Source organism: Lithobates pipiens, unplaced genomic scaffold (assembly GCF_037356315.1).
Source record: "Lithobates pipiens isolate NorthernLeopardFrog02 unplaced genomic scaffold, aLitPip1_a1.2 Scaffold_37, whole genome shotgun sequence".
Classification (NCBI taxonomy): domain Eukaryota; kingdom Metazoa; phylum Chordata; class Amphibia; order Anura; family Ranidae; genus Lithobates; species Lithobates pipiens.
In genome coordinates, this window is record NW_027507825.1 from 17,569,650 (window position 1) to 17,713,828 (window position 144,179).

At 45.1% G+C, this 144,179-nt stretch overlaps 1 pseudogene across 1 annotated transcript; it reads right to left on the reverse strand.

The window, feature by feature from the left end:
* Positions 1-382: 382 nt before the first annotated feature.
* LOC143956571 (B2 bradykinin receptor pseudogene) lies at positions 383-113,432 on the reverse strand (annotated as a pseudogene). Its single transcript, XR_013269955.1, has 2 exons — positions 113,268-113,432; positions 383-1,787 (listed from the first exon to the last, which is right to left on the reverse strand). The product of XR_013269955.1 is annotated as a B2 bradykinin receptor pseudogene (transcript).
* Between the last annotated feature and the right edge of the window lie 30,747 nt (positions 113,433-144,179).

Here is a 144,179-nt window from a genome sequence, read left to right on the forward strand (position 1 = left end):
GTCATGACCCTTTCGACAGGGCCCTCGGCAGCTTCTGTCAGGCTGGCTGCTCTACAATTCAATTGAACCAAACCGATAAAAACCCAACATTTAGCCCTTGTGTACTACGCTAAAAAGCTTTTGGCAGACATATACTCTAAATCAGGGGTCTCAAACATGGCGGCCCTCCAGCTGTTGCTAAACTACAAGTCCCATGATGCATTGCAAGGCTGACAGTTACAAGCATGGCTCCCCCAGCCAGAGGCATGATGGGACTTGTAGTTTTGCAACAGCTGGAGGGCCGCCAGTTTGAGACCTCTGCTCTAAATCGTCTCCAAAAATCTGAGCATTTAGACAAGAGCATGGTTACAACATCAGATGTGAGAAATCACAGAAGCTAGAATTACTCCTCAAAATGTGTTTATACCACGGTCCCACTCCTGCTAATCTTCAAACTGCATTTTTCCACCAGTGAAGAGTTTCCTTTACCCTTCCAAATATGGCAATTTTCAACAAAACATCTGTTGGAAGTAGACAGTGTAAAGAACATCAGAAATACATCTATATACAAAAGATAAAGATAACGGCATGCAAAAACAAGAAGATGACTCAAAATAAATAATGAAAGCTTATTCTCGAACACCTCCCGTATTTTCCACAGCAGAATCTAAAGTCAACTTGTTTTATAATTTTACTGCTTTAAAATTAGATTCTGAATCCCCATGGAGATCGAGGTCCGTACGGTCATCACAGAGTAGCCAATCGGCAAGGACCCTTTTCTCGGCGGTCTGAATTTAGCTCGAAACTGCCTGAAGACTTCTTTGACTTTCTTTCGGAAATGATTGCCAACAATGACGTATAGGAATGGGTTGATACAGCTGTTGCTGAAGCCAATGTAGGTTGATATTTGGTTTCCAATCTCAAGAGCATGGGCCCAGCTACAGGACTCTAAATCTCCGGCCAGTTCTAATGTATCGAAGAAGGTAACGACATGGAACGGAAGCCAGCATAGCACAAAGGCTAAAAGCACAGAGAAGACCAACCACGTGGCTTTCTTCTCATTGTTGATCTCTTTAAATTGCTGCATGGTGTTGTTCCTCAGGACTTTTATAATTTGGAAGGTGCAGAACCCAATGACGACTGCCGGAATGAAGCCACCAAAAAGGTTCATGAGAATATTTGAGGCGATGTTCCAGTTCTCGTGCGGGGGTAATATGACGCAAGAGGTGGTGTTTAACTCGGGGAGGAATTTTACCTTCCGGAATATGACTTTGGGCAAACTGGCTAGCACTGCAAAAATCCAGATGATGGCGCAGATAATCTTAGCGCAACCAGCTCTTCTCATCCTACCAAAGGACATGGTCTTCACCAGGGCCAGATAGCGATCAATGCTGACCATCATCAGAAAGTAAATGCTGCCATAGAGATTCAGTTGGATCAAGGAATTTACAGCGATGCAGAGGAAGCTACCAAATGGCCAGCTGAACTTGTTAGAAATGTAAATGGCCCAGAACGGTAGGCCGCTGACAAAGATGAGATCCGCGACGGCCATATTACCCAGGTAGATCTCCGCCACGGTGCAGCGGCTTTTATGAAGCAGGAAGATTGAAATGACAAATGCGTTTTCCACGAAGCCCAAGGCAAAGATGAACCACATGTACACTGGCTGGTAGGCATAGAGCCATTCAAGTCCCTCTGGCGCTAAGCAGTTCCTTACATCTGACAGGGTGTTATTATTCTGGCTTATATTGGAGAAAGGAACTGCTGCCATCATCATTAGATTGTTGGTGTTGAGTCCCATTTTTTTCCTGGGGAAATAAATGAAAAATGTATCAATTAAACTACATTTTTGCATCCATTTTGTCTCTGCGGGTCTACGTATTGATCATATATTTTTATGAGAGTAACAAAAAGTGGACACACACAATACAGCTCATTTGAACAATATCTCTGTACAACCTGCCTTAGATTTATCCAGGGCCGCCTTTAATATTGATTGGACCCTGGGCAAAACTTTTCTTGGGGCCCCCCATGCAGTTTCGCTCTCTGCCTGCTCTGAGACATACAATAAATAGCAGCTAGACTCAAAATCAGTTTACTGAATCATATCAGGCAGCTGTTGTGATTGGTTGCCAGAGGTTACAGTGTATCATTACCGCTCACTGACTGGTTGCCAGAGGTTACAGTGTATCATTACCGCTCACTGACTGGTTGCCAGAGGTTACAGTGTATCATTACCGCTCAGTGGCTGGTTGCCAGAGGCTACAGTGTATCATTACCGCTCAGTGGCTGGTTGCCAGAGGTTACAGTGTATCATTACCGCTCAGTGGCTGGTTGCCAGAGGTTACAGTGTATCATTACCGCTCAGTGGCTGGTTGCCAGAGGCTACAGTGTATCATTACCGCTCAGTGGCTGGTTGCCAGAGGTTACAGTGTATCATTACCGCTCAGTGGCTGGTTGCCAGAGGTTACAGTGTATCATTACCGCTCAGTGGCTGGTTGCCAGAGGTTACAGTGTATCATTACCGCTCACTGACTGGTTGCTAGAGGGTACAGCACACATTACGGCTCACTGATTAGTTACTAAAGCTTACAGCACATGATTTCTGCTTGTTGATTGGTCACTAGAGATTACTGTGGATATGACCTCAGGGGGGCAAGATATACATATGAATGCCGCCGCTATTTACATATGAATGCCGCTATTTTACATGTAAACACAGAGTCTGCAGGAGAGTCATCTGTACACAACAAAAGGGTAGAGCTGGGCAGCATTAGTAGCAGCACTTCACACTGAGATATTGGGACACAGCACGGGACTAAAACCTCAAGGGACGATGGAATTTAAACCAAGATAGTTAGCAAGTATGAGGCAGTTGCTTTGGGCCCCACAACAATGACAGGGCCCAGGGCAGCTGCCCCTTTTGCCCTGCCTTAAAAACGGCCCTGGATTTATCAATAGTTATGTAACAAAGACCTACCTAAAAAGCCATTTCATTTAGATTCAGTCAGATCGTCTCACACACTGCTCACGCTATATTGTCAAAAGAACACCTTTGGAATGAATTAGAGTGGAGACTGCGAGCCAGGCCTTCCCATCCACATCAGTACCTGACCTCACAAATGCGCTTCTGGAAGAATGGTCACACATTCCCATAGACATCCTCCTAAACCTTGTGGACGGCCTTCCCAGAAGAGTTGAAGCTGTTATAGCTGCAAAGGGCGGAGCCAACTCAATATTGAACCCTATGGGATGCCATTAAAGTTACAACAGATTTTACAACCAGTGATTTGTAGAAGAACCTTTGCTCCCAGCTTCCACGCTTCCTGCGCTCCATGGAGATGCAATGCCGATGAATAAAGTTTGCACACCGATGATGTCACTCAGCTCAGCAAATGTTATTCAACCATACAAAAAAAATACAAGTGGTCCCCTCCTGAAGACCGTCCCTTTCTTCCATGTTTCACCTTTACAGCCTTAATCATAGAGAGTCGGGGGGGGGGGGGGGGGGGGGTCATAGTAACATGGAGAGCATCTCCAGGTGGGGACAAGTTGTTTTGCTTGTATGGCTGAATAAAACTTTCTGAGTGTGCAGAACTCCATGGGCTTTAACGCCTACTTTTCCTGCCTCTGCATACATGTGTTATGTGGCAGAAAGAGGTTTTTATTACAATACTCCCTGCAGGGGCGGACTGACCATTCGGCCGCTCGGGCACTGCCCAAGGGCCCCGGGCCACTAGGGGGCCCCATCAGGGTTGCCAGCCTCAGTAAAACCAGGGACAGTATGTAAAAATCTGTGTTTTTTTTTTTTTTTACATCTGTCTCTGAAATGTCCCTTACCGACATCCTTTTGGTTTAAAAATCCCGAGATTATAGCTGCCCCACCTCTCCAGTACCTTCTCAGCCAATAGAAACATGTCTGTGTATACTGTGTGTATATGTATACTATGTGATTGTGTATGTGTGTGTGTGTGTGTGTGTGTGTGTGTATATACTGTGTGGCCCCATAATCCTTTGATGAATTATCAGGGGTCTAAACATCTTAAAGGGTCTAAACACCTCTGATGTTTCACCTTTGAGACAGAGAAAGGAGATTGAGGACACAGCCCTCAATCTCCATCTCTGCAGCCTCAGCAGTACAGAATGAATGGACAGGAATAGCTCTGTACAGTGCTCAAACTGAAGCATAGTAAACCAGTTATGAATGACCAGTCAGTGATTGGTTCTGATCACTAACTCTGTACATTCAGAAAAAAGAGGGGGCCGCTAAATATGTCTTCCACACTCTCCATTACGATACATCCCGGAGGGACAAATAAGAAGAAGCTGGATAAGAGGGGCAGCATATAGCGGATCCGATCTTCTCCATTTTCCTCTTGCAGCCGCTGAATGCCTGTGGGAGAGGAGGAGGAGCAGGCTTTCAGCAGCTGCAGAAGGAAAATAGAGGGGATCGGTTCCTGTGTTTGCTGTCTCCACCACCCTTCCTGTCCATGTGTACAGGGGAGCCGCACAGGCTCTCTGGAGTATGGGGCTGGGTTGCAACCCCCTTGTAGATACGCCATTGCTTCTGATGGAAACTACAAGTGTTCATCTCAACACACATTATCCAGTTATGGTCCATTGTTGTCACCATCAGGAAACCTGCCCTGACAAAGGCCATGCGGCCATTGCTAGACTGCATTTGGACACAGAGTGTGGCTGCAAAGAGATCAGCAGTAGTGATGGACGAACGTTTCGCCCGGCGGTCGTTTCGCGGCGAATTTCCGACATTCGCGGTCCGCACGTTCGAACGCCTTTTTCCGTCGTTCGCCGCGGCGGACTTACGTGTTTAATGTATACAAGAACTTTAACCTTTGGTGACACGTTTATCATGTGATACAGGACAGCCAATTGAGACATGACAGCACATGGACACTTGTACATTCCCCCTAACCTATAAATACACCCGATCCGGTGGCCATTTTACATTCTTTCTTCTGTTACGATAGGGACAGGTTCCTGTGTGGAGTAGGGAGAGATAAACCACTAGCTATTTGGTACACAAAAGTTCTTTTCAGGACTGGTATAGGTGTTAGGTGTTGATAGGTTTGCTGTGCTGCTGATTCTTGCAGCAGCCTGAGTGTCTTTTGTTAGTTTAGAGAAAGGGAAAGGACGGTGTATGCTACAGGGACAGCCAGATTAGTCTTTCATCATCATCATCATCATCATCATCATTAGCTGTTACTATCAAGGTCCACAAAAGAGCTGTTCCAGTAACCACTAATCGTTCTCTTTTTTTGCCAATTTGTATAGGGACAGGAAGGAAGCAGTGTTGTCAGGCAGTGAGGGTAATTTTAAAGACTTGCTGTTATTATTAGTTCCACAAAGGTTCTTTTCAGGACTGGTATCAGTGGTACAGTAATAGGCTTGTACATGTATAATATTCTTTCTTCCAAATATAGAAAGGATATTATACTTGACTGCTGCCCTTCTGCTGCAGTCTGCTAAACATTCACAACTCACTTGTTCCACAAAAGTTCTTATAAGGACTGGTAACTTGGTATAGGGTGCTACGGTACATAGGCTTGAGTGCGGTACAGTCTGCTGTTCTGTAAGGACCGCTATCGGTCCACAATAGATAGGGTTGACGTGCACCACTGCTGACCGCTCACCTATACTGCAGCAGTCCTTCAGCGGTATAGGGACTGACGTACAGTCTGCTAATCACTAACACACAACCTGCTTGTTCCACAAAAGTTCTTATAAGGACTGGTAACTTGGTATAGGGTGCTACGGTACATAGGCTTGAGTGCGGTACAGTCTGCTGTTCTGTAAGGACCGCTATCGGTCCACAATAGATAGGGTTGACGTGCACCACTGCTGACCGCTGCCCTATACTGCAGCAGTCCTTCAGCGGTATAGGGACTGACGTACAGTCTGCTAAACACTAATACACAACCTGCTTGGTCCACAAAAGTTCTTATAAGGACTGGTAACTTGGTATAGGGTGCTACGGTACATAGGCTTGAGTGCGGTACAGTCTGCTGTTCTGTAAGGACCGCTATCGGTCCACAATAGATAGGGTTGACGTGCACCACTGCTGACCGCTCACCTATACTGCAGCAGTCCTTCAGCGGTATAGGGACTGACGTACAGTCTGCTAATCACTAACACACAACCTGCTTGTTCCACAAAAGTTCTTATAAGGACTGGTAACTTGGTATAGGGTGCTACGGTACATAGGCTTGAGTGCGGTACAGTCTGCTGTTCTGTAAGGACCGCTATCGGTCCACAATAGATAGGGTTGACGTGCACCACTGCTGACCGCTGCCCTATACTGCAGCAGTCCTTCAGCGGTATAGGGACTGACGTACAGTCTGCTAAACACTAATACACAACCTGCTTGGTCCACAAAAGTTCTTATAAGGACTGGTAACTTGGTATAGGGTGCTACGGTACATAGGCTTGAGTGCGGTACAGTCTGCTGTTCTGTAAGGACCGCTATCGGTCCACAATAGATAGGGTTGACGTGCACCACTGCTGACCGCTGCCCTATACTGCAGCAGTCCTTCAGCGGTATAGGGACTGACGTACAGTCTGCTAAACACTAATACACAACCTGCTTGGTCCACAAAAGTTCTTATAAGGACTGGTAACTTGGTATAGGGTGCTACGGTACATAGGCTTGAGTGCGGTACAGTCTGCTGTTCTGTAAGGACCGCTATCGGTCCACAATAGATAGGGTTGACGTGCACCACTGCTGACCGCTGCCCTATACTGCAGCAGTCCTTCAGCGGTATAGGGACTGACGTACAGTCTGCTAATCACTAACACACAACCTGCTTGTTCCACAAAAGTTCTTATAAGGACTGGTAACTTGGTATAGGGTGCTACGGTACATAGGCTTGAGTGCGGTACAGTCTGCTGTTCTGTAAGGACCGCTATCGGTCCACAATAGATAGGGTTGACGTGCACCACTGCTGACCGCTGCCCTATACTGCAGCAGTCCTTCAGCGGTATAGGGACTGACGTACAGTCTGCTAATCACTAACACACAACCTGCTTGTTCCACAAAAGTTCTTATAAGGACTGGTAACTTGGTATAGGGTGCTACGGTACATAGGCTTGAGTGCGGTACAGTCTGCTGTTCTGTAAGGACCGCTATCGGTCCACAATAGATAGGGTTGACGTGCACCACTGCTGACCGCTGCCCTATACTGCAGCAGTCCTTCAGCGGTATAGGGACTGACGTACAGTCTGCTAAACACTAATACACAACCTGCTTGGTCCACAAAAGTTCTTATAAGGACTGGTAACTTGGTATAGGGTGCTACGGTACATAGGCTTGAGTGCGGTACAGTCTGCTGTTCTGTAAGGACCGCTATCGGTCCACAATAGATAGGGTTGACGTGCACCACTGCTGACCGCTGCCCTATACTGCAGCAGTCCTTCATCGGTATAGGGACTAAGAGTTTTGTCACAGGGTCATTTAAAAAATGACAGGCAGAGGAAGAGGCAGGCCCTTCCGCAGGGGTGGTAGGGGTAGGGCAGGAGCAACAGGCTTGAGCCAAAGTGGGAAGTTGCAGAAGGTGCGTTCAATTACTTTAAAGGATGCACCAGACTTGGTTGAGTGGCTCGCTCAGCCTTACTCTTCTGCACCCTCCTCATCCTCTCGATCTGCACCCTCTTCTTCACTCTCTGCTATGTGCACCCCCAAAGACACTACCACCAACAACACGACCACCACCACCACCACCACATACCTTCCGCTTGAGTCACTGGAATTATTTTCCGATCCATATCAAGAGGACATTTCTGATGCGCAGCCACTCTTGGTATTGGATCAGGAAGAGGAGGTAGCAACAAGCGCTACTCAGCAGTCTGACGCCAGTACCCAGATCAGCCCAAGGAGGAGGTTGGTCCCCGGTGTTGCTGCCTACTCCGAGATCTCTACTTATAGCGGTGGGGAAGGTGACGTTGATGATGACGTGTCTAGTGATGTCACGTGGGTGCCCACAAGAGAGGAAGAGGAGGGGAGTTCAGAGGGAGATATGGACCAGCAGATAGGGAGGAGAAGCAGCAATGACTTACATTGCACAGCAGGGACAAAGCAGACTGCAAATGTATCAGGAGCGAGTCATCGACCATGTACGGTCACATCTGGCGCTCCCAGGACACCGGCACATGGCTCCGCAGTGTGGGCTTTTTTTAACGTGTCCGCTGCTGACAATAGCGTTGCCATCTGCAATCTTTGCAGTCAACGCGTTAGTCGCGGTAAGCCCAATACTCACCTAGGGACGACCGCCTTAAGAAGGCACATGAGCAGCCATCACCGAGCCCAGTGGGAGCAACGGAACACACAAAGCCACACTGCAGGCTCTCACCGTCCAGCCTCGTCTTCTACTTCTCCTTCTCCTCTCTCCTCACAATTGTCCTCCACTCCACCTTCCATCACGCCAAGCTCACATTTTTCTGCAAAAAGGCAGGCTTCCGTGGGCCTAATGTTTGAGCGTAAAAAAATGATGACGCCGGATAACCCTCTTGCCCAACGGTTGGCGGCTGGCTTGTCAGAACTCATAGCCCGCCAACTACTGCCATATAAACTGGTGGACTCGGAGGCCTTTCGCAAATTTGTGGCCATTGGAACACCACAATGGAAGGTCCCAGGAAGGAAGTATTTCTCAGAGAAGGGCATCCCAGAGCTATATGGCCATGTTCAGCGGCAAGTGAATGTATCTCTGGCACACAGTGTCGGTGCCAAGATACATCTGACCACAGACACGTGGTCTAGCAAACACGGGCAGGGAAGGTATATCAGTTTTACTGCCCACTGGGTGAACCTTCTGACGGCCGTCAAGCATGTAACCCGTGGCACCCGTGTAGATTTGGTTTTACCGCCACGGATTGCATGCAGGCCTGACTCTTCTTCTCCTCCTCCTACTCCATCCTCCTCCCTCTCCTCCTCAGCTGCCTCCTCCTTTTCCGCTGCTAGCGTCTCTTCCACTGCACCGCCCAAGCTCCCCAGAACCTATTCCACATGCCAGGTGAGACGTTGCCATGCCGTGCTGCGTCTGTTGTGCCTGGAAGCAAAGAGCCACACTGGCCCGGCACTCCTTTCAGCTTTGCGTTCACAGGCAGATGAGTGGCTAACACCGCTCAATTTGACAGTTGGTAAAGTGGTGTGTGACAACGGTGCCAATCTGCTTAGCGCATTGAAACAGGGCAAAATCACGCACGTGCCGTGCATGGCACACGTCTTAAACTTGGTCGTGCAGCGATTCCTTGTCAAATACCCTGGGGTCCAGGACATCTTGCGGCAGGCAAGGAAAATCTCGGCCCATTTCAGAAGATCTTACACGGCCATGGCTCGCCTTGCTGACATTCAGCGGCGACACCATCTGCCGGTCAGACGTCTTATTTGCGATTGCCCGACGCGATGGAACTCAACCTTCTATATGCTTGATAGGCTGCTCCAGCAGAAACGTGCAGTTAACGTCTACCTGTATGAACTCTGCGAAAGAAACGGTTCTGGGGAGCTGGGTTTTTTTTCACCGCGCCAGTGGCTGCTCATGCGCGACACATGCAGACTTCTGCGGCCATTTGAGGAGATCACCAAACTGGTCAGTCGCAGCCATGGCGCCATCAGTGACATGGTACCTTATGCCTTCTTTCTGGAGCGTGCATTGCGTCGTGTCATTGATCAGGCTGTGGAGGAGCAGGAGCGGGAAGATGAGGAAGTCGCAATGCTGGATGAATTCCCAGGGGGGGCTACTCTATCTGAGACAAGTCAACAACAGGAGTCTGATGAGGAGTCAGAGGAGGATGGTGCCGGGGCGGATGAGCAGGAGCAAGAAGAGCATGCTTTAAACCTTTCTGGGATCCCTGTTGTGCGAGGATGGGGAGAGGAGAATGAAGAGGACGACATTATCCTGGATGATGAGCAGGAGCCAGGCCACCACACCGCTTCCACTTTAGTGCAAATGGGGGCCTTCATGCTCCAGTGTTTTAATAGGGACCCCCGTATAAAAAGCATGAGGGTCAAGGACCAGTACTGGGTGGCAACGTACTTAGACCCCCGGTACAAACACAAAATGGCGGAAATGTTACCGCCGTCGCAGAGGGCTGTCAGAATGCAGCACTTCCAGGCCTTGCTTCGAGAAATGCTGCATTCTGCTTTTGCGTGCGCTGGCAGAGGAGCAATTCCCACTCCCAGAGAAGGATTTGCGGGTACCAATCCAACAGCGCCTGCAAGAAGAGGCCGGTTTGAAGATGTGTTGGTGACTTCGGATATGAGGTCATTCTTTCAGCCGACCCATCGACAGGTGTCATCCGGATCCAGCATCAGGGAACGCCTAGACCGTCAGGTGTCCGACTACATTGGGTTAACGGCCGATGTGGACGCTCTGAGGAGTGATGAACCCCTAGACTACTGGGTGGGCAGGCTTGACCTCTGGCCAGAGCTTGCCCAATTTGCAATCGAACTGTTGGCTTGCCCCTCATCCAGTGTCCTGTCCGAAAGGACGTTCAGCGCAGCAGGGGGGATTGTGACCGATAAGCGTACTCGCCTAGCTCACCACAGTGTTAACTACCTCACATTTCTAAAAATGAATGAGGCATGGATCTCGGAGGAATTCAACACATGTGACCAGTAGACCATGTATATGTCTATAAACTATTTTTTTAATCAAGCACACAGACCTTCTTAATTCATTTGGCTCACTTCCTTGACCCAAAAAAGCACACCGTACTATATGCCCCTACCCTCCTCTTTGAAGAGGTTGAGCGGTGTCATATTTCTACTGGGGCTGCTTATGATATCCCTGTGCTGTGCTGACTTCCTCCTGGGGGTTCTTATTATGAAGGGATCACACTATCCCTGTGCTGTGCTGACTTCCTCCTGGGGGTTCTTATTATGAGGGGATCACACCATCCCTGTGCTGTGCTGACTTCCTCCTGGGGCTGCTTACGGTGCTGCTGTCAGTGCTGTATGTCACGGTGCTGCTGTCAGCGCTGTATGTCACGGTGCTGCTGTCAGCGCTGTATGTCACGGTGCTGCTGTCAGCGCTGTATGTCACGGTGCTGCTGTCAGCGCTGTATGTCACGGTGCTGCTGTCAGCGCTGTATGTCACGGTGCTGCTGTCAGCGCTGTATGTCACGGTGCTGCTGTCAGCGCTGTATGTCACGGTGCTGCTGTCAGCGCTGTATGTCACGGTGCTGCTGTCAGTGCTCTGTATTACGGTGCTGCTGTCAGATGCCGCTATCACGGTGCATGTGTCATTCCGGTATGTCACGCTGCTGGTGATCATCTCCTGCACCCTCTTCTTTGCCTACCCTGGTCCCTGACCTTCCCTCTCCTCCATTGCCTTCATTAGCTCCATAGTCCTGAATTGTTAGAACAATTTCCCAAATAAAATAAAAATGCTTGTAGTTATCGATCCCAAATTCACCTCATACATGTATTATGTCATTGTCCAGATGGTGGGACTACGTTTTACCCCCTAATAATTACCACGTGGCCGCAAATTCGACATGAAGGTTTGCAAAGTTCGCCTCCCATTGAAGTCAATGGGGCCCGCGGCGAACGTTCGGTTTCGCGAACGTTTGGGTCCGTTCGCATTTCGCGTTCGCGAAACGTCCCGTCGGAAGTTCGTCCATCACTAATCAGCAGCACTGAGATGCAACAAAGGATTATAAAAAGTGAAAACATACGAATATATATACACACACATACACACACATACACACACATACACACACATACACTATAGAATAAAAAAAAAAAACTAAATGAATAATAATTACCTTTTGATGCAATAATATAAATTCCCTTTCTGACATGGAGAAAAAAGAAAAAAAACACTTTTTATGAGGTTTGGTCAAAGCTGACATTGCTCAGAAGATAAGTATGCAATGACAAAAAATGCTGTTTTCAAACTCAGGATGTAACAATGACACTGAATTATTTATGCAATACTAAAATTCCAATAAAAAAAAAAAACAGAAAAAAGCCACTAAAATAACCACATTTCCACATATTGCAGCTCACAGGGATGACGTTTTTATAAACATCACATAAATCTGTGTCCTTTACAAAAAATAAACTTGACATTTAGGCAAGAAAACTGTTTTTTTTTTTTTCCTCTCTCATGTTTTAGCTCTCTGGGAACACGTTATGTTCTTTTACAAATGTCACAAGTAGAAAGGCGGCCCTGCATCTTGCGGTAACAAATCATGCACGCATGGCGCATTGAATGGCACCCCAATGCACATGGTAACGCGCTACCTTGCATCGCGGTGCAGTGCATTGGTAAAAGTGCGCCAGGTCCGGTTTTATTACAGTTGTGGTGTGTGGGATGCCAGTTCAACTGAATGGGCTGCCTTAAGGCTACTTTGCGTTGCGGGCGCTGGCGGTAAATCTGTGCTATATTTAGCAGCGCTTTCCTGTCGTTTTAGCGGAGCTATTGGGCCGCTAGCGGGGCAGTTTTAACCCCCCGCTATTGGCCAAAAAAGGGTTAAAACAGCGCCCTCCCATTGTTTTGATGGGAAGGGGCGCTTTAGGATACACCGCTCCTACAGCGCTCCAAAGATACGGCTTGCAAGACTTTTTTGACCGCCCTGCAAGCGCACCGCTCCAGTGTGAGAGCCCTCGGCTTTCAGGTCCCGGCGCCGCCATTCGTACTGAGGGAAACAGGCAGTGGAGCCTTGCGGCTTCACTGCCCGTTTCCTACTGCGCATGCGCGAGTTGTGCGGCACTTTGTGAATGGGGCGCACTGTGTTAGGGAACACACAGTTCCCAGAACACAGCGCGCCCCATTACCCAGAAGACCGAAGATCACCGAGGAGCAGGAAGAAGGCAGATTAGGAAGACTGCCTAGCAACAGCGATTTGTGACCAGGTAAAAAAATTTTTAAAAAATTTTTTTTTTTTTTAGAATATTAATGCTCTTCTTTTTTTTTCAGGATGGCCCTCCACTTTAAAGTGAAGTTCCTTCCAACTATGCAACTAGGTCTTAAACTAAAGACCACCCCACCCCCCCCTCGTTATTTGAGATATATATATATATATATATATATATTTTTATATACATAATTTCCTCTTCTGCCTCGGGCCCTCTGCTTCCCCCCCCCCACCTTCTGAGATCTGTGCGTGTCCCAGAAGACAACAGGGCCATTCAGAAAGCGCGGTTGTGTTTCCCCTAAAATAAGACCTAGCGCGATTGTCGGTGATGGCTGCAATATAAGCCCTACCCCCAAACATAAGCCCTAGTTAAACCTTGTAGGTCTTATTTTCAGGGTAGGGCTTATTTTCGGGGAAACAGGTTAAGGCTTATGGGGGGGTAGGGCTTATATTGCAGCCATCACCGACAATCCCACTAGGTCTTTTTTTCGGGGAAACAGGGTAGCAGAACGGCGATTTGCCTTGTTTACGTGACTCGCGCATGCGCAGTAGAGACCCGGCTGTGAAACACGAAGGCTCCACTGCTGGTTTCCCTTATGCCACGTACACACGATTAGACTATCCGACGGACTTTCCGCATGAGCGGACCTGCCCACACACGACCGGACTATGGCGGGAGTCCGTCGTACTTTTGAAATGAACAGACTTGCCCACACACGGAGACAAGTCCGTTCATTTTGAACGTGTCTCCAGGTAGCCGGGACTAGCGAAGGAAGTCAATGTCGCTGCCTTTCGGCGGCGAGATTGACACGTCGCTGGTCCCGTCACCTGGTATGGACTTGAAGGGGAAGCCCTACGCCGAAAAAGGGTTAAAACAGCGCTAGAATAGCGCGGTCGTGCGACGTTTCTCCCAAACAAAATTGACGTCCTTTTTTTCCCCACAAATAGAGCTTTCTTTTGGTAGTATTTGATCACCTCTGCGGTTAAACAAAACAACAGCGACAATTTTGAAAAAAAAACACTTTTTTTATTTTTTACTTTTTGCTATAATAAATATCCAATATATTGATTGGTTTGCGCAAAAGTTATAGCATCTACAAAATAGGGGATAGATTTATGGCATTTTTATGAATAATTTTTTTTTTTTTACTAGTAATGGCGGCGACCTCGACATTATGGCGGACACGTCAGACAATTTTGACACATTTTTGGGACCATTGGCATTAATACAGCGATCAGTGCGATTAAAATTGAATTGATTACTGTAAAAATGTCACTGGCAGTGAAGGGGGTTAACACTAGGGGGCAGGAGAGGGGGTAATATGTGTCCTAGGGAGTGTTCTAACTGAAGGGGGGAGGGGACTGTGCAGGGAAACTAACAGATCGCTGTCCATGCTCTGTATGAACAGAAGATCTGTCAGTTCTCTGCTTAGAGAACCGGAAACTTTGTATTTACAAACACACAGCTGGCGGTTCTCCTAGGGTGACCAGGCGTCCCGATTTGCCCAGGACAGTCCCGCATTTTGCAGGTCTGTCCCGGGCACCTTCATTCCAGGACAATACAGTGTCCCGGAATGAAACTGACACTGCAACCCACCCCCCGGGGCTGATCTGATGCCCCCAAAAAAGGCCACCACATTGCCGCTTTACTCACTGACAGTACTTGTCCTGGCCGGGGAATGTCTAGAGAGGCACAATCCCCACCCCCTGCTTGTGATTGGAGAAATCATAAATCCCGCCTCTTGCGTGTAATCACCGTAGAGGCAGCGTTGGAACAAGGTATAACGGGCCTGAGGCGGCCAGGACAAGTACTGCCAGTGAATAAAGTGGCAATGCGGTGGCCTTTTTTGAGGGGCGTGATCTGTGCTTCTGGGTAAAGCACGCACCCGCCGCCCCAGCTGTGCCGTGATTCGTTACAGCACAAGCAAATTTTTAGGAAGGGGGGGGGTGTGTCCCTAAATGGCAGTTTGGAAATGGCGTCACCCTAGGTTCTCCGTGTGCCCCGAGTGATCGCGGGAGCACGGTGGCGATCGAGACCGCCCTCGCAACGGCTCAGGGAGCGAGCGGGGGCGCGCGCGCGCCCGCGTGCCTCCGGCGGCATGCAAGCACCCCCTAGTGGCCGTTTTATGCTGCCGACATAGCATAACGGCGATTCGCGCAGCTGAGCCATGCTGCCACAGTACAACTGCGGCGGCTGGTCGGCTAGCAGTTAAGGTCACCATACGCTTTACAATTTGACAATACAATCTGCTGGTTATGCAATAAAATGAAGCACTGAGGTCTTGTAGAGGATTGTAGAATTCAGACAGCGGACAAATCTGACACAAAGTGACACTTTTCGGGGACCAGACACCAATACAGTGATCAGTGCTTAAAAGAAATCCATGATCACTGTATAAATGAGACTGGCAAGTAAGAGGTTAACATCAGGGTTGATCAAAGGGTTATCTGTGTTCCCTATGAGTGTATATTTAACTGTGGGGGGTATATGCTTAACTGAAGAAAGACAGATCCGTGTTCCTGCTTAGCAGAAACACAAGATCTCTGTTTTTCTTACTACCCCGTTTCCCCCTAAAATAAGACCTAGCGCGATTGTCTGTTATGGCTGCAATATAAGCCCTACCCCCAAAATAAGCCCTAGTTAAACCTTGTAGGTCTTATTTTCAGGGTAGGGCTTATTTTCGGGGAAACAGGTTAAGGCTTATGGGGGGGGGGGGTAGGGCTTATATTGCAGCCATCACCGACAATCCCACTAGGTCTTATTTTCGGGGAAACAGGGTAGCAGAACGGCGATTTGCCTTGTTTACTCATGCAGACTGGTGACCTGCCTCTCTACGAACGATCAGCGGGATCCCAGGGTCAATCGCGTCCAATCACAGCAGGAGCTGGTCCCCGGCAGTACGCGTACACGTCCCAGACCCCGGAGAAGGAATCACGCACAGGTACTCGATTTTGTGCTAAAGGGCCACCCTGCCACAGTATACAGTATGTACGTGGGGGGGCGGTCCTTAAGCGGTTAAAGATGAAATCCAAGAATTCAGCCCCTTTGTAAAAAGTGAAGGCACACTATGAGTTAGGTCCAAGGAGGGGCATGACCTCTTCCTCTTCCGGTTTTCTCTCTATTATTTACATCTGACAGTTTTATTGCATTCCCGTTAGACGGCCATCACAGGCTTTTCACGAGGCCGGCTCTTGATGCTTTAGGCTTTGGAGTCGGCACAGCTGCTATGCCCACCCCTCCCCTCCTCCCCTAAGAAATGGCAAGAGTTTTTTTTTTTAACGCTTTTTTGTGAAACCCCCCCCCCCCCCAGCATTTCTAGCTGTTGCCACGTTGAGTAAAGGCAGATAATTCATGCAGCATTTACTTCCTGGAATCCATCTGCCCTTACCCCAGGCATAAAGGTGTGCTTAGCCGATAAAGCCCTCCTCCAGATGAAAGAAAAAAAAATGCCCATGAAGACTCCTGACATCATCTTGGCATATGCCAGAAACCAATTAGTAAATGAAGAAATGTAAAAAAAAAAAAAAAAAAGGGGGAAACAATAGACCTTCCTACCGTGTTTCCCTTGAAAATAAGCCCAGGTCTTATATTCATCTTGGCAACAAAAGACCCAGTAGGGCTTATTATGTGCTGTCTTCTCTCCCCATCTCCCTCCCTGCCTGTCAGGAATCCCCAGTGGGCGGTGGAACTGAGTATAAGCGCTTAAAAATCCTAAAATGCATTGTATTACAGTATTATATAATGTAAACTGTGCATGTTTCAGAAATCTATTTGTGATAAATACATTCTTCTAGCGCCGATCGGAGCTCCTGTGACCCGCCTGATTGGTCTTCCCCACTCCGAGCACTGCAGGGGGGTCCGAAATACCCCGCTGACAGCTGGCGGAAGAGGAGAACAATGGGGGGGGGGGTTGGTGGTCTGAGATACCCCGCTGACAGCTGGCAGAAGAGGAGAACAACGGGGCGGGGGGGGGGGGTTGGGGGTCCGAGATACCCCGCTGACAGCTGGCAGAAGAGGAGAGCAACGGGGCGGGGGGTGGGGGTCTGAGATACCCCGCTGACAGCTGGCAGAAGATGAGAGCAACGGGGGGCAGGGGGGTTAGCTGAGTGGCGCTCTGCACTTCCATGGCCTGCCTGATCTGTCTTCCTGGCTCCAAGTACGGCGGGGGAAGGGGGGGTGGGGTCCAAGATACCCCGCTGACAGCTGGCGGAAGAGGGGAGCAGCGGGAGGTCGACTGAGCGCAGAGCGGCACTGTAACAAAAGGTATTTATCACAAATATATTACAGAAACATACACAGTTTACATTATATAATACTGTAATACAGTGCATGTTAGGATTTTACAACCGCTTTAAACTAGGGCTTATTTTCAGTGTAGGGCTTATACCGACAATCACAGTAGGGCTTATTTTCGGGGAAACACTGTGTATATTTACTAAAGCTTATAGCATAAGGATTGTTGTGCGAGAGGGTTTAGTTTTTGCTCTGCTTTAAGCTTTTTCCATCTGTTTGTAGGTCAGTGTTACCGGGTTTTAAGCACTTGTGGTTCTGACACGCTAGGGGACGTCAACCCAAATTTCTTGGTGTCACACAGAGGAAATGGAAATGGAAATTCAGCTATTTTTTGGACTGAACATAAGCCAATGTTCTTGGAAAAAAATGGACATCTACAACAAACAATGATCACACTTTGAAATCATATCATTAGTGAGGGGGGGTTCAATTAAATAGTTTCCGTATTTAAATGACAGCAGCAGTTTATGTGAAAGGACTTTTAATAACAATGAAGGAAAAAATGTAAGTGTTTAAGGAAGAACTTCATTTAGAATGAATGATATTTATAGTGAAGGTAACATAGTGGGGGAAATATGTTCCAAAACAAAACTGACTTCCCGTCCCATCATCCCCGTCAGCAGGGGACTGTAAGCTCTGTGTGTGCGTATGTATGTGTATATATATATATATATATATATATATATATATATATATATATATATATATATATATATATATATATATATATATATATATATATATCCTGTTTCCCCTAAAATAAGACCTAGCGTGATTGTCGACAATGGCTGCAATATAAGCCCTACCCCCCAAATAAGCCCTAGTTAAAGTCCTTCTATGTCTTATTCTCAGGGTAGGGCTTATTTTTGGCGAAAGGGGATGGGGTTTATTTGGGGGGTAGGGCTTATATTGCAGCCATCACCGACACTCATGCTAGGTCTTATTTTAGGGGAAACAGGGTGTGTGTGTATATATATATATATATATATATATATATATATATATATATATATAGTATCTCACGAAAGTGAGTACACCCCTCACATTCTTGTAAATATTTTCTTCTATATTTTCATGTGACAACACTGAAGAAATGACACTTGTCTACAATGTAAAGTAGTGAGTGTACAGCTTGTATAACAGTGTAAATTTCCTGTCCCCCTTAAAATAACTCAACACACTATTAAAGCGGAGTTCCACCCAAAAATGGAACTTCCGCTTTAAATTCTGGTGACCCCCCTGAAATGACACAATTGCCATGTAATTTTTTGGGGGGGAGGGGGGCGGTACCCTGTTTTGACATGGCACCCAGCTCCCACTTCCTACCCTGGCGCAGCAGCGCCGGAAGGAAGACAACCTCTCTCCCCCCCTCCTCCCTCCCTGAAATCTTCTGGGACACGTCACAGGTCCCAGAAGACTGCGCAGATGTTCACAGCGCGCCGGAAGGAAAATCACCTCTCCCCCCCTCCTCCCTCCCTGAAATCTTCTGGGACACGTCACAGGTCCCAGAAGACTGCACAGCTGTTCACAGCGGCGCCGGAAGGAAAATCACCTCTCTCCCCCCATTCCCTCCCTGAAATCTTCTGGAACACGTCACAGGTCCCAGAAGACTGCACAGCTGTTCACAGCGGCGCCGGAAGGAAAATCACCTCTCTCCCCCCATTCCCTCCCTGAAATCTTCTGGAACACGTCACAGGTCCCAGAAGACTGCACAGCTGTTCACAGCGGCGCCGGAAGGAAGATCACCTGTCCTCCCCCCTCCCTCCCTGAAATCTTCTGGGACACGTCACAGGTCCCAGAAGACTGCACAGCTGTTCACAGCGGCGCCGGAAGGAAAAATCACCTCTCCCCCCCCCCATTCCCTCCCTGAAATCTTCTGGGACACGTCACAGGTCCCAGAAGATTGCGGCACTGTTCACAGCGAGGCTCGCTCATTCATTGTGCGTGCCCAACTGTGAAGCCACAGCCGGGCGCCCACAGTTAGAATGCCCGCAACGGGGAGAGGAAGGGGGCTTCACACGCCCGCATTGCTGGACCGTGGGACAGGTGAGTGTGTGAAAGTGAACTACACTTTTTGTAGCTGCTGACTTTTAAATGGGTGGAACTCCACTTTAGGCCTCTTTCACACGGACGATCCGTTCAGGTCCGCCTGTCAGTTTTTTAGGCGGACCTGAACGGACGCTCCATAGAGCTCTATGGAGCATCGGATGTTAGCGATAACACGTCCGCTGACATCCGACCCGCTCCGATCCGAAAAAGTGTGATGGAGGAAAAACGTACTTTTCCATCCGCCTGCGGATCGGATCGGGTGACGATGGACTCTGCGGTACGTCATCATATGATCTCTCATAGGGGAGAGCGGCGCTCTGACAGGTCCGTCCCTGCGCAATGTCACAACAAATTCAGCTTGTTAAATGGACCTCTGAGATAGGATAAGATCAACCATATTGGATGCCCATTGTCTTCAAAGTGTCAACTTCTCTTTAAGGTTGCTACACACAGCTTGATTTTCTCAATGTCACTTCATGCTTAACTTTCCACCCAGCTCAGTCAATTTTTAAAACAACGTTACTTTTTAGCTGGGTGGTGCTTGCAAGCCGACCCATGGCTTGAATTTCAAGCGATACAGCAGAAATCAGATGAAATTTAAGTTGTCAATGGCCAACTATCAGGGCTTTTTTTCCCCAGAGAATGGGTGAAGGAACTCCCCCTTTCAGAGTCACCCCTTTTCTCTGCCCCCTACCCACCTCTGAGCTTCGTTCCTTGGTTCCACACCCTACCCACCTCCCAGTAACGCCCTGTTTAGAGAATACAGAACCAAGTAAGGATGAGCCGAACACCCCCCAGTTCGGTTCGCACCAGAACCTGCAAACAGACCTAAACTTTGTGTGAACTTTGGAACCCTTTTAAAGTCTATGGGACTCGAACGTTCAAAATCTAAAGTGCTAATTTTAAAGGCTAATATGCAAGTTACTGTCCTAAAAAGTGTTTGGGGACCCGGGTCCTGCCCCAGGGGACATGTATCAATGCAAAAAAAAAGTTTTAAAAACTGGCGTTTTTTCGGGAGCAGTGATTTTAATAAAGTGAAACAATAAAAGTGTAATATTCCTTTAAATTTCGTACCTGGGGGGTGTCTATAGTGTGCCTGTAAAGGGGCGCATGTTTCCCATGCTTAGAACTGTCCCTGCACAAAGTGTCATTTCTGCAGGAAAAAAAGTAATTTAAAATCACTCGCAGCTATAATGAATTGTCGGCTCCCCGTAATACAGAGAACAGTCATTGAAAGTCATTGATAAAAAAAAAGCGTGAGGTTCCCCCAAATTCAATTACCAGGCCCTTCAGGTCTGGTATGGATATTAAGGGGAACCCCCGCATCAAATTTAAAAAAAAATGACGTGGGGTTCCCCACAAATATCCAAACCAGACCCTTCAGATCTGGTATGGATTTTAAGGGGAACTCCACGCCAAATAAAAAAAAAATGGTGTGGAGTTCCCCCCAAAAATCCATACCAGACACTTTATCCGAGCACGCAACCTGGCAGGCTGCAGAAAAATAGGGGGGGACAAGAGAACGCCCCCCCCCTCCTGAACAGTACCAGGCCACATGCCCTCAACATTGGGAGGATGCTTTGGGGATCTGTGACCCCTCAAAGCACCATGTCTCCATGTTGATGGGGACAAGGGCCTCATCCCCACAACCATGGCCGGTTGTTGTGGGGGTCTGCGGGCGGGGGGGATTATCAGAATCTGGAAGCCCCCTTTAACAAGGGGATCCCCAGATCCCACCCCCCCTGTTTGAAATGGTAAGGGGGTACAAAAGTACCCCTACCATTTCACAAAGAAAGTGTAAAAAAATGTTAAAAAACACACACCGTTGGGAAAAGTCCTTTATTAAAAAAAAAAAAAATAATAAAGATTCCAGGAGGTGGTAATCCACTCTTGCCATCCAGCGATGGGTGATCTCTCCCAATGGTCCAGCGCAGCGCATCCATCCTGTCTCCACCGGAGATACTGCGGGAATCCCGTCAGCCTGACATGTCTTAGCTGAAGACTGGCCGGGGTTGTGGGGATGAGGCCCTTGTCCCCATCAACATAGGGACATGGTGCTTTGAGGGGTCACAGACCCCCAAAGCATCCTCCCAATGTTGATGGCATGTAGCCTGATACGGTTCAGGGGGAGGGGGGGCGCTCTCTTGTCCCCCCTCTTTTCCTGCGGCCTGCCAGGTTGCGTGCTCGGATAAAGGGTGTGGTAAGGATTTTTGGGGGGGAACTCCACGCCATTTTTTTCTTCAAATTTGGCATGGAGTTCCCCTTAAAATCCATACCAGACCTGAAGGGTCTGGTATGGATATTTGTGGGGAACCCCATGTCATTTTTTTTTTTACATTTGACGCGGGGTTTTTATTTTTTTTTTTTTTTTTTTTTATCAATGACTGTTCTCTGTATTACGGGAGCCGACAATTCATGATAGCCGCGAGTGATTTTAAATGACTTTTTTTCCTGCAGAAATGACACTTTGTGCAGGGACAATTCTAAGCACGGGAAACATGCGCCCCTTTACAGGCATACTATAGACACCCCCCAGGTACAAAATTTAAAGGAATATTACAATTATTTTATTGTTTCACTTTAAGCATTATTAAAATCACTGCTCCCGAAAAAATTGCAGTTTTTAAACGTTTTTTGTGCATTGATACATGGATGTTCCGCGGATTTTCGAATTTGCCGCGCACACCCCAAATTGTTCGCTATTCAGCGAACAGGCAATGTTCGAGTCGAACATGAGTTTCAACTCGAACTCAAAGCTCATCCCTAGAACCAAGTATCATTTTGTGGTGCTAAATAATTTGCATGGAAATTGTTAATAACAAAAAAAGCAGTAAACTAGATCTCCTGCAGCCAGCCACAACAGACCCCGCCCCCCCCCCCCCTCAGCAACAATAGATCCCCCACACAACAATAGACTCCTCCAGCAACAATAGACCCCACTCAACAATAGACTCCACCCCAGCAACAAGAGGATTCCCCCACACAACAATAAACCTCACACACAGCAACAATGGACCACCCACAACAAAATACTACACCCACCACCAAAAGATCCACTCCAGCAACACTAGACCCCCGAGAAGTATTGGGACGCCTGCCTTTACATGCACATGAATTTTAGTGGCATCCCAGTCTTAGTCTGTAGGGTTCAATATTGAGTTGGCCCGCCCTCTGCAGCTATAACAGCTTCACCTCTTCTGGGAAGGCTGTCCACAAGGTTTAGGAGGGTGTCTATGGGAATGTTTGACCATTCTTCCAGAAGCGCATTTGTGAGGTCAGGCACTGATGTTGGACGAGAAGACCTGGCTCACATTCTCCACTCTAATTCATCCCAAAGGTTTTCTATTGGGTTGAGGACAGGACTCTGTACATGCCAGTCAAGTTCCTCCACCCCAAACTTGCTCATCCATGTCTTTATGGACCTTGCTTTGTGCACTGTTGCACAGTCATGTTGGAACAGAAAGGGGCCGTCCCCAAACTGTTCCCACAAAGTTGGGAGCATGAAATTGTCCAAACTGTCTTGGTATGCTGACGCCTTAAGAGGTCCCTTAAGTGGAACTAAGAGGAAGGCGAAAAAATCCAAGCAAAGCATGGTCTAATTTGCTACAGCAGGGGAAAAAAAAAATTCCTTCCCGATTCCCTGGGAGGCAATTCGGATTTTCTCTGGACCAACTTTGCCTATAAATGCCAGTACCCAATTATATTGTGTACATTTAGAAAAGAATTCAGGCCTTTCTAAAAGCAATCTGGCCAGAACCACCTCTGCAGGGAGTCTATTCCATGCCAGTCAAGTTCCTCCACCCCAAACTTGCTCATCCATGTCTTTATGGACTTTGCTTTGTACACAGTCATGCTGGAACAGGAAGGGGCCATTTCCATACTATTTCCCACAAACTTGGGATCATGAAATTGTCCAAAATGTCTTGGTATGCTGACGTTTTAAAGAGGAAGTAAACCCAGATGAGTTTACTTCCTCTTTGATTCCCTGCAAAGGTAAAGCATAATGGACTACTATGCATCGCGTCGCATTGCATCGCATAGTAGTCCATTATGTGTCACTTACCTGACACAGGAGCCAGCGAAGTCAACGCTGTCCCCTGTAGTCCGGCGCATCCATCTTCTCGGTGGGTCTCGCTGCTCCGCCGCTGTCATTCGGCGAAGCCGCAATGACGTCACTCCCGCGTATGCACACGGGAGCCGTCACTCACGGCATATCGCTGTTGACAGTGGCGCGCTCAGTGCGCCTGCACGCCGCTGTCTGAGTGACGGCTCCCGTGTGCATACGCGGGAGTGACGTCATCGCGGCTTGTGACGTCTTCGCGGTGCCTGTCTTTCGGCAAGTATCTCCTAAACCGTATAGGTTTAGGAGATATTTCTTGGACCTACAGGTAAGCCTTAATCTAGGCTTACCTGTAGGTCAAAGTTGGTTGTAAAGGGTTTACAACCACTTTAAGAGTTCCCTTCACTGGAAATAAGGGGCCAAGCCCAACCCCTGAGGAACAACCCCCCACCATAATCCCCCCCTCCACCAAATGATTTGGACAAGTGCACAAAGCAAGGTCCATAAAGACCCTGGATGAGCGAGTTTGGGGTGGAGGAACTTGACAGTCCTGACCTCAACTACATAGAACACCTTTTTTGATGAATTAGAGTGAAGACTGTGAGCCAGGCCTTCTCGTCCCACATCAGTGCCTGTCCTCACAAATGCGCTTCCGGAAGAAACTTGAAATAACTGAAATAATAATAATATCTAGGGATGAGCTTCGTGTTCGAGCCGAACGTACGTTCGACTCGAACATTGGTCGTTCGGGCGTTCGCCGAATTCCGAACGTTTGGGCCGTTCGCGGCAAAATTCGTGTGGCCCACGTGTGGCCCACAATGTGGCCCACAATGCACTGCGATGGTGCAGTGCATTGCTGGCTCATGATTGGCCAAGCATGCACTGTGACCCCGCATGCTTGGCCAATCGCAGCGCCAGCAGCGAGGAGAGCCATGATTGGCCACGGGCGTCCTGCCTGTGGCCAATCATAGCTCAGGCTGTGTAGTGCACGCCCCACACTATATAAGGCCGCCTTTGAGGCGGCCTCGTGTAGTGTGTTGGCATCTGAAGCAGTGGGTGTTCTGTGTACCTTCAACACAGTTACACACCAATCGTTTTTGGCTTATTTCCTATCTTGCTCTTGTGTAGTGGTTACTGTCTGTGCCCTGACTGCAGTATACACCACTATATTCACCTCACCTATATAGCTAGTGATCTAGCTTTAATAATAGAGCTTGCAGTCAGTGTTAGGAGATAGTGCGTGCTGTCTGCGTGTTCTGTACCCAGTACATACCGCTATATCCACCTACATAGCTGTTCTCTATTTGGGCCCAATTGTCATCTGCAGGAGTTATTGGAAGTTGTGTGTGCTTCCAGCACAGCACAGTATACATCTGTATATACCCCTTTATCTCTGCTGTTTTCTGGTTATTGTCTGCGTGCCCTGAACGCAGTATACACCGTGATATTCACCTCACCTATATAGCTAGTGGTCCATCTTTAATAATAGAGCTTGCAGTCAGTAGTGTTAGGAGATAGTGCTTCCAGCACAGCACAGTATACATCGGTATATACCCCTTTATCTCTGCTGTTCTATAAAAAAGGCATCTGCAGGAGTTAGTGGGTGTTGTGTGCCTCCAGCACAATATAAACTACCCAACTACTGTTTTACCCAACTCCCTTCAGGCCATTACCATGTCTGGAAGGCCAGCAAGGAGAGGCAGACAGGCGCGAGCCGATAAAAGAGGGCAAGCAGGCTCTGTGTCTAGAGACAACAGTGCTGGTCGTGGACGCGGTGCATTGTCAGCACGTGGCCATGGGACATGCTTGTCCTTCTTTTCTGCAGCTGGACATGTTGAACCGCAACATGCCAACGACTTGGTAGAGTGGATGACCAAGCCCTCTTCATCCTCCTCATCCTCTCTCACCCAGTCTCAGGGTAGTAGCAAAGCAGCTGCCAACACATCGTCTTCCCTCGTCTCAATGTCATCATCAGTGACTCCTTCCCTAGACCCACCACGTCCTCCTGAGGAGTCTCCTGAACTCTTTGAGCACAGTGTTGGGTACATGCTCCAGGAGGATGCCCAGTGTTTGGTGGGATCTGATGATGACACTCAGCTAGAGGAAGGCAGTAGCGTGAGCGCAGAGAGAGGGGATGCTCAAGAAGGACAGCAATCTGGCAGTCATGTTCCACAAGCTGCAGCATACTGCCAGGTTTGCTACAGAGATGAAGAGGGAGGGGATGATGAGGACACTGACTCCACGTGGGTGCCTGGAAGGAGGGAGGAGGAGGAGGAGGAGGAGGCACATGTCCAACGAGGCAGGATGCCCTCCGGGGGTCAGCTTAGGGGCAGCACACCAACTGAATCACACCGCAGAGCTCCGCCTGCGCAGAGCGCTTCCTCTGCATGTTATTCTAAAAGTTCTTTGGTGTGGGCCTTTTTTGAGACGAGTGCATCAGATCGCACCGCTGCTATTTGCAACATATGTCTCAAGCGTATCTCACGTGGCCAAAACATCAGCCGCTTGGGCACCACATGCTTGACCAGACATATGTTGACCTGCCATGCAGCTCGTTGGCAAGCGTACCTCAAAGACCCACACCAAAGAACAAAGCGGACCTCTCCTTGCTCCTCATCAGCTGGCATCTCCGGTTCCAGCACCCATCGCCAGCGTCTAATTTACATGGTGCAGGAATACCTAGGGGCAAGGTCAGACTTGGACACCTTTCCCACTGAAAATCCTCTGGCTTACTGGGTCTTGAGGATGGATCACTGGCCAGAGCTTGCACAGTATGCAATTGAGCTACTGGCCTGTCCTGCATCCAGCGTTCTTTCGGAACGCACCTTCAGTGCTGCTGGTGGCTTTGTTACCGATCACAGGGTGCGCCTGTCCACCGAATCAGTTGATCGACTGACCTTCATCAAGATGAATCAGTCTTGGATCACCCACAGCTACCAAGCACCTGAAGCTGATGTAACCGAATAATTTTTTTTGAAATACCACATCCCTTCAAGACTGCCTATGCTGAGTGACTGTCCTGTTATGTTGATTGTCTATCCTCTTCCTCCTCCGTTGATATGTTGGAAGAACATTTTTGGTTCTGGGTGATGCCAGCAGCCCAATTTTTCAGCCCCTGTTTAACAGGGGCGTTTAATTACAATTTTTGATGCAATGCTTTGCAGCAGGGCTAATTCCTGCAATAAAACTAGAGTATATGGCAGAGGTTGGAGTGTGGTGGCACCAGCACCAGTGCCTAAGGCCCAATTTTTCTGCCCCTGTTTAACAGGGACATGTAATTACAATTCTTGATATAATATTTCACAGGAGGGCCCCTTCCTGTGCCCACCGAGAGTAACGGTGAGGACTTATAGTGTTGTGGCACCAGCAGCACAACCACCAAAGGTCAATTTTTCTACCACTGTTCAACAATGGCATGTAATTACAATTCTTGATATAATCGTTCACAGCAGGGCGCTCCAGCGCCCACCAAGAGTCACTTTCAGGGCTTACAATGTTGTGGCAAAACCAACACCTTGTTCCGCCATTTCTGCAGAGCATATAGGGCAGGCCCCTACTTACTAACATCCAACTTACAAACATCAGACAGCAGCAAGTGAGATGAAAAAAGATGGACGACAAAACAAATTATACAGGGGTGCTAACCCTTCCCTATGTTTTCCAAAAAGCTTAAAAATAGTATTTTTTGACTGGAGCTACACTTAAAAAATGTACCAGTTGAAAATTACAAACAGATTCAACTTAACACAACAAACCTACACAGTCCCTGTCTTGTTTGCACCGCCTGTATACTGCTGTTCTGAGTATATAGGGCCTGGGGGCCACACGCATTTCCTTTTTTTAATATGGGTACGGGGTTCCCCTTAATATGCGTACAAGACCCAAATAGGCTGGTAATGGGCAGGGAGGGCTACCCATGCCATTTTTCTGAATGATTTTCAACCATATTGCAGGAACCAGATATAACATTAAAACCGCAAGCAGTTTTAAATGGTGTTATTTCCGCTTAATGTCATTTTGTGCAGGGACTGTTCTAAACACGGGAAACACGTGGCACTTCACAGGCATACTACAGACACCCCCCAGGCACCATATTTAAAGGAATATTTCACTTTTTTTTTTCACTTTAATCGTCATTAAAATCAGTGCTCCCGCCAAAACGGTAGTTTTTAAAACCTTTTTTTGCATTGACCCATGTCCCCTGAGGCAGGAGTCAGGTCCCCAAACCCTTTTTAGGATAGTATCTTGCATATTAGCCGTTAAAATTAGCACTTTCCATTTCGAACGTTCGAGTCCCATAGACTTCAATGGGGTTCTAACGTTAGTTTCGAACGCGGGGTCCGTTCGAAAGTTCTGGTGCGAACCGAACCGGGGGGTGTTCGGCTCATCCCTAATAATATCTAATAATAAACTCAACTATTACTATTAAATTATAGGTATTGGATTTTCCTTTCAAATTTGGCTGTTAGTGAACATAACAGATATTAGAATTTTTCTAATTTCTGGATTTTCGGATTTCAGCCTAATAATACATTTATTCACCAAGATATAGAAGCATATTAAACATAAAGATATGAACACAGTATTCCTTACTTGCTGTATTCAGATTGGGTCACAGGGCGATGAGAGGTTGTGGCGAAGGTCCCACAGAACGTGTCATTGTTCTGTTTAAGTGTTATACTTGACCTCTGAGCCACCTTCTTCCTTACAGCTGACAACAGTGCCACATATAACAATGGAGCATGTCAGCTCTCTCTAAATGGAACATATAATGTTTTTTTTAATGTATATTGGTTTCTTTTATTCATTTATTTATTTTTTTGCACATAACTATTTGCATATAAACATATCGTATTTATGGTTTCCAGTCAGCAGATGGAGCTCTACACTCCTTTTCACAAGTTTTCCACACTAGCCTTATTTGCTAAAAAAAACAAAAAACAAAAAAAAACACATCTGTTGCTTACAGATCTGATTAATGAAGCTAAAGCCTTGTGTACACGATCGGATTTTCCGCCGACAAAACCGCGGGACTTTTGAAGGACGTTGGCCCAAACTTGTCTTGCATACACACGGCAAGGAATAGTTGGGCCAACAAACACGAACGTAGTGGCATACTACGTGGTTTTTAAGCTCTTTAGCACGACCGTTTGGGCCCCTTCTGCTAATTTTGTGTGAGTAGAAGTCTGGTGAGTGTTGATTTGCGTTTTTCGTTTCGCGTTTTTTTAATTTCGTGCTTTTCAGTTCGTTTCTGAACGGCCGTTCGTCAAAAAGACACGTTGGCGGAATCGGAGGAGATGACGTGTTATTTGTTATTGGCCTTGGAGTTATTGCTTTGATCCAACTCCAGTCCAGGAACAGGAGGAGGAGGGGGAGTTCTTGGACCAAAAATTGGTTGCTTTATTAATTGTGACCAATTATGTCATATGCCTTTGCTGCGGGAGCTCCAGGAGAATAATCTGGATGTTTTTCGGAATTACCTCCGGATGACGGAACCCTGCTTTCACCAACTCTTGGCATTGTTGACCCCCTATGTTAAGAAGCAGGACACATGCATGAGGCTTTTATTTTATTTTATTTTTTTAATAGAATAATAATGATTTGATTTGGTATATTTTTGGATGCATAGAATGCACTTTTTGGTTAAGTTCTATTGGCAGATAGCATGTCACAATTTATTTATTGTGCATTAAAAAAAGAAAACAAATAAAATTAGACATGCTATCTGCCAATAGAACTTAACCAAAAAGTGCATTCTATGCATCCAAAAATATAGCAAATGAAATCATTATTATTCAATCAAAAAAATAAATTAAAATAAACGCCTCATGCAGGGTTCCGTCATCCGGAGATAATTCCGAAAAACATCCGGATTATTCTCTTGGAGCTCCCGCAGCAAAGGCGTATGACATAATTGGTCACGATTAATAAAACATAATTTATTTATTGTGCATTAAAAAAAGAAAACAAATAAAATTAGTTTTATTAATCGTGACCAATTATGTCATACGCCTTTGCTGCGGGAGCTCCAAGAGAATAATCCGGATGTTTTTCGGAATTATCTCCGGATGATGGAACCCTGCATGAGGCTTTTATTTTATTTTATTTTTTTGGTTGAATAATAATGATTTGATTTGCTATATTTTCTATATTTTTGGATGCATAGAATGCACTTTTTGGTTAAGTTCTATTGGCAGATAGCATGTCTAATTTTTTTTTTTTTTTTTTAATGCACAATAAAAAAATTGTGCTTTATTAATCGTGACCAATTTTGTCACATGCCTTTGCTGCGGGAGCTCCAGGAGAATAATCCGGATATTTTTTGGAATTACCTCCGGAGGACGGACCCCTTCTTTCACCAACTCTTGGCATTGTTGACCCCCTATGTTAAGAAGCAGGACACATGCATGAGGCGTTTATTTTAATTTTATTGTTTTGGTTGAATTATAATGATTTGATTTGCTATATTTTTGGATGCATAGAATGCACTTTTTGGTTAAGTTCTATTGGCAGATAGCATGTCTAATTTTATTTGTTTTCTTTTTTTAATGCACAATTTAAAAAAATTGGGGAGAATAATACTTGGCTGTGTGTTTTACTTCAAATAACAGTTCGGGAGTAGAAAAAATACAATGTAAAATTGACAAAAGGACACCGACATAGTTGTATCTTTGATCTTAAAAATTACGGGATAATGGTGTTGTGGTAACTTGCCCAAAAAAAAAAAAACATAATAATATTATTCTTGATATCACCAGAAAAAAAAAAGCTTTGAAAATTTGTTTGCAATAACTCCTTCAGTATCCCCAGCAAAGCAGCTTCATTATTATCCCATTAACCGCTTGACGACCACCTCACGCCGATATACATCGGCAGAAGGGCTCGTACAGGCAGAATCACGTACCTGTACATTGCCCTTTAAGAGGCGGCTAGCCGGCGGACGTGCGCCAGTGGCAAGCTCTGCGAGTCGGGTCGTGTGGACTCGATCGCCGTGGGGATACCCGCGATCTCCTCACGGGGAGTAAGAACGGGAAAATGCTAATGTAAACAAGCATCTCCCCGTTCTGCTTAGTGACAGTGTCACTGATCTCTGCTCCCTGTGATTGGAGGAGAGATCAGTGAAATGTCACACATAGCCACGTCCCCCCCCCCCACAGTTAGAAACACTCCCCAGGACACACTTAACCCCTACACTGCCAGTGTCATTTACACAGGAATCACTGCATTTGTATAGCACTAATTGCTGTATAAATGACAATGGTCCCAAAGATGTGTCAAAAATGTCGCAGTCACGATAAAAACCGCTGATCGCTGCCATTGAAAAAAAAAAAAAAGATTAATAAAAATGCCATAAAACGATGCCCTATTTTGTAAACGCTATAACTTTTGCGCAAACCAATCAATAATCACTTATTGCGATTTTTTTTTTGTACCAAAAATATGTAGAAGAATACGTATCGGCCTAAACTGAGGAAAAAAGTGTTTTTTTATGTATTTTTGGGGGATATTTATTATAGCAAAAAGTAAAAAATAATGCTTTTTTTCAAAATTGACGCTTTTGTTTTGTTTATAGCGAAAAAAAAAAAAAAAAAACAGCAGAGGTGATCAAATACCACCAAAAGAACGCTCTGTTTGTGGGAAAAAAAGGACGTCAATTTTGTTTGGGAGCCACGTCGCACGACCGCGCAATTGTCAGTTAAAGCGACGCAGTGCCGAATCGCAAAAAAGTGCCTGGTCCTTTGGCTGCAAATTTGGTCCGAGGATTAAGTGGTTTAAAAAAAAAAAAAAAAAAGAAGAAGAGAAGTGCTCCTTTCTGCTGACAGTTCAATATAGAGTTTCACTTTGAGAGAGACAATCTTAAGCCTAGCACAAAACGATCAATAAATTGGATGAGAAATACCGCTTTTGGAGTGATCCTGCGATAATCTGATAGTTAGTACACCGTTTTTTACAGTAATTCTGGACAGGTCATATGAAATTTACAGGCAAGAAAATTTTTCTTGTACGATACCAGATCATAAAATTTTAATTTAATCAGTACAATATTAGTCCCCAAAAAAAAAAAAAATCACAAGAGCAAGACCATGCATGTTTGAAAATGAAAGAATACATTACAATTATTTATATTATTTAATTTTATTATTTCATTGTTATTTGCATTTTTTTATTTCTTTTTTATTTTTTCAAATTTCAAAAACAAATAAAAAATTAGATTAACCCCAAACATAGTTTTAAGGGTCATACAGGCGATGAGAATATTGGACGAATAATTATCTTTTTTTTTTTTGCATGCTAGTCTCATATTGAAAATGAAGAGGTTACATAAAGCGGAGTTCCACTCGTTTGTAAGTTTATTAAAGCGGGAGTCCGCCGGGACTCCGCGTTTTTTTTTTTTTTTTAAAAGCCAGCAGCTACAAATACTGCAGCTGCTGACTTTTAAAATAGTGACACTTACCCGCCCAGCGCGCCCGCGATGTCGGCACCCGAAGCCGATCTCTAGATCGTATGTCGGGTGCTGCCGCCGCCATCTTGGGTATGGGAATCAGGAAATGGAGCCTTTCGGCTTCATTTCCCAGGTCCCTACTGCGCATGCGCGAATCGCGCTGCGCAATAAGGACGGTCCCCGCTGCCTCTGGGATCTGTGTGTTTCCCAGCAGGCGGCGGGGCACTTGCGGAAAGGGGCGGGCACTTGCAGAAAGGGGCGTAATATACGCCCCTTTCCGCAGAGAGCTATCCCGGAAGTGGGTGCAAAATACCTGTACTGTACAGGTATCTGCACCCCCCTCCCCCCTGAAAGGTGCCAATTGTGGCGCCGGAGGGGGGGAGGGTTCCGATGAGCGGAGGTCCACTTTAGGGTGGACCTCCGCTTTAAAGAGGCATTCCACCTACAAAAAAATAATATTAAAAGCCAGCAGCTATAAATACTACAGCTGCTGACTTTTAATAAATGGATCGCTCGGGTCTCGGCTGCTGCCGCCGCCATTCTGGGTGAGGGAATCAGCAAGTGAATTGTTGCGGCTTCACTTCCCGATTCCCTACTGCGCACGCGCGAGTCGCGCAGCGCACTAGGAATGGTCCGCGCTGTCTCTGGGACCCGTGTGTGTCCCAGCAGACAGCGCGGCGGGACAGGAAACGGCATGGACTCCCGTGGGAGTCTATGCCTGGAAGTGGGTGCAAATACTTGTCTTAGACAGGTATCTGTACCCCCCTTTCCCCTGAAAGGTGCCAACTGTGACACCGGAGGGGGGGGGGGAGGGTTGCGATGAGCGGAAGTTCCACTTTAGGGTGGAACCCCGCTTTAAAAGTCAGCAGCTACAAAAAGTGTTGTTGCTGACTTTTAATAAACAGACACTTACCTGTCCCACGGTGCAGCGATGCGGGCGCCCGAAAGCCTCGCTCCTCTATCGCAAGTGTGGGCACCCGGGTATGACAACTTGTGGCTTCACAGCCGGGTGCGCACTGAGCATGCACGAGGCACGCTGCGCTCTCTCTTGGTGGCCGGGCAATCTTCTGGGGCCTGCGACAGGTCCCAGAAGATTGCAGAGAGAGAAGGAGGGAGAGAGGAGGAGGTGCCTAGGCGGCGAGGCAACCAGAGTAGCAAGTGGGAGCTGGGTACCTGGCAAAATTAGGTAGCCCCCCCCCCCCAAAAAAAATGACATGCTAAATGTGGCATTTCATGGGGTGAAGAGCAGTGTTAATTTTGGCAGCAAATTTCAATTTAGTTTTAGTCCCATTTTAGTCTTCTGCCATTGTTTTAGTTTTAGTTGTATTTAGACGACTAAATCTCCAGGACATTTTAGTCGACTAAAATGCCCTACATTTTAGTGTACTAAAATTTTCAGTACATTTTAGTCGACTAAAATCATTTTAGTGGACTAAAACTCATTTTGGTCATCTAAAATCAAATAGGTGTAATTCGATTGTAATGCATTAGTTAACAATTCTCAACAATTATCATTATATACTGCTGGAGTGAAAAATCTGATATGTTATTTATTATTACATTGAGGTATGAACATGCACTACAGACCAGTGTTAATTTTTAAGTCAACTTTCAATTTAGTTTTAGTCTTGACTAAAATGGCATTTTAGTTTTAGCCCCATTTTAGTCCTTTGACTAAAATGCCATTTTAGTTTTAGTCGTATTTTAGTCATTTCAGTTGTTTTAGTTTTAGTTGACTAAAATAATTATTCATTTAGTCAACTAAAATGTTTTAGTCGTTTTAGTCGACGAAATTAACACTGGTGAGGAGTGCTTAAAAGGTTTGTTAACTTATAATATGTCTGCTTATAATATGTCCCTCTGTGTGTGTATAAAAAAAAACAAAAAAAACGTAAACCTGTATATACCTTACCTGTGGTGAGTGCTGATCAGTGGTCACGTGACAAGCCTCATCTCTCCTCTCCCCGTCTCACAAATGCAGCGGGAGGGGCCGAGATTCCTCTGCTGACGTTAGTCTGGAGGGGAGGAGGAGAGGAGGCGAGAGAAGGAGAGATGTGGTGCGTAACGTGACCACAGATAACGTATATACACTGCTTTTTTTTTTTTATACAGCACACACGGGGGGGGGCATATCATTATTAGACAGAGTAGATTATACACGTTAAATCAGGGATCCTCAAACTACGACCCTCCAGCTGTTGCGAAACTACACATCCCATGAGGCATTGTAAAACTCTGACATTCACAGACATGACTGGGCATGATGGGAATTGTTGTTCCTGAACAACTAGAGGGCCGTTGTTTGAAGACCCATGCGTTAAATCATGTTATTATAGCAGCGGGGGGGGAGGCATGGGCAGACCCTGAAAAGGGAGCCAAGAGGCAGGGAGGGGAGGGGGGAGGAGGATGCAGGAGAGACAACAGGGCTGCAGCTGAGGGAGGCACAAAAACTGACCACAGTGTCAGGGCTCAGCAGCCATGATTACCGTGGTCAGTTTACGGAGGGGAGGGGAGAAACTGGCAGGATTGGCCAGTTTTATTTTTTTTTATGTGTTACAGAGGTCCAAATGACACAGGACAAGCACTGTGTCATAACATGCTTTAAAGGAGCAGGTTCCATTTTTTTTGGGGGGGGGGGGTTAACATACGCTTTAAAACAAACTTTTGGGTGGAACTCCGCCCTAATTTACGAAAACTTTCGCACGAGAGAATACAACATCAGAAGTGATGTAATGTGTTGTATTTTATTTGTATTGTGTTTTTAGACGAATATTGCACTCATTAAATGAAAATCGTATGATCCGTGTATCGTACGAGAAAACATTTCTTGTCCCTTCAGATCATTTCAGATGAACTGTCGTGATCGGCTCTCTAAAGCTGTGCACTAACCATCAGATTATTGTACGATCGCTTTGAAAGCGATGTTTTTCATACAATTTTCTGATCGGGTAAAGGGATGAGCTCGTTGTTCGATTTGAACACATGTTCAGCCGTTCGTCTTTTAGTCGAATTCAGAACTTTGTGGACCGTTCGCACCAAAATTCGTGTGACATGAACAGCCCACAATGCACTACGCCATCGCAGTGCATTGCTGGCTCATGATTGGCCAAGCATGCACTGTGACCCCACACGCTTGGCCAATCACAGCGCCGGCAGCGAGGAGAGCCATAATTGGCCACAGGCAGGATGCCTGTGTTAATTATAGCTCAGGGGGTTTAGTGCACGCCCCACACTATATAAGGCCACCAGCGCGGCAGCCTTGTGTAGTGTGTTCCGGCGTGCAGGGAAAGAGCTAGATAGGCAGGGACAGTGTGTTCTTTTCTCAGGCATCTGCAGGAGTTAGTGGGTGTTGTGTGCCTCCAGCACAGTATACACCTGTATCTACCCTTTATTGCTGGTGTTCTCTAATACAGGCATCTGCAGGAGTTAGTGGGTGTTGTGTGCCTCCAGCACAGTGTACACCTGTATCCAGGGGTCAAGTCCTGGGGAAAAAAGTGTGGGAACTCCCACCCAAGATCCACTCGCCCACCAAAAAAAATAAAAATATGATACGCTCATATGCACGAACGCTTCAAAAGTGGTATTTTTCATCCAATTTTCGTATTGTGTGTATTAGAGCTGCAACTAACGATTAGTTTGTCTGTCGACTAATCTATCGATTATTTTTTCGATTCGTCGTCGACTATACGATTTTTTTTTATTAATCTAGTGGGTTTTTTTTTTTGTTTTTTTTTTTGATTAGCTAATTAATCCTTTGGATAACCTTACAAAAAAGTACATAAAAAAAAAAAAAAAAAAAAAAGGTAACATAAAAGAATATAACTAGTACATACATATATATATATATATATTATATATAAGTATGTATTTATATTCTTTTATCTTACCTTTTTTTTATGTACTTATTTTTTGTAAAGTTAAGATAAAAGAATATAAATATATTCTTTTATCTTAGCTTTTTATTTTCTGTTCAGAAGTTCATGAATGTTTATAATTTTATTTTTTACAATGCTTTCTTTTTTTAAGGGGGAGGGTGTGTGGGGACAGTGTCGGTGTGTTTTTTGTTTCTTTTTTTTATTATTTAAACATTTTTTATTATTTATTGCAATTTTTTTTATCAGCCCTGTTGGGGGGGACTATGGTGAGATATCAGGGGTCTTAACAGACCTCTGACCTCTCCCATTTAAAACAGGGAAAGGGACTGAGGACACAGATTTCCCAGTCCCTTTCTTTGCAACCTCTGCTGCACTGATAATGAATGGAGAGGAGACAGCGGCTTCTCTCCTTTCATTAACTGAGACATCGTAATCACAGGAGGTTACAATGTTTCAGTTATGTGAATGGACAGAGTCAGTGGTTACAGACTCTGTCCATTCTGAAAATGAAGTAGCCGGGTTTACCGGCTTCTACCTCCACTCTCCATCCCGAGATACCGGGGGGGGCAGCAGCACGGAGGGGGAGAAGAGAGGGTGACAGATGTACGGAGGGGGACACAGAGAAGAGAGAGGGGGACAGATGCACAGAGGGGGAGAAGAGAGAGGGCGGCAGCACGGAGGGGGAGAAGAGAGGGGGCGTCAGCACGGAGGGGGAGAAGAGAGGGGGCGGCAGCATGGAGGGGGAGAAGAGAGGGGGGCGGCAGCACGGAGGGGGAGAAGAGAGGGGCGGTAGCACCGAGGAGAGCGGGAGACACAGAGCAGTGTGACGCATCGATGCCCTGCACGCACGTCAACGTATTTTTGTAGTCTACGTAATCAATTACGTCGACTCATCATGGCAGCTCTAGTGTGTATGAAGCTGAACTGTTAGTACATATAAAAAAAAAAAAACAATCCTCAATAAACATAAATACGGTAATTCTCTGAATAATCAGCATTCATTCAATTGTGCTTCCATGCAAATGTGAGCATCATGTTCTGATCTTTATTGGGGAATGTTATTTTGTATATAGACTGTTTATGTGGTGAGTTTACACTTTTCATTGAACAGAGTTTGGGTAACACAGGGTTAAACGGAAAGGTCACAAATGAAGTGCACATTATCTGGACAGAATGCTTGGGGAGATAGTGATGTGTTCCTGCTTGGGGGGGGGGGGGCTGCAAACTCTGCAGGGGCTCCAACACCCACTCACTGCTATTCCAACCCTTCACATATTTCCACATAAACTTCCCTCCTGGCATTAAACTTTGCCAGGTATTGTGCTCAGCTTACCACCCCAAACTGATGTTCCTCCCTCAGCTCACCTCTCTCCCTGCATGTCCTGTGAGCAGAAAAGCTGTGCTCCTCCTCTGTGTTCTCTCATCATATGGCACTGAAGATAGAGGAGGGGGGAATTCAGTGGGACACACAGAGCAAGTATGCGGGGGGAGGGGGGGGGGGGGTGAGGAGACAGAAAATCAGGAGGGGTCGGCGGGGAGGAGCGCATCACGAGAGGTTTGACTAAATACAATCTCTTAGCAGCAGGGACCTGATCTACCCATCAGCTAGCTGTGATTGACAGGTAGATCAAAGCAGAAGCTTTCATGGGGCCCCCTACTGGCCAGGTGTGCGGCACTTACTATTGCAAACTGTCGGCAGATGCTGGTGTAGCACCTCCCACACAGCTCACATACTTCAAAGTCTTGCAGGATGCGGCTGCTAATGGGAACTGAGTTCCTGTTGTGGATAAAGTACAGGAACTCTGTTCCCATGCGTTCCCGCAGGACTTGAGCCCTGTATCGATCTACCCTTTATTGCTGATGTTCTCTCATACAGGCATCTGCAGGAGTTAGTGGGTGTTGTGTGTCTCCAGCACAGTATACACCTGTATCTACCCTTTATTGCTGGTGTTCTCTAATACAGGCATCTGCAGGAGTTAAAGTGGGTGTTGTGTGCCTCCAGTGCAGTATACACCTGAAGATACCCCTTATTGCTGGTGTTCTCTAATACAGGCATCTGCAGGAGTTAGTGGGTGTTGTTTGCCTCCAGCACAGTATACACCTGAAGATAGCCCTTATTGCTGGTGTTGTCTGTTGCATAACTTGCATATTAGCCTTTAAAATTAGCACTTTTGATTTTGAATGTTCGAGTCCCATAGACTTTAATAGGCTTCTAAAGTTGGTACGAATTTTCTGTCCGTTCGAATGTATTGGTGCGAACCGACCCTGGGAGGGGGGGGGGGGGGGGGGGTCGTGTTCAGCTCATCCCTAATCGTGTAATAGGCTTTACTTTAACTCCCCAAAAATAGTTTTCTACTGTTGATATCATTGTCCAGATGTCCACATTGGTAAATAAGCAAATCAAATAGCAGAGGGGGGGCCTTGGGGCAGCCAGGGGTTAAGCACCTCTTCTCCTGTCAGTATTTGGTAGTGCTAACACGTGCCCTGTTCATTCATATGAGGCTGGTATTCCGGTGACAGGTCCACTTTAATATAAAAAAAAAAAAAAAAATCCCCTTCTGTATTGCTCATACCACTTGTGTTAAATTAAGGATTTTTATGGAAAACAGGAAAGGCAATGAAAACACAGATTTATTGGAAGAGCCGGCCGCAATCAGATGTGTGCGTGAGCTGTACTGGAACTCAGAAGGGTTCGTCTGTTTTCCTGATGATGTTTCAGTGCTTGTAAATACGGGGAATTCTGTAATGAAGGGATTTCATGGACAAAGAAGAAATTCACTTGCTGAATAAAAGAGGAAACATTAGTGGGGATTATATCTGGAGATGTTTTCTTTCCTAAATTAGAAAGGAAGCCATGTAAACTATGGAATGTCCTCACATATACTGATTGCTGCAGAAGCCCTTGTACACACGGTTGGAGATTCCAACGGAATGTGTCCAATCGGACCGTTTTGTCGGATAATCCGACTGTGTGTGGTCTCTATCGGACTGTTTCCGTCGGAGTATCCGACGGACCAACTTTTCCAACTTGTCCGTAAAAATTTTCCGACAAAATGCTCCGATCGGACATACTCCGATCATGTGTAGCCTACTCCGACGGACAAAGTGCCACGCATGCTCAGATCAAATTCCTAGACCAAAGCTATTGGCTACTAGCCTGAATGTAGTCCCATCCTAACGAAATAACATCATCACTTTATGTACAATCGGATTTTCCGCCAACTTTGTCCGACCGTGTGTATGCAACAGTTCCGGACAAAATCAGTCGGACAAAATCCAACGGATTTGGTTGTCAGAATGTCAGACCGTGTGTACAAGGGCGAACAGTTCTGCACTGGGTAAGGGTAGATTCACAGCAAAAAAAAAGTCCTGCGTCCACTCCTCTTTTTTCAGCGCAGCCCAGTCCGATGCAATCCACCCAGGGCCATCTTTAATACTGATTGGACCATGGGCAAAAATTTTCTTGGGCGCCCCACCCCCCTCCCCCCCCATTCAGTTTCACTTTCCACCTGCTCTGAGACATACAATAAATAGCAGTTAGACCTGAAATCTGTTTACTATATCAGATCAGGCAACAATTGCGATTGGTTGCCAGCGGTTACAGCATATCATTACTGCTTACTGACTGGTTGCTAGAGGTTACAGCATACATTACTGCTCACTGATTAGTTGCTAGAGGTTACAGCAAATTATTTCTGCTTGTTAATTGGTTGCTAGAGATGACTGTAGAGTAACACTACTCACTGATTGGCTGCTAGAGGTTACAGCACATCATCTCACTGCAGGGGAGCATGATATACATATGAATGCCGCCTTTATTTACATATCAGTGCCGCCGGGCACAGCTATTTACTTATGAATGCTGGTTATCTACATGTAAAACACATGATCTGCAGACGAGCATTACCAGCACTTCACACTAAGATATTGGGACACAGCACGGGACTAAAACTTCAACGGACAAGGCAATTTAAATGGGATAGTTAGTTGGCAAGTATGAGGCAGCTGCTTTGGGCCCCAGAACAATGATAGGGCCCAGGGCAGCTGCCCCTTTTGCCCTGCCTTAAAGACGGCCCTGAAGCCACTACCCCCACACCACTCTGCAGCCAGAATTTAAAGCGGTAGTAAACCCCGCTTGGAAATTTTTACCTACAGGTAGGACTATAATAAGGCTTACCTGTAGGTAAAATGAATATTTCCTAAACATGGAGATATTCACCCTACATACCTTACCGGAACTTCAGAGCTTCATGCCGGAAATTCGAGGGCTCCCACGCGCATTAGTGATGTCATCGCAGTTCTGGCCAATCACATAGCCAGAGCTCACGAACCCGGACAAAAGAACACGTCAGCCCTCTCAGCGGTGACTTTACAGCGCTGGAGGGCTTCGTTCCTAAGTGAGTATTTCATAATGTGCTAGAATGCGATGCATACTAGCACATTATGCCAAAGCCTTACGTTTTTTTTTTTTTTTTTTTTTAAACATCCACGGTTTACAATTGCTTTAATGAAATGTTACTGTGACATTTCAATAAAGTTACATTTAAAAAAAAAAGTAGGGATTAGTACATCACTACTGCCGCCATCCTACTGCACACCAGCCCCTGTGTTCTAATGCAGTCACTGGTATGAATGTACCCTGAGTGAGTGTCTGTGCCGTCCTACCTATGATGTGTTGAATGTTCACCTATAGCAAGATTTCCCCCAAATTACCCTATGCAATTCCATATCCTCTAAACAGGGCATACCAGCGATCCTCCTACTTTAAAATAAAAGTTTTTTTTTTTTTTTTTTTTTTTTAAATCATACTTACCTAGGTGGATGCAGCATTGGTCCAATGCTGCGTCTGTCTCCTGCCAGCTCCAAGCCCCCGTACACACGGTCAGACATTCCGACAACAAAATCCGTCTGATTTTTTCCAACGGATTTTGACCAAAACTGGTGTTTCATACACACGGTTAGACAAAGTTGTCGGAAAATCCGACCGTTCAGAAAGTGATGACGTTCATTCGTTATGACGGGGCTACGTTGCAGCTAGTAGGCAATAGCTTTGGTCTGGCAATTTGATCTGAGCATGCGTGGCACTTTGTCCGATCGGGAATTCTCTACAAACAGAAAATTTGAGGTCCTGCTCTCAAATTTTTTTCCATCGGAAATTCCAGCGGAAAAAGTCTGATAGAGCCCACACACAATCGGATTTTCCGACAATATAATCCGATCGGACCTTTTCCGTCTGAATTTCCGACCGCGTGTACGAGGGCTTACACTGAGAACTGAGCGATCAAACACTACTGATTGCTCTGTTCTCAGAGCTCCGTGAGCAGAGAGCCGATTGCCACTGTCTGCTCTGCCCCACCCCCTCCCCCGGCTCAAGCTCCCTGCAAGTCGCCAAAAGGCTGAGCAGGGTACCGGTCAAGGTCCCTGGGTGGATGCCAAACATAAGGTCGCAATCTTTCCCAAGTCTGGATCGGCTCTGTGACATCAGCCGACAGCGGACTTCAGCCCGTTTTCAGCTGAAAACAGATCACAACAGTACAGAACAAACTTTGACCGTACTTCTATTTTAAATGGTGCACATTCTCCCATTATAGATACAGGTGTTGGGGGCGGGGGGCTCTCCACAAAAAACACAGACCCCTTGATTTCCCCATCTGCAGGATGGGCTGGATGTTTGAATTGTGTGCCCCCTAGTGGCCGCTCTGGGCCATTCAAACTGCATGCATGCTTAGTGTGCTTTCCCCTGCTCCAGCTGAGCTCAGTAGCAACCACTCCTTCTCTAGGTGCGCATGCCTACATTTTGAGCTTATGTGCAGTATGAATGGCCCCGAGTGGCCACTAGGGGGCACACAATTTAAACGTCCAGTCCATTCTGCAGATGGCAGAGGGGGGATCAAGAAACCAGTATTTATTTTTATTTTTTTATGGAAAGGCCCCACGTCATCTGCACGAGTAATGGGAGGATGTGCACTATTTGAAATACCATTTGCATAGGGCAGGGATATGCAATTAGCGGACCTCCAGCTATTGCAAAACTACAAGTCCCATCATGCCTCTGCCTCTGGGTGTCATGCTTGTGGCTGTCAGAGTCTTGCTATGCCTCATGGGACTTGTAGTTCTGCAACAGCTGGAGGTCCGTTAATTGCATATCCCTGGTGAGGAAAATCTTACTGAAGGTGAACGTACAGTCTAATGCCCCCTTACACACTGTCGGACATTTCAACCACGAAATCTGTCGTTTTTTTTCGCATAAAGGTGTCGGAAAATCCGATAGTTCAGAACAAGGTGACGTAGTAAAAAAAAATGTACGACGGGATTACGTAGAGGCCAGTAGCCAATAGCTTTCATCTCCAATTTTTTTCTGAGCATGCGTGGTGCTTTGTGCGTCGGAATTCTCTACACATGATATCGGAAAAAGTCCAATCGGATTTTGTTGTCAGAAAATGTTAGATCCATCTCTCAAAATCCAGCTCTCCGATGGAGCCCACACACGATCGGATTTTCCGACAACATAATCCGATCGGACTTTTTCCCGTCGAAATTTCCGACCGTGTGTACGGGGCATAAGGATCCTTTTTTGGGCAGATCTGATTGGAAGTTTATGGTTAGTCTAAGGGCAGATCAACCTTGTGTCCATATAGGTCTGAAAACATAAAAAATTGAAAAAGTTTGCATCGTTTTCATTTTTTTTTTTTTTTGGACCTAAACATGATGGATCGAAGGTAACGGACTGTAGATGAATACATGTTTATTTACACACGCCTGCTCATAGACCTGATATGGGTCTGTTACAAGATGCAAGATAAAAGTGAAGGGACAAGGATGTTACAAATGTGACAACCATTCTCTTCTCCAATTCATCAGGGGATCAGTTCACACATTCCCTGTTGATCAGACCAGACGCAGCCCAAGTGAAAGGGCCCTCACTGTTCTTGCCATTGTATTGCACTGTATTGTTAATACTGTGGTGTTTCCTGACATTTAGTGGCAGTGTGGTGTCACAGAAACCTGTTTATTGCTATCTTTGGCATATTTCCTTCGTTTCCCCCGTACTGTTTAGTGCTAGTTATAACAGTCCTAGCTAGGCCTTCCCTGCTTTGCTCATGCATCCTTGCTTAAAAGAGTCATTGTCTTTTGCATTTTTCCAGGTTCCCCTTTCTTCATGCCCGGGCCCCCTTGTTCGCTCCCCTGGTCATCCCCCCACATCTTCCCTGCGCCGCTGGAGGTCAGCAAGGAAGGGACATAATCAACCTATCACCTGCCTGCAATCGACGAGTTGCTGACCCGCGCTGCTCTGTGGATCGCTCTTCAGGGGGCTAGGATCAGTGTAAACAAACCCTAAAGGAGATGGCCCATAGATAGTACAGTCAGATTGTAACATGTATGGAAAGCTTTAGTCTTATCCAGCCATTTTCAGATGTCGGCTCATGTCTACTGGAATGCATAGTGCAGGTTCGGTGGCTGGTCATATAGCACAGATTTCTACGATTGGGATTTAGGAGCATACCTCCCAACTGTCCCTGATTTGGAGGGACTGTCCCTGATTTGGAACAATGTCCCTCTGTCCCTCCTCATTTCTATATAGATGTATATAAAATGCACTTTTTATCTATCAAAAAGTGTTTCCCAGTTTCATCTGACTTCTAAATTGCTGCATTTGTAAAATGTAGGAGCACTATTAAGAAAGTTAATTCATAGTAAACACTTTGATGCCCTGCAATAAGATGATTTAAAAGGGAAAAGGGGTTTTAAGCGATGATGACAGAGAAAATTGAGTATATCCATGATACTTTTTTTCTTTGCACCAACGTACAATTTTTCAGGACAAGCTTTCGTGGTATGTCCCCTTCTTCAATGTCCAAGCAGTACTGATTCACAAATTTTTAAGCAGAATGTTAAAAAAACAAAAAAACAAAAAAACAAATCTCTGAGGGAAAGGAGAGAGGAAAAAAAAAAAGAGAGAAAAACAAACACATACAAATCAATGGTAATAAAGATAGCAGCAGAGTTAGTGAGATAAGACAGAGGGAGAGCCGTAGAATGGAGAGGGGGATGCTAGTCACAGAACTTTAGCATAATGGATAAGGAAACCTATATCTAAATTCAGGCCATTATTTTTTGTGTCAAAAAGAATTATCATTCTTAGTTCAAAGGATTTCCTTTCCTAAAGTTTATACTAAAGTTTTATGACCCCCTCTGTGACTAGCATCCCCGCTCCATTCTATAGCTCTCCCTCTGTCTTATCTCACCAACTCTGCTGCTATCTTTATTACCATTGATTTGTATCTGTTTGTTTTTCTCTCTTTTTTTCCTCTCTCCTTTCCCTAAGAGATGTGTTTGTAAAGAAGAAAAAAAACAAACGCATCTCAGAGGGAAAGAAGAGAGGAAAAAAAAGAGAGAAAAACAAACACATACAAATCAATGGTAATAAAGATAGCAGCAGAGTTAGTGAGATAAGACAGAGGGAGATCCGTAGAATGGAGGGGAGGGGGGATGCTAGTCACAGAACTTTAGCATAATGGATAAGGAAACCTATATCTAAATTCAGGCCATTATTTTTTTGTGTCAAAACTAATTCTTATTAGTTTAAAGGATTTCCTTTCCTAAAGTTTATACTAAAGTTTTATGACCCCCTCTGTGACTAGCATCCCCCTCCATTCTATAGCTCTCCCCCTGTTTTATCTCACTAACTCTGCTGCTATCTTTATTACCATTGATTTGTATGTGTTTGTTTTTCTCTTTTTTTTTTTCTCTCGCCTTTCCCTCAGAGATGTGTTTTTTTTTTCTTTTTTACATTCTGCTTAAAAATTAGTAAATCAGTACTGCTTGGACCTTGAAGAAGGTGACATACCCCGAAAGCTTGTCCTGAAAAATTGCATGATAGTGCAAATAAAAAAAAAGTATCACGGACAGTACTCAATTTTTCTCTGTCGCGATTGCACTAATACGGCTACAATCACATCAAGCGACGATGACAAAGTATGGCGAGGAGGAAATCTCACTATACGGTAAAGGAAGTACTGGGAAAGTAGTCATTCATCACATTCCTGCGTACCATTAGATGTAATCCTACATGTACGATATATATTTGGCACAGATTCAATGGAAAGACCATAATGGAGATTGAGAGTTCAAGGACGTTCTGCTAGATGAATCAAAGGAAAAGCCTGATGTTTTCATTAGATAAAGGCAAAAAAATGGAGATCAATTATGTCATTGAATTCCCCCTAGTTCAGTAAGCCTCTGAAAATTGGGCAACCTAACCAACACATGTACACATCTCAGATTCTGCTGTTTCCTAATATCAAACCAGGATTTTTTTTTTTTTCTAAAGTTCTCCAATAAGGTACAGTACTGATCACAATGTACGGGGGAGTGTTAAAGCCTATGTGTGGCTTTTCCCATTTACTTGTAAAAGTATGCAAGCACAGACACCATAAAAATATTAGAAGTACATTTTAATGAGGGACATTTTGCTGGCTAGAAGAATTACTGAAGGAATGTGAATTTGGCACATAATTAAAACAGATCAAAACCCAATGACTAAAATCTAAAAAAAAAAAAAAAGTTAAAATCAGACTTGATGATGCACCCCCAAGAGGCAGGTCCATGACAGCCTGGGCTCACATTCAGTGAATTAAATGATTCTGTCCATCATTAAACCTTAAAAAAAAAAAAAAAGAGTGGAGGAGGGTACCTTCTGCGGGAAATAGCCCCGGGTTAAAAGGTGACTATTGCAATGGAAGCTGGGCTTCTTATTTTTTTAACTTTTTTTTAAAAGCTGGCGTTCTTCTTTAACTTATTACAGTAACTCCAAGATTTTAATCTGCAGTTTTCATGAAAACAATATCTCGTGGTTCTTGTGCATATACTTCTTGTTAAGAGATTGTCATGGTTTTGCAATAGTTTGCTTACCTGTTTCCATGTGTTCATCTCTAGAGACCAGCCGACCCTCACCTGACTGCTTTTGTAATCCATCCTTTGGCATGACTCCACCCTAGCTCCCATCAGAGAACTCTATATTAACCTGTGCACTGCAGGCCAACCCTGCTGATCAACCTTTGTGTGTTTGGCTTCCTGTTACCTGCCGTGTGCTCTTCTGTTGTTCCGTTACCGACTTTGGCGTGTCCTTGACTATCCCTGTTTGCCTGTGATCCTGACCTATTGGCGTGTCCCTGACTATTCCTGTCTGCTTGTGGCCCCCGACCTTGGCTTTATTCCTCACTATCCCTATCCTCCTGTTGCCTACTGTGGGTGTGAGCTGGGGGACCCTGAGGGTCGCGACCTGGAGCCAGTTGCAGCCAAGTCCATCCTCACCTCTAGAGGCTCTGGTGAACACCTGCTGAGTCCGCGCCCCAGGGAATCTTACGCTCTAACCCCAGTGGGATCCCCCTGTCCGCAGCAGTCAGCCGTAGGGTCCACAACCTTGCGGTGCACTCCTGATCCCTACGGTGTGCATCTGTCACCTCGCCTCGAGGTGACCTGACAGAGATGACAAGTGTTTCTCACTTAACACGCTATCACAAACAGTGCCTTGAAAAAGTATTCATATCCCTTGAAATTTTCCATATTTTGTCACGTTGCAACCAAAAGCATTAATGTATTTTATTGGGATTTTACGTGATAAACCAACACAAAGTGGCACATAATAGTGAAGTGGAAGGGAAATTATAAATGTTTTTCGAAATTTTTTACAAATAAATAGGTGAAAAGTGTTGTGTGCATTTGTACTCAGAATTCACCTAATTAGTAGACAGAGTCCACCTGTGTGTAATTTAATCTCAGTATAAATACAGCTGTTCTGTGAAGCCCTCAGGGGTTTGTTAGAGAACCTTAGTGCACAAACAGCATCACAAAGGCCAAGGAACACCCCAGACAGGTCAGGGATAAAATTGTGGAGAGGTTTAAAGCAGGGTCAGGTTATAAAAAATATCCCAAGCTTTGAACATCTCAAGGAACACTGTTCAATCCATCATCTGAAAATGTAAAGGAAGTATGTCACAACTGCAAACCTACCAAGACATGGCCATCTACCTAAACTGACAGGCAGGGCAAGGAGAACATTCATCAGAGAAGAGCCAAGAGGCCCATGGTAACTCTGGAGGAGCTGCAGAGATCCACAGCTCAGGGGGAAGAATCTGTCCACAGGACAACTATTAGTCGTCTCTCCACAAATCTGCCCTTTATGGAAGAGTGACAAGAAGAAAGACATTGGTGAAAGAAAGTCATAAGAAGTCACCATTTGCAGTTTGTGAGAAGCCATGTGGAGGACACAGCAAACGTGGAAGAAAGTGATCTGGTCAGATGAGACCAAAATTGAACTTCTTGTCCTGAAAGGAAAATGCTATGGGGGTTATTTACGAAAGGCAAATCCACTTTGCAGTGAAAGTGCACTTGGAAGTGCAGTCGCTCTCAATCTAAGGGGTAGATCTGAAATGAGGGGAAGCTCTGCTGATTTTATCATCCAATCATGTGCAAGCTAAAATGCTGTTTTTTTATTTTCCTTGCATGTCCCCCTCGGACCTTCAGCGACTTTACTTCCAAGTGCACTTGCAGTGCAAAGTGGATTTTACTTTAGTAAATAACCCCCTATGTGTGGCAGAAAAGTAACACTGCACATCATGCTGAACACACCATCCCCACCGTGAAACATGGTGGTGGCAGCATCATGTGGTGGGGAAGCTTTTCTTCAGCAGGGACAGGGAAGTTGGTCAGAGTTGATAGGAAGATGGATGTAGCCAAATACAAGGCAATCTTAGAAGAAAACCTGTTATGTCTGCAAACAACTTGAGACTGGGGCGGAGGTTCACCTTACAGAAGGCCAACGACCCTAAATATACAGCCAGAGCTTCAATGAAATGCTTTAGATCAGCCTTATTTAAAGCAGAGGTTCACACAAAAATTGAACCTCTGCTTTTCGGAACCCTCCCCCCCTCCAGTGTTACATTTGGCACCTTTCAGGAGGGAGGGGGGTGCAGATACCTGTCTTAGACTTGCAGGCATAGACTCCCACGGGAGTCTACGCCTCTTCCCGTCCCCCCGTGCTGTCTGCTGGGACACACACGGGTCCCAGGAGACAGTGGGGACCAGTTGGGACACGTCAGCATGACTCACGCATGCGCAGTAGGGAACCGAGAAGTGAAGCCGCAACGCTTTAATTCCTGATTCCCTCACCAAGGATGGCGGCGGCAGCAGCCGAGAGCCGAGCGATCGATCGGCTTCGGCTGCCGACATCGCGGGCACCCTGGACAGGTAAGTGTCCATTTATTAAAAGTCAGCAGCTGCCGTATTTGTAGCTGATGGCTTTTAATATATATATTTTTTTTGTGAACTCCTGCTTTAACCAGGGTGCCCAGGCAGGGTCACATTAGCCGATTGGGAGAATAGAAACATTGGAATGCTAGTCAGTACCACTTTGCAAAAGTGTATTTGCTTTGGAAGAAATCACCTCTAACGTCGGGTGTCCTAAATGTGTGGATGTTGCTGCATTATGTAAAACTACTACAAAAGTTTTACATTTTTGAATGGGGTGCCTCAAGACTGTCCATAATTTTAAAGGGTGCCTTGACTATAAAAAGGTTGAGAAACACTGGTTTAGATCAAAGCATATTCATGTGTTAGAATGGCCCAGTCAAAGTCCAGACCTAAATCCAATTAAAAATCTGTGGCCAGACTTGAAAAAAAATTGCTGTTTACAGACGCTCTCCATCCAGTCTGACAGTGTTGGAGCTATTCTGCAAAGAAGAATGGGCAAAAATTTCTAGATGTGCAAAGCTGGTAGAGACATATCCAAAAACACTTGCAGCTGTAATTGCAGGAAAGGAGGTTCTACAAAGTATTGACTCAGGGGGGCGCCATACAAATGCACACCAAACTTTTCACATATTTTTTAAATTAAAATCATTTTCCTTCCACTTCACAATTATGTGACACTTTGTGTTGGTCTATCACATAAAACCCCAATAAAAAACATTTACGTTTTTGGTAGTAACGTGACAAAATGTGAAACATTTCAAGGGGTATGAATACTTTTTCAAGGCACTGTACACCCCTGATAGACATGTTACCACGCATTGCCCAAACATTCTCCACCACTCTCACTACTACGAAGCTGGTCCAGAGAATTAATGCTGGAGGAAAATGCACATAGACAGGAAGTGGCTTATAGCAGAGCTTCACCTTAAAAAAAGGAACGTTCTGTTCATCCACAGCGCCTAGAGGCGATTCAGTTCGCATTGTGCGCTATACAAGTATTTCATTCATTCATTCATCCTCCTCCTTCCCCACTTCTCCTTCCCCACTCCTCATTGAGAATTTTTTTTTTTTCAGGGAGCGGGTACCTATTTCTGTCAGGTACCCGCTCCCAGTTTGGCCCTCACCTCCTGGGACATGTGATATGTGTGGGACCATTGAGAGAGCACAACTTCTTTTCCGGGAAGTCACAGCAAGATGGCGGTACCAGCGACCTGTAGGTCTGGTAAAGAACTGGCCCAGGTGATGGCAACGCTGAATCCCTCGCCTGGTAAGGGTCTGTACAATAAAAATCAGCAGCTACAGTATTTGTAGCTGCTGACTTTGAACTTTTCTATAACTGACCGGAGAAGCTGCAGGAGATTAGCAATAGTAACATACCAGAAAGGTTGAAAATTGTAAAAACAGCATTTTTTATAAAATGGCAATAAATTATGATAGACGGTGCTTTAGCAATCTAAAATTTCATCCAGCTAGGGTTTAGGTCTGCTTAACCACTTCCTGACCAGCGCACGCTGATGTACGTTGGCAGAATGGCACGGGCAGGCATATTGGCGTACAGGTACGTCCATTACTATATGCCGCCCTGCCATCACGTGGGTGCCACCGCCGGTGGGCTCGCATGCCGGTCGGGACCCCCGCGAGTCCGGTCGCGGGTCCCGCGGACTCGATCGCCGTGGGGATACCCGCGATCGTCTCACAGGGAGGCTGAACGAGGAGATGCCGTTGTAAACAGCATCTCCCCATTCTGCCTAGCAACAAGTGACACTGATCTCTGCTTTCTGTGATTGGAGCAGAGATCAGTGTTCACTAACACAAAGCCCAGCCCCCCACAGTTAGTAACACACCCCTAGGACACACTTAATCCCTACACTGCCCCCCCCCCTGGTTAACCCCTTCACTGCCAGTGTAATTTACACAGGAATCACTGCATTTGTATAGCACTGATTACTGTATAAATGACAATGGTCCAAAAATGTGTCAAAAATGTCCGATGTGTCCTCCATAATGTCGCAGTCACAATAAAAAAAATCGCTGATCGCCGCCATTACTAGTAAAAAAAATTAAAAATATTAATAAAAATGCCATAAAACTATCCCCTATTTTGTAAACGCTATAACTTTGGCGCAAACCAATCAATAATCGCTTATTGCGATTTTTTTTTTACCATAAATATGTAGAAGAATACGTATCGGCCTAAACTGAGGGAAAAAAAACTTTTTTATATATATTTTTGGGGGATATTTATTATAACAAAAAGTAAAAAAATCATGCGTTTTTTTTTTTTCAAAATCGTCGCTCTATTTTTGTTTATAGCGCAAAAAATAAAAACCGCAGGGGTGATCAAATACCCCCAAAAGAAAGCTCTATTTGTGGGGAAAAAAGGACATCAATTTTGTTTGGGAGCCACGTCGCAAGACCGCGCAATTGTCAGTTAAAGCGACGTAGTGCCGAATCGCAAAAAGTGGTCTGGTCTTTGACCAGCAAAATTGTCCGGGGCTGAAAGTGGTTAATGGGTTTGTCCAATTGTGCGCCTTCCCAGTAGATTATTAATTACACATTTTCCATTTTGTGTTCCTGTTTTTGAGTACATAACCAGATTTAACCAACCTTTGTGTTTAGTAACCGTTGCTGATTACGTCTTGAAATATTCACACATCCGTCTTCTCCCACCACAAGTAAGCAGACTAGTGTGTGACCTATGAATGGTTTTATGAATGATATCGGTAATGAGTTTACAGCATTTAGATCTGATTGTTTTCAGTCTGTGGAAGCCTATTACACAATGTACATCTGGAAATCCCAGTGAAAGTTTAATAGTTGATTCAATGCTGGGTCATCGGCCTGAATACATTTAGGGCTCTGACATGACTTCAACTTGATTGATGAAATTGCACTTTACAGTCAGTTTTATAGAAGCTACCGCCGGGATAAATACTGATAACAGTATGACAGATCCATATAAGGAATTCTGTTTCATGTATGTATATACCGTATTTATCGGCGTATAACACACACCTTTTTCCCCCTTACAATCAGGGCAAAATCTCGGGTGCGTGTTATACGCCGATCCTCCACGATTTTGGAGCCTCTGGGCAGCTTTCAGCCGCCTATGGCCCTTCTCTGTGCTTTCGGCCCTGCTCGGCGTCCAAAAACCGCCGAGAGCGGTCGAAAGCCGACAAGAAGGGCCGAAGGCGGGCGAAAGCTGCCGAGAAGGGCCGAAAGCCGCCGAGAAGGGCCGAAAGCCTCCGAGAAGGGCCGAAGGTGGCCGAGAACTACCGAGCGCCGCCGAGATACACAGGACATCTCGGCGGCGCCATTTTTAAAAATAAAAGCTGAATATAAAACTGACAAGGCTGAAAATGACACTGACAAGGGGAAAACGATGGACAAGGCTGCAATGATAGACAGGCTGCATATGACACTGACAAGGCTTCAGATGGACACTGATAATGTTGCATTGATGGGCATTTAAATGTAAGTTTTTTTCCTTAAAATTCCCACCTAAACTTGGGGTGCGTGTTACACCCCGGTGCGTGTTATACGCCAATAAATACGGTAAATATTACAGAAAGAGCAGAGCTTCTTGAGATATAAACACTCCAATTATAGGGAAATTGTTCTGAGGCAGTCCTATTTTATTTTAAAGATTATACGCTCTTAAAAGTGTGTTTTATATATTTTTGCATTTATATGATGGCTTTATTTTACAACAAAACATATAAATATAGGATGCACCCATATCAAAGGTTTTGCAAAGCAATCTGGATTTTACAAAATGGGAACAGGACCAGAATCTGAACCCACAACCTCTGCTGCATCTGGCAGTAGCTCTTATAACTTAGCCACCTTAGATGCTGGTCAGCTTACCTGTTTGATCTCTTTGGAACAATCTTAACCACTACAACACAGGGCACTTTCACCCAGGGCCGTTTTTAAGGCAGGGCAAAAGGGGCAGCTGCCTTGGGCCCTGTCATTGTTGTGGGGCCCAAAGCAGCTTCCTCATACTTGCCAACTATCCTGGTGTAAATTCCCTCATCCTTTGAGGTTTTAGTCCTGTGCTGTGTCCCAATATCTCAGTGTGAAGTGCTGCTACTAATGCTTCCCAGCTCTGCCCTATTGTTGTATAAAGATGATTCACCTGCAGACCCTGTGTTTACATGTAAATTACCTGCATTCATATGTAAATAGGGGCAGCTGACGGCATTGATATATATATCATGCCCCCCCCCCCCCCCCCCGAGGTCATATCCACAGTAATCTCTAGCTACCAATAAACAAGCAGAAATCATGTGTTGTAACCTCTAGCAACCAGTCAGTGAGCGGTAATGATACACTGTAACCTCTGGCAACCAATTGTAATTGCTGCCTGATCTCATTCAGTAAACTGATTTTGAGTCTAACTGCTATTTATTGTATGTCTCAGAGCAGGTGGAGAGCAAAACTGCATGGGGGGGGTGGGGCAAGAAAAGTTTTGCCCGGGGTCCAAGCACTATTAAAGACGGCCCTGCTTTCGCCCCCTTCCTTCCCAGCCCAATTTTCAGCTTTCAGCACTCTCGCAATTTCAGTGACAATTGCGCGGTCGTGCTACGCTGTACCCAAATGAAATTGTTATCATTTTGTTTGTACAAATAGAGCTTTATTTTGGCGGTATTTATTCACAACTATTTTTTTGCAATATCAGCGAAAAAAATAGCGTAAATTTGGGGGAAAAAAAAATATATATTTTCTTCTTTCTATTTTAAAAGAAATCCAATAAAATCGAATTCTGTCATAAATTTAAGCCAAAATGTATTCGGCTACATGTCTTTGGTAAAAAAGATTCAGTTAAGTGTATAATAATTGGTTTGTGTGATCACAGACATATGTACGCAAATGATCACAGACATATGTGTGCAGATAATCATTGGGACATGTGATTTTAGTGGGACATATGTGGGGGACATGTGTGGGGACATTGTGTTTACACTGTGTTTTAGACTAGGTTGGTGATCAGTGAGTAAAAAGCCGTAATAAATAGCTCATACTCACTGATCACCAGCCGGCTGCAGCGATCTGCTCTCCTCTCCTCAGCGATGACTTCTGTGTGAAGAGAGGAGAGCCGATTGCCTAGCAACCGGCTGTTTTGTTTACATCGCATGACGGCTATAATTGGACACGGCTGTCATGTGATCAGGATGGCCAATCACAGAGCCCTCCTGCCGACCCAAGATGCGCCGCGTCCGGGTGACACGAGCGCATCGGGATCGCGCCGCTGCGCGAGCACGATCCCCCTACTTCTGAAGGACGTTCGGGAACATCCAGTCAGAAGTAGAAGGCCATGCCTTTGCACTTCCTGTTTGCCAGGTTATTGTGCTCTCTCTAGCCAATATCTTGCTCTTTTGTGTACCTGCAGCAGTCCTAATCTCCAGTACCACACGTTACCGATCTCTGGCTTGTTCCTCAACTACGATTCTGCTTGATTTCTGTGACGGGATATCTCCGTCAAGAAGCTGCTTCCCAAGCTCTGGAACACGAGACCAATGAATCTAGCTATTACTACCCCAAGAACTAGGCAATACTAGTTTTGGAGAAAAGCGGAATAAGGCAAACCCCCCCAGATCATATTACCCTAACACACTGTACACAGGAATATAATTAAGGAACAGCCAACAGACTATAAACATTAAGTTAATTAAACAATTAGCCACCTGGGTGACTCAGAGGTCTCATTCCAGGTCAGACTTGCCAGCATCGAGCAATACACATTACTACAAATATAAACACATCCCCACAACACTTTGCTAGCAGACAATAGGTGTGTTAATTAGCACAATTAACAATGGATGAAAGACCCTTATGAGGCACACCAGACCTACTTACAATAAACAAATTATAGCAGGAGACCCCAGTAGCAGACTGTCCAGCTACTACATTGAAGAACATGGAACAGAGGCTAATGTGACCAGCTCTTTCAGTGAACATGTATAGTTCAAACAAAGCAGGAATAGTCTTCATATATTTCTTGAGGGATATTGTTGATAAATATTATTGTCCCATTTGAAGAAATCCAAACCACCTTCTTAGCGTATATTAAGACACAGGGTAACTTACACATAAGAGGCACATGGGGAGCTGAAATAAAGGTTTTCCTTAAAAACCAGGACTCATAGTCAGCATGTGGTCCCCTTCAAAAGCCTCTGTCCTAGGTGAGTCTATCACAATCTCAACCTGCAACCAATCATTATTGATCTTTGGCTTGTTCCTCGACTATGCTTATGCTTGAACCCCCCCCCCCCCCCCCCGCAACAACTTGTTTACTGACTGTCCTTCTGCTTGATCCCTACCTGCTATATCTGCTATTGGACCCTGAATTGCTCACCTCCTGGTGGGGTGATCCTGAGGGCCATGACATGGTACCAACACACAGCAAAACCCATACTCAACATTAGGAGCTCTGGTGAATACTGGTTAGTATTTAGACACCACACATCGGATGAGCCTGTGCCATCCACCAGGTTGACCTGCTTCCCGACGATGCTGACAAGCAAAATACATTGAGGCTGCGCATCCGCCATATGTGACGTAATCTCTGTTTTTTGATCTGGTTTAAACATTAAGCTCTTTGGAACGCACACCAGCTAGGTGCAGCTTTAAATGCGAGTGGCTAATTTATTTTTAACTTTTAATAAAACAGTATCACACTATCCTGGATTATTATCTCTCTCTGGGTTTTGGTTATTGATGTTTGAGGGGATCAGCTGGTGGTAGTTTACCATATACCATTCTTAAGGTGGAACATTTAAAAAAAACAATGCGCAAGAAGGCCGGTACCCTATGAGAGCAAAGGCGCATATCATAGATGCTGTTGGTAAGCTTGCATTTTGTACAATTTGTGATGGAGTACTTATATGAGGAGTATCTGAGGCACCTTTATGACCAGGATTACAGTGATTGGAGCTTTCTTTAGCTGGATTTAGGAAAAAAATTTGGACTGTGCAATATTAATATTTATAAATAATTCACTTTTTTTCACCTTTTGATTCTCAAGTATATTTGGATTTTTTTTTTTTTATCCTTTGCTCACATGCATGGTTTATTCACTTAAAGGTGCAGCTTCACATTTTTTAGCATATTGTAATTTTTGATTGGCACCAGGGCTTACTAATATCTCTCACACTGTTTGAATGGCACCATTAACCATTTGGTAATGGCTGCCGACCATCACTTATACACCGTATTTTCCGGTGTATAAGACAACCTATTACACCCAGCCCCTCGGATGTCTGCTGGGTGTTCAGTAATACTGTATGTAACTTTGGCTACATACAGCATATACCGCTGAGCAATGTATTCAAATGAATACAGAGCCTGCTCGGCTTGGAGTAACAACCTCTGCCAATCCGAGCAGGCTACATAGAGTAGCCTATTCGGATTGGCTTTGAGAGTCAGAGAGGCACGGGCCTCTGCCAATCAAAGCTGGCTTTGTATTCATTAATAGAATACATCGCTCGCCGTGATTGGCTCCAGCAAGCAGGAAGAAGGATGCGGTGCAAGCTCCAGCAAAAAGGAAGAAATATGAAGCGTCAGAAGTCTCGGAAGGGGAGTCGTCTTATACGGTAAATACAGGCAAAAATTAGGGGGTCGTCTAATAGGCCCGGTCACCTTATACACCTGGAAATACGGTATCTGAGGCACCTTTAAGACCAGGAGCACGGTGATTGGAGATTTCTTTATTACATTTTTTTTTGGGACTGTGCAATATTTATTTATTAATTCTTATCAATAAAATTTTCAATTTTGGACTCTCAAGTATATTTGGATTGTTTTTTTATCCTCTGTTCACATGCAATCATAACATATGTGTTAGCACCTTGCTTTTCACTGGTTTGCTTTTCAGGTGGCATATTCACTTAAAAGGGATAGCTTCACATTTTTTAGCATATTGTCATTTTTGGTTGGTGCCAGGGCTTACTAATATTTCTCACACTGACCTGCTTGTTTAATTATCCAGTTGGTCAGTGGAAGCTTCTCTACTGCTATTGATAGCGGTCTCCGAGCCTGACCCCTGACCATGACAGAGCACAGCAATACCTGTTTCTTTTCAGACTGTCTGTCTCTAATTGAGTTAGTGTTCATCACATATCCAAAAACATAAGGGACATATGCCTCATTTTAGAATGCAGATCATTCCTTTATGCCTCTGGACAAACTATACATCTAGAACCAGTGGCGGCTAGTGCTCAAAATTTTTTGAAAATGCAGATTTTTTTTTTTTAAATACTGAAAAAAAAAACATCAAGTGCAGCCACTGTGCCCATCAAGTGCAGCCACTGCGCCATCAATTGCCATCACTGTGCGCATCAATTGCCACCACTGAGCCCATCAAATGCCGCCACTGTGCCCATCAAACGCCGCCATTGTGCCCCATCAAATGTAGCCACTGTGACGCCCGCCCGCCCGTTGTCTGACCGGCACTTACTCCATCTTGGTGGCAGGTCAGGCAGCGGCGAGCTGTGTCATCCGTGTGTCTCTTCTTGCTTCCTGTTAGGCGTCTAATAGCAGCGCCTATCCTTTCAGCCAGCCAATCGGGTGATACGTATCAGACCCGCGCTACCTGATTGGCAGGGAGGTGGTTCAGTGTTGATGAATATTAATTTGCTTTTCTAACTCATCTGGGTGGACTTTGAGCGCAGTGCTCTGCGTCCCGAATCAACCTTTTTGAAGCCTATTAAAGCCTATGGCTCTAATCAGGTGCTTCAAAAGAATACCACCTCAATAGGGGGGTGGCGGCGGAGGCCATGGATAGATTCATGCAATGTAGGAATCTATCCATTCTACATAGAGAGGGTGGCTGGAGAGAGGGGGCGCCGCCCGTGCGCCCTCAATGGACAGGCCGCCCCTGTCCAGAACTGTTGCTTTATAACACACATATGAGCATGTCCAAATAGAGACAGGGAAGAGGGTGCTTGCTAGTTCCTCCAGAGGCAGACTGGACCCATTATACTTCTCTCTTCTGTGCAGCATTTCTGAATAAATGCCAGAGAGCTTGCACTGGACTCCACCATATCAGTTATCCTTTGCTTATTCTTCCTCTGAGGCCTCACTCCATCTTCCATGATCTCCAGGCTTGGTCACTAGGATGCTCCGTGCCACAAGTTGGAGACAGCCTTGGGGTACTGGTTGATAGGAGGGGAGCCTAAGCACACAAGTTTTTTCACTACCAGGGCCTTCCATCACCTATGCCAAATCACCATCGCTTCCCGGCTGGCTGCTTATGCACATAGACACTAGTACTGTAGTCATTGCCAAGGGAAATATAGCCATCTCTATTCAGCTTCACTGCATGTTAGACCTATGAACTGTATCTTCTCTATCTTGTCTTTTCCCCTGGTGCGAATCATGTCCTAAGATACGCCATGCATGCACCCCTTTAGCTGCACCCTTTTAGTAACTTCAGACCAGGCAAAGATGTGTAACCAACAAGTGAAGTGGTTGAAGTGCAAATAAACCTTTATATCTTGTTGGTTGCCAAAATACATTCCTATACAGCTTGTCCTCTACATGTCCCTTGGTGCCCCTGCCCCTCTGAGGTAGTCACCTGAAATAGGTGAGAAAGTCCTTTAAGAGTCCATTAGTTAAATTAGAGATTATTAGTTAACCACTTGCTTACTGGGCACTTAAACCCCCCTCCTGCCCAGACCAATTTTCAGCTTTCAGCGCTGATGCATTTTGAATAACAATTGCGCGGTCATACAACACTGTACCCAAATGACATTTTTATCATTTTTTTCCCACAAATAGAGCTTTCTTTTGGTGGTATTTAATTACAGCTGGGAGTTTTATTTTTTGCGAAACAAACAAAAAAAGATGCAAAATAAAATAAAAAATCATGTTTAATAGTTTGTTATAAAATTTTGCAAACAGGTAATTTTTTCTGATGGGCACAGATAAGATGGCACGGATGGGTGGCACGGATGGGTACCACTGATAGATGGGACTGATGGGCACTGATAGGTGGCACTGCTGGGCACTGATGGGCGTCACTGATGGACACTGGTACATGACACTGATGGGCACGGATATGTGGCACTGAGGTGCAGCACTGTGTGTGGGAGGCATATTGTGGGCACTGATAGGTGGCACTGTGGGCACTGATGGGTGGCACTGTGGGCACTGATGGGTGGCACTTTTTGCCATATTTTAGGTGGCACTGGCAGGGGGCAGGTGAGCACTGATGAGCTGTCCCCAGCTCGCCGTGATCGGGACTAATGTCCCAATCACGGCCGCCGGTGATCGGCTCTTTTTTTTTCTCCTCGCGCTATCAGCGCGAGGAGGAAAAGTAGCCGATTACCGGCTCTGTTGCGATCACATGATCAGCTGTCATTGGCTGACAGCTGATCACGTGGTAAGGGGTCGGGATCAACCCCTTGCTCCGATCTGTGATCAGGCGAGTCTCAGACTCGCTGATCACAGGGCGCGCAGGCCGCTCGTGCACGGGACAACGTCAATAGACGTAGTCACGGCAAAGCAGGTCCAAGCTGTAGCCGTCATTCGGCTATAGCGCGGATCTCAAGAAGTTAATTAATAATTAGCATAATTCCATACACCTGGAACCCCATCTGGGTTCCCACCAAGGAGTGCTTTCAAGCAGAACGACAATTGCATCATAACTCAGCTCCTGTTCCCTTCCCATGTGTGGAGCAATCAAAGACAACTAAAGTACTACTGCCCCCTTTTAACTGTTTGCCCCAACAAAAGGTGGTCCTTCCCAAAAAAAGCCTGGGAAAACCTGACCAGCAGTGTTAGTCCTTGCTTCTCTAGACTTACCAACTCTACAGGGTAACACAAGTAAACAGTGCAATTAATGGACATTGCAATATAAGAATTTAACCAACACATATTAACTTAGAAGCAAAACTCTTAGCCCTTGTACACATGGTCGGAGATTCCGATGGAATGTGTCCTATCGGACCGTTTTGTCGGATATTTTCCGACTGTGTGTGGGCTCCATCGGACTGTTTCCGTCGGAATATCCGACGGACCAACTTTTCCAACTTGCCGGTAAAATTTTCAGTCAAAATGCTCCGATCGGACATACTCCGATCATGTGTAGCCTACTCCGACGGACTAAGTGCCACGTATGCTCAGATCAAATTCCTAGACCAAAGCTATTGGCTACTAGCCTGAACGTAGTCCCATCGTAACAAAATAACGTCATCACGTTATGTACAATCGGATTTTCCGACAACTTAGTGCGACCGTGTGTATGCAACAGCACTTCCGGACCTCTTCCGGAATGAATCCGTCGGAATTTGGTTGTTGGAATCTCCGACCGTGTGTACAAGGGCTAAGTATATTAATACTTTACTTTATAAGCACCTGCTTACACACATACAGCTTAATATTATAGAGTCATTTATTCCACACTGTATACCGTGGTTTCAGACTTGTTGGCCATCACCAGTGCAGAGTGTATTGAGAAAGTGTATTAGGGGGTGTACTCACTTTTGTTGCTAGCGGTTTAGACATTAATGGCTGTGTGTTGAGTTATTTTGAGGGGACAGGAAATTTACACTGTTATACAAGCTGTACACTCACTACTTTACATTGTAGACAAGTGTCATTTCTTCAGTGTTGTCACATGAAAAGATAGAAGAAAATATTTACAAAAAAATGTGAGGGGTGTACTCACTTTTGTGAGATACTGTATATATATATCTATATCTATATCTAAACGACGGAACACATTCTCCAATGCAAAATTTTATTTTATCTCTGAATAATCTTCATATCAAGACAATAAAGTGCAGTGCTACCGTACAGTTACGAGCAAACCATGCTCTTCATCAGTCTATGGTGAATATTGGTGGAGAATTGGGAGTCCACCTTGACACTATATTCCAGAAATAAATCGCATCGTATATATATATATATATATATATATATATATATATATATATATTATAATAAAAAGAGGGGTAGTAACTGTTACTTGTAGATAAAGTTGGATGGTGACATATATTATATGCTCTAGTTCAATGGTGACAGCATACCCAAGTCCACTGCACTGCTCCAAACCTCCAGCTCTTAACAGTCACAGACCACCCGGGTGCTGGCTCTTGTCTGTCTCCACTCCAACATATGAATATGATGAGAGTTGCACTCCGTAGCCAGGCCCTTCTTAATCCTTTATTCTAATCAATAAAGCTACTGCATACATGTGATCTCCACCAGGAAACCACACTCACTAATACGTTGGGGAATGTGGTTTCTTAATGGAGATTACATGTATGCAGCGGCTTTATTGCTATTGGAATAAAATATTAAAAGCCAACTACAGAGTGCGAATCTTCTTCTATTCTAGTCTAGTTGGTGGATTATTTGCTACTATGGTAGATGTTTAAACTGTAAAAAGAAGATAAAGTACAATATAAGGCTTTAATACATATCTTATACAGTATATAGATAATTAAATATATAAAAAAATAAAAATTTAATAAAAACTACATAATATAGATAAGAAAAAAAAACATAAAATGTGTCTGTGGATCAGTGCCATCACTGTTATGTGTAAAATTTGAATTCCAGCTATTCTATTCTGTAAAATGGGTTATTTTCAGCTAAGCGGTTAAAGTTAGCCTAGTAAACTTGTAAAAAGGAGTCTAGAGCTCCAGCTGGAAGTAAGTTTACTTGACCAAAAATGAAAACATAAATGTAAACTTCTCATCTTTAAAGAGGAAGTATACCCTGATGAGTTTACTTCCTCTTTCATCCCCTGCAAAGGTAAAGCATAATGGAGTACTATGCATCGCATCGCATTGCATAGTAGTCCATTATGTGTCACTTACCTGACACAGGAGCCAGCGAAGTCACCGCTGTCCCCTGTAGTCCGGCGCATCCATCTTCTTGGTGGGTCTCGCCGCTCCGCCGCCGTCATTTGGCGAAGCCGCAATGACGTCACTCCCGCGCATGCGCACGGGAGCCGCCACGCGCGGCATCTTTGTCGTTGGCGGTGCCGCGCTCTGTGCACCTGCGTGCCGCTGTCTAAGGCGCATGCGCCGTAGACAGCGGTGCCTGTCTTTCGCCAAATATCTCCTAAACCGTGTAGGTTTAGGAGATATTTCTTGGCCCTACAGGTAAACCTTAATCTAGGCTTACCTGTAGGTCAAAGTGGTTTGTAAGTTGGTAATATGTGTTCATATTAGTAGATGTTTGGTTATATGACATTACATGATCAGCACATTACTTCAAGTATAGAGTGTTACATGTGGGCTTGTCAATCAAGCTCCATATGACTCTCTGAGTTAGTATCCCCTTTTCTATAGCATATTGCTGAAGTTAGCAGAAATGAATGTGTGCCATACAAGGTTCTAAGTTTTGTGAGGTTTTGACGTTCGCATGTAACATATAAAGCCGCAAAAAGGTTTGGTGTGGGGGTATTGGGGCAGCTGTCCACGCTAGCCTCCTATAACCAACCCAAACCAATGAATGAAAGTTGGATTATACCAGTACTTTTTGTAACAAAAGAAAGAAAGAAAGAAAGAAAGAAAAAGAAATAAAATTGAAAAAATGTATCAATGTTTAATGAAACATTTAATGACGACGTCCTGTTAGTGACGAAACGCGTAGGGAGGAGGAGCGACGTACTGACGTCACCGCTACACGTGCTTGTCCCGGAAGTATCGGGCGTTTTTTCTAGACCAGCCGGCTCGAGTATTACATGCCATTGATTCATTGGTGCTATGTAAGTGCTCAATCTGTTTTTATTTATCTTATTAAAGTGTTTGGTTTTACAATATTGCGAGCCTTATCTTTTTATATGTTCGCTGACGTGAGGGATTGTTGCTGAGTTTGAACTACGAGAGGGTGTTCTCACCACCTTATCCGTCCAAAGACCCCTGGCTGGGGAAAATTAGCCATCTGCGATCTGTGGTTCTCTGTAATAAAGAACCATGTGTTTCTGGTAAGCGGCAGTGTTAACCGTGGTGGAGGTGTTCACAGTCTTCACTGTTTTGGATCTCCTGCCACTGTTTCTTCACTGTGGGAGCTACTATCACCATTTCATGATTTGGGACTTTTCGTATGGACTTCTCAATATAATTACGGATTATTTTGAACATCTTTATTGTTATTTGATTTGACTTTATTATGTCTACTATGGGATTGGATAACTATTAGATGTCCAACCCTCGTCCTTGTTTTCCTTTTTTTCATTATACAGGAGAAATTATTTTTTATTTATTTATATTCACACGTATTTTGCTGTAATTAGGCACGATTGGGGGTTATACTCATTTATTTTCACAGATTTAATATATTTTTTTTTTTTTTTTAGCGCAACCCACTCTTTTTCCTTTTTTGCTAATGTAGTATAACATTTGGGTTTTGCAGCTTGTTCTTTTTTGTGACCTAGGCAAGCGTGTTTTTTTCTCTTTCTATTTTTAATGAAATACAAAAAGGAAAAAAAAAAAAAAGGGAAAAGAACAACAATACATAAGACATCAATGGTGAAATATAATACACCCCAGAGTATATAGCATATGGAAATCAACTCACCCAATTACATTATTATTATTGGGTGAGTTGATTTCCATATTCTCTCTAGGTGATTATATATTCTTATTTAAAATGATGTCCTCATTATTTCTATATATCAATTGATTGATTGTTAAGGACTTGTACGCTATTTGTTACCATTTATTTAGATATCCTCCTGAAGAAGCGGTTGGTCCACGAAACTAGTAGAGGAGAATTGACAGAGAGGGATCCACCGGACACTCTGAAAAAAAACGGAATCTAACCCACTGGTTCAAATACTTCCTTGACAACAGATCTTTGTAGGTGAATGTTCTCTGCCTAAGTATTTAACTTTCAATTACATCTGACAATACTCGGGTGATTTTGAGACTTCTTTTGTCCTTTGATATCTGAAAATTGGCTCTAATACAGTTACTTCCTGGACATTTTTCAGACTCCTAGGGAACATCGAGGCTCCTCAATGGCGTTCTTATTATATTTTTTGTGTATGTTGTGATCTTCTTCACTTGTCAACAACCGATTTAACTACTGTGCTGAAAAGTATGAACCTACAGACCCAATGGTCTTTCTGTATATCTGTGCATGCTGCAATGTCCTGAAGAAGCCCAGAAGAGCGAAACATGTAGAGAAAAAATGCAGCACAAATAATATACAAACGTGGTAACATGTGGAGTTCTGTATGATTCTGCACCAGCTTTTGTATACTTGGATTTGTTATATTTTGTTTACATAAAAATGTTCCCCTTTCTGGAAATGTTTTATACACTTGTATATTCAATAAAACTATACTGATTTTATTAATTGTCTGTGACATCTGGTAGCTTCTTCCCCATACCTTTAAATATTTATTAATTGGGATGTGGTACCATTTTAATAATCTTTTGATCAAAACCTCATCTACAAAAAGTACCGGTAGAGTCCAACTTTGATTCATTGGCTTGGGTTGGTTATAGGAGGCTAGCGTGGACAGCTGCCCCAATACCCCCACGCCCAGGGGCGTACCTAGAGCATTTGGCACCCGGGGCGGATCCTATATCTGGCACCACCCCCCCCCCACCATAAAATGTAAAAACACCCACCGTGTCCCCTGCATACCTCTGCATCCTTCAATATCTTTTTGTCACTACTGTGTACCCCCCCTCTCCACAACTGCACCTCTGGACCCCTTTAAATTACACAGCACCCTACACCTCTGGACCCCTTTACATTACACAGCAGCCTGCACCTCTGGACCCCTTTACATTACACAGCTCTTGTACCACTGGACCCCTTTACATAACATAGCACCCTGAACCTCCTGACCCCTTTACATTACACAGCGCCCTGCACCTCTGGACCCCTTTACATTACACAGGACCTTGCGCCTAAGGACCTCTTTACATTACACAGCACCCTAAACCTCTGGACCCCTTTACATTACACAGGACCTTGCGCCTAAGGACCTCTTTACATTACACAGCACCCTGCACCTCTGCACCCCTTTACATTACACAGCCCCTCACAGCTCTGGACCCTCTGCATGTTACACAGATCCCCTACAGTGCAGACCCCCCTCCCTACCATACAGACCCCCATCTACAGTGTAGACCCCCCTACAGTACAGAATCCTCCCCTACAGTGCAGACCCTCCTACAGTACAGACCGCTCCACCCTATAGCGCAGACCCCCCCCCTACAGTGCAGACCCTCCTACAGTACAGACCGCTCCACCCTATAGCGCAGACCCCCCCCCCCCTACAGTGCAGACCCTCCTACAGTACAGACCCACCCCCCTACAGCGCAGACCCCCCTACAGTACAGAATCCTCACCTACAGTGCAGAATCTTCCCCTGCAGTACAGACCCCCCCCTACAGTGCAGGACCCCTTCTACAGTGCAGGACCCCCCTACAGTGCAGGACCCCCCTACAGTGCAGGACCCCTTCTACAGTGCAGGACCCCCCTACAGTGCAGGACCCCCCTACAGTGCAGGACCCCCCTACAGTGCAGGACCCACCACAGTAAAGAACCCCCCTACAGTGCAGGACCCCCCCTACAGTGCAGGACCCCCCCCTACAGTGCAGGACCCCCCCCTACAGTGCAGGACCCCCCCCCCTACAGTGCAGGACCCCCCCTACAGTGCAGGACCCACCACAGTAAAGAACCCCTAGTGTACCTGCAGCCCAAGGCAGCGGCATTGCAGGGGGGAGGTGTGAGCAGCACCCGAGTGGAGTGTCACCTGTCGGCTCAGTGATCCGGGACCCGACGCAATAATCCCCTTCTCTCTGTAGTCACGTGACTCGCATTGCGCCGTTCAGATCAGTCTCGGGCAGCGGCTGTCACTCACAGCCGAGCAGAGTGAAGCCGCCTCCCACTCCTTGTCTACACAGTGCTGTGCATGGAGGAGGGGGAGGCGGCTTCACTCTGCTCGGCTGTGAGTGACAGCTGCTGCCAGAGACTGATCAGAACGGCAGCGCGACGCGACCACAGAGAGAAGGGGAGCCGGGTCCCGGATCACTGAGCCGGCAGATGTCACTCCACTCGGGTGCTGCTCGCACCCCCCCCCCCCCCGCAATGCCGACCCACTGCCAGTGCCTCGGGCTCCTCACGGCGCTGTCTGACACTTCAGTTGCGGAGAGGGGAGGGGGGGGCGCTGGCCTGACGCCCCTGCCCACACCAAACCTTTTTGCATCTTAAAATTTGTGGATGATGGTACTGGTTAATTTGTAAAACTATATTTATTTGAGGCGATACTTGTAACTTCTTAACATATAAAGCCAACGCTTCCATATTGAAGGTCAGACAGACAGACAGACAGACAGACACACACACACACTAGGAGAGATGACACAGACATATTTACACAAAGACTTTGACAAGTTGGAACAGCTGAATTTTCCCAGAAGTCCAAGAACGTCGTTTCCTGCTTCTTTTTGGTTACACAAGACAGCATGGAGACAGAAGGCAGCAGCCATAAAGCACATATGCTTTTATAAGCTTAGTAAAGCTTTATAACTGTTTATTCTATTTCATATATTTTTACCTACACTGAACTGAACTATTGTATTTATGATGCCAACTGTGTGACAATAAACTCACACTTTGTTTTAAGTCGGTCTATCAATGCTATTCATCCAGAAACGCCCTTGAGATATAAGAATATTAGATATTATTTTTATTCTTCAGTCATCATCCTCTGGAGGTCAGGAGAACATGGGCTGTGCAATTATTGTTTTAGTTTCCTTCCGGTGTAGCTTGCACTAAGTCTATGCACGCTCCCCGGCAGCAGATACAATACACCTGCTACGCGCTTGGAACTCTTGGAATTTTTACAGAGATGAATAACAAACACCAGATGTTGCAATGTAGATGTTTAGTGCAGCAACATGTTCTACAAAGATAAACATCTGGAATACAGTTTGTTAAAAAAAAAAAACAATATTTGTTCACGCAATATGATGGACCTTTTACCCTAGAGGAAATATTGAAATAATCATCAGGTTTCAGGGTAACTCTGATTAAACCAATTCATTGGTGATCAGTGCGAAGAATGTTCCATACATTGGTGATCAGTGGGAAGAATGTTCCATACATTGGTGATCAGTGAGAAGAATGTTCCTTACATTGGTGATCAGTGAGAAGAATGTTCCTTACATTGGTGATCAGTGAGAAGAATCTTCCTTACATTGGTGATCAGTGGGAAGAATGTTCCATACATTGGTGATCAGTGGGAAGAATGTTCCTTACATTGGTGATCAGTGGGAAGAATGTTCCTTACATTGGTGATCAGTGGGAAGAATGTTCCTTACATTGGTGATCAGTGAGAAGAATGTTCCTTACATTGGTGATCAGTGGGAAGAATGTCCCTTACATTGGTGATCAGTGGGAAGAATGTTCCTTACATTGGTGATCAGTGGGAAGAATGTCCCTTACATTGGTGATCAGTGAGAAGAATGTTCCTTACATTGGTGATCAGTGAGAAGAATGTTCCTTACATTGGTGATCAGTGAGAAGAATGTTCCTTACATTGGTGATCAGTGAGAAGAATGTTCCTTACATTGGTGATCAGTGAGAAGAATGTTCCTTACATTGGTGATCAGTGAGAAGAATGTTCCTTACATTGGTGATCAGTGAGAAGAATGTCCCTTACATTGGTGATCAGTGAGAAGAATGCTCCTTACATTGGTGATCAGTGAGAAGAATGTCCCTTACATTGGTGATCAGTGAGAAGAATGCTCCTTACATTGGTGATCGGTGAGAAGAATGTTCCTTACATTGGTGATCGGTGAGAAGAATGTTCCTTACATTGGTGATCAGTGAGAAGAATGTTCCTTACATTGGTGATCAGTGAGAAGAATGTTCCTTACATTGGTGATCAGTGAGAAGAATGTTCCTTACATTGGTGATCAGTGGGAAGAATGTTCCTTACATTGGTGATCAGTGAGAAGAATGTTCCTTACATTGGTGATCAGTGAGAAGAATGTTCCTTACATTGGTGATCAGTGAGAAGAATGTTCCTTACATTGGTGATCAGTGAGAAGAATGTCCCTTACATTGGTGATCAGTGAGAAGAATGTTCCTTACATTGGTGATCAGTGAGAAGAATGTTCCTTACATTGGTGATCAGTGAGAAGAATGTTCCTTACATTGGTGATCAGTGAGAAGAATATTTTTATTCCTGACATTGGGACGAGTGAGGGGAAGATAGCTTTTTTTTCTAAAATGTAGGTGGAGGCAAGAACACTTCACACAATTTCCCCAGAAATTGTAGCTTTTCTAGTTATTAATACTAATACTAAAACAATAAATGCTCAAACTTGAACAAAAAAAATACATTAATAATAATATTAACCACTTGACCACCGGGCACTTAAACCCCCTTCCTAACCAGACCAATTTTCAGCTTTCGGTGCTCTCACAATTTGAATGACAATTACTCAGTCATGCAACGCTCTACCCAAATGAAATTTTTGTCCTTTTTTTGTATTGGCAGAGTATTGCACAGTGTTGCAGAGTATTGGCAGAGTATTGCACAGTGTTGCAGAGTTTTGCAGGGTGTTGCAGAGTATTGGCAGAGTATTGCACAGTGTTGCAGAGTATTGGCAGAGTATTGCACAGTGTTGCAGAGTATTTCACAGTATGGGCAGAGTACTGCAGATTATTGGCACTGAGCAGCGTTGTGGGCACTACACATCCAGCCCCCAGCGCTGCTGCCATCTCTCCCCCTCTACCGATTGGTACCGAGAGGGGAGGGAGGAACCAACGTCATGACGTGACATTGGTTTGTTTACAAGGGATCGCTCCATCAGCGGCTGTTTACCGTGATCCGCGATGCCTCAGGTCCTCTGGACCTGGCGGTCATGGATGTTCCTGGGTGCGGGCCCCAGGGGGCACGCAGGAGCAAGATTCTGGATGCCCCCCCAGAATAAGCCGACCGTGCCCGTTCGGCATGTGGTTAATAATAATAATTTATTTTGTGTTCATTATTTATTATTATTTTAGTTTTTTAAGGGGTAAGGGTTAAAATTAAGGGTTAATTATTTAGTTATTGTTACTTAGTATTCATTTTTTTATTTTTATTTTTTATTTATGATTTTGATTTATTTGTGCATTTATTTTACATTTATTCAAATATTAGTATTTGTATAATAAAGAAAATAATATAAAAAATAAAGAAAATAATAATAATAAATAATCCTAACCCTAACCTAAACTGAAACGTGAACCCCTTACCCTAACAAAAAAACATTATAATAAATGAATAATAAGGCTCCATGCACACTGAAGCTCAAAAAAGCTTTTTCTGGACGACAGATTGCTGGCAGAAAACGCTGGTTGAAAAACATGCTTTTAACAGCATTTTATACTAGCGTTTATGAGCGTTTTTAAAGCATTAGCGTTAATGGGCGTTTTTTATAAAAATACACAGAGGACACTCCAAAAATCCCACAATGCATTGAAAAATAGAATGCCGAACACTAATTAACGCATGTTTATGAGCATTTATGAGCATTTATCAGCGTTTGCCGTTTTTTGGCGGTGAAAAAAGGGCACTTTGAACGTGAATTTCTGGCATTCCGAAAAAAGCCCATATACTCCACTGCTCATTAAAGCTAAAAAACGTCCATGTGGACACATAGGCTAACATAGAGTGGAGTTTATGGGCTTTTAAAAAAAATGCCCAAACTCCAAATAAACTGCAGTTTATGAGCTCCAGTGTGCATGGAGCCTAAGAATAAAAGAAGAAATAAAAGCTAATGGAAAAGCTAAAAAAAGCCTTACAACAAATGATGCAACAGATAATAGTTTTCTCTATTGGCTAATAAAAAAGCGCCAAAGCCAAAAAACTCTGCGTACAAATGCAGAGTCGCGCATTAAAAACGCCCCAAAATTGCGCATTAAAATGCGTAAAAAAAAACACACCGGAAAAAAAAGCACTCAAAGACGCTACGCTCAGGTGTGAATGCAGCCTCTGAATGCAAGCTGCTGTACTTTCAGATACAACAGCTCCACTATACCCTATGTATCATTTCCTCCTATATGAATCTTCCATTAAAGTTTGGAGTTAATAACACAGTGGGTTATGAATTATAGATGAGATAATGTATCCACTGGTGGCAACAATCTTACAGGTCACCAATTAGGCTCTTATGCCGCGTACACACGATCGGAATTCTCGTCTGAAAAAGCTCTGATGGTTTTCCCGACGGAATTCGGCTCAAGCTGTCTTGCCTACACACGTTCACATCAAACTCCGATAGTTTAGAATGCGGTGACGTACAACGCGTACGAAGGGACTAGAAAAAGGAAGTTCAATAGTCAGTAGCCAATAGCTTCCGTCTCGTAGTTGAATCTGAGCATGCGTGATTTTTTGGCGTGTCGGAATTGCATACACACGATCAGAATAACCGATAGAAAGTTTTTCCGTCGGGAAAATTGAGAACATACTATCAATTTTTAGCTGGTGGAAATTCGGACAGCTAAATTCCGATGGAGCATACACATGGTCCCATTTTCCGATGAAAAGCTCTCATCGGTCTTTTGCTGGCCGGAATTCCGATCGTGTGTACGCGGCATTAGTGAAAATGGCAACAGAGCTAATGTTTCCGATACCAGCACCTTTAACCACTTTCCGACCATATAACTTACATATACAATGGCAAAGTGGCACTGCTGCACCGCATCACATACCTAGTACCCAGTACCGGCATGAGTGCTGCCGGCACTGGGGAGCTACAGATCATTGAGGGAACCATGAATGCCAACATGTACTGTGACATACTGAAGCAGGAGCATGATCCCCTCAGTTCAGAGACTGGGCCGCAGGGCAGTATTCCAACATGATAACCACCCCAAACACACCTCCAAGACCACCACTGCCTTGATAAAGAAGCTGAGGGTAAAGGTGATGGACTGGCCAAGCATGTCTCCAGACCTAAACCCTATTGAGCATCTGTTAGCCCTTGTACACACGGTCGGAGAATCCGTCGGAATGCGTCTTATCGGACAGCGTCGTCAGATAATCCGACTGTGTGTGGTATGCATCGGACTGATTCCGTCCGAATCTCCGTCCGATCCAAATTTCCAACATGTTGGAAATATTTCCCGACCAACTGGGCTGGATGGACCTAATCCGATCATGTGTAGAGCATTTTGATCGGACCAAGTGCCACGCATGCTCAGATCAAATTCCTACATCAAAGCTATTGGCTACTAGCCTGAATGTAGTCCCATCGTAACGAAATTACGTCATCACGTTCTGAAAGATCGGATTTTTCGCCAACTTGGCCCGACCGTGTGTATGCAACAGTTTCGGACACAATCCGTCGGACTAAATCCGACAGGCAAAATCCGACGGATTTGGTTGGCAAAATCTCCGACCGTGTGTACGTGGGCTGGGACATCCTCAAATGGAAGGTGGAGGAGCGCAAGGTCTCCAACATCCACCAGCCCCATGATGTCGTCATGGAGGAGGGGAAGAGGACTCCAGTGGTGACCTGTGAAGCTCTGGTGACCTCCATGCCCAAGAGGGTGAAGGCAGTGCTGGAAAATAATGGTGACCACACAAAATACTGACACTTTGGGCCCAATTTTCACATTTTCACTTGGGGGTGTACTGACTTTTGTTGCCAGCGGTTTAGACATTAATGGCTGTGTCTTGAGTTATTTTGAGGGGACAGGAAATTTACACTGTTATACAAGCTGTACACTCACTACTTTACATTGTAGACAAGTGTCATTTCTTCAGTGTTGTCACATGAAAATGTATAATAAAATAATTACAAAAATGTGAGGGGTGTACTCACTTTTGTGAGATACTGTATATACACATATATATGTGACTGCTGTACCATGTACGTGTATGAGAAAGTATCCTGTTCTCTTTGTATTGCTGCCTTTGTGTGAAATCCCTGATGTTCCTACCAGTCCCTCTGCTTTCCTACTAACAACTAACCATAGGAGGCATGAGAGCGCAGTGTAACAATTTTCTAGCCAGCTCTCCTCCAATCATCAGTCTTCTACTGGCACGCCCTGCACAGCCATTCACTGCGAAGTTTAGTGAGCTCTTGTTTCTCTGCCCCCAGCTCTCTGTTCTTAGCTGCATAAGAACCTTAAGCCCCGTACACACGAGCGGACTTTTCGACATCCAAACTCCGACGGACTGAGTCCGTCAGACTATCCGATCGTGTGTGGGCTGCAACGGACTTTAGCTCCGCTAAAGTCTGACGGACTTTAGAAATGAAGCATGCTTCAAATTTTCCCGACGGAACTCCGCCGGACCCGGTCCCCTTCGAAAAATTCGCTCGTGTGTGTGCTACTCCGACGGACTAAAACCTACGCTAGGGCAGCTATTGGCTACTGTCTATGAACTTCCTACGTCGAATCCAGTCGTACGTCATCACGTTCGACTCCGTCGGAGTTTGGTGTGATGGTGTGTGGTCAAGTCCGTTCGGTCGAAAAGTCCGCCAGAACTCCGTCGGAACTCCATCTGAACTCGGGCGGAACTCCATATGAACTCCGGCGGAACTCCTTTGGAGGTCTGTCAGACTTAATCCCTCTCGTGTGTACGGGGCTTTAGAGGGAATATAATCACTTACAAAACAGGGGCTAAAACAAGGTATTTTTAATGTTTTATTTATTTATTTAGGTTATATCTATACACAAATGTTTTGTGCCTTTCATTTCTATTTTAATCTGAATGGGGTGTTTCACAAGGTGAAGCTTTACATATACTGTACAATGCTGCAAAAATGTCAATTCCCCTCCATTGTGGATTTAGCTCTCCCCCAACCATATTACAGTGAAAGCATGGAGTACAATTAGCCCTTGTACACACGGTCGGAGATTCCGATGGAATGTGTCCGATCGGAGCGTTTTGTCGGATATTCCGACTGTGGGTGGTCTGCATCAGACTGTTTCCGTCGGAATATCCGTCAAACCAAATTTTCCAACTCGCCGGAAATATTTTCCGACAAAATGCTCCGATAGGACATACTCCGATCATGTGTAGAGAATTCCGATCGGACAAAGTGCCACGCATGCTCAGATCAAATTCCTACACCAAAGCTATTGGCTACTAGCCTGAACGTAGTCCCATCGTAACGAAATAACGTCATCACGTCGGATTTTCAGACAACTTCGTCCGACCGTGTGTATGCAACCGTTTCGGACAAAATCCGACGGATTTGGTAGTCGGAATCTCCGACCATGTGTAAAAGGGCCAAGAGTGTAATCAAGCAACTGATCAGCAGATTGCACAGCTAAAGACTGCAGAACCAGTGCCCATCAATGATGCAGGCGAAGTGTTCTTTCACATAATAAATTGTTCCTGTAGAGAGGTCAGCAGAAATACACCGGATTTGATTGATACATTTTAATTGCGAGGAAGATCAAGGAAACCGTCAGCTTTAACTCTAACAAAGTGGTGTCACCTTCCTGGCTGTGGTGTCAGGTGTTCTGTCGAGAAGTGCCCCTCCCCATCGCATAGTGCCCGACCTGAAGGGCGCATGCGCCATATGTAATTTTAATTCTTCATTTTAACATCAGCTGTTTTTTTGTTTTTTTTGCTGCACTGGCCATCTAATTCTACCCACAATCCGCCCACAACGTGTAGAAAACCGCCCCCCTCATGGACACGAACTCGCCACGGGAGCACGCCGGAGCGCGGGGCACAATCCGACAGAAAATAAAGATTCTGTCGGCTATTGTGCGCCTGCGTCGTCTTGCTGATGCGTTGTTCATGCGCCCTTCAGGCCGGGCACTTCGACAGAACACCGGCAGAAGTGTATAATATTAAATAAAGCTAAATAATAAAATAGATAAGTAAAATAGCTTGCAGATTTGAATTTTAGCTGTGTATTCAGCTTTTTTTTCCATGCAGTTTTAGCTTTAGAAGTTTTAACTTCTTGTGTTATTCAATGCTTCTCACTTTCAGAACTTTGCTGGAACAAGACTAAATGAATCTGAATTTTTGCCACTCGGAAAACACAAAACACACTGTGCAGCAAGCATTAATGGGGTGCATTAATGGGGTGCTCCCCCGCCATCAAATTCACCGAATAACGTAATTCATAATGATAAAGTTGCAAAAAAATAAATAAAGTTGGAACTCCTAATCTGCCTGTTTTTTTTTTTTTTTTTTTTTATGGCCTAGCGGTATGGAAAGGGTTAAGGTCAGACAGTATTTTCCAAAGGAAAGGCACTTTCCACATTTTTTTTAGCACAGGATTCTTTTAAAATCTATATAAATAGTAAATTCTTGAACATCTGGATGTAACAGGATATAGCATTCATTGCCTCTGTAAATTTTTATTTTATTTTTTTTATATTTTTTTACGCCGTCTGGTTTTAATCAGTCCATTGTGGAAACCTGTACCATGTTGTATTGTATTTAGATGATATTATCCAGCCTCAGCCTGCTACATTTTAGAATTGGTTATCTAATATATAGGTTTCCTGGAAAGTATCACATTTTTTCCATTCTTTCACCTAAAGGGCCCCTCAGAATAAAAAAATAAAAAAACAAAGAAAAAAAAAAACATAATATAACATATTATGAAATAATATGATGTAAAATAATATTAAAAAAAAAAAAAAAGTTTTGTAATGCCGCGTACGCACAATCGGAAATTCGGCCAGCAAAAGACCGATGAGAGCTTTTGGTCGGAAAATGTGATCGGGTGTATGTTCCATCGGACTTTTGCTTGAGATGAAGAGCAGGTTCTCAATTTTTCGGTCGGAAAAAGTTCCTATCCAAAAATCCGTTCGCGTGTATGCAATTTCCGACGCGCAAAAACTCACGCATGCTCAGATTCAACTACGAGATGGAAGCCATTGGCTACTGGCTATTGAACTTCCTTTTTTTTTATAGGCCCGTCGTCCGTGTTGTACGTCCCCGCATTCTTGACAGTTGGAATTTCGTGTGACTGTGTGTACGCAAGACGGCTTGAGCGAAATCCTGACGGAATTCCGTCGGGAAAACCCATCAGAGCTTTTTTTAACCAAAATTCCAATCGTGTGTACGCAGCACTAGAGTTTCAGGTGTCCTTTCTAAATGACCAAGCCATTTTTTGTAATACGGCACTGCATTACTTTAACTGATAATTATGTCATTCAACACTGTACATAAATTAAGTGTATGTCCTTTTTTTTCCAACAAATAGAGCTTTCGTTTGGTGCATTTTTTATTTTATTTTTTTGCGCCATAAACAAAAAAAATGTAAATAAAAAACAACAATTTTGAAATATAAAATTGTAAAAATTGAAAATAAAAAAAAACATATTTGGTACTTTCTGCTATAAAACATATCCAATAATAATAAAAAAAAAATGTATATGTATGTATATATATATATATATATATATATATATATATATATATATATATATATATATATATATATTTTTTTTTAATGTATTTAGGCCACTGTGTATTCTGCTACATATTTTTAGTAGGAAAAAAAATCCCAATAAGCGTATATTGGTTGGTTTGCACAAAAGTTGAAGCGTTTGTATTCTATTGATAGAAGCTCACATTAGATAAAACTCCTCTGGGTGGCAGTTAGATGATAAGTCGTGATATGGCTCAAAAGGGTGAAAGTCCCAGGTCGCCCCCCAAAAGAAAACACCAGATTAGGGGGATATCATACAAGTGGAGACTCCCTAGGTGGAGAGCCTTCAAAATGCCCCACCTGATTTGAGTCGCCTTGCTAAAAAGAACAAAAAAACAAAAACAGAAGAACTGAGCAAGTCACTATATTAATTATATGAAAAATGGGATTTGAACTCCCTGAACACAGCCAAGGACCTCATGCTCTTACTGCCAGTGACCATAGAAGATAGAAGACCATACTCAGAGATAGACCATAGAAGATAGAAGACCATACTCAGAGATAGACCATAGAAGACCATACTCAGAGATAGACCATAGAAGACCATACTCAGAGATAGAAGATAGAAGATAGAAGACCATACTCAGAGATAGAAGATAGAAGATAGAAGACCATACTCAGAGATAGACCATAGAAGACCATACTCAGAGATAGACCATAGAAGATAGAATACCATACTCAGAGATAGACAATAGAAGACAGAAGACCATACTCAGAGATATCTGAAAGGATCAGCCAGGGGTACTAGTGACTGAAGCTTTAAGAGTCTACAGGGGGTCCTGTCCTCCCCATAGGGAAGTGAATAGTACAACTCACCATAACACAGCAATATAGACCTATTTGAAGATCCTAGGTCCCTTTGAAAGCTCCCAAATGGTTACACAGACCTCAAATCTAGACCTGACATTGGTTCTATACCTTAAAATATATTTGGTTGGAGTTGGTTGGGTTTTGGGGCTTCAACCTGGGCTACTACAGCTGGCCAAACACATCCATCTTGACTGTTTCAACTTTATTAGTTTTATCAGCATTGATGTAGCACAACGGCCACTGTAACTGGATACAAATTAAAGTGTTACTAAACCCGGGAGCCTGCATTCACTATATCTGGTCTCCCACAGTACACAGAACATGGAAATGCAATAGTGTTAGTCAATATAAACAGCTAAATACCTTTTCTCATCAGCAGTTAGAGCATTCTTGTGACTTCTATCAGTGACTGGTTAAAGCTTGTAGAAGGAGCTTTCATCATCTTCCAGTGACTGTCCTATGAGGCTGCAGGACCAATGACCTCCTGTCTAGACAGTGCTGATTGGCCCTGTGCTGATCACATGCACCCTCCCAAGAAAGAAACAAAACCCCTCTAGCAATGTACACCAAACTGAGCGTGTGCAGAGTGCCCCCAAGGCTCTGCTCTGTCAGTAGATGAATTGGGAACTGTGGAAGAAGGGGAGGATCAGAGAAGACACGATCAAACAGCCTTTTTACATAATGTAGAGGATTAACCCCTTAGGTTCCACACTGAGTACAACAAGCATGCTGTTCTGGGTTTAGTATCACTTTAAATAGATTTCTATGTGGTAATTTGTGAAGAATGGAAAACGAGAAGTTCAGGTCACTATGAAACAGACTCCAAAAGCAATTTAACAAGACATCTAACCTTTCTGCACTTTATCTCGCACCAAAAAAAGAAAGTTTGGGCTGGAGCTCTTTAGTCAAAAGAGATGAATTCATCTTATAAAACAATCAACTCCCTTGAAGTGGATATGTAGGACACACGGGCCTCCAATGTTTATTCTAAATGACAAATATTCTCATTCCTTCCAGAACCTAAAAGCGAGCACATGTTTTTTGGCTCGGCTGGGTGAGGGATATTTAAACACAATTCTGGCATCCCGAGCCATTTATGTAATTATTTACTAATATTCAAATAAAATTGTCCTGTTTACCAGATGGAAGCTAAACGTAATAAAGAAAATATATTAACCGACAACAGTCAGATGGCCATAAAAGGACAAATAATGGATTCAGATATCTGTACAGTCATAGAGACATTTGGATTAGCTTCTGGGACACATTGGATGCCTTTAGCTGCCGTTGGGCTTTGCTGGGCTTCTGGTGTCTCCCCGTGCCTTTAAAGGAGCAATAGGCTACCTTCAGGTATAGCTACAGTCAATGTATCCATTACCATATATGCTCCAACAGAGATTACTAGGGGTTCCTCAAACTGTGGCTGATTGACCTTTCATTTGATGGTGCTTACATACTGTAGTTCCAGAGCCGCTCACCAGGGAATGCAAGGAGCATTTTTCCCATTGATCACCAATAAAGGAACATTCTTCTCACTGATCACCAATGTAAGGAACATTCTTCTCACTGATCACCAATGTAAGGAACATTCTTCCCACTGATCACCAATGTAAGGATCATTCTTCTCACTGATCACCAATGTAAGGAACATTCTTCTCACTGATCACCAATGTAAGGATCATTCTTCTCACTGATCACCAATGTAAGGAACGTTCTTCTCACTGATCACCAATGTAATGAACGTTCTTCTCACCGATCACCAATGTAAGGGACGTTCTTCTCACCGATCACCAATATAAGGAACATTCTTCTCACTGATCACCAATGTAAGGAACATTCTTCCCACTCATCACCAATGTAAGGAACATTCTTCCCACTGATCACCAATGTAAGGAACATTCTTCCCACTGATCACCAATGTAAGGGGCATTCTTCCCACTGATCACCAATGTAAGGAACATTCTTCTCACTGATCACCAATGTAAGGAACATTCTTCTCACTGATCACCAATGTAAGGGACATTCTTCTCACTAATCACCAATGTAAGGAACATTCTTCCCACTGATCACCAATGTAAGGAACATTCTTCTCACTGATCACCAATGTAAGGAACATTCTTCTCACTGATCACCAATGTAAGGGACATTCTTCCCACTGATCACCAATGTAAGGAACATTCTTCTCACTGATCACCAATGTAAGGAACATTCTTCTCACTGATCACCAATGTAAGGATCATTCTTCTCACTGATCACCAATGTAAGGAACGTTCTTCTCACTGATCACCAATGTAAGGAACATTCTTCTTACTGACCACCAATGTAAGAGCATTCCTTCCATACCCACCAATGTAAAGGGCATTTTTCCCACTGATCTCCAATGCATTTATAGGTTTTAACAGGGTTTATTTGGGTTCCTCTGGGGTAAAATGATGGAGAAATGATTGCTTAAAGCAGGGGTTCCCAACCTTTTAAAGAGCGAGGGCCACTTAAGCGACTTAGTAACCAGTCGCGGGCCATAATGAATGGAGCGGGCAGATGACAAGTCCTTGTCCACCCTGCATATGCAGAGCAGACACGGACATGGCTCGCTCTACTCTATGGGCCTTCTGATCTGCTCTGCCATAATGGAATGGGTGGATCCCCCCCTTCTGCTTTTTTTTTTAGTGTACCGGATTGGAGGTAGGTGGGTGTATACAGCCACAAGTCCATTTACATCTGTGGCTTAATAGAGGTGAATGGAGGGTCCAATCACGCCAAAGGGGCCTAATGCTGCTTTCACACTGACACGCTCTGGTTTACCTGTACTGCAAGTGCAGTGCAGTACACCTGTGGCTTTCCTGTGGATTAGCTGCACTTTGCCTAAGGGCTCTTTCACACGACCAATCCGTTCAGGTCCACCTGTCAGTTTTTTTAGGCGGACCTGAACAGATGCTATGGAGCGTCGGATGTCAGCAGTGACACGTCCGCTGACATCCGACCCGCTCCGATCTGAAAAAGTTTGACGGAGGAAAAACCTACTTTTCCATCCGTCTGCCGGTCGGATCGGGTGACGACGGTCTCTACGGTGGCGCCCATGTAATGCATTTGTGTGATGGCAAAGAGGGTGGGTTTTAAAGAGGAAGTAAACCCTGATGAGTTTACTTCCTCTTTTTTTCCCTGCAAAGGTAAAGCATAATGGACTACTGTGCATCCCATAGTAGCCCATTATGTGTCACTTACCTGACACAGGAGCCAGCGAAGTCGCCGCTGTCCCCTGTAGTCCGCCGCATCCATCTTGCTGGTGGCGTCTCGCAGCTCCGCCGCTGTCATTCGGCGAAGCCGCGATTACGTCACTCCCGCGCATGCGCACGGGAATCGACAAATGCGGCAGCTCCATTCTTGGAACTGCCGCGTTCAGTGCGCCTGCGCGCCGCTGTCTACGGCGCATGCGCCGTAGACAGCGGTGCCTGTTTTCGGGCAAATATATCTCCTAAACCATATAGGTTTAGGAGATATTGCTTGGACCTACAGGTAAGCCTTAATCTAGGCTTACCTGTAGGTCAAAGTGGTTTGTAAGGGTTTACAACCACTTTAATGTTCACATACCACACTAATGTTTCCATGGGTGGCAGAGCTTTCTGTGCGAAGAGCGTGCTCACTGTGCGCTCCCAGCACAGTGACAGAGCGGTCAAAGACAACTCTCGGTCCATGCTAATGATCAGCATGCTAATGATCAGGAGTTGGTGGGATTGGCTCCCAAACATGTGAACACTGTAACAGCCAATCACAATAATCACATAACTGACTTTCAGGGGTTGGGCTTGGCCTCTTAGTTCCAGTGAAGGGAACTCTTAAGGCGTCAGTAGACCAAAGACATTTTGGTTCATGCTCCCAACTTTGTGGGAACAATTTGGGGATGGCCCCTTCCTGTTCCAACATGACTGCGCACCATTGCACAAAGCAAGGTCCATAAAGATATGGATGAGCGAGTTTGGGGAGTCCTGTCCTCAACCTGATAGAACATCTTTGGGATGAATTAGAGCAGAGACTGCGAGACAGGACTTCTCATTCACATCAGTGCCTGACATTACAAATGAGCTTCTGGAAGAATGGTCAAACATTCCCATAGACACTCCTAAACCTTGTGGACGGCCTTCCCAGAAGAGTTGAAGCTGTTATAGCTGCAAAGCAGTGGTGTACCTAGGGTATGGCAGCCATGGCAAGTGCCATGGGCGCCATGGGGGGGGGGGGGGGGACGGCACCCCCCCCATGGCGCCGGCCCTGGTGCTGTGACCTGGAGGGAAGGAAAACATAGAGGCTGGAGACCAGGCATCAGTAGGGAGAAGGGAAAGCATTGGAACCCCCCCGCCCCCAACCAGCAGCAGCAGGTACTATTACAGCAGCACAATCTTGATCTTTATGTGTGCTGACGTTACTGCATTTATGGGGGCTGGCGTTACCGCATTCACGGGGGCTGGCGTTACCGCATTCACGGGGGCTGGCGTTACCGCATTCACGGGGGCTGGCGTTACCGCATTCACGGGGTAACAGGAATTGTAATTTTGTTAACTGTTTTTTTTTTGTTAAAGGTCATCTGAAAGATGGGTTTCAAATGTTTTGACAGGGGCGCAGTTTTAGTTCTTGCCATGGGCGCCATTTTCACTAGATACACCTCTGCTGCAACGGGTGGACCAACTCAATACTGAACCCTACGGGCTAAGACTGGGATACCATTAAAGTTCATGTGCGTGTAAAGGCAGTCCCAATACTTTTGGTGATATAGTGCATGTCTTTTACATCTGCCTGGAGTCGATATGAATTTTCTTCTTGATGACAGACAGGCTCCTATAACAAATGTCTCCTAGAAGCCTAACAAATGGATCCTTTTCCCAGGTGGGAAGAAGATATCAGTGAAAGTAGCTGAAATCCAACTATCCTCCAGGCTCTTATGTAATTAATTATCCCAATTACAACATTCTAATATCAAACCCCAGAGTAGATAGCATTAGGCCTCTACTGCTAATGCATCGTGGTTTCACTAGCGCTAATGACTAAACCCAGATGTTGTGTGAAACCGAACATTACGTATTAGCCCCCAAGCACTGGGTGGTCATCATGGCTTACCATAAGAGGTACCACGTGGTACAATCTATAGTCAACTGTGGTCAGAAAACCCCCCCCCAGTGAGATCTCTGTAAAGAGATTACAGCATTAATAATGCATAAACTGTTCGCACAGACCAATGTGCTAATTAGATTGGGTTGTTCTAATGTAATTGTTTCCTGTTCTGGCACTAATCTGCAATCTGCAAATGTGGACCTGTTCTGTTCTCACATACGTAGGTGGCAGCAGTCTTTGTTCAGTTATCTGCTCTATAAAACACTTCTTGAGGTGGTGTGATAACATTTGCTAGTAGTTGTCTATCCAGGGCTTTTTTTCTGCGGGAAAGTGGGAGAACACAGTTCCACCACCTCCAGTACTGAATATATGTAATAGCAAGGGGTGTGGGGTGTGCTGGAGGGTCGATCGATGCCGTTTTTGTGTGAGGGTCTAATGTTGCCGGTGGGGAATGTATTGTTGCTTGGGGGTCTTATGTTGCTGGTAGGGATATATTGTTGAGGGAGAGGTCGATTGTTGCTGACTGCTGGAGGGTCTATTGATGCTGGCTGCTGGGGGGGGGGGGGGTGGCTAATGTTGCTGGGGTGGATCTTTTGTTGCTGGGTGTGGTATTTTGTTGTGGGAGGTCCACTGTTGCTGGAGTGGGGTCTATTGTTGTGGGGGGGGGGGTCTATTATTGCTGGGGGGATGTATTGTTGCTACTGTTGCTGGGATTGAGTCAATTTTAGCTGGCGGAGTCTATTGTTGTGCGGAGGATCTATTGTTGCTGAGGGGGCTCTATTGTTGCTGGATGCAATAGACCTAGTTTACTGCTTTTTTTGTTGTCATTAACAAATTCAATGCAAATTATTTAGCACCGCAAAATTATACTGGGAGGTGGGTAGGGGGTGGAACGAAGAAACAAAGCTCAGAGGTTGGTAGGGGGAGGAGACAAGGGTGTCTTGAAAGAGGGGAGTTCCTGCCCCTATTCTATGAGGAAAAAAAGCCCTGTGTCTATCCATGTGCAAATAACCTGTACAAGTGGCTGACTTAAAATGTTTGTACACGAAAAAAAAAAAAAAAAAGGAAGTGAGCTCCTGTTCCCTTATAGCAGGTTAAACACCACAATGCTGTCTAATCTGCCCCTCTGTAATCTGTAAAAAAAAAAAAACTGTCTGATCCTGCCAGTACCTGTGTCCCCTCTGTGTGCTGACCACAATAATCATGGCTGCTGAGCCCTCACTACAGTGGTCTGCTTCCGTCATCCGCATCCGAAGCCTTGCTCTCTCCCCCTCCCTGCCCGTCAGTGTGTGTGTGTGTGTGTGTGTGTGTCACTGCCAGCCCCTAATGCCACGTACACATGATCCGACCAGAGTCCGCCGGACAATTAGATCGTGTGTGGGCTCCAGCGAACTTTTTTCTTCCCAAAAGTCCGGCGGACCTAGAAATACATTTTTTTTTTTCTTTCTTTTTTATTTGTTGGACTTAGAAATAAGACTGGCTTCAAATTTGTCTGCCGGACTCGGCTTTTAGCAGACAATCCGTTCGTCTGTGTGCTAGTCCGACGGACTAAAACTGACGCTAGGGCAGCTATTGGCTACTGACTATGAACTTCCTTATTCTACATCATCACGTTCGAATCCGTCTGACTTTTGGAGTGATCTTGTGTCGCCAAGTCCGTTCGTTTAAAAGTCCAGTGGACCTCCGCTGCAAAGTCCATCGGTCACAATTATAAGTAAACGGCACTCCATTCACCATAGAGTCTTTCACTTATGTGAATTAAAGTCCATTGTAGAAAATTTCATAGTAGAAAAAATTCTTTAAAGCGGAGGTCCACCCTAAAGTGGACCTTCCGCTCATCGGAACCCTCCCCCCCTCCGGCGCCACAATTGGCACCTTTCAGGGGGGAGGGGGGTGCAGGTACCTGTACAGTACAGGTATCTGCACCCACTTCCAGGATAGCTCTCTGCGGAAAGGGGTGTAGATTACACCCCTTTCCGAAAGTCCCCCGCTGCCTGCTGGGAAACGCACAGATCCCAGAGGCAGCGGGTCCATCCTTATTGCGCAGCGCGACTCGCGCATGCGCAGTAGGGAACCAGGAAATGAAGCCGAAAGGCTCCACTTCCTGATTCCCATACCCAAGATGGCGGCGGCAGCACCCGAGAGACGATCGAGAGATCGGCTTCGGGTGCCGACATCGCGGGTGCGCTGGACAGGTAAGTGTCACTATTTTAAAAGTCAGCAGCTGCAGTATTTGTAGCTGCTGGCTTTAAAAAAAAAAAAAAAAAAAAAAAAAACGCGGAGTCCCGGCGGACTCCCGCTTTAAGTTGGAAATAAATCGCTCAGCTTCAAATGGATGCACCACAGTGATTCCACACAAGTATCAAAAATGGGTTAGGGTTAGGGGGTTAGGGTTAGGGTTTCCCCTAGAAGAACAAGGTAAGGACTCAGGGATAGGGTTAGGGGGTTAGGGTTTCCCCTAGAAGAACAAGGTTAGGACTCAGGGATTTAAATAGGGACCTCCCCAAAGGTCAAAGGTCAGGAGGTGTGTCCCCAGAGGTCAAAGGTCAAGTGTCAGGCTGACCCACCCCCAGCAAAGTGTTCCGCCTACCCCAACTAAGTCGGGGCTTGAACAAGTCGGGGCTTGAACAAGTCGGGGCTTGAACAAGTCGGGGCTTGAACAAGTCGGGGTAAGTGCTTCCCGGTGCCTTTAAGGAGGTGCGGGCTCCTTCCGGTTACACCTGCCCTTAACCTATCCATTGATATATGTGCTCCTACTATGAATGCTCTGCAAATGTTCGAGTTAGGACCGCAGTATATACAGAGGTCTCTGGATGTGAGCACTGCGGCTTAGTCATTTATTTGCAAATGTGTGCAAACAAAAACCCTCTGTTTTCATCTGTTTTTAATGCAAACTGTTAGACAGGGACAATTTGGCTGGTAAGTGTGCTGGGAAGTATTTTGTTTGTTTGAGAAGAAGAATTGGAGCCACGTGGAAAGACACACACAGATGTTACATATTATCTCCGATGTTGTGGCACGCTGCTGCCCCGTCCCCTGCTGCGTCCTCCATGGTAGCCGCATGCATAATGCAGACCGTGTGATTATTTCCTGACCTCATCCCAAAGCCCTCCAGGAACAGTCTGGCTTCCTCGTCTCTGGCTGTATTCCAGTTAATACCGTGATGTTTGAAACAATGCAGAAAAAGTGCTAAAAGGACCAAACTGCAATTTATTGTTAGACTAGGTATACATAACAGGAAACGTTACAATCGTGTCTTCCTGTACCTTTATTGCCTTCGTCATCCCTTCTGTTGAATGACCTTAAAGTGGTGTTGCCACCAAATATAAAAAAAATAAAATAGCTTAAAAAAAAGAAAAAAAAAAAAAAGAAAAAAAAAAATTGGAAAAAAATATTTTTTTACTCGCCTCTAAATGCCTGTTGCTAGGGGGTCCATCGTAGTCTGCCTCCTTCATTGCCCGGGCTGGTGACATCACTTCCCCTCACGCCGCACAGTCGTCTGGGACCTGTCACGTGTCCCAGATGACAGTGCGGCGTATAACGGCGCCCTTCGCCGCTCGCGCATGCGCAGTGGGTGCCCACAGTAAGAATGCAGAGCGGGGAATGAGGGGGGGGGGCTTCGTTCCCCCCGCATCGCTGGATCCTGGACAGGTAAGTGTCCGATTATTAAAAGTCAGCAGCTGCAGTATTTGTAACTGCTGACTTAATATTTTTTTTTTTTTTTTTTTTTTTTTTTTTTTTTTTTTTTTTTAGGGGGCACCCCACTTTAAATTTATCCCAAAGTTTACCCTAAATCCAACCTCTTTTACACCTCTCCTGTGCCTATCCTATAAATCAGGGGCGTCAAACTCAATTTCATCGCCAGCAGTATGGTTGCCCTTAAAGGGCCAGTTGTATCTAGAATGCGCTACGTACAGAGTGCAGGGTTCAGGGTTATCGTACGTAGAGGGTTCAGGATTATGCTATGTACAGAGTGCAGGGTTCAGGATTATGCTACATACAGAGTGCAGGGTTCAGGATTATGCTACAGAGTGCAGAATTATGCTACGTACAGAGTGCAGGTTCAGGATTATGCTACGTAGAGAGTTCAGGATTATGCTATGTACAGAGTGCAGGGTTCAGGATTATGCTACGTTGAGAGTTCAGGATTATGCTATGTACAGAGTGCAGGGTTCAGGATTATGCTATGTACAGAATGCAGGGTTCAGGATTATGCTACATACAGAGTGCAGAGTTCAGGATTATGCTACATACAGAGTGCAGAATTATGCTATGTACAGAGTGCAAGGCTCAGGATTATGCTACCTAGAGAGTTCAGGATTATGCTATATACAGAGTGCAGGGTTCAGGATTATGCTACATAGAGCATTCAGGATTATGCTACAGAGTGCAGAATTATGCTACGTACAGATTGCAGGGTTCAGGGCTATGCTGCGTACAGGGTTCAGGGCTATGCTACGTACAGGGTTCAGGGCTATGCTACGTACAGGGTTCAGGGCTATGCTACGTACAGGGTTCAGGGCTATGCTACGTACAGGGTTCAGGGCTATGCTACGTACAGGGTTCAGGGCTATGCTACGTACAGGGTTCAGGGCTATGCTACGTACAGGGTTCAGGGCTATGCTAGGTACAGAGTTCAGGATTATGCTAGATACAGAGTGCAGGGTTCAGGGTTATGCTACGTAAATAGTGCAGAGTTCAAAAGTTAATTATTTACAGAGTGCAGTTTTAGGGGTGCCCTATGCACACTCATGCTGCATACAGAGTGGAGAATTTAGGGGTGACTATGTAAAGAGTGTATAGTTCAGGTTTACGCTACATACATAGTGCAGAGGTCAGGAGTTCATTACGTACAGAGTTCAGGATTCAGGGGTGTGCTACTTACAGAGCGCAGTTCTAGGGGTGCCCCCATGCACAGAGTTCAGGGTTCAGGCGTATGCTACATACAGGGTGAAGGGTTTAGGTATGCACTATGTACAGAGTGCAGAGTTCAGGGGTGCACTTTGCACAGTGTGCAACACGCCCCACCAGGCTCGGCTCTTGTAACTCCCTATGTAGGCAGCTCTAGTACCACCTTGTGTACGTGGCTCTCTCTAGTACCCATGTATTTGGCTGGTTATACCTTCCTGTGTTGGCAGCTCTGCCTCACCTTGCAGGGAGATCCTTTTTTCTCTCACATTCAGGAGAGCTGTGCCCGATGTGCCCGCCGTGAGGAATCTGTTAGATCTGGAAGCCGCTGAAAGCAAATCTATCCATTTTAAACACAGAAGGCTTGTGTGTTTACAAGTGACAACGGGAGCAGGAGCGGAGGGTGAGACCCGGAAGGGGCAGGATTGAGTTCTGCCATGTTCCGACTGCAAAACTGGGTGGGAGGGCTACCTAAGGTCTGGATTCGGCCCGTGGGCCTTGTGTTTGAAATATGGTCTATAAACCTTATAAGCCTCTTTCACGTAAGCATGTTGGTGCAGTAAATCCAGGTGGTTGATGTGCATTTTTAAAACACCTCAGCCAGCTGTAAACATCTGACAATGGCCGCTGGACGGCCCCATCCACATTTTTGCAGCTGCCACACAATGCTTTATAGCACAGAAAAAAAAAGTGTTATTTTGAGTTCAGCAGACCGTTCTGCCTGTCAATGCACCCCATAGAAATGCATGGGGTTACGCCACACTGGTGTCCAATGGACACTGTTTCAGCACAGTGAAGAGAGACCCCCTACTCCGTGGCTCCCCTGTTTGGAGGTATGGCGGGTGTCTGGAAGGTGGTGGGAGATGAGGGGGCATGAGTTCTAATGGCAGAGGTTCTGACTCTTTTCTACTCAATTAAAAACTCAAAATAAAAAGCTTTGTATACCTCTACAGAGGAAACTTTGACTAGTAGCCAATTCTTGACCCCAAACTAAATAAAAGGCTTAGAGCTGTTGTGTAATCAATGACACAGCAGGAAACACAACAGCCGAGCAAAATGTGTCTTGTGGTCAGTCTGCGGTATTCAGCGCGAGGTTTTTCACTCTACCATCATTGTCAAACCTTAAAAATCGTCTGAAGCTCATTTTAATAAGACAATAAAAGTATGACATCCAAAGTGCGGCATACCACAACCACCAATCAGAGTCTAAAGCTGTCAGATCAGAAAAGCCTGAACTCTGATTGATTTGTGGGTAGGTGCACCATGGAGGACAGCAGTAAAACACACACACTCAGTCCAGGTGCAATTGAAAATCGTATACTGTATTGAAGTCAAAAACAGAAGAGTGTAGCACCCTCTAGTGTAGAGTGCTAGGTAATGTAGATAGGTTTTTAGTAGTGTAGGTAAATTTGGGCCTGTTTTTTAAATCTGGGTCAGGGTCATTGACTCAGGGAGGCGGGATGACTCACCAGGCAGCACCTCTGTTACCTCCCCTACTTGCTGGAACTTTGGAGTGGAACGGGAGGGAGGTTAGGAGGAGCTACCTCGAGTATTGATGAGGGCCCCAACCAATCCCCAGCCAAATGGTCTGGCAGGGTGGGGAGCGCCTCTTAAATACTCTGGGTCAGCAGGGGCAGAGAGAGTTCAGGTGGAAGATGGAGTGCTGAGGAGGCTTTTGGAGGCCCTAGTCTGGGGGAGTGAGCTCGGGTCTGGTGCTCGGGTGCTGGAGAGATCCTTTTCAAACACATGGAGGAGTCCTGTTCAGAGGCACGAAAGCAGGAGCCAGTGAGCATGTCCGGGAGATCTCCAGGGAGAAGACAGCCAGTTGGCTGGAGAGTGAGAGACAGTCTGGGAGGACTAAGATGGCCTGAGTGGACTGGGGAGTGGAAGCCTGGGATGACTGTAAAGTTAGTCTGGGAGGACTGTGGGAAGATTAGCCGGGGGGGGGGGGGTTAGTGAAAGGGGCAGCTGCAGCTAGGTGCCACAGGGATGTAGCTGGACACTGGGACTTTTCTATAGACCAAAGGGACCTGCGGTCCCTGCCTGTAAAGGACTATTGCTGGATCTGATAGTACCCTGTCAGATCCAACCTAAACAGTGTTCCAGCTGGGCTTGAGTGTTTCTGCAAACAAGTGATGTGGTAGAGGAAGAGGAGTATATATTGAGACTATATATAGTTGAAGTGTACCCGAAGAGACTTTGTTCCAGTCAAGTGGGCATCCCATAGTACCCCGATTCCCATTCAGGTTATTAACCCCTAAATAAAAAAACAAAACAAAGCTGCATGGGCGGTTGCCTGTCTCAGTGAGCCTATGTAAAATTTGGTGTGCCTGGCTTTGCAGGGTGTGTAGCCCATCCCTATTCACCAGCGGCTCCTATGGGGGATAAGAGTTCACAACAAGCCCAACCAGGAAACACCCATGGATAGCAACCATGTATAGCGGAGCAGGCCTCAGCCGAGCTGAAAGTGTCTGTCTGGAGGGGGCCAAATGAGTCCTGGCTGGTCCGAGCAGAAGTGGGGAGGTTTCCAGGAGAATCCCCACATTTTGCCTCCTCGTCTGGAACCTTTCTCTACTGCTAATACTGTCCCTGGCAGATCGATCCCTACACTACCCACACGCTAGACTACATGCCAAACCAAGGAGCCAGGGTCCTAAATAGACTTTGCTACACCTAAGGTGGCTGCCAGAGTCACATGGGCGCAGGGAGGATATAAATCAATGATTTAAAAAAATAAAATAAAAAATCAGATTTTTTTTTGGATTTAACTCAGATTTTTTTGATTTTTTTTCTAAAGATAGTTTTCTATTCAAGATACATTAATCATTTAGTTTATTTAGCATGAAATAGAGATTCACTATGTAGCATGAGGCTGCATATTCTGCAATATTTACATTTTGGGTAAACTCATTCAATGAACCCAAGCTCCCTGTTCCTCTTGACCTCCTCTCCCTGCAATGCCACTGTGGTTGAGCACCATCTGCAGAGGAGAAAAGTGACTTCACCTGCCTACAGATTGGTATCAGAAGCATACCTACAAATTATGGGACCCCACAGCAACATTTTGATGGGGCCCTCTGGCTAATGCTCTGTAGCAACTTGCAGCATCAACTGTGACAATACAGGCCATTGATAGTAAAGGCTAAATTTTAATACAAACTTCCTTAACCACTTGCCTACCAGGCACTAACACCCCTTTCCTGCTCAGGTGCCATTTTTCAGCTTTCAGCGCTGTCACACTTTAAATGACAATTGCGCGGTCATGCTACACTGTACCCAAACAATTACAAAAAAAAAAAAAAAGACCAACATTTTTGAAAAAGAAATGTTTTTTACTTTTTTCTGTCAGTAAATTTTGTAACTAAATCATTTTTCGCCTTCACCGATGTGCGCTAAAGAGGCGGCACCGATGGGCACTGATAGGCTGAACTGGTGGGCATTGATGATGTGGCAGTTATGGGCACTGATGAGGAGGCACTAATATGCTGCACTTATGGGCTTTGAAAGGTTTCACTGATAGGCACTAATAGGTAGACATGTGCATTCATTTTCGCCCGAATTTCAGGTATTTTCATTTTAACAAACGATAACGAACGTGCAGAATCCGAAAACCGAAAGATCCAACATAAACAAATGCTTTATTTTCATTTTTGTTGTGACAACAGTTTGATATGATGCTGACAATAGTGATCTGTGTCCATCGAACCTGTGGTCGAATGTGCCTAACCTTAGCTCTATTAGTCCAGGATTATTCTACATGGAGAGGAAAGATTCGACATAGGGAGGAAATATTCGACATTATAGAGACAATAACAAAAAAGGTCGAATGTGCCTAAACTTAGCTCTATTAGTCCAAGATTATTCTACCTAGAGAGAAAAGCTTCGACATTATAGAGACAATAACAAAAAAGGTCGAATGTGCTTAACCTAATGCCGTGTACACACGATCGGAATTCCGGCCAGAAAAAGGCCGATGAGAGCTTTTCATCGGAAAATGCGACCGTGTGTATGCTCCATCGGAATTTAGCTGTTCGAATTCCCGCCAGCCAAAAATTGATAGCATGTTCTCAATTTTCCAGACGGAAAAATTGTGTGTATGCAATTCCGACACGCCAAAACTCACGCATGCTCAGATTCAACTACGAGACGGAAGCTATTGGCTACTGGCTATTGAACTTCCTTTTTCTAGTCCCGTCGTACGTGTTGTACGTCACCGCGTTATTAAATGATCGGAGTTTGGTGTGACCGTGTGTAGGAAAGACAGTTTGAGCCGAATTCCCTCGGAATTCCATCGGGAAAACCATCAGGGTTTTTTCCGACGAGAATTACGATCGTGCGTACGCAGCATTTCTCTATTAGTCCAAGATTGTTCAACATAGAGAGAAAAGATTCAACAATGCTGTCGCCGTGAGCGGACATTTATGGCCAAATGCTCCACCCATAGGCTATAGAAGAATTCTAATGTTGGTCAACTGATTAATAAATATAATTATTACTAGTGTCATACATTAGAATTCTACTATAGCTTGTAGTCGGAACATTCGACCGGAAATGTACAATTGCGGCGTCATACAGTTTAGCTGCTCCGTCGAATCTTCTTAGTACATTTGACAGACACCATAAGCCTTCAATGACAGAAACGAATTTCGGGAGTAACTAGATAAATTTATTTTTCAGACGAAAGTGAAATTCCGAAACAAAATATTTCAGTGTGCACATGTCTACTAATAGGCGACACTGGTGGGCACTGATAGGCGGCAGTGGCAGGCACTGATAGGCAGCACGGATAGGCAGTACATATGGGCACTGATGGGCATTGATGGGTGGCACTGATGGGCGAAAATAATGGGCATTGATGGACAGCACTGATAGGCGGCACTGATTGCCAGCACTGACTGGCATGGCTAATGGGCACTGATTGGTGGCACTTGTGGGCACTGTATGCTGGGATTGGTGGGCACTGTATTTTTACACTATATTTCTTTATTGTAATCAGGGCACTGATGATCAGTGCCCTGATTACATTCCTACATGTCCCCCTGTAAGGAGATGCCGCTGATCGGCTCTCCTCTCCTCGCACTCTATCAGTGTGAGGCGAGGAGAGCCGATTACCGACACTTCCTTGTTTACATGTGACTGGCTGTGATTGGACACAGCCGATCACAGATTTGACACAGCCGATCACATGGTTAAAGAGCTGCTTACGCGGTTCTTTATACAGATCGGGGTCGTGCCGTATCCTAGCAACATGGCCGTTCGGGGACGCCATCACATGACGGCATGTCAGAGCAAGAGCTGCAATGCCCCGCCGTCATTTGATGATAGGCAGGCAGCAAGCAGTTAAAGTGGTTCTGCACGCACACATTTATTTATTTATTTTTTCTCATGTTACAAGTATTAGCAGTCGAACGTTAAACTCACTTGTTAGATGTCTGTCCGGTATCCAGGTCTGTTTTTTGATAAAATCTTCACTTTTAAAACCTGAGTTTTCATTTTGCTTGTGGGCATTTGAAGCCCACAAGCAATCACTTCCTTTTTCCCTTTTGTTAGAACTACCAGCATGCCTTGCTGGTTCCCGCGCAACAGCGCAGAGCGGCGTAAACAACTATGTTCCCCTAACAACGGAATTTCGCGTCGGCTGTCCGCACTGACTCCTGGGATGAATGACCCCAGATCCCAGGAAACAGTGCGGCAATCAAAGGAAATGATGCAGATACCCGCACAAACCCCGCCCACAGCCGCAGACACAGAAGCATGTGTGTATAGACCTGGCCAGCAATTATAAGGTACGATTGCAAAAAAAAAAAAAAAGGCCATTTAGCAGATTAGGAAGGCAGTGAGATGAAGTAAAAAAAAAAAAAAAGTGTGTGCAGGACCACTTTAAACTTTAGTTTCTTCAGGGCTCGTTCATACTAGTGTTGGCCTCTGAAGAGCAATATGCATTGTACAGGACGCCAAGGTTGGGTCCAGGACGGGTGCTATGTAGCACCAGTATTCGGGTTGTGGTCCCTTTAAGGGAGTCCTGGTAGACTTCAGGGGGTCCCCCAAAATGGGTGAGAAATTCCGGGTATAGTCTTCAGGAGAGGACTGACTCGCGGTCCTCTCTATATTAAGAGAGAGATAGTTGGGACCCAGAATTTGGGGGGCTCTGAAGTGACATTTGGGTGGGAAAGAGCCTCCCTCCCTGACCACAGAGATTCTGCGGCCTCCAAGAAAACAGCTCATAAGACAGGAAGTAGTGAGGAGGAGTAGGAGATTAAAGAGGAAGTAAACCCTTCCAAACAACTTGGACCTATAGGTAAGCCTAGATTAAGGCTTACCTGTAGGTCCAAGCAATATCTCCTAAACCTATATGGTTTAGGAGATATTTGCCCGAAAATGGGCACCTCTGTCTACGGCGCATGCGCCGTAGACAGCGGCGCGCAGGCGCACTAAATGCGGCAAATCCAAGAATGGATTTGCCAAATTTGTCGACTCCCGTGCGCATGCGCGGGAGTGACGTCATCGCGGCCTCGCCGTATGACAGCGGCGGAGCTGCGAGGCGCGACTCCCGTGCGCATGCGCGGGAGTGACGTCATCGCGGTTGCGCCGCTGTGATTCGTCGGAGCTGCGAGACGCCACAAGCAACATGGATGCGGCGGACTACAGGGGACAGCGACGACTTCGCTGGCTCCTGTGTCAGGTAAGTGACACATAATGAGCTACTATGCGATGCATAGTAGTCCATTATGCTTTACCTTTGCAGGGAAAAAAAGAGGAAGTAAACCCATCAGGGTTTACTTCCTCTTTAACACCTGTCTGATGAGCTGTGGTGCTGTGGTGCTGTTTTGGAGGCTGCGGTGCTGTTTTGGAGGCTGCAAAAGATTTCTAGAAGGACTCTGAAAACTTTGGGGGCGAAGACCCGGCTACAGAACTGTAGGTGTTTTCTTTCATTCATATTTTTTTGTGCTGAAGATTAGCCGACTTTGATTTACGTTTTTTGATTTGTGTGCTGAAGAAAGCCTTATTTTTGATTTAATTCTAAAGAAGTCTTTTGGTTTCACCTTTGAATGGTTTATACCAGGGGTAGGGAACCTATGGCTCTCAAGCCAGATGTGGCTCTTTTGATGGCTGCATCTGGCTCTCACCTCTCAATCCGCGGATTGCGTGGTGTGCCTATCCATGGATTGAGCCCATAGGAAAGGCCGCAGCTTCGGCCTAGCTCCGGAGCTGCGGCCATCTTGGTACACCTGGCGGCGGCCTAGGTGAGCGGTGCGCTGACGTCATCCTCAACTGCTCGTGGATCTGCCTGCCTGTGTAGTGGTAAGCAAGCAGACAATCGTAGGGGAGATGTGGATATTACAGTTATGTCTGAAATTAGTCGATTTAATCTATTTAACAAAAAAAAAATTGTTTTAAACATATTGTATGGCTCTCGCGGAATTACATTTTAAAATATGTGGCATTCATGGCTCTCTCAGCCAAAAAGGTTCCCTACCCCTGGTTTATACACTTGGTCCTACGGAGCTATTATCCCCAAAGTTTACCGCATTCAGATCGCTCTTTAGACAGCATCTTGACAGGTGGTGAGCTGGCATTGTATCCCTTAAAGCAGTATTAAAGCCAAAAGCAAACATTTAGAACAAGCTGTCCTGCAGTTGTAGCAGTTAGAGGATTGAGACAAACCATCTACTACTGACAGGGCTGCTTACATTGATCAGCTTTTATTTAGTTATATAAAATCTTTAAATCCACCCACAAGAAATGTAGAAATACGCCCATCGCAAAATTTTGTTTTGCAGCATTGGACATGTAGAATCCGCCAATCATGGACATGAGCTCGCCACAGGAGCGCGGGGCACAATCTGACAGAAAAAAATATTCTGTCGGCTATTGGGCGCCTGCCCTGATGGTAAAATCAGCTGTTGTGCGGTTACGTACGGCGCATGCGCCCTTCAGCCCGGGCACACCCAGAACACATGAATGAACTGCGCATGCGCCGTATGTAATGCCACAACAGCCGATTTTACCATCAGCTGTTGTGTCGGCGAGATGGCGCCTGCGCAAAATAGCCGACTGAAGACATTTTTCTGTCAGATTGTGCCGAGGCATGCTCATGTAGAGGAGGGGCAGAATTTAACATGAAGGGGGCGGATGTCTTCATTGATGGCCAATGCTGATCTAACATGAAGGGGGCAGACGTTTTCATTGCTTCCCAGTGCTGATCTAACATGAAGGAAGCGGATGTTTTCATTGATGACCAGTGTTGATTTACCATGAGGGGGGCGAAGGTTTTCATTGATGGCTGGTGTTGGTCTAATGTAGCGGCGGGCTCCTGAAGAGCATGCGCTATGTTTTTCAAAGTTAAAGCTTTACCCAAACTACAGTTTGGTTTGGGCCTATTTGACTAAATTTGGCTTCTGTGTCAGTCTGACTGGACTATGAGATGTTCAGCCTGGCCACAGGGGGCACTGTATCTGGTGGCAGGTGTGGAACTATGGCCTGGTCAGGCGCTTGAGTTACTCTTTCAGAGCCAGGTCAGGGGGAGTGGCCCTCTCGCTGTGCCCTCTGGGAGAGGGTATTTAAGATGCGGACGTCACCTGGTTCTGGTCCAGTATGCACTGCTGATTACATGGTCCTGGTCTTCCAGATCAGCCCTCAGGAAGGCTATGGCCTGGAGTGCGGTTTCACCCGACTTTAATGCCTCTGGGCTGGCTAGCCCAAGGCATGGAAAACTAAGGAAGGATTCTGATGTGGTTGGGTGCCATCTCCGGTCTGTGAGAGACCCATTGGACTTCGAGCATTCCAGGGGAGGACTCTTTAGAAGAACACCATATGTGAGTTTGGTTTTCTTAACAAGAGCCTGGAAGGGCTGAAGTAACCGAGAGAATCCGGTCTTGTGGATATCCCCAAGCAGGCTGAAAGATTTCCCTACGTGTTCTGCAACAACGTCTGTGACAAAGACTTTGTTCCTGAGTAAGCACCTTGTTGGCTGCTAGGCCTTGTGAGAGAAGGACTGTCCAACCTGAGTGATCATCCAGCTGCGAATGGCTATTCTCTGGATGTATTCAAAGTAAGCAAGTTTCTTAACGTTTATAGACTTTGACATTGAGAGAACCTGAATTCCTTCCCAACCCTCTGATCCCAAATTGAAAGACTGTTCAATGGTTTGAGTTTTTGCAAATAAAATCCAATCAAGTGGATCTGTTGTCAGTCTCAAGTTATTGGGCCATCTACCCGGGACATCCCCTAGACGTGACAAGGAGAAGGAAAGGTAACGGTAAGCCCAAAAATAATCAGCAGCTCCTTCGGGGGTTAGTGCTACACTAACATGAAGGAGGCGGATGTTTTCATTGGTGACCACTGCTGCAAAAATGGGGGCAGAATTTTAAATGTTTAGCTAGCTAAATAGGCCCCCCCAGGAAGAAAGCAGATAAAGATTTGTTTGGGCATCATTAGAAATTCCGCCCCCATATTTGCAGCACTGACCATCATTGAAAACATCGGCACCCTTAATGTTAAATTCCGCCCCTCACCTACATGAACACTCCTCGGCAGCGCGAGGCACAATCTGACTGAAAAATCTCTTCAGTCGGCTATTGTGTGCGCAGGCGCCACCTCGCCAACACAACAGCTGATTGTAAAATCAGCTGTTGTGCTATTACGTACGACGCATGCACAGTTTGCTGCGGGCACTTCTCGACAGAACACTGACCCCCAGAAGATTGTGGCGTTCGCAGGGTGCCCTGCCACTAGGCCTGTGATGAAGCCAGGACCTGACAGGAGGAGAGAACTCAGGAGGCAGAACTCAGGCCACCAGCTGACTGCCAGGAGGAGAGGTAAGTGAGCCATCACACAGAAGCTGAGCAAAGTCCTTAGTTGCGTGACTGGGGTTGAACTTTGTGAAGAGGGGGTATTTGTGGAGTGTGGGGGGTAATGCTGGGATTTAATATTGCGTCCGCTAATGCCAGTGCTGGGGGTTAATAGTGCGTCCGCTGACCAATGCTGGGGGTTAATATTGCGTCCGCTGACAGCAGTGCTGGGGGTTAATATTGCGTCCGCTGACAGCAGTGCTGGGGGTTAATATTGCGTCCGCTGACACCAGAATTATGCTTCAAATATTTCCATGTGTATCAGTTTTTTTTTTTTTTTGTCAATCTGAGACAATCCAGCTTCACCTTGCCCCTTGCTATAATTCATTTTTTTCTAAATTGTTTGCTGATTGGCCACACCCACCTGCTCTCCATTGTGTATCTATAGCCGTCCTCCTCTAGAGGGCAGCAGGCCAATAGAAGGAGCAGCCATCTCCACGTGTGTAGCCTTTCGCCACTGCAGCCCTGATTGACAAGAGTCCAGCCCTGCCTAGGTCCAATCAGACGCCGGTGACATCACTTCCTGTTCCACGGTCCATGCTTCTTGGTTCCTTTGCTCCTGGAGAAACAGGGTGATCCCTTCCAGCCACTCGCTCAGTGCTTTCCAGCTATCTGGATCAGTGGTGGGACCATCATGTGGAATGCCGGGACTGCACTTTACTTTGACGAGCATGCATCTTCTATCATCTTGTAAGGGTTTTTAATCTTAAAACATAAAGCAAGGGAGAGCGCACGCCAGCCCTAGTGTAATTCCGTTTGTTGGTAAAATTCATTAAAAAGATAACGGGTTGCACTCAGACATCCAGTGTATTGTGACATATCCATAAAGACCTCCTCTCCTGGTCTGCAGCAGTCCGTAGTCTCACAGAAGCTGGCCGTGTTCATCAAGGGAACTAGCCACAAAGCCTGCCTACTTCCTAGTATTGGCCACTGCTCGCAGCACTCGCTCGGACCCGCCGGGCGAAGTATGATGACACTCGAGGTTGGAGGAGGGGATGCGCCGTGATGTGACTGACTCATCCGGCCAGCTTTGTGCGGTTGCTAAGGTGAAAACATGTTTTGGAGGCGTGGCCTCCTTCAGGTACCGCCCTCTTGCCCTGTGGTAGACTTATACACTGAAATGTAATAGACTTATACACTAATATAAGTCTATTACAGAGCAAGAGGGCGGTACCTGAAGGAGGCCATGCCTCCGAAACATGTTGTCGCCATAGCAACCGCACAAAGCTGACCGGAGGAGGGATTCGAACCAGAAACCCTTTTTACTGCTAGGTGAGAGTGCTAACCACTACACCACTGTGCCATCTTGAGGTCTAAACTCAGACCTTCTATACTGAAAGCTTCACAGTTTAAAAGTCTCCCTATTGGGGCTCCCTCTTTCTCCAGGCCGCATAGGAGCCACAAGTACTGCTATGCGTTGTGTCAACCACTTATCTTTTAACGAAATCCATAACGAAATCCATAACGAAAGACAGAATCAATCAAAATGAACACCACATCCCAATATACAAAAGATTTAAAAAAGGGGGGGGGAGGGAGGTCACAAACCTTTGGGATTTTAAAGGTCTTAGATAAAGAGGCTAAAAGGCTAACTTGTGCAATATATAAAATGTATTTTATTACAAAGATATGAGAACAGTATTTCATCCATATCGAAAATCAATTGTTCTGTACAAAGGCATAACTAAAAGACACCACCACTCAACATGTTTCGCTCAGCAGAGCTTCCTCAGGAAATTCCGGTGTGATGTTTTAAATGCTATAGACAACAAAAAGATTGTAATGAATGCTCAAGTTGATAAATGCAAAAAAAACATTGATAGAAAAAAATATTATTGGCATTCACAAAATATGCAAAGATTACAACATAGTGAATTTAATATCCATTATAAAGCACTAATCAATACTTATAGATATAAAGGAGAGACATGCACAGTGGTGTAGTGGTTAGCACTCTCACCTAGCAGTAAGAAGGTTCATAATCCCAACCACGACACTACCTGCCTGGAGTTTGCATGTTCTCCTTGTGCCTGGGTGGGTTTCCTCTGGGTACTCCGGTTACCCCCCACACTCCAAAGACATGCAGGTAGGTTAATTGGCTTCTGTCCAAAAATTGGCCCTAGTATATGAATGGGGACCTTGGATTGTGGGCTCCTTGAGGGTAGGGACCAATGTGAGTGTGCAATGTACAGGGATAGGGACAATTGTAGACACTCACTCAGGTTGGACTGGTGTCTTTATTCAACCTTACTAACTATGTAACATGGACCTTGCTAAGAGTTGAAATATAGCAATACAAATTTCATATGTGTAGAGGGCATCCCATTGGTAAAATGCCTAGCCAGTGTTTGCAGAAGGAGACAGACAAAACAGTTTTCCTGGAAAAAAAAAAAAACAGGAAAAAGTATATAAAAGTAGGGTGTCCCTTTTTGGAATATACAATGCAGGGACCAATTCAATGACTTAGTATCATTGAATTGGTCAACATGAGCATTCATTCCAATCTTTTTGTTGTCTATATCATTTAAAAGATCACACCGAAATTCCTGAGGAAGCTCTGCTGAGCAAAACATGTTGAGTGGTAGTGTCTGTTAATTATGCCTTTGTACACAACAAATTATTTTTGATATGGATGAAATTAGTTTTTTTTTATCTTTGTAATGTATTTTATATATTGTACAAGTTGGCTTTTAGCTTCTTTAACACCTTTTAACCACTTGGGATCCGCGCTATTGCAAAATGACGGCAATAGCGCGGACCCACATTTTCGGGACTACGTCTATTGACGTAGTCCCGGTTACGAGCGGCCTGCGCGCCCCCTGAGGGGCGCGCGCGGCGCGCTCTGTGATCGGCGAGTCCGTGAGACTCGCCTGATCACCGATCCGTGTAAGGGGTCGATCCCGACCCCTTATCACGTGATCAGCTGTCAGCCAATGACAGCTGATCATGTGATAAAACTGAGCCGGTAATCGGCTAGTATTCCTCCTCGCGCTGACAGCGCGAGGAGAAAAAAAAAAAGCCGATCGCCGGCAGCCGTGTTCGGGACATCAGTCCCGATCACGGCCAGCAATTTAAAAGGACACCTGCCCCCTGCCAGTGCCCACCTGCCACCCGCAGTGCCATCCTGAAATAAAGTAAGTGCCCCCCTGTCAGTGCCACCCAGCAGTGCCCATAGTGCCCACAGTGCAACCCAGCAGTGCCCACAGTGCCACCCAGTGCCACCCAGCAGTGCCACCCACAGTGCCACCCAAAATCTGCCTCAGGTGCTGCACCCCAGTGCCGCCCATCAGTGCCCAGCAGTGCCGCCCATCAGTGCCCAGCAGTGCCGCCCAGCAGTGCCGCCCATCAGTGCCCAGCAGTGCCACCTATCAGTGCCACCTATCAGTGCCCATCAGTCCCATCTATCTGTGGTACCTATCAGTGCCCATCCGTGCCACCCATCCGTGCCACTTATCCGTGCCACCCATCCGTGCCATCTTATCTGTGCCCATCTTTGCCCATCAGTGCCGCCTTATCTGTGCCCATCGGTGCCGCCTTATCTGTGCCTATTAGTGCCGCCTTAACTATGCCTATCAGTGCCCACCAGTGCAGCCTATCAGTGCCCACCAATGCAGCCCATCAGTGCCCACCAATGCAGCCTATCAGTGCCGCCTAATCAGCGCACTTCAATGAAGGAGAAAAATGACCCGTTTGCAAAATTTTATAACAAACTATTAAAACATGATTTTTTTTTTTTTTTTTTTTTGCATCTTTTTTTGTTTGTTTAGCAAAAAATAAAACTCCCAGCTGTAACTAAATACCACCAAAAGAAAGCTCTATTTGTGGGAAAAAAATGATAAAAATTTCATTTGGGTACAGTGTTGTATGGCCGCGCAATTGTCACTCAAAGTGCATCAGCGCTGAAAGCTGAAAATGGGTCTGGGACTGAGGGGGGTTTAAGTGCCCAGTAAGCAAGTGGTTAAAGTCCTAAAGTTTTGACCCCCCCCCCCACACACTTTTTTTTTTTTTTTTGAATCCTGTGCTTTTTATGGAGTTTGGATGTTCTTTCTGCACTGATGTCATCTATGGAAGTCTTGCTGTTCACGCTCCCTCCTGTTTTCTCCTGTTTGGTTTGGCAGAGAAGAGATGATAGAGAAGGCATCTGTACCGACCCAACAAGGGGAATAGACAGGAAAACCACTTCTGCCCAGAAGAAGGGGAGGGGGATTCCTGTCATTTCCGAGACAGACCTGCTCTGTTTTCTTGGTGGTATGAATCCCCAAGAAGCCCACTCAAATCGTTCTATACGTTTTGGGCTGTGTTGACCTAGCTGGAAAGAATTTTCAGTTTACAAGAATTTCAATTTCTTTTTTTTTTTTTTTTTTTGGTTCAGCACATGACGGAATATAATGGCTTCATAGAGCCGACTTAATGAAGGGAAGAGTCCGTTACTTGGAGTGAAATTCTAAAGAAGCTACAGTGCCAATAAAAGTATTTTTTATTGTGATTTTGTGTGATAGACCAACACAAAGCAGAAGGAAAATTATAAAATGTTTACAAATAAATATGTAAAAAGTGTGGGGGGAGGGGCATTTGTATTAAGCCCCCTTTACTCTGAGACCCCTAACTAAAATCTAGTGGAACCAATTGCCTTCAGAAGCCACCTAATTAGTAAATAGAGCCCACCTGTGGACTGTATTTTATTTGGGTACAGTGTTGCATGACCGCGCATTTGTCAGTTAAATTAACGCAGTGCCGTATCGCAAAAAATGGCCTGGTCATGGAGGGTAAAATTTTCCAGATCTGAAGTGGTTGATGTCCACACCACCTACCTTTGCAGTCTGAAAGCAAAAGTCTGGCTGTATTATCTTCCGTGTCGGACACCCTTGTGGATGCCCGGGCCCCAGCTGAGCTTTGTGGTTCCATCTGCTGGCTCCTACATCATTAGTGCCCTGTACTGTCCTAGGGGCCAGAAGATGGAGCCAGAACATAGAGCACCACCAGGCATTTGACACTCCTAACTTGCAATGTAGACTAATGCCTTGTACACACGGTCGGAAATTCCGACGGGAAAAGTCAAATCGCATTATGTTGTCGGAAAATCCGATCGTGCGTGGCAGGGCAGGACTTAGGGTGGTGGGGGCCCCTGGGCTTGAGTCACTTTCGGGCCCTACCTTCTATGCATTACCATATTTATCGGCGTATAACATGCGCCAGCGTATAATACGCACCCCAAGTTTAGGAGGGAATTTTAAGGAAAAAAAACGTACATTTAAATGCCCATCAATGCAGCCTTATCAGTGTCCATCTGCAGCCTTGCCCAGTGTCATTTTAGGCCTTGTCATTGCAGTCTTGAAGTTAAAAAATGGTGCCGCCGAGATACAGAGTCCTTTCGGGTCCTCTCCCAGTCCCGAGTGGAGAGTAGCCGAGTGTACTCGGCTCACAGTCACACGCAGTCCCTGTGTTATGTCCATAATAGGGCGGGACTGGGCATGACTGTGAGCTGAGCTGAGTACACTCGGCTATGTATCTTGACGGGGCCCCCATTTGGGTGGGGCCCATGGGCTTGAGCCCAGTCAAGCCCAATGGTAAGTCCTGCCCTGGTGCGTGGGCTCTAACGGGCTTTTACCGTTGGAATTTCCGGCGGAAAAAATTTTGAGAGCAGGGCCTAAAATTTTCTGACAACAAAATCCGATCGGACTTTTTCCAATCGTGTGAATAGAATTCCGACGCACAAAGTGACACGCATGCTCGGAATAAATTTGGGGACGAAAGCTATTGGCTACTGGCCCTCTACGTAGTCCTGTCGTACGTTTTGTACGTCACCTTGTTCAGAACGATCGGATTTTCCGACAACTTTGTGCGACTGTGTGTATGCAACACAATTTTCGGACAAAATTCATACAGATTTTGTGGTCGGAATGTCCAACCGTGTGTACGGGGCATTACTGTATATACACACATAAAATAGACACTCCTAGAACTGTTTCTGCTGCAGACAACTTTCAGCCAGGGATTTCTCGTAAAAAAAAAAAAAAAGTCACAAGATCAGCAGTACAGCTGCAAGTAAGTATAAAGCACCAAGAGCCAAGACACCCCCACCCACCACCACCCCCAAAGTTCATTTTGGGCTGCATTGCAAAATTATTCTAGAAACTCAGACTCAACAAAAATATGTAATTTCACTTGGCTGTACACATGGAAATATATTAGCGTGCGATATGGAAGATTGTGCAATAGTAACTACGCACCACACATGATCGGGTAAACGAAAAAAAACGGCCCGTACACACGGTCATACAGTGGTGTGAAAAAGTGTTTGCCCCCTTCCTCATTTCCTGTTCCTTTGCATGTTTGTCACACTTAAGTGTTTCGGAACATCAAACCAATTTAAACAATAGTCAAGGACAACACAAGTAAACACAAAATGCAATTTGTAAATGAAGGTGTTTATTATTAAAGGTGAAAAAAAATCCAAACCATCATGGCCCTGTGTGAAAAAGTGATTGCCCCCCTTATTAAAACATACTATAACTGTGGTTGTCCACACCTGAGTTCAATTTCTCTAGCCACACCCAGGCCTGATTATTGCCACACCTGTTCACAATCAAGGCATCACTTAAATAGGAGCTGCTTGACACAGTAAGGTCCACCAGAAGATCCTTAAAAGCTACACATCATGCCGAGACCCAAAGAAATTCAGGAACAATTGAGAAAGAAAGTAATTGAGATCTATCAGTCTGGAAAGGGTTATAAAGCCATTTCCAAAGCTTTGGGAATCCAGCGAACCACAGTGAGAGCCGTTATCCACAAATGGTGAAGACATGGGACAGTGGTGAACCTTCCCAGGAGTGGCCGGCCGCCCAAAATTACCCCAAGAGCGCAGCGACGACTCATCCAAGAGGTCACAAAAGACCCCACAACAACGTCCAAGGAACTGCAGGCCTCACTTGCCTCAGTTAAGGTCAGCGTTCATGCCTCCACCATCAGGAAAAGACTGGGCAAAAATGGCCTGCATGGCAGAGTTCCAAGGAGAAAACCACTGCTGAGCAAAAAGAACATCAAAGCTCGTCTCAATTTCTCCACAACACATCTTGATGATCCCCAAGACTTTTGGGACAACATTCTGTGGACCGATGAGACAAAAGTGGAACTCTTTGGAAGGTGTGTGTCCAAGTATATCTGGCGTAGAAGGAACACTGCATTTCATAAAAAGAACATTATACCAACAGTAAAATATGGTGGTGGTAGTGTGATGGTCTGGGGCTGTTTTGCTGCTTCAGGACCTGGAAGACTTCCCGTGATAAAAGGAACTATGAATTCTGCTGTCTACCAAGAGATCCTGAAGGAGAATGTCCGACCATCTGTTCGTGTACTCAAGCTGAAACGAACTTGGGTTCTGCAGCAGGACAATGATCCTAAACACACCAGCAAGTCCACCACCGAATGGCTGAAGAAAAACAAAATGAAGACTTTGGAGTGGCCTAGCCAAAGTCCTGACCTGAATCCTATTGAGATGTTGTGGTATGACCTTAAAAAGGCCGTTCATGCTCGAAAACCCTCTAATGTAACTGAATTAGGACAATTCTGCAAAGATGAGTGGGCCAAAATTCCTCCAGGACGCTGTAAAAGCCTCATTGCACGTTATCGCAAACGCTTGGTTGCAGTTGTTGCTGCTAAGGGTGGCACAACCAGTTATTAGGTTTAGGGGGCAATCACTTTTTCACACAGGGCCATGATGGTTTGGATTTTTTTTCACCTTTAATAATAAACACCTTCATTTACAAATTGCATTTTGTGTTTACTTGTGTTGTCCTTGACTATTGTTTAAATTGGTTTGATGTTCCGAAACACTTAAGTGTGACAAACATACAAAGGAACAGGAAATGAGGAAGGGGGCAAACACTTTTTCACACCACTGTACTTTCTAACGACAAAATCCATCAGATTTTTTTTCCAACGGATTTTGGCCCAAACTTGTCTTCCATACACACGGTCGCACAAAGTTATCGGAAAATCTGATCGTTCAGAACGAAGTGACGTAAAACGCGTACGACGGGACTACAAAAAAGGGCAGTAGTCAATAGCTTTCATCTCGTAATTTTTTTTCTGAGCATACGTGGCATTTTGTCCGTTTGGAATTGTCTACACACAATCGGAATTTAAACGATCGGATTTTGTTGCCAGAAAATTTTAGATCCCGCTCTCAAACTTTGTGTGTCGGAAATTCAGACGGAAAAAGTCAGATGGAGCCCCCGCACGATCGGATTTTCCACATTGTGTACAGGGCATAATACTGTGCAACTTGGAGAATTTTAATTTTAATTTTTATTATTATTTATTTTATTTTTTTTGCACAATTTTTTTTCTGATCTTTACTGATAAAAAAAAATATTTAGGAGCAATAATGGTGCCTGAAGACACTATAAAATATTCTCTTTATTAAAGTGTTACTAAACCCTGGGCCCTGCATTCACTATATCTGGTCTCCCACAGTACATGGAAATGCTATTATTTTAGTAAATATAAACTGCTAAAATACCTTTTCTCATCAGAAGTATATAGCAGTCTTGTGATTTCCATCAGTTCCTGGTGAAGCTTGTACAAGGAGTTTTCATACTGCACTGAGCTTTCCTATAAGGCTGCAGGGTTCTTGACCCTCTGTCTGGACAGTGCTGATTGGCCCTGTGATGATCACATGCACCCTCCCAAGAAAAAACAAAAAAAATGCTCTAGCAAAACACACCAAACTGAGCATGTGCAGCCTGACTCCAAAGGCCCTGTCTTATCCTGACAAGTTTGGGAGTCGGTGAAAAAAAGTGGAGGATCTGTGCATACAGGACCAAGCAGCCTTTTTACACAATGTAGAGGATTAACCCCTTAGGTTCCACAGTGAGTATAACAAGCATGCTTTACTGCATATACAGACTGTACAGTTGTGGGTTTAGTAGCACTTTAACCACTTCAATACTGGGGGGCACTTATACACCCTCCTGCCCAGACCAATTTTGTCGCATTTTGAATGACAATTGCGCGGTCATGCTACACTGTACCCAAACTACATTTTTATCATTTTGTTCCCACAAATAGAGCTTTCTTTTGGTGGTATTTGATTGCCTCTGGGATTTTTCTTTTCTGCTAAACCAATAAAAAAAGACTGAAAATTAAAAAAAAAAAAAAAAAAAAAACATGATTTTTTTTTTGTTTCAGTTACAAAACTTTGTAAATAAGTTTTCTCCTTCACTAATGGGCATTGATGGGGCTGCAGTGACGGGAACTGGTAAGGCGGCACTGATGGGCACCGATCATGTGGCACCAATGAAGTGTCACTGATAGGTGGCACAGGCACTGATAGGTGGCACGGATAGGCACTGATAGGCGGCATTGTAGTGTACATTATTGTAGGGATGGATGCCAATCAGTGCCAAACAATGCATGGCAATCAGTGATGCCCATTATGGGCACTGATTGGCATCCCTGGTGGTCTAGGGGGGCATACCTGGTGGTCCAGTGTGGGCATCCTTGGGGGGGGGGGGGGGGGCTGTGCTGATAATCGATCTAGGTTTGTCCTAGAACTCCTTGAGTTCATTCTCGCCTGTAACACATTTATGTTTGGGCCCCTCCCACTTCCTCCAAGTGCAGGGGGTCGCAATGGGCACACTTTGTGCCCCTTCATATGGCAACCTGTACCTGGAGGGTACAAGAAGAAAAGGAAAAGTAAAGGAACTTTTCCACTAAGGTTCAGGATTTTTACACAATACTCCATATGTGGCACCGTTAGAAAAACACCCTTCCTTTAACTATTGTGTGTTTTTTTTTTTTTTTTTTTTTTTTTTTTTATTGGATACGTTTTATAGCAGAAAGTAAATTTTTTTTTTTTTTTTTTTTTTTTTTTTATTGTTTTGAAGATGTACGTTGGCAGAATGGCACGCACAGGCAAATGGGCGTACAGGTGCATCCCTTTAAATTTGCCACCGTGCCAGTCGGGACCTCTGTGAGTCTGATTGCGGGTCCCGCGGACTTGATCGCTGTGGGGAAACCCACGGTCGTCTCATGGAGAGGAAGAACGGGGAGATGTTAATGTAAACAAGCATCTCCTCATTCTGCCAAGTGACAGTGTCACGGATCTCTGCTCCTTGGGATCAGAGATGTGTCACACGTAGCCACGCCCCCCACAGTTAGAAACGCGCTCCAGGGCTCACTGCCACCTAGTGGTTAACCCCTTCACTGCCAGTGTCATTAACACAGGAAATCGGTGCATTTGTATAGCACTGATCACTGTATAAATGGGTCAAAAATGTCCGATGTGTCCGCCATAATAATCGCAGTCACGATAAAAATCGCAGATTGCCGCCATTACTAGTAAAAAAAAAAAAATGCCATAAAACTATCCCCTATTTTGTAAATGCTATAACTTTTGCGCAAACCAAACGCTCATTGCATTTTTTTTTTTTTACCAAAAACCTGTAGAAGAATATGCATTCGCCTAAACTGAAGAAGAGAAAAAAAAATTTTTTATACATTTTTGGGGGATATTTATTATAGTAAAATGTAAAAAATGCGTTTTTTTTTTTTTTTCAAAATTGTCGCTTTTTTTGTTTATAGTGTAAAAACTAAAACCGCAGAGGTGATCAAATGGCACCAAAAGAAAGCTCTATTTGGGGGGAAAAAAAGGAAGTCAATGCGGCTGGCAGGGGGAAGCACAGTGTGTGGTCGGGGACATAATGTCTGACACAACCCTGGAAGTAACAGGTAGCAGCAGCACTAATGCTCGCTCGTCCCCACCCCATTTTCTGACCAGCTGGGCTGCGTGCTCGGATAAGGGTCTGCTGTGGACTTTGGGGGGACCCCCATGCGTTTTTTTTCGGCGTAGGGTTTCCCCTTTAACTCCATACCAGGTGACGGGGCCAGCGACGTGTCAATCTCGCCGATGGAGGTGGCGACAATGACTTCCTTCGCTAGTTCCGTCTACCTGGAGCCACGTTCAAAATGAACGGACGTTTCTCCGTGTGTGGGCAAGTCCGTTCATTTCAAAAGTTCGGTGGACTCCCGCCATAGTCCGGCGGAAAAGTCCGGTCAGGTCCCCTCGTTCGAAAAGTCCATCGGGTTGTCCACTGGACTAAGTCCGCCAGATAGTCTGATCGTGTGTACGCAGCATTAGTCTGCAAAAAACTTGAGACCGGGACGGAGGTTCACCTTCCAGCACGAGTGTGGTTGCCTCCTGGACAGTGGCGTCGTTATGGGGGTGCGGGTATTGCGCACCACACCCAGATGACACCCGCCAGAGGGGTGGCACCTGTCAGCAGGGAAACCGCTAACACAGCACCACTGACACTGATCTGCATCTCTCGCTGGCTGTTTGGGTTACCATTTCTGCCCCTGGCTGTCTCCCTGTCTAACGCAGCAGAACGGACCGAAGCCGCTTTCCCCTCCTCGGCTGTTTACGTGTGCACAGGAGGAGGGATACCGCTGTGCATACCCCATGCGGATCTGAGGTCTGTGCTAAGTTTATTACACTGTAGATGGACAGAGGAGGGGGTCAGATTGACCAGGAAACGGGGCAAGTTACTGCGTCTGATAGAACCTTATGAAGTGTCCCCTTGGGGGAGATTTACTACAACTGGAGCGTGCAAAACCTGGTGCAGCTGTACATTAGTAACACTTCAGCTTCCACACTTTAGGTCTGGTGTGGCTTTGAAATCGTACTACTTTAGTGTGATTTCAAAGCTTCACATCAATGCGATTTGCATTTAATAGAAATCGGTAAAAAGTAGTGCAGAAACCTTTTTGATAATCGCTGTGACACGAGACGCGGCGTTATGAACGGTTCAATTGCAGGAAATGGGATGCGTCTTTTCATGCGATTTCAAACTGTCAAATCACATGACAAGTCGCACCAGGGTGACAGGGGGGGGGCTTATTTTCAAAGCTAAGTTGAAGTTGGAAGCTGATTGGCTGCTATCAGTGTTAATTTTAGCAGCAAATTTCAATTCAGTTTTAGTCTTATGCCGCGTACACACGACCGGACTTTTTGACAGCAAAGGTCCGACGGAACGAGTCCGTCGGACAATTCGATCGTGTGTGGGCTCCATCGGACCTTTGCTTGCCAAAAATCCAGCTGACTTTAGAAATGGAACATGTTTTAAATTTTTCCACCGGAACTCCACCTGACCGAGAAATCCGTGTGTATGCCAGTCCAACGGACAAAAACCGACTCTAGGGCAGCTACTGGCTATGAACTTCCTTATTCTAGTCCAGTCGTACGTCATCACGTTCGAATCCGTCGGACTTTGGTTTGATTGTGTGTGTGGCCAAGTCTGTTCATTCGGAAAGTCTGTCAGAACTCCGTCGGAAAGAGCGTCGGACCTAGTCCCTCAAAGTCCGGCCGTGTGTACGTGGCATTAGTCTTGGGACTAAAATGGCATTTTAGTCCCATTAAAATCTTCTGCAATTGTTTTAGTTTTAGTCGTATTTAGTCGACTACATTTCCAGTACATTTTAGTCGTCTAAAATCTAATGGGTGTAATTCAGTTGTAATGCATTAGTTAACATTTCTCTACAATTTGCAAACTCATTATATACTGCTAAAGTGAAAAAATCTAATATCTTATTTATTATTACATTGAGGTATGAACATTCACTACAGACCAAGGTTAATTTTGAAGTCAAATTTCTATTTAGTTTTAGTCTTCTGCCTCGTACACACAATCGCAATTCTCGTTGGAAGAAGCTCTGATGGTTTTCCCGACGGAATTCGGCTCAAGCTGTCTTGCCTACACACGTTCACATCAAATTCCGATAGTTTATAACGCGGTGACGTACAACACGTACGACGGGACTAGAAAAAGGAAGTTCAATAGCTTCTGTCTCGTAGTTGAATCTAAGCATGCGTGATTTTTGGCGCATTGGAATTGCATACACACGATCGGAATTACCGATGGAAAGTTTTTCCGTTGGGAAAATTGAGAACATGCTATCAATTTTTGGCTGGCGGGAATTCGGACAGCTAAATTCAGATGGAGCGTATACACGGTCGCATTTTCTGATGAAAAGCTCTCATCAGTCTTTTTCTGTCCGGAATTTTGATCATGTGTACGCAGCATTAGTCTTTTGATTAAAATGACATTTTAGTTTTGGTCGTATTTTAGTCGACTAAAATAAGATTCATTTAGTCGACTAAAATGTTTTAGTCGCTGAAACTAACACTGGCTACCATGCACAGCTGCACCAGATTCTGAGCGCTCCAGTTTTAGTAAATATCCCCGTGTGCGACATTTCATAGTTACATACACTATATTGCAGGGACGTGCGGTGAGGTCAGTGGCTGGTGAAAATCTGGCTAGTATCAAAGCCAGATACACACAGGTTACATACGCCAGGAACGTTAGAAGAAGAGCAATAATTCTATTATTTGACCTCCTCTGTAACTCTAAGCCCTTGTACACACGGTCAGAGAATCCGTCGGAATGTGTCCTATCAGACCGTGTTGTCGGATAATCCGACTGTGTGTGGTATGCATCGGACTGATTCCGTCGGAATCTCCGTCGGACCCAATTTTCCAACATGTTGGAAATATTTTCCGACCAACTGGTTCGATCGGACATACTCCAATCATGTGTACAGAATTTTGATCGGACCAAGTGCCACGCATGCTCAGATCAAATTCTTATATCAAATCTATTGGCTACTAGCCTGAACGTAGTCCCATCGTAATGAAATTACGTCATCACGTTCTGAATGATCGGATTTTTCGACAACTTGGTCCGACCGTGTGTATGCAACAGTTTCGGACAAGATCCAACAGGCAAAATCCAACGGACAAAATCCGACGGATTTGGTTGGCAGAATGTCCAACCGTGTGTACAGGGGCTAAGTGTTGTAATCCATCTGTAAAAAATTTTAAAGTGTCGTCCATGGAGATTTTTACTAAGTACTGAAATTTTTGCGCCATGCCACGAGCTTGCGCAATTTTAAAGCGTGACATGTTAAGTATCTATGTACTTGGCGTAACATCTTTCATATTATACAAAAAATCAAATAAAAAATAGGTTATCTTTAGTGTTGTGTGTTTTTCATGAATATAAGAAGAAAAAAATTGCTGCACAAATACCATGTAACATAAAAAGTTGCAACCACCACCATTTTATTCCCTAGGGTGTCTGCTAAAACGTGTGTGTGTGTGTGTGTGTGTGTGTGTGTATAATGTTTGGGGGTTCTGAGTAACTTTCTAGTAAAAATAAATAAATTATGATTATTGTTACATGTAGGAGAAGTGTCAGCATTGGTCTGGGTGGCAAGGGGTTAATTACCATAAGTAATATATAAATAATTATTATATATTGTTTTCAAGGTAATTTACTATATTTTCAAAAACTGTACTTAACGGACAAATTACTGACGTTTTGAAGTTATAACTTCCAATAACGTGTATAGATCAATAATAAGTTATTATATTATAACATATAGCATAATATATGATTTAGCTTGATTAAAACAGTACCCTTTCCACAGCAGCGGATTCTCATTCTCCCACTTAAATTGGTTGTAAAACCTTTTACTACCACCTTCATCTACAGACAGGTAAGCCTAGATTAAAGTGTAAGTAAACCCCACTATCGTTTTCAGCCAAGAAAGCTGCCATCTTTGCCTCTGTTTAATATAAAACTACCATGGTGCTGCACATGTGATCAGTCATGACACCAGCCATTGGATGGTTTTAACAGTTTGATTGAGAGCATAACCAATGGGAGTGTTGCATTTCCCGCATGCCCCGGAAATGAAACGGTTTTATGGATGGGTTTACTTCCGCTTTAAAGAGGAAGTAAACCCTGATGAGTTTACTTCCTCTTTTTTTCCCTGCAAAGGTAAAGCATAATGGACTACTATGCATCGCATCGCATCACATAGTAGTCCATTATTTGTCACTTACCTGACACAGGAGCCAGCGAAGTCACCGCTGTCCCCTGTAGTCCGCCGCATCCATCTTGCTGGTGGCATCTCGCAGCTCCGCCGCTGTCATTCGGCGAAGCCGCGATGACGTCACTCCCACGCATGCGCACGGGAGTCGACAAATGCGGCAGCTCCATTCTTGGAACTGCCGCGCTCAGTGCGCCTGCGCGCCGCTGTCTACGGCGCATGCGGTCGTGCAACGCTGTACACAAATAAAATAATAAATACATTTCTTTTTAATTTCTTTTTTTTTTTTTTGTTCTTTTTAATTTCTTTTTTTTTTTTTTTTGTTCTTTTTAATTTCTGCTATAATACATATCCAATAAAAAAAAAATGAAAAACATCAAATTTCTTCATCAATTTAGGCCAATATGTATTTTGCTACACAATACGTGTATATTGATTGGTTTGTGCAAAAGCTATAGCGTCTACAAATTTATATTTTTATTTATTTATTTTTTTACTATTCTGTCGCAGTGCTGCCACATTGTGGCGAACAAATTGGGCACCTAACTTTTGGGGACGATTAACACTAATACAGTGATCAGTGCTAAAAATATGCACTGTCACTGTACTAATGACACTGGCTGGGAAGGGGTTAACATCTGGGGTGATCAAAGGGTTAAGTGTGTCCCTATGGGGTGCTTACTAACTGTGTAGGGGTTGCTCTGATTGGGGGAACACAGAGATCCGGGTTCCTGCTTAGCAGGAACAAAAGATCTCTGTTCTCCCCTGTCAGAATGGCATTATGCCTCTCTAGAGAAAGATCATGGGTGGCCCGCTGATTGGCTCCCTCCTCTGTCCAATCAGCCCCCCCCCCAGAACCTACTGCACGAAGTGATGCAGTTAATGTGTGGAAGACTGGTTAATGGCATCCCAGGCCGTAGGCTTCAATATTCAGTTGGCTCTGCCCTTTGCAGCTATAACAGCTTCAACTCTTCTGGGAAGGCCGTCCACAAGGTTTAGGAGATGTGTCTATGGGAATGTTTGACCATTCTTCCAGAAGGGCATTTGTGAGGTCAGGCACTGATGTTGGACGAGAAGGCCTGGCTTGCAGTCTCTGCTCTAATTCATCCCAAAGGTGTTCTATCGGATTGAGGTCAGGGCTCTGTGCGGGTCAGTCAAGGTCCTCCATCCCAACCTCGCTCATCCATGTCTTGCTTTGTGGACACAGTACTTTTTTTTTTTTTTCAGCACACACACATGCAGTGGTGTGGACCGGCCTGAGACAAGGTTCTAGGGAGCACACAGAATCTGGTGTAGCTCTGCTTAGTAACCAGCTTCCAGGTTTTAGGGTCCGTTTACACAGGGGCAACACGACTTTGAGCGAGACTTTGGGAGGCAACTTGGACACGACTTGAGTGTGAATCGCAGCACGACTTGAGGCAACTTATAAGGCAACTTGAAGTTGCTTCCAGGAGAGGGGACTTTGCCAGTGGCCAATCACATAATAATCAGCTCTGTGGGAGGGAGGGGTTTGCCTAGAAAACGATTTTTACTTCCTGGAAAGTTGCTTCAGTTAAGGGCCGGTTCACACTGCGGCGCGAGGCGAGGCGACACGGCTCGCCTCGCCTCGCTCCCGCAAGTCGTCCCCATTGAGTACAATGGAACCGTTCTGAGAGGAGCGACTCGAGTCGCTCCGACTCAGAAAAAAGGTTCCTGTACTACTTCGGGGCGACTTCGGGGGCGACTTGCATTGACTTCTATGCAGAAGTCCTCTGCAAGTCGCCGCTGACCCCCCCTGCAAGTCGCGGCGAGGAAGTCGGAGACGCCTCGCCGCGGCTCGCAGTGTGAACCGGCCCTAAGACAGGGGATCCGACTTGGAGGCAACTTCCATTGAAATCAATGGGTACAAGTTGCCTAGAAGTCGGATTGAAGTAGTACAGGAACCTTTTCTGAAGTCGGAGCGACTTCAGTAGTGTACATTAAGACGGCTCCATTCACTTACATTGATTTTTAAATGTTGCGCGACTTGAGGCAACTTGGGACGACTTCAAGTCGGATCCAAAGTTGCTCCTGTGTGAATGGACTCTGTCAAAGCTTAATTAAACAAGCTGAACTTAGAAGCTGATTGGTTACTATGCACAGCTGCACCAGTTTTAGTAAATCTCCCTTAATTGCGCCTTGTTTTGCGGTGAAGGTGCGGTGGGACTGTGCTGGAATAGCCGCCCAACGCAGTCCCGTCTCCCCTGGTGTGATTGGACCCTAAATATTTAGCAGTCAGACCTTTTTTATGTTCAAATGTCAATCAAAGAACTTCTCATCCCAAGGAATACAGTACATGACAACATCAGCTGCTTATAAAATAAGTATAATTTTATAATCACTTTAAGAAAGGATGCCTTCAACCGTTTCACACTGGGGCGGTGTCGGCGGTAAAACGCTGCTATTTTTTTAGCGGTGGTTTTCTGCTAATTTTGCAGCGCTTTTCGGTCGCTAGTGGGGCGCTTTTACCCCCCCCCCCCCCCGTGCTAGTGGCAGAGAAAGGGTTAAAACCACCGCAAAGCGCCGCTGCAGCATCACTATGCCAATGGTATAGCCGCGCGGCCCAATTAATTTCAATGGGCAGTAGCGATGGAGGAGTGGTGTATACACCGCTCCAAAGATGCGTCTTGCAGGACTTTTTTTACCCTCAGGGTTTCACACTGGAGACACAGCAGCGGCTCTTCCAGGGCGCTATTTGTAGCGCCTGCAAAGCACCCCAGTGAGAAAGCGGTCTTACAGCAAAAACATAAAAGAAGCTCCTTTCACCGCTCCAAAGATGCTGCTAGCAGGACTTTTTTTACCGTCCTGCCAGCGCACCGCTCCAGTGTGAGATCCCTCGGGGCTTTCACACTGGAGACACAGCAGGGCGCACTGCAGGCGCTATTTTTAGCACTGTAGCGCCTACAAAGCGCCCCAGTGAGAAAGCGCTCTTACAGCAAAAGCATAAAGGTTGTAAAAAAATAAAAATAAAATAAAGTATAAGTTGTATAACGCTTTCCTTCTCTGTGCCCACCAAACCCCTCACCTCCTACTCCATGCTCATTTGCTGAGAGATTTACAAGATCAAGCCAATGAATTCCTCCACTTTTGAGCTGGCACATATTTGCTAAAGGAGTTGGATGGTATTTTTGTAATTAATAATATGCAAAGTTATAACTCCGAAAAAAGCTCACATAGGGATACAGTAGCGGAATTTGATCCAGGAGATGATGCAATTACCCTCGAGGGGGGCTCAGAAAAAATAAAATCCTTCTGTAGCTTAAAATTGGCAGCAGTTGCCCAGGCAGCCAGTAAACTTGCATTTTCAAGTTGCACGATGGCAGGCTCCATTGCCAGTACTGGTTTAGTGGTGTAGCTACACAGGAGATAAAGCCTGCAACTAAGAAGTTTTGTTTTTAAATAAAATCTGCAGTCCATTTTTAAGAAAGTAAGGTAAAGAGGAATTATAATTCCTCAAATTTTGTTTACGATACCTTGATGGCGATCGGATTCCGGAGCGTGTTCCTGTAGGGAAATGCCTGGGAGTCCTGTATATGTTGGCAGCTTTGCTCCTGGAGATGTATGTGAAATCCTGTAGTGAGCTGTTATTATTATCAGTCTCTTGGCTGCTGTGTAGAGGAGGGATCACACACAGCTGAGCTGAACAAGACACAGCAATCCCCTCTCCAAAGGATCATAACACGTCATCCCTTCCGGTTAACAGGTCCTATGCGTAACCAGCACCACCTTTTTCTCATTAACAAGAATTGCCGGATTTTTTTTTTTTTTTTTTGTTTAACCACTTGCTTACTGGGCACTTAAACCCCCCTCCTGCCCAGACCAATTTTCAGCGCTGATGCACTTTGAATGACAATTGCGCGGTCATACAACACCGTACCCAAATTAAATTTTTAGCATTTTTTTTTACCACAAATGGAGCTTTATTTTGGTGGTATTTAATTACAGCTGGGAGTTTTATTTTTTGCTAAACAAACAAAAAAAAGATGCAAAATAAAAAAATAAAAATAAATCATGTTTAATAGTTTGTTATAAAATTTTGCAAACGGGTAATTTTTCTCCTTTATTGAATTGCGCGGATGAGGCGGAGCTGGTGGGCACTGATAGGCGGAGCTGGTGGGCACTGATAGGCACAGATAAGGTGGTACGATGGGCACAGATAAGGCAGCACTGATGGGCACAGATAAGATGGGCACGGATGGGCATTGATGGGTACCACTGATAGATGGGACTGATGGGCTCTGATGGGTGGCTCTGATGGGTGGCTCTGATGGGTGGCTCTGATGGGTGGCTCTGATGGGTGGCTCTGATGGGTGGCTCTGATAGGCGTCACTGATGGGCACTGGTACATGACACTGATGGGCACGGATATGTGGCACTTAGGTGCAGCACTTTATGTGCGAGGCAGATTGTGGGCACTGATGGGTGGCACTGGGTGGCACTATGGGCACTGATGGGTTGCACTTTTTGCTATATTTTAGGTGGCACTGGCAGGGGGCAGATGGGCACTGATGAGCTGGCCGTGATCGGGACTGAAGTCCCTCTCGCGGCCGCCGGTGATCGGCTTTTTTTTTTTCTCCTCACTGGTAAGGGGTCGGGAGTAAGAGCAGCCTGATGCATACTTACATGCCTTTCAGTGCACACGCTCAGTGAAGCCTGGTTTTCCAGAGGTCTCACGTCTCTACTGCAGTCCCTGCCACAATAAGGTAATACAGGGGTCCCACGCAGCTCTGAGATTCCTCCCCCCCCCCCCCCACTGGATTCCGGTGGTCCTCGTGCACACGCGCGAGCGCGCTCCTGGGCTAATGGAGGAGGGGGGAGTGTGGTTGTGAGCCGTGAACGTTGGTGTGCACGGCGCTGTACTGCGCAGGCGCCAGGCAGCAGTTTTAAAAGCCCAGAGCGTCAGGGGGCTGTAAGTGAGAGACACAGGAGCTGTGGGCAGTAAGCATCCCAGGGGATTGGATCCAGGCAAACCTTAGACACCTGCTCAGCATCAGGTTGTGCAGTTTAAACATATATATTTTATTGTGAGACTTTTAGCACAACAGTGATTGCACTTTGTACTAGTACCTCTGCTTGTAGCTTAGGACTATGTCTCCTCATAAGAGGGTCTCAGGGGGAGGTAACAAGAGCACTGGTAAATCACCGCCTAGGTCCAGGGGTTCTAAAAATGCCTGTAAGTTACCACCCCCCCCCCCCCCCTGCAAGACTGGAGCCAGCCTCACAGGATGAGTCAGTGCCCCTGTCAGGTTTTGCAGCCTCTCCTAATGTTTCAGCCCCGGTATATGTCACTGAGGACTCCCTTAGGGCTACATTTGAGGGTTTTGAAGGGAGAATCATGAATTTTATTTCTGCTTCCCTGAAAGATCGCAGGAAAAGGGGTAGATCCCCTCCCTCTGCTGAGATTCCTCTTTCAGATGGTTCTTCTGACAATGAGGAGAGATCCCTATCTTGGGACAGGGATCTTGAGCAGTCGGAGGAAGAGGAGATAGTCCCCTCCTCCCAGGCGCTCAGAAAGCAGGTGCAGTATTATACTGAATTGGTGCGTCCAACATTCAGAATGCCTGCTGCTGAAGTCGCTACATCCTCTGTTTCTTCCCTAGGAGTCAGGAATGTCCCACAGACTGCTTTTTCCTTCCCAATTCATCCCTTAATGGATAAATTCATGTTTCGGGATTGGGGACATCCCGATAAACTGTTTACTCCTCCTAAAAGGTTTTCTGTGCATTATCCTCTGGAGGAAAGTTTCACCAAGAAATGGGGGGTCCCATCTGTCGATGCGGCTGTTTCTTGCGTGAATAAAAACCTGACCTGTCCGTTGGATAATGCTCAGGTATTTAAAGATCCAACTGATAAGAGGTTGGAAACCTTATTAAAAGCCTCCTTTTTCCATGACTGGCGCTGTAGTGCAACCTACAGTCGCAGCCGTGGGGTTGTGTCAGTTCCTCAAGGAACAGGTTAAGCAGATGCTTGGCCTCCTTCCCAGTGAGGAAGTGGAGAATTATGCAGAAATACCTCAAATTCTGTGTTTTATGATTGATGCGATTTTGGACTCTGTCCAACAGGCATCTCGTTTGTCTCTCCTGTTGGTACACATGCGAAGGGCCCTGTGGCTAAAGAATTGGGCAGCCGAGCTATCATGCAAGAAGCATTTGATTGGGTTCCTGTTTAAAGGGGAATGTTTGTTTGGAGAAGAATTAGACAAATTCGTCCAAAAAATTTGAGGGGGTAAATCTACTCTCCTTCCAGTCAAAAGGAACAAACGTCCATCTTTTAGGCGTTTTTATATACAGCTTACCTGTAAAATCCTTTTCTTGAGTACATCACGGGACAAACCCTCTTGGGTTTTACGTGGTTTCCTATTAGTTTGCTACAAAACTGAGGTGCCTCCCATATGGAAGGGGTTATATAGGGGAGGAACTCTCCTTAATTGGGGTTAACCAGTGTCCAATCACCAGAGGTGCCTATATAACCCACTATGTAATGAGCTCCTGTGTCCCGTGATGTACTCTCAAGAAAAGGATTTTACAGGTAAGCTGTATATAAAAATCCTATTACATAGATTCATTACCCACAGAGTGATATATTTCAAGCATTTCTTTCTTTTAATATTTTGATGATTATGACTAGGTATGAGCCGATTCGGTTCACATCCAGAACATGCGAACAGACCGAAAGTTTGCGCGAACTCTCGAACACCATTAACGTCTATGGGACTCGAACGTGAGAAATCAAAAGTGCAAATTTTAAAGGCTAATATTCAAGTTATTGTCCTAAAAGGGGTTTGGGGACCCGGGTCCTGCCCAAACATTTGTTTTGCTGTCTGTGCTCCTATTCAGAAGATTTCACCTCACTTTCTGTCCCAAAGACAATTGGATTTAGAGCATTTGGGTTTTTTAGGGAAACAAGTATTGGTGATTAAAGCATCAGTGGAGGAGACACATTTTTCCCATATTAACTCTTACAGGGGAGAATTTCCCTTCCTAGGGGTAAATTTCCTCTCACTTCCTGTTGTCTCCCTCCGTTTGTAAGTAGGAATCATTTGTAAGTCGGATGTTTGAAAGAAGGGGCCTGCCCTTTATATGCTGCAGAAATTTGGGCCTTAGGTGATGGTAGTACCAGAACACTGTAAGCCCTCCCAGTTACTCTTGGTGGGTGCTGGAACGGGCCTTGTTGTGAAATATTATATAAAGAATTGTAATTACACGCTTCTGTTGAACAGGGGCAGAAAAACTGGGTTTTAGGCACTGGTGCTGGTGCCACAACACTGCAACCCCTCACGGATACTCTAGCTGAGCGCAGGAACAAGCCCCGCTGCAAAATATTGCAGCAAAAATTGTAATTACATGCCCCTGTTAAACAGGGACAGAAAAATTGGGCCGTAGCCACTGGTGGTGGTGCCAAAAATGTTCTTACAAGCTATCAACATGAACATTGAGGAGGAACATCAGCATCAGGTGCTTGGTAGCTGGTGATCCAAGACTGATTCATGTTTATGAAGGTGAGACAATCAACCGAGTCGGTGGACAGGCGCACTCTGTGACCGCGGTTACAAAGCCTCCAGCAGCACTGAATGTGCGTTCCGAAAGAACGCTGCATACAGGACAGACCAGTAGCTCAATTGCATACTGTGCAAGCTCTGGCCAGTGATCCATCCTCAAGACCCAGGATTTTTAGTTGGAAAGGTCTCCAAGTCTGGTCTTGCCTCTAGGTATTCCTGCACCATCTAAATCAGACACTGGCGATGGTTGCTGGAACCGATCAGACCTTGGGACTGCAGACTAAAAAATTGAACAAAAAAGGCCCACACCAAAGAACTTTTGGAAAAAATGTCAGCAGCACCCTGCACATGTGGAGCTCTGCGGTTTGATGCAGTCGGTTGGCTGCCCTTAAGCTGGCCCCTAGAGAGCATACTGCTTCATTGAAGATGTGCCTCCTCCTCCTCCTCTCTATCAGGCACCCACGTAGAGTCAGTGACCTCATTATCCTTTCCATCCTCGTCACTGGAGCAAACCTGGCAGTATGCTGCAGCTGGGGGAACATGGCTGCCAATTTGTCGTCCTCCTTGGGCACCCCCTCTCTCTGGGCTCACGTTACTGCCTTCCTCAATCTGGGTACCATCATCGGAGCCTTCAAAACGCTGCACATCCTCCTGCAGCATGTACCCAACACTGTGGTCAAACAGTTCGGGGGACTCCTCAGGGTATGATGGTGGGGCTAGGGAAGGAGTGACTGATGACATTGAACCGATGAAAGAGGCTGCTTTGGCAGCTGCATTGGCAGCCAAAGTACTCTGAGCCTGGGTGACAGAGGATGAGGAGAATAAGGATGGCTTGGTCATCCACTCTACCAACTCTTCTGCATGTTGTGGCTCAACACGGCCAGCTGCAGAAAAAAAGGACAAGTGTGACCTACAGCCATGTGTTGAAGATGCACCGTGTCAACGACCAGAAATGTTGGCTGTAGACACAGAGCCTGCTTGCCCTCTTTTAGTGGCCTGCGAGCATCTGCCTCTCCTTGTTGGCCTTCCAGACATACTGTATTTGATTTATTTGTAATGTATTTGAATAGGTACACCAGGAATGGCCTGCAGTAAGATGTAGCTGCACAAAGCTGGGATGTGTGTGTGTGTGTGTGTGTGTGTGTGTGTGTGTGTGTCTATATATTCTACTGATTCTGAATATACTGCAGCTATCTGAATCAACTGCCTGCCTCCTAGTATATTAGGGAGAGAACAGGGATGGTCTGCAGTGAGATCTAGCTTCACAGGATACAGTACTCAATATATTGCAGCTAACTGAGTGAACTGCCTGCCTGTAGTATATTAGGAACAGAACAACAGGAACGGTCTGCAGCAAGATCTATCTAAACTGGATACAGTGTACTGAATATACTGCAGCTAACTGAACTGCTTGCATGTAATATATTAGGAACAGAAAAACGGGAACAGTCTGCAGCGTGATCTAGCTGCACAGGATATAGTACTGAATATACTGCAGCTAACTGAATGAACTGCCTGCCTGTAGCATATTAGGAACAGAACAACAGGAACGGTCTGCAGCGAGATCTAGCTAAACTGGATACAGTATACCGAATATATTGCAGCCAACTGAATGAACTGCCTGCCTGTAGTATATTAGGAACAGGAACTGTCTGCAGCGAGATCTAGCTGCACAGGATACAGTACTGAATATACTGCAGCTAACTGAACTGCCTGCCTGTAGTATGAGGAACAGAACATCAGGAACGGTCTGCAGTGAGATCTAGCTAAACTGGATCAACTGCCTGAAGTAGATTACAAATAGTACAGCAGGAATGGTCTGCAGCAAGATCTAGCTGCACAGAATACAGTACTGAATATACTACAGCTAACTGAATGAACTGCCTGTAGTATATTAGGAACAGAACACCAGGAATGGTCTGCAGCAAGATCTAGCTGCACAGGATACAGTACTGAATATACTGCAGCTAACTGAACTGCCTGCCTGTAGTATATTAGGAACAGAACAGGAACGGTCTGCAGTGAGATCAAGCTAAACTGTATCAACTGCCTGCAATAGATTAGAAATAGTACAGCAGGAACGGTCTGCAGCGAGATCTACCTAACTGAATAAACTGCCTGCTCAAAGTAAATGAAATTCTCTCTCTCTCTCCCTCTCCCTCTCCCTCTCCCTCTCCCTCTCCCTCTCCCTCTCCCTCTCCCTCTCCCTCTCCCTCTCTCCATTACACAGGGCTGACATGCAGACGGCCTTATATAGTGTGGGGCATGTACTTAACCCCGTGAGCCATTACATAAGACCAAAATATTTTTTATTTTTAACCACCTTGCGCCCGCCCTATAGCCGAATGACGGCCGTAGAGCAGGCGCGTTCGTCCGGGAGGCCGTCCCTGGACGTCCTAATGTTTACTTCCGCAATGCGCGCCGCCGCGGGCGCGCATCGCGGAAGTTCTGTGTTCGGCACGTCCCCCGGGGACAGGCAAACACAGATCGCTGTAAACGGCCAATCACAATGGCCGTTTACAGCGTGATCGGCGTGTCCAATGGGAGATGCTCTCATATGTAAACATATGAGATCATCTCTCAACGCCGCTCTCCCTCCTCACAGAGTGTGAGAAGGGGAGAGATGAACGGCTGCAGCGGCAGCCGTTCTGGCTTGAGTTAATAAAAAAAAAAGTAAAAAAAAAAAAGTGCCATCCTCCCCCAGTGCCATCTGTCGTCAGTGCCACATAGTGCCATCTGTCATCAGTGCCATTTGTCATCAGTGCCACCCGTCAGTGTCACGTGCCATCTGTTGTCAGTGTCACGTGTCATCAATGCCACTTATCAGTGCCATCTGTCATCAGTGTCACGCGTCATCGGTGGCACGTATTAGTGCCATCTGTCATCGGTGGCACGTATTAGTGCCATCTGTCATCGGTGGCACGTATTAGTGCCATCTGTCATCGGTGGCATGTATTAGTGCCATCTGTCATCGGTGGCACGTATTAGTGCCATCTGTCATCGGTGGCACGTATTAGTGCCATCTGTCATCGGTGGCACGTGTCATTGTCCTGGTGCTTCAAAAGTGTAATAAGTAGTCAACAAGTTAGATGTGTAATTTATGTTCCTAGAACACATGATGGCGCTACCTGCATGTTGGGCCTCTCTATGTGGCCAGGCTGTGAAAAAGTCCCACACATGTGGTATTGTAATACTCAGGAGTAGCAGAATTTTTCGGGGGGTGTCATTTGTGGTATACACATGCCACGTGAGAGAAATAACCTATTACAATGACAATTTTGTGGAGAAAAAAAAAAGAAAAATCTTAATTTTGCAAAGAATTGTGGGAAAAAAAATGACAACATCAAAAACCTCACCATGCCTCTTACTAAATACCTTGGAATGTCTACTTTCCAAAAAGGGGTCATTTGGGGGGTATTTGTACTTTCCTGACTTGTTCGGGTCGCAAGAAATGAGATAGGCCACCAGTACATCAGATGTGATCAATTTTGTGCGATTCGCACCACAGCTTGTAGACTCTCTAACTTTCACAAAGTACAAATAATATCCACTAATTTGGGTTATTTTTACCAAAGATATGTAGCAGTATAAATTGTGGCCAAAATTTATGAAGAAAAATTTATAATTTGCATAATTCTGTCACAGAAACAAAGATATGCGTTTTTTTTCAAAATTTTCAGTCTTTTTTTTTCATTTATAGCGCAAAAAATAAAAACCCCAGAGGTGATCAAATACCACCAAAAGAAAGCTCTATTTGTGGGGGAAAAAAGGACAAAAAATAAATTTGGGTACAGTGTTGCATGACTGAGTAATTGTCATTCAAAGTGTGAGAGCACCGAAAGCTGAAAATTGGTCTGGGCAGGAAGGGTGTTTAAAGTGGTTGTAAACCCTTACAAACCACTTTGACCTACAGGTAAGCCTAGATTAAGGCTTACCTGTAGGTCCAAGCAATATCTCCTAAACCTATATGGTTTAGGAGATATTTGCCCGAAAACGGGCACCGCTGTCTACGGCGCATGCGCCGTAGACGGCGGCGCGCAGGCGCACTGAACGCGGCAGTTCCAAAAATGGAGCTGCCGCATTTGTCGACTCCCGTGCGCATGCGCGGGAGTGACGTCATCGCGGCTTCGCCGAATGACAGCGGCGGAGCTGCGAGACGCCACCAGCAAGATGGATGCGGCGGACTACAGGGGACAGCGCGACTTCGCTGGCTCCTGTGTCAGGTAAGTGACACATAATGGGCTACTATGCGATGCACAGTAGTCCATTATGCTTTACCTTTGCAGGAAAAAAAAAAAGAGGAAGTAAACTCATCAGGGTTTACTTCCTCTTTAAGTGCCCAGTAAGCAAGTGGTTAATACAGAAATGTTGGCTTACTGAAAAGTTTGTCCTTGTATAGTATGCACTTGATACTTGGTCGGGACTCCTTTTGCTTAAATTACTGCATCAATGCATCGTGGCATAGAGGCAATTAGCCTGTGGCACTGCTAAGGTGTTAAAGCGGGAGTCCGCCGGGACTCCGCGTTTTTTTTTTTTTTTTTTAAAGCCAGCAGTTACAAATACTGCAGCTGCTGACTTTTAAAATAGTGACACTTACCTGTCCAGCGCTCCCGCGATGTCGGCACCCGAAGCCGATCGCTAGGTCGTCTGTCGGGTCCTGCCGCCGCCATCTTGGGTATGGGAATCAGGAAATGGAGCCTTTCGGCTTCACTTCCCGGTTCCCTACTGCGCATGCGCGAATTGCGCTGCGCAATAAGGACGCTCCCCGCTGCCTCTGGGATCTGTGTGTTTCCCAGCAGGCAGCGGGGCACTTGCGGGAAGGGGCGGGCACTTGTGGAAAGGGGCGTAAGTTACGCCCCTTTCCGCAGAGAGCTATCCCAGAAGTGGGTGCAGTTACCTGGATTATCCAGGTAACTGCACCCCCCTCCCCCCTGAAAGGTGCCGATTGTGGCACCGGAGGGGGGGAGGGTTCCGATGAGCGGAAGGTCCACTTTAGGGTGGACCTCCGCTTTAAGGAAACCCAGGTTACTTTGATAGCGGCTTTCTGTATTGTTGAGTCTGGTGTCTCTTATCTTCCTCTTGACAATACCCCACAGATTCTCTATGGGGTTTAGGTCAGGCGAGTTTGCTGGCCAATCATGCACGAGGAAACCAGGTATTGATACTTTTGGCAGTGTGGGCAGGTGCCAAGTTCTGCTGGAAAATGAAATCAGCATCTCCATAAAGCTGGTCAGCAGAGGGAAGCATGAAGTGCTCTAGAACTTCCTGGTGGAGGGCTGCGCTGACTTTGGACTTAATAAAACACAGAGGACCAACACCAGCAGATGACATGCCTCCCCAAATCATCATTAACTGTGGAAACTTCACACTGAACCTCATGCAACTTGGATTTGGTGCCTCTCCACTCTTCCTCCTGACTCTGGGACCTTGATTTCCAAATTAAATGCAGAATTTACTTTCATCTGAAAAGAGGACTTTGGGCCACAGTCCTGTGCTTTTTCTCCTTAGCCCAGGTAAAACACTTCTGACATTGTCTCTGGTTCAGGAGTGGCTTGACACAAGGAATGCGACAGTTGTAGCCCATGTCCTGGATACGTCTGCGTGTGAACCAGACGTATCCAGGACATGGATACACCAGCTGTAATCCACTCCTTGTGAATCTCTTCCAAATTCTCGATGGCCTTTGCTTCACAAACCTCTCAAGGATGCTGTCATGAAGATCCTGCCAGTATCCGGCGCCCCAGTTCCCATGGTGCGAGATTGCGGGTGCCGTTGCACGCGCGTGCCTCTGTTGGCATCAGACGGGTTATTTAAACCTGCCTGCTGCAGGCGGTCTCTGCTGTCTGCTCTACAGCATTGTGTGCCCAAAACCTGATCTGAGACTTTACCTGTGTTAAGACCCGGCTTATCTGTGACCAACCTGTTATCCGCCTGTACCCGACTCCGGCCTGTTTGTGACTACCCTCCTGCCTGCCTCTCTGTACCTTTTGCTGCCAGCCTGATATCTGACCCGGCCTGTTTGACTATCCAGTCTGCTGCGCTGATCCGGTCTGTTAATCCAATCCACTCTCTTGATGCTGCCAGGCAACCGTGCCCCTCCTTACTCCTGTGTCTTCTTTTACCTTACCAGGGGACCAAGAGTGGGAGCCGTAAGGGAGGACTTCCTCTGCAATTCGGGCTCAAAGCTCAGGTACGTGACAGATGCGGTTATCCCTGTTGCTTGTGCACCTTTTTTCTATGACACTTTTTCCTTCCACTTAACTTTCTATGAATACAGCACTCTTTAGCAATGACCTTTTGTGACTTACCCTTCTTGTGGAGGGTGTCAATGCCTGTCTTCTGGACAACTGTCAAGTCAGCAGTCCGACATGATTGTGTAACGTACTGAAGCAGACTGAGAGACCATTAAAGTGGTTGTAAACCCTTACAAACCACTTTGACCTACAGGTAAGCCTAGATTAAGGCTTACCTGTAGGTCCAAGAAATATCTCCTAAACCTACACGGTTTAGGAGATAGTTACCTGAAGACAGGCACCGCTGTCTATGGCGCATGCGCTGTAGACATCGACGCACAGGCGCACTGGGTAAGCCGCAGATCGCGCCGGTATGCCGCGAGTGTCGGCTCCCATGCGCATGCGCGGGAGTGACGTCATCGCTGCTCTGGCGAATCACAGCGCCGGAGCAGCGAGACCCACCAAGAAGATGGATGCTCCGAACTACAGGGGACAGCGGTGACTTCGCTGGCTCCTGTGTCAGGTAAGTGACACATAATGGACTACGATGCGATGCGATGCATAGTAGTCCATTATGCTTTACCTTTGCTGGGAATCAAAGAGGAAGTAAACCCATCAGGGTTTACTTCCTCTTTAAGGGCTCAGGAAACCTTTACAGGTGTTTTGAATTAATTAGCTGATTAGAGTGTGACATCATGAGTCTACAATATTAACCTTTTTCACAATATTCTAATCTTCTTAGATACTGAATTTTGGGTTTTCACTAGGTGTAAGCCATAATAATCAAAATGAAAAGAAAGAAATGCTTGAAATATATCACTGTGTGTAATGAATCTACGTATATAATATATGGGTTTTACTTTTTTTTTTTCCCTTTTTTGAATTGAATTACTGAAATAAATTAACTTTTTGATGATGCATCTGTATGCCTTCCAAGTTGGAGAATAGCAAGTACTGAATCCACTGGACCTTCAAGAGAGTCGGAACTTGCATTTTCAGGAACAGAGGTTGCACGGCGGCAGTCACCATTGACTGTTTGAAATAAAACTTGCATTTCATCCTTTAGCAAGTTAAGGAAAAGTTATAAGTGCCTCAAATTTATTTACAATACATTGACAGTGGTCGGATTCTGGAGCGTGTTCCTGGAGGGAGTTGCCTAAGAGTCCTCTATGGCTATAAACCAATAGATGTCCGCAGCAGACGTGGATCACAGAAAGCCCTCCAATCTCAGCAAGTCAGCGCATTACACCACCTGAGTCATCACTCCAACAGTAAATATCCCGCACAGAAATGGGTAATACTCAGTGTACCCACTGTATCAACATCATACAAAGAGAACTATCCATAGTGAAGATCAGTTGGAAAATAAATGTTTCCTCGGTGTATACACTTACATTAAGAATAGACCATCCAGAGCTTCTATATCAATCCAGAGACTCCGTGTACCAGAATCAAAAGATGGCCACAGCAAGTCTTGCATGCATGGTTGACATATGTTTAGGCTCCGCCCTATGCATTTTGTCACATATGACGTCATCAGGAGCACCTGATGACATAATTGTTGTACAATGTGGTAGATGCACATTATTTACCTCTGCCCTTTTTTTTTTCTTTTCATTTTTTTATTATCTGAACTCCAGATATGCTCTTAATTGCATATTAACATTGGTCCAGCTTGGCACAATGTAATAATGCATATCTAATACCTGATGGGTTGCACCTAATGGGTCATACTTGATGGGTCAACCCATACAGGTTGAACTGGATGGACTGACGTCTTTAGTCAACCTTACCAACGATGTAACTATCTAGCTGTGAAAGCTGGAAAGCATTGTAGTTAGTACTACTACAATCTCCACCATCTTGCATCACTACCATCAGGGGATTGCTTGCTTAGCACTGTGGCCATTTACAAAATGCCTTGTAATTTTTTTTCCAATGAAAAAAACGATCCTCTTATTGGATGAAGTTGAGATCTTGACATCAACACCCCTCATCTCCACCTTGTCCAATAAGAGAATACAAGAGAAGGTTGATGCACTGGACCCAAAAGATCATGGTGATCACTGTAGCACTACTACAGTGATTGTCAGCTTCAACAGTAGCCCCTCAGGAATAAAATATGCGTACTTACATTGTACCAAGCTGGGCCAATGTAAGTAAGCACTTAATCACTTTCAGCCCCGGACCATTTTCCTGGCTTAGGACCAGACCACTTTTTGCGATTCGCCACTGCGTCGCTTTAACTGACAATTGCGCGGTCATGCGTCGTGGCTCCCAAACAAAATTGATGTGTTTTTTTTTTTTTTTTTTTTTTACACAAATAGAGCTTTCTTTTGGTGGTATTTGATCACCTCTGCGGTTTTAAATTTTTTGCGCTATAAACAAAAAAAGAGCAACAATTTAGAAAAAAATGCATTATTTTTTACTTTTTGCTATAATAAATATCGCCAAAAGTGTATATATAAAAAAAAAAAATTTCCCTCAGTTTAGGCCGATACGTATTCTTCTACATATTTTTGGTAAATAAAAAAAAAAAAAAAAAAAACGCAATAAGCGTATCTTGATTGGTTTGCGCAAAAGTTATAGCGTTTACAATATAGGGGATAGTTTTATGGCATTTGTTATTAATAATTTTTTTTTTTTCTTTAAGAACACATACTTGTATAGATTTTAGAGTCACTTTAAGATCATACCTGGTGTTTAGCGTATATAGATATACCGTACCGTGGCGATTTATCAGAGAGAATGTTAATTGATAAGATTGATAGTAGCTCTGAAATTAATGAGCTCGCTGGTGTCATGACTCCCACACTGTAAATCCTGATGTTGCACATTTTCTGAATATTTTGTATGTGAACCGTTCAAACCCCCAGTCTCTGCTTCACTTACTTCCTCCCCAGGTCATAAACATAGCTCAGTACTACCTTGCACAATTATAGTTTATGAAACGCCAGTGCAGAGCTGAGATTTAGAAGTCAGTCTTGCATACAAGACATTCCATCCAATATTCATACATATCTGAGGATAATTGATCCTAATGGACCCATTGCCCCCATGCAGTGATCCCTAACTAGCGGCAATGGAGACCACTCTGCAGTTTCTCTGATGCCGCTTTGTCTTGTCTCTCAGCCTGCATATTGCCATCTTGTGCCATTTACTGCAGCATTACGCTTTTAGCACAGAGAACATGTGTGAATATGAATGCTACTCCTGTCCTTTCACATTTTTTGCACTCATTACTTTAATGCCCCGTACGCGGTCGGACGTTCTTCTTTTTTTTTTTTTTTTTTTTTAAGACGTATTTTGGCCCAAACTTGTTTTGCATACACACGGTCATACAAAGTTGTCAGAAAATCCGATTTATGACATACAACAGGACTATAAAGAGGCCAATAGCTTTCGTCTCGTAACTTATTCTGAGCATGCGTGGCACTTTGTGCGTCGGAATTGTCTACACACAATCGGAATTTTAAGAAATCGGATTTTGTTGTCGGAAAATTTTAGATCCAGATCTCAAATTTTGTGTGTCCGAAATTCAGACGGAAAAGGTCAGATGGAGCCCGCGCACAATTGGAATTTCCAACACCGTCCGATCGCACATTTTCCGTCGGAAAGTCCGATGGTGTGTACAGGGCATTAGGCAGCTAAATCCTCATCAATTGGCTTCCAATGCACAGCAGCAGCTCAAAAAACTGGCACACTTTAATGCACAACAGATACACTGGGGTGCACATTCTAAGTAAACGACACAACACATCAAATACCCTGTGTTAGTGCGTGTTGTGGTAACATATGGTAAAACATACACTTTAACGCGATATTAAACCCATCTTCGGAACTTTGCCCTTTATTTAAAAGAGAAGTACAGTGGTGTGAAAAAGTGTTTGCCCCCTTCCTCATTTCCTGTTCCTTTGCATGTTTGTCACACTTAAGTGTTTCGGAACATCAAACCAATTTAAACAATAGTCAAGGACAACACAAGTAAACACAAAATGCAATTTGTAAATGAAGGTGTTTATTATTAAAGGTGAAAAAAAATCCAAACCATCATGGCCCTGTGTGAAAAAGTGATTGCCCCCCCCCCCCTTGTTAAAACGTACTATAACTGTGGTTGTCCACACCTGAGTTCAATTTCTATAGCCACACCCAGGCCTGATTATTGCCACACCTGTTCACAATCAAGGCATCACTTAAATAGGAGCTGCTTGACACACTAAGGTCCACCAGAAGATCCTTAAAAGCTACACATCATGCCGAGACCCAAAGAAATTCAGGAACAATTGAGAAAGAAAGTAATTGAGATCTATCAGTCTGGAAAGGGTTATAAAGCCATTTCCAAAGCTTTGGGAATCCAGCGAACCACAGTGAGAGCCATTATCCACAAATGGCGAAGACATGGAACAGTGGTGAACCTTCCCAGGAGTGGCCGGCCGCCCAAAATTACCCCAAGAGCGCAGCGACGACTCATCCAAGAGGTCACAAAAGACCCCACAACAACGTCCAAGGAACTGCAGGCCTCACTTGCCTCAGTTAAGGTCAGCGTTCATGCCTCCACCATCAGGAAAAGACTGGGCAAAAATGGCCTGCATGGCAGAGTTCCAAGGAGAAAACCACTGCTGAGCAAAAAGAACATCAAAGCTCGTCTCAATTTCTCCACAACACATCTTGATGATCCCCAAGACTTTTGGGACAACATTCTGTGGACCGATGAGACAAAAGTGGAACTCTTTGGAAGGTGTGTGTCCAAGTATATCTGGCGTAGAAGGAACACTGCATTTCATAAAAAGAACATTATACCAACAGTAAAATATGGTGGTGGTAGTGTGATGGTCTGGGGCTGTTTTGCTGCTTCAGGACCTGGAAGACTTGCCGTGATAAAAGGAACTATGAATTCTGCTGTCTACCAAGAGATCCTGAAGGAGAATGTCCGACCATCTGTTCATGTACTCAAGCTGAAACGAACTTGGGTTCTGCAGCAGGACAATGATCCTAAACACACCAGCAAGTCCACCACCGAATGGCTGAAGAAAAACAAAATGAAGACTTTGGAGTGGCCTAGCCAAAGTCCTGACCTGAATCCTATTGAGATGTTGTGGTATGACCTTAAAAAGGCCGTTCATGCTTGAAAACCCTCTAATGTAACTGAATTAGGACAATTCCGCAAAGATGAGTGGGCCAAAATTCCTCCAGGACGCTGTAAAAGCCTCATTGCACGTTATCGCAAACGCTTGGTTGCAGTTGTTGCTGCTAAGGGTGGCCCAACCAGTTATTAGGTTTTAATCACTTTTTCACACAGGGCCATGATGGTTTGGATTTTTTTTTTTTTACCTTTTAATAATAAACACCTTCATTTACAAATTGCATTTTGTGTTTACTTGTGTTGTCCTTGACTATTGTTTAAATTGGTTTGATGTTTCGAAACACTTAAGTGTGACAAACATGCAAAGGAACGGGAAATGAGGAAGGGGGCAAACACTTTTTCACACCACTGTATGACCAAAGCTTTTTTGGCTATGCTTCTCTTGTGCATTCAGAATTCTAAAGCAGTTAGTCTGTGGATGTATCCCGACAATAATATCGGGATTCACCCAGATGCCTGATCAGCAGCTGGCTAAGCCTCTCAGCACACTACTGGTAGCCTGAGCCAGCTGCTCCCACGCCCTCAAATGGAAGTGATAAGGACATCAAACTTCTGTGCTCAAATGTGGTACTCAAAGACTGGTTTTGGTTCCCACTGTTTCAATTGCAAGGTGAAGGGCACCAACACACTTTGCTGCCCTCTTGGGACTAAGGATGTTCCATTTTTGCACAGTACTGAAAAACAGTGGAAAGGAGGCGCTCTGGCCTGGCGCATAACCTTTGACCACTATACACATACATAAAAGCAATCATTATACTCCAAAAAATGAGTTCATATGCACATCAATATATTCAAAGTCACAAATGCCAAATCTGTAGCACTTGCTCCCCAACACAGGAAGAAGTCATCCAGGTCCAATATTATTGACACGTTTCAAGGGGAACCTAGATGAAGAGGGGTTACCCCTTGAAATGCATCAGCCATATTGCTGCCACTCCCTCTCCTGCCTGGTGCTAGTGTGAGAACTGAAGGAGCAGATCAGAGAGTGGTGACTGACATTCACCCCCACTCTGCTCAGAGCAGACCTGAGAACTGAGCTACCAGCAGATCACTCAGTTCTCGGGTTTAGAGCCAGCGGGGGACAGCTGCAGCATCACATTGATGCTGCAGCCATATACTGTAAATGAGTATGTGTGCTTGTTGTTTTTTTTGTTTCCCTGCACTTCTCCTTTAGATTTGTAAAATGTAGTAAGTGTCTCAATATGTGAAAATGAAACACCCCTGAGGAAGTCACGTGACTGTTACGACACATGTCGGGCGGAGCTAGATGACATAGCCGAAACCGTAAGTGCCACAAGCCCTGCTGTGAAATATACTTAGCTGTTTTTCCTTTATCCTTATGTAAGTGCAAAAGTTTTAGTAAAATGTTTTTTTCCATTTACTACACCATGAGGTTCCTTTGTCTTGTAAAAGTTTACCCGCAGTGGCGGTACCGTGTTTGTTTTTTTTCAAGGGCCAGGCACTACATTTCAAGGAGTGACCAGTGACCCCTAGAACTTGAATGGAGTTCCAGAGAGAGTGAAGTCTGTTTTTTTTTTTTTTTTTTGTACCCTAGGGTGGGGAAAGTGTGGTTTGACCTGGGGAAAAACAGATCTAAGCTGGAGGTGAGCGCAACCTTGAACGGTGGTGGGAGACACTGATCACCTTTATCTGAATTGGCACAGAGAGTGGATCAATATATGAACTGTATCACTGAGTATGTGATAAAAGGACACAAAAAAAAAAAAAGTTTGCTATGGGTTTTTTCACTAAAGCTCTATGATTGTATGTTATATGTGTGCCTGATTGCGGGGGATCGCAGGACACTGGTACAGCGGGACCGGGGGTGGGGAGGGGGTCCAGTGTAAGGTCGTCATACAGATTTTCATTGGCGTTATGTTTGGTGCCAATCACACTCCTCCCTGATGGTATGGCATGATGGATAAGTATCTGCCTGTATTTCTCACCATTGAGGACACCATTGATCCTGACCGAATCTCCAACTCCATTTGCAGAAATGCAGCCCCAATCTTGGAACCTCCACCATGCTGCACTTTTGCCTGCAGGCACTCACTATTGTACCACTCTCCAGCCCTTCAGCAAACAATCTATCTCCTGCTACAGCCAAATATTTCACATTTTGACTCGTCAGTCCAGAGCACCTGCTGCCATTTTGTCTGCAACACACATAGATAAGTAGGCGCTTGCATCAAACCTACTATAAGCACACAAGTCTGATGTACATCTTAGGGAATAAGTAAAGCATAGGGAATTACTAAAGCATAAAAAGACTATGATAAAGTCCATGAAGTCCATGCAATAAAACCTTGAGAGGCAGCCCAGTAAAAAACGAGCGGCAGCTTCTGGAACAACTCAGGAAAAAGCACAGGTGCCAATCTGAGTGTAGTAAGTTAGCGAGTTTTAATACACATGCATAGGTGTGCGTAGCCTATTATATTAGGGTGTGCACCTCAAAGCTCCAACCAGGGGTGGGCTGACAACTCATGGGGCCCCCGGGCAATAGGAGATTATGGGGCCCCCAGGCAATCGGACATTATGGGGCCACACAGTATACACAAACACAGTATACAATCACACAGTATACACAGACATGTTTCTATTGGCTAAGAAGGTACTGGAGAGATGGGGCAGCTATAATCTTGGGATTTTTAGACCAAAAGGATGTTGGAGAGGGACATTTCAGAGACAGATGTAAAAAAAAAAAAAAAAGATTTTTACATACTGTCCCTGCTTTTACTGAGGTTGGCAACCCTGATGGGGGCCCCCTAGTGGCCCGGGGCCCTCGGGCATTGCCCGAGTGGCCGAATGGTCAGTCCGCCCCTGGCTCCAACACATAATATGCCTTTGTGACATATTAACTGGGTCCTTCCCCACTCAGCGTCCTAAAACAATGGGGGGGAAACGGGCAACAGAAAGGAACTGGGACAAGAGAAGTGGCATACATTGGTACCAATCCCCTGTATTTTCCTCCCGTGGCAGCTGAATATCGGCGAGAGGAAGAGGAGGAGAAGCCTACTTTCAGCTGCTGCAGAAGAAAATACAGATTGGTCCATTAATTTCCACTCCAGCCAGGTTCTGGGGGTGGGCAAGTAAAGATTGTGGCTTACCTGTCACTTGCCCACAATTGATGGGTTGCCATCTCCAGGATTAGGGTGTGCCCAGGCTCACCTGGCACACCCCTTGTGCACGCCTATGTACACATGGAGATAAAGGTAGTCACAAAGGTAAAAAAAAAAATTGTAGACATTGAGCACAAAGCACCTGCATGGTATAATTGGTTAATCATACACCTGATTATTATCTTACAAAATCCCTGACTTTGTGCAAGTGTACAAAGTGTGCTAGTGTAAGAGCTAATATTAGTTTGAAGCCAAAGGGTAGTCGCACCAAACATTGAATTTAATTAGATGTTTTTTCTGTTTGCTCACATTTTGTAAATTGAAAAAATAAACATGTAGGGAAGGTGTAGGGTGGTCGATACGTCTTCCATTTTTCCCTCTTCATTGTGCACCAAGCAAGGGTCGCATGAGAGATCTATATGTTATTATATGTCTGGGACCCCCGTGAGTCCGGTCGCGGGTCCCGCGGACTCTATCTCCATGGGGATACCCACGTTCATCTCACGTGGCGGCGATCAGCGATTTTTATTGTGACTGCGACATTATGGCGGACACATCGGACATTTTTGACACATTTTTGGGACCATTGTCATTTATAAAGCAATCTCTGCTATATAAATGCAGTGATTCCTGTGTAAATGACACTGGCAGTGAAGAGGTTAACCAGCGGGTGGCAGTGTAGGGGTTAAGTGTTCCTAGGGGTGTGTTACTAACTGTTGGGGGCTGGGCTTTCATTTAGTGAACACTGATCTCTGCTCCAATCACATGGAGCAGAGATCAGCGTCACTAGTTGCTAGGCAGAACAGGGAAATGCTGTTTACAACAGCATTTTCTCGTTCAGCTGCCCCGTGAGACGATCACGGGTATGCCCGCAGCGATCGAGTCACGGGGATCCCGCCCGGCACGCACGCGCGATGGCAGGGGACGGCAATTTCAAATGGACGCACCTGTATGCCAGTTTGCCTACCCGTGCCATTCTGCCGACGTACATCAGTGTGTGCTGGTCGGGAACTGGTTAACCACTTGCCGACCAGCGCACGACGATATACGTCGACAGAATGGCACGGGCAGGCAAATGGGCGTACATGTACGTCCCTTTAAATTTGCCGCCCTGCCATCGGGAGCGCGCTGGTCGGGACCCCCGTGAGTCCGGTCGCGGGACCCGCGGACTCGATCGCCGCGGGCATCCCCGCGATCGTCTCACGGAGCGGCCGAATGGGGAAGTGCCGTTGTAAACAACATTTCTCCATTCTGCCTAGCAACTAGTGATGCTGATCTCTGCTCCATGTGATTGGATCAGAGATCAGTGTTCACTAAATGAAAGCCCAGCCCCCAACAGTTAGTAACACGCCCCTAGGAACACTTAACCCCTACACTGCCACCCACTGGTTAACCCCTTCACTGCCAGTGTCATTTACACAGGAATCACTGCATTTATATAGCAGTGATTACTGTATAAATGACAATGGTCCCAAAAATGTGTCAAAAATGTCCGATGGGTCCCCCACAATGTCGCAGTCGCAATAAAAATCGCTGATCGCCGCCATTACTAGTAAAAAAAAAATAATAAAAAATTATTAATAAAAATGCTATAAAACTATCCCTATTTTGTAAACGCTATAACTTTTGCGCAAACCAATCAATAATCGCTTATTGCGATTTTTTTTTTTTTTTTTTTTCAAAAATATGTAGAAGAATACGTATCGGCCTAAACTGAGGGAAAAAAATGTTTTTTTATATATTTTTGGGGGATATTTATTATAACAAAAAGTAAAAAATAATGCGTTTTTCAAAATTGTCGCTCTATTTTTGTTTATAGCCCAAAAAATAAAAACCGCAGGGGTGATCAAATACCACCAAAAGAAAGCTCTATTTGTGGGAAAAAAAGGACGTCAATTTTGTTTGGGAGCCACGTCGCACGACCGCGCAATTGTCAGTTAAAGCGACGCAGTGCCGAATCGCAAAAAGTGGTCTGGTCTTTAACCAGCAAATTGGTCCGGTCTGAAAGTGGTTAAGGAGCCGCACCTCTTTAATTCTCAGGGGCACTGTGGAGTGTATGAAGAGAGATCCTTGTGGAAGGGAGGTTAAAGTAGCCCTGGCCAGAGGAATGGGGAGACTAAGATGTCCGAGGTGAGAGTTCTGGGAGCTTGAAGGGAGCGCGTGGTGTTATTCAATACCAGTATTATTACTATTATACTATTGGTGAAGGGAACATCCTATCACGGGAATTAGGAACACTATAAGAAGTTTTTTGTTTTCACTTTTTTAGGTACTTTTTGAACCAAGTTTGAAGAATTGTACACTGGATTTATGGACAATTTAGAGGGCTGAATCACTATATGTATTTAAGCAGTGGGTTTGACATAAGGGTTTATTCAAGGAATTTCATATTTATGTTTGTAGTTTACAGTATACATATTTTTCTATGATTGAGTAGCTCACTAGCCGTGCAGCACTTTTATCAGTATTCATTTTCTTATTTGTGAGAACACAAATTGGTGTTTGCAGCAGCATGTATTTCAATGTTTTGTTTGTTTTTTTGTTTTTTCTCTTTTTGTTCTCTTTTTTTTTTTTCTGGCATAGTTATATAATTTCAGTCACTAGGCACTTTTTATCTGGTAGCGCAGGAGTTAACAACATTATATTTCTTAACACCTGCCTGAAACTTTTGCACAGTCCTGTAGGTCAACATCTAGAAAGCATAAAAAGAAACACCAATTTTTATACTGGGTTTTGGCGTATTCACATGCATTCACAAAGGTCGACGCATTTCATGGATATTCCTTCTTCTTCAGGACTGTCTGGGACGCAGAGAAAGTTCTCTTCAAGTAATGACCTACAAAATATACAATAAACTTTAGGCATAATATTATTTCAGATGACCCACAAATTATTTATACTGTACACTAATAGGTGGTTATGGACAAATATCATGAAATAAATGCACATCATTTATCTCAGAACAAAAGAAGCTCTCTGTGATATCTAGGATGTCAAATTAGGGGTTTCATACTCCCAGAGGGGCTAATAGGGCCAGATGTTAGAGCCTATGCGGGATTACACAGAAGGCGATTATAACACAAAGAGGTGTGGGGGGGTTTAGTCCCACTAGAGATAGCTGGACTGTAGGTTCCAGAGAAAGGGATAAAATAACCCCCCAAGCTCTACGGTACAAAACAGACAATTATACATCAAACAATATATTTTCTCTAGTTTCACATAAAGCAAATAGAATAAAGTAAAATGTCTCCCAATTAATGGGGACTAATTAACCTGTAAATGGGACGATTTGATTTAAACTTGCATAATTCCCATGCAGAGACCTCAACTTGGTCAAATTAAAACGATATAAAACATATGTGGACCCATGGCACATGGCACAGGGAAAATCCGATATAACGACTCCTTATGCCGCGTACACACGGGCGGACTGTATGGCCTACTTAGTCCGTCGAAACACATTTCAGCGGACAGTCCGCTCGTGTGTGGGCTTCAGCGGACTTTTTCAGCGTGCAGTCTGGCGTACTAAGTATTTCGGAATTTCCGAAATACTGTCCGTCATACTTTGGTTTCAGCGGACAATCCACTCGTGCATAGGCTAGTTCGACGGACTAAGAATGGCGCATGCTCAGAAAGGATTTACACGGCGGAAGGTTGCATTGCTGTGTATTGGACTTCCTATTTCTAGTCCCGTCGTACGTGCTGTACACGTCATCGCGCAAGCTTTCGACGGACTGTTTGTGCATCCGTGTGTGGTCAAGTCCGTTCATTCGAAAGTATGACGGACTGTCCGTCGGATTGTATGACGGACTAAGTAGGCCATACAATCCGCCCGTGTGTACGCGGCCTTAGAATAACCAAGGTTATATAGTATCAGTACTCAAACAATATCCCCCCAAAAAAAACCAGAAATGATTCCTCCCCTAACCCAAATGTGTCTATATCAACCACTGGGTTACCTAAAAAGAGTTGCCTGCTCTCCATGTGTGCCACAAAGTCATCAACTTAAAAATCCCCATCCTTATCAAGCCTTATATACCCCAGGGCAGTGGCAGCTGGTGGGTTTTTCCTTTTTTTTGGGGGGGGGGGCTGTTTTCCGGTCGGTCTGGCACTTCATCTATGTAGCGGGCATAGGGCAACTGGCAGAGGCTCCTGTGTCCTCTTCTCATGATTTCATCTTCATCATCCTGGTAGATGGCAGCAGATTTTTATCACGAATATCTTGGTACATTTTTCCATTCATCCTTCCTCCAGTGATCTGATGTTTGCCAGTACCGTGTGCTGAAAAACAGCCCCACACCATGATGTTCCCACCTCCAAACTTCACTGTTGGTATGGGGGGTGTTTTGGGGGTGATGTGCAGTGCCATTTCACCTCCAAACATGGTGTGTACGATGGCATCCAAAGAGTTCCATTTTGGTCTCATCTGACCAGACTGTATTCTCCCCGTATTTCACAGGCTTGTCTAAATGTTGTGCAGCAGACTTTAAACAAGCTTCAACATGCGTTTTTTTTTCAGCAATGGAGTCTTGCGTCGTGAGAACATGTATACAGGCCATGGCGGTTGAGTGCATTACTTATTATTTTCTTTGAAACAATTGTACCTGCTAATTCCAGGTCTTTTTTGAAGCTCTTCACAAGTGGTCCTTGGCTCTTGGACAACTCTTCTGATAATTTTTTTTTTTTCACTCCTCTGTCAGAAATCTTGCAAGAAGCACCTGCTTGTTGCTGGTTTGTGGTGAAATTATGTTCTTTGCACTTCCGAATTATGGCCCCAACAGTGCTCACTGGAACATTGAGAACTTTAGAAATCCTTTTGCAACCTTCTTCAGAGAGCTCTTTTGCTTTTACCCATAATGAGGTGTTTCTTGTGTGACATCTTGATAATAAGACACCTTTTTATAGGCCATCAGTTGAGACTGAACCAGCTGATATTAATTTGCGCTGACAAGGGGCACGATTGCATTCTAATTATCAGTAGATTTCAGCTGGTGTCTTTCCATGCCTTTTTTTTTTTTTTCACCTCCCTTTTTTCATGCGCTCAATATTTTTTTCTGTGTATTTTATTACACATAACTTAATTTCTGAACGTGTTTGTTTTGGTTTCTTTGTATGGATTGCATGGGTTGTTACCGACATGTGAAAATTTCATGTCACTAGCACTTTAGAAATATATTTATCTAAAAGAAAATGGTGACGCGTGCAATATTAAAGCGGTTCTTCACCCTAAAGGGGATGTTCCACTAATCTGATCCCTCCCCCCCCCTCCGGTTCCACAGTCGGCACCTTTCAGGGGGGAGGGGGGGTGCAGTTACCTGGATAATCCAGGTATCTGCACCCACTTCCGGCCAGACCGCCGCAGACCCCCCGCCCCCCCCCCGTTGTGTTCTGGGAAACGCACAGTTCCCAGGACACAGCGGGGGACCAGAAGAGACGCGCAGCGTGACTCGCGCATGCGCAGTAGGGAACCGGGCAGTGAAGCCGCGGCGCTTCACTTCCCGATTCCCTGACAGAGGATGGAGGCGGAGGCAGCAGCGAGACGAGCGATCGCTCGTCGTCTGCCGCCGACATCGCTGGACCCTGGGACAGGTAAGGCCGCGTACACACGGGCGGACTGTCTGCCCAACTTAGTCCGCCGAAACACATTTGAGCGGACAGTCCGCTCGTGTGTGGGCTTCAGCGGACTTTTTCAGCGGACTGTCTGACGAACAAAGTCTTACGGAATTTCCGTAAGATTGTCCGTCCAAACTTGGTTTGAGCGGACAGTCCGCCCGTGTGTGTGCAAGTCCGCTGTACTTTCGGAATGAGCGACTTTTCCCGCCCGGAGAAAAGTCTGCTAATTTCGAGCGGGTATCCAGGTAGGCGGGGCCCGCGACGGAGACGTCACGGGCCCCGCCGCCTGGTATGGACTTAAAGGGGAACCCCAACGCCGAAAAAAAAAAAATCGGCGTGGGGGTCCCCCCCAAGTCCACAACAGACCCTTGTCCGAGCACGCTACCCGGCCGGCCAGGAAAGGGGGGCGAGCGAGCGCCCCCCCCCCATCCTGAGCCGTACCAGGCCGCGTGCCCTCAACATGGGGGTGCCTTGGGGAAGGGGGGGCCGCGCGGCCCCCCCACCCCAAAGCACCTTGTCCCCATGTTGATGAGGACAAGGGCCTCTTCCCGATAACCCTGGCCGTTGGTTGTCGGGGTCTGCGGGCGGGGGGCTTATCGGAATCCGGGAGCCCCCTTTAATAAGGGGGCCCCCGGATACCGGCCCCCCACCCTATGTGAATGAGTATGGGGTACAATGTACCCCTACCCATTCACCTGTGAAAAAAAGTACAAAAAAAACACAACACAGGGTTAAAATATTTTATTGCACAGCTCCGGGGGTCTTCCGTCTTCGGGGGTCTTCTCGCCGGACTCCTCCGCTATCTTCTTGTAGCTCTTTTGCTAGCGGAGGAGTCCGGCTTTCTTCCTCCCCGCCGCCGGCCTCTTCTCCTGACTTCGGGGGTCTTGTCCCCCTCTTCGGTTCTTCTGCCGGGCCACCGTGCCTTCTTCTAGCTCTTTTACAGGCGGTGGCCCGGTCTTCTGTCGCTGTCCCGCCGCCTTCCGTTCTTCTTTTTCTTCTTCCCCAGGAGATGTTGCCTCGACGATCTCTCCGGCCGGAATGCCAGAGCCGCGCTGCGCGGCCACTTATATAGTGACAATGGGGTGGTGTCACATGGGTTGATGTCACATGGGGACTATGACATCGTAAGGGGGCGGGGTCACCATGTGACACCAACCCATGTGACATATACCATGTGACACCGCCCCATTGTCACTATATAAGTGGCCGCGCAGCGCGTCCCTGGCATTCCGGCCGGAGAGATCGTCGAGGCAACATCTCCTGGGGAAGAGGAAGAAGACCCACCCTATTCACATAGGGTGGGGGGCCGGTATCCGGGGGCCCCCTTATTAAAGGGGGCTCCCGGATTCCGATAAGCCCCCCGCCCGCAGACCCCGACAACCAACGGCCAGGGTTGTCGGGAAGAGGCCCTTGTCCTCATCAACATGGGGACAAGGTGCTTTGGGGTGGGGGGCCGCGCTCGCTCGCCCCCCTTTCCTGGCCGGCCGGATAGCGTGCTCGGACAAGGGTCTGTTGTGGACTTGGGGGGGACCCCCACGCCGATTTTTTTCGGCGTTGGGGTTCCCCTTTAAGTCCATACCAGGCGGCGGGGCCCGCGACGTCTCCGTCGTGGGCCCCGCCTACCTGGATACCCGCTCGAAATGAGCAGACTTTCCTCTGTGTGTGTGGGCGAGTCCATTCATTTCAAAAGTTGAGCGGATTGTATGGCGGACTTAGTCCGCTGTATTAGTCCGCTCAAAAAGTGCCGTGTGTGGGCAAGTCCGTTCATTCAAAAGTTTGGACGGACTGTCTGTCGGATTGTCTGACGAACTTAGTTGGGCAGACAATCCGCCCGTGTGTACGCAGCCTCAGTGTGATTTTATTAAAAGTCAGCAGCTGCAATATTAGTAGCTACTGGCTTTTAATATTTTTTTTTTTTTAGGTGCAGAACCACTTTAATTTTACCCGCTGTGTGTGTGTGTGTGTGTGTGTGTGTGTGTGTGTGTGTGTGTGTGTGTGTGTGTGTGTGTGTGTGTGTGTGTGTGTGTGTGTGTGTGTGTGTGTGTGTGTGTGTGTGTATATGCAATGTCCAAGGGCGTATTTAGCTGTGAAGCCGTTCACTAATTAAATAGCAGTATATTTCAGCATCCAATCACATGCCAGGGTTGGCAGCTCAGACTTTCTGCAGGATTCAGCTATAACAATGGATGAGCACCAGAACTGTAGACTTAAAAACTGTTGGTTATGTAACAGTCCACCCTGGAAGTTTCAAGCTTTGCTCATTGTTCCACATCAGGCTGTGTTTAGTAATGCTGTCAGCATTTCTCATCCCAGTTCTAGAGCTGGACACAGGATTGTCGGCTGGACTTTGGCACATATTATAATATTTTGTCATCTGTTATTAATTGCTTCCCCAGATGGAATGCAGAGAGGCGGAATAGTTGTAACTTTTGAATGTTTGACTTTCCTGTATGCATATATTCTGAAAATGGTTTACAAATCTTGAAATGTTTTATCTCACTGATTCACAGCATTGCGCTAAGACCCTTTTTTATCCTTGTTTATTCTCTCTTCAGAAAAAAAAATAATAATACATTTTGTAGAGTTAATGATCTGCATGAGCTCATAAACTGCTCATGAATTGCTACACTGTTAGCCCTGGTTTAAAATTTTGTCATTTTAACAGTTCAGTTGCATGACGAGTCGCATCCCATTGCTGGCAACAGAACTGTTCAAATTGTTGCAACTCAAGTGACAGCGACTTTGAAAAATGTCCCTGCACTACTTTTTTTGGGGATTTTATTACGACTTGCATAGACGTCAGTTAAATGATGTTGCAAGTCGCAGTTAAATCACAGGTGCAAATCGCACTGATCTGTGAAGCAGCGCAATTTTCAAAGCCACTCTAATGTGAACCAGGGCTAACAAGACAATTGAGCTATTTCCTCCCATACAGAACTGAGAAATTGTATATAAAAAAAAAATGCAGCACAGCTTTTATAGTGATGAGGTAAAGAGAGTGAAAAGAATGTATTGTTTTATTTGAAATTTAAACCAGAAAAATGTAAGTTATTTCAAGTACACCCTTTAAGCCTATTTAAATAGACCACTATTTCTGAGGGAGAGAGCAGGCAGATTTCAGCAAAGAATAGAAATTAGACGAAACCTTTACTTAGACATAATATAAATATTGTACAGATTTGCTGCAGAGCATCTTATTCTTATTAATGGGTGAATCATTTTGGAGGCAGAGATCAGGTCTATTTCAGCCATAAATATTACCTGCACATATTCACAGAACCGAATCTCATTGGTTTTCATAGGAGGCATGTTTGAAGGCAGAGAGTCAGTTTCTTTTAGTCCAGAAATATGAGTCTAGCACCCTGGTTCTAAACTGGGGCTACTATGCAAATGTAATTTTTGGCGGGCTGTAGGCAGCTTAGACTGATTGTACAGTTTATCTAGTCTTTCCCTAATCTCAATTAGGTTGTGCATTTATCACTCTTGCCAATAGGTGTCACTGGTACCACATGCCAGTATGAGACAGTACAACTGGGTTGAGTTATGAATATTTATTCTTCCAGCCAGTCCGGTAGAAGGTTCTTGGTCACTGGTGCATTCTGGGACAAGATATATATTTGGGCAGACCATGTGCTCGCTCTCTGGCCTCAGGCCCTTCTGGCCTGGGGAAGTGCTTCTGAAGTGAGCGCTGCAAGTAGGTCCGGAAGTCTGTCTAGAGCCTACTAATCCTGCGGTTGCCATTAAGCTGTCTTGCCTGGCGTGGAAGAAGCCGAGCTAAATAAAGAAGATCGAGGGGCGGACCCTTGCTGGCAAGAGCCAGGAGGAAGGCTGGTCTCTCAGAAGGGCCTGGTGACTCATTTGGAGGATGCACCTACATCTAAAACATGCCGGGCTGGCTTAAAGGTTCTGACACTGTGAAGCTGGGTCTTGTTCTACATTTGAAACTGTGTGTGCAGTATCGCTGGGTCAGCTTAAAGGTTCTGGTACTGTAAAGCTGTCTTTTATTTTTCAAGGTAGTCCGTAAGTTATCGGCTACTGGTATCTGAGACCCCAAAGACCTCCCACCAACTACCTTCTTTCAAGTTCCACATTAAAGCTTTGAAAAGATCAAAAGTGACTGGTGCCCAATTTCTGTTCAAAACTCCCCATTATAGCCATGTTGGCTTGCTCCCTGCCTCTGGAGGTCACACCCTGCCTTCAGTAGACCCAAGGGGGCGCTACATGAATAACGAGTATATTTTCTACAAAGACGTTACATATTGTAAGTCAGGGAGTAGGTACAAAAGCTCCCTGGGGTGAGCAAACTTTGAGGCACGAATAGCAGTCCAGTGCGGTAGTGACGAATAGTGCTGTGATTTATTTATTGGTGCTGTTCACAAGTCTTTACAGTGTACAGTGTTTCCAAAAGTAAAATCAAGACAAAAAAACTTCCAAAAAAAATCCTAGCCGTGTCACAGTGCTAACTATACAAACTGGCAATCCTTACCATCAGGCTGAACAAGGCTAATGATTGCTTACCAGTCTCTGCATACACGACTTGTTTGCTTTTTACTGACCTACAAGATAAAGCATCTCCATGGTACTGCCAGCCAAAAAGCTATAACCAACACTTTTTAAAAGAAAAAAGTTTATTTACACAAAAAGATTAAAAGTCCATATCCACAATGAAATAATCTGGTCTATTGGTTTGACAATGTGGTCTTCTGGTCTCATATCTGGAGTAGATACAGTATACAATAATTAATAAAATGTTTGCTACCGATTTTGTAGAACTGGGCGCAAAGAAATGTACACCTTACAAAGATGTCTGATAGGTTGCCACCAGTTGTTGCTGACGCATTTCAATTGTCAACAATCGTCTGCAGGGGATATCAGGTGGAACTCGCATGAGTAAAAAGACCAGGTAGGTGAGGTATAAAAACAAAGAGAGAAAATAGATATGGCGCTATACCGGTATGTGAGGACTCTCAGTATGCTGGCAAATAGAGTGTGGACATAAATGTGCTATGTTGTGTTGGTGAGTATCACATAAGTGGGGGCACATATAATTCTCAGCGTGCTGGTTGATTTAGCACAGAAACACGTATTATATATATTTCTCAGCGTGCTGGTTAATAAAACCCAAAACCACAAAAAAAAAAAAAAAAAAAAAAAAAAATCACAAAATAAAGGTCACGATATCACAAAACCTTGTGACCCTATTATGAAATGCTTATCTCTATATCATAACAGTATATGGTTATTAGTAAGGTGCGAGTGCAAATGCATTCATATGTGCCTTAAAAAAATATAAAGCTTAAAATAGGACTAGGTGTGCTAACTGGTGAAATAACCGTGCGTGTTATACTAATATGCAAAAATACAAAGATGAATATCATAGTGATGGCACAATCTAATATTTGGTCCAATTGTGATGCTATATAATAAACATAAAAATACCATAAAAACTAGATGCAATAAAATTTAAATGCAATAAAAAGATATGATACGAAAAAAGTTAATAAAAATAAAAATGTGCAAAAGATGTGCAAAAAATGCAGGTGAATTGTGAACATTAAACGTGGTGAAACAAGTCTCTAGTAAGTGACGGAATGTTCCGCAAGTGAAAAAAGGAGGGGAGTGATGGTTTCCAGCTGTGTTCTTCACATTCGGTGGCTATTAGTGTGTTATATTATTATGCTCTCACCGGAAAAAGGACCCCGTCCGGGGTGGATCAACTTTCACAATATTAGCTATTGTGCCGCTCTCTGGCTTCCTTCAGCTGTAAAAGTTAGGGATCCCTCGTTCCTCCGTGAGTGCAATGTGCCACGTTTATATAAGATAGAGAAGAGGCACATCCATAGTGTGATACCGTTTTAAAACTTTGTTTTTATTGCAGCAAATAGATTAAAACTACTTACAAACAGGCTGTTTAAAAGTGCGGTAGTGCATATAACTTTAAAATTCCCGCTCTGTTATCTCCGTCTGAGCTCGAGGTGTACGCTGCCTGGCCACGCCCTACGCGTTTCGTCACACGGACGTCATCTGGAGCGGCCATTTTCGTACACCTTTCATGCTTTATAGGGTGTATTGTGTCTATCGCGCATGCGCGGTCAATCGGCGCCATTTTAAGTGAGGGAATGCCCTCATACTATGGTGCTGCGCGATAGGCAATATACACTGGAGAATTGGGACTATACAATGAACTAATACCGGACATACAACATTGATCTAACATAATTTTACACCAAGAATAAAAATGCTGGTAAACGAGTTGAAATTTCTAACAAGTATGGGGGCGTTTATACTGAAATACTCCATGAGAATGTTGATTGTATTGAAATGAATGTGGGTGCTGGCTACTTGAACATTTACGCTCTGTTGTCTTGCAGGGACATGGAGGTTATTATATATAGAGAGTGTATGATGCGTCGCTCTTTTACCAGAGTGAATGGGGAATAATAAAAAATGTTAATTAAGAGCGGATAGAATTAAAATAGTGTAAATGCAAATAGGAATTGGATATTGGTGGAATGAGACTGAGGCAGGGAGGAATTGTAAAAATGTATGGAATAAAAATAATATATAAGGATATAAAATATATATATATATATATATATATATATATATATATATATATATATATATATATATATATATATATGTATATATGTGTGTATGTATGTATATATGTAAAATGGGATAAATTAAAAATCTTTCCATTGTGTAATGTATGGGAGGATATATGATGTATGTGAGAATATGACAATGGGGGAATAATGAGGAACTATGAAAAATGA